Here is a 144,179-nt window from a genome sequence, read left to right as displayed (position 1 = left end):
ATCCGCTACTCAGCGGATACATTAAGAAGACTGCCGGAATTTTCGACTTTTACAGAATTATAAGTATTTGCTGTATTTTAAACGGGATATATTTCTTTGACTTTTCAACAATTTGATATAGTTCGTAATTAAAACGCATCAAAATCCTTGGGAATATTTTATGAAAAGTAAATAATTGTTTGGGAAATGAAAAATAAATACTCAATAAATTATATTAATTTTCAAACAATAATAATAAATAATTCAATAAATATCACTTTTTACGTATCGATAATGTAATACTTAATTTAATACTTAAAAAAAAAATATGATCAATAACAAACTAAACAATAATGAACCAGTGATAACAGTTGTAACAGCATGAGAAGCTAAAACAAATCATAAAAATTAATTACAAAAGAGATCATTATTTGTAATTATTATATCGAAAGTATTTAGACGCACATTACAAATGGGATACAAAAATTGTGTTTGCAGGAGGAAGACAAAACATTGTGGTGTGTTCAGAAACAATGAATTGGTGTATGTTTATTTTTCTTATGTACTAATTTTTTGAGATAGACGTCATAATACCTTCGATATTTAAACTGAAGTACATTGACACAAAATTTCAAAAATGAATATTGGTGGAATATCGGTTACCAAAAATCTAATCACTGTGATTATGCCCCGACAACTAGCTTCCACCATAATTTTATTTTGTTAATATTTCTGGTAATTTCGTATCATTGTCTCCAAGTCTAATTGTACAGCTGAATAAAACTTACCTATAATGCATTGATTTCTATGTTCAATAAATGGGCTGATGCATTTGCATACATTTAAAATACATTCTAATTCCCCAGCTTCTTCTTGATAACAATCTATATCACGGTTACATGGACCTCCAAGACCTGAAAAAATTATTTCAAAATACCAATATTAATCGGACCAAAGATTGTATAAGAAAATTTATATAAGGGAAACACTGTTTACGCATTGAGACGTTTTTTGGCAGTTATTGAGTTTATTTGCAAGTTATTGAACAATTTGGCATTTGATAATTTGATTTTGGTGTCAAATACCCTTTCCTTACCTTATTTATCTCCGTTTTAAAGTATTTGGGGTGTCACACTATAAGATAACAAAAGCTATTTATTTATCAAGGGTTGTGTTAAAGTCGTGCCTAACAATTTATGCCCTCCGAGAATTTTCACATGCTTGGACTTTTTATTTTTGTCGGGTACTGTCCAAAATTTCTTCCAAAGAGTCGGATGGCGAAAATCCTGCATTGTCAAAGGATGTTTGCATTTTTTATTCGATTATCTTCTAAGTCGAAAATTATCTTCAATGCCTATTAATCAATTGTAAGTTTGCCACACAAAGAACTATTTTCCAGTGTCTCTCTTGGCCACAACCTCTCAAAAATTCTGTTATCTCAGTAACTGACAAATACTACATCTAATCCTAGATCAATCATAAAATAGCAAAATGTTCTCTATTGAAGAAAATGACTTACCGATATTTTTTTCACATTTCATACTGATTTCATCATAATGTGACATGTCATCACATACACAAGTTGAATTAGAACAGATTGCATGTACTCCCATAAGTTTACGACATTGATTACGATGTTCACAAGTTTCTGATGTACGCGAAATCATTTTTAAGCATTCTGTTTGTAATTCATTATCAACGTATCCCGTGTCACAGACACATCTATTATTATCACATTTCGTATTTGGAATATGTAAACAATTGTTCGAATCTTCGCAAAATTTATTTAAACCTAAAATAAGAATATTTTAAGAAAATTATTTAAACATTCGAATATTGACATTGTTTAATAATTAAGCTTCTCGTCACCAAAAGTTTAAAAATTACACCATTTTAACGATATTCAAAAAGGTAGATAAGTAAAGCTTTAATTTACAAATTCTTTTCGTACACCATTTTAAGCGATATCTCAAAACTACAAATCCTATCTTAAAATACCCTCGATTTTCGAGTTTTTGGGTAACAATTACCTTATCGAATACATTATAGGCGGCTGAGTACTAACCTGCTTTTCGATAGCATTTACCATCTTTTTCGTAATGAAATATTTTACACACACATGCATTTTTACTTGAGCATACACTTAAAGGTATTTCTACACATTGAGCATTAATTTCGCATGATTCATTTAAACTTTGAGCAACTGAAAATCAAAATTCAATATTAAAATAAGTTTGATTCATACTCCAATGAAGCTTAATTAGGAAATTATCCTAGGTAAAAATTAATAAGACTAATTTTCTTCTTTTAATTTTGCACTGAGAAAAATTCTGGCCTTTCTTTTTTTAGATACCAAAATAGTGAAAGATGTTACAGAAATAGGTTAATTAAAGAAAATGAAATAAACCGCTCACTTTTTCAAAACCTGATGGAATGTGCTTTTTAGGTATCAAATATCATTCGTAAATCATGAGTTAGTTGCGCAAATGTTGTTATTTGTTCATGAATAATTAAATGACCACGTAAAAGTCCACGTAAAAGTTGACATAAAAAATTAATAAATAGGCAACTTGCTTTACGTATAGGTGAGTGTTTATCAAATAATCGAAAAACTATTATAACTATTAGAGTTAAATATGATAATCAAATGTATAACATACACATAATACAAGTTCCCTCTTTATTAATATTTTAAGCTAAAGTTTTTCAAGATCTGTTTTATTACATTTGCTCAACTCATGGGTTTAGTGATATGACGAATGATATTTAACACCCAAGAAACACATTCCACCAGGTTTTAGCAAAAAGCGAGAAGTTTATTTCATTTTCCATAAACCTGTTACATCTTTGAGTGTACTGAAATATCTCTCAGTTACTCATTTGGTTTTCATTCATTAGCGTCGATTCTTTAATTAGATTTTAATAAATGTTTCTATAAAGTATCATTTGTTTGTCATTTAGGATTTTGAGATAATAAAAAAATAGACTTTCCAAATACCTTTTAGACAATTCCTCTTTTGGCCAGACACAATATGACCATCATTACATTCGCATCTATTATTTTGACAATGTGAATTAATAATATCACAATTTACGTTAAAATCACATGATTCACCAATTATATTACGCACATATCTAATACAGATTGTGCTCTCACTACCACATACACAATTATCATTCTGGCATGTAGCATTTTGTGAGAATTCATTAATGCAATCTTCATCCGTGTAGCATGGATATGAAACTAATGTTGGAAATACTGAAATTTTCATACAAAGAAAAAACTTATGAGCTTATATTTGTTGTACGATAATAACTATGCTTCGAATAATCATAAATTTTCTTAAAAAGTTTCATCAAAATTCATCAAATTGATTTTCATTCAAACCTTGGTTCTCAAAGACATTAAATCTAATTATTTTGATTTTTTTGTCTCGTTTGAAATGTAGTTTAATGAAGAGTGTTCTTAGCTATGTTTCCTGTACGAGTTTAGGGTTTCGTACCCGGGATAACTAAAAAAAAGGCGACGATTCTCAAAACCGTTTCAGTTTGGAGAAGGCTCTAGGGAAAAGGGTAATTTAATAAAGAGTGTTCTTAGATATGTTAGTGCGAGTTAGGTTTTTTAAATTTAGTAAATTTCACTTGTATATAGATAAAGAGACAAGATATAATATACTAGCTTGATACCCGCACGCTTAACTGGGCTCAAAAGTAAAAGCCACCGCTTTAAAGCCTCCACCTCTCTTGATTTCATTTATCCCCCTTCTATAACACTCGAAGGGATTGTTTTACATATCTAAAATATATACACAGTTTTCAATTTTTTTTAAGTTTAAAATAGTCATAATTCTTTGAGTATTTCTGAGTATTGTTTTACATTTCTTGATTTTTTACAGATCCACTCTTTTAAATTTTTTAAGAGTTTTATGTGGAAAGGAGCAGCTTTTATTTTTGAGTGCCAAAGACAATGAAATTTGTTTCAGTTTAATTTCCCTCCAATTATTTGGCAAACTTTCTTTTACAAATATAAACACAAAATAATTGTATAAAAGAGGACATTTTAAACATTTTGTTAATTTGGATTTAAATACAAATCAAAAACTATTTAATACCTGATTGTTGTTGAAACGTTAATGAAGATAACATAATTGTTAATAATAAATAAACAATAAAATATTTCACCATGTTTTTATATCACTCACATAAGTTTATAATAGAAAATTTTAATAAATATTTGTAAAAAAACTATTTAATAAATAATAATTAATAAATTAAAAATCACAGCATGTGATTGTATTTTGTGTTAAAAAATGTGTAATTCCCTAGACCCTATTGATTATAAAATTTAATATAAATTACGTAATGTATTTTTGTTCATTATGAATATTATTAAATTAATAACAATTATCTGTAGGCTGGAGCTATGAACTATCCGTTTTTGAATTTACAAAATATGATGAGCAAATTGCTGTTTAGATCTTTTAAAAAATTGCCATCAAGCCACCTTTTGATAAATATTTGATAAAAGTTCATTAAAATATTTGAGCAAGCGCCCTATCAAAATATGAAAATAGAGGATGCCAACGATACAGATCAATTCAATAGCATACAATCCCATATATATCGACACCCTTCTAGAAGATCCTAAATAAAAACGTTTTCCACCTTTTGTAAACTCAATAACGATTAGCAACTAGCATTTAGCCAAACAAACAAACAAAACTATATATCACACCACTACACCAGAGATTATCCGCCATTCATTTAACTCTCATTTACTAATTGCTAATCTTTATCGTAGACTGGCAAAAACTATTTCCTTGAACACTTTAGAAATACAACTAACGAGGCATACACTAAAATTATAACAAAAGTAAATATTATATTCAAGATTCAACGTACAAAATAGTTATGTAATCATTTTTAAATACAAACTATTTTAAATGTTTAGTCTTCTGATTTCTGAAAAGTAAATATTACGTCATAAGTAGATATTTAACAAGAAGTGAATTATTCTATCACTTTGGTTTTTAAAGGTGGTTAAATTATATACAGAGTGTTCTGTTATTGATAGCAGAAAATTATACCAGTAAATTAAGCTTATCAAGACAAATGGAAAAGCTTTTTACCAAATTTCGATCTGAGGCCTGATTCGGGAGATGTGGCTATGGGAAAAATAGATAAATTTATGAATTCACAGACCTATCAAATTCATTAAATTAGTAGGTGTCACTTTAGAATATAGAGAGGACTATCATAAAACAATAATTGATTGTAAATTGATTTAATTAACACTATAAAAAATCAACCAATTATTACCTACTAGCTGGGAACTACCCGCTTTGCTGGACAACATCCCCACTTGCACCCCTCCCTCCACATTTCCTTGCGTTGGATAACAGTTTTGTAATGTACACGTCATGCTCTTTTATTTGATACCCCACTTAGGTATATTTGTAAATTTTCGATATTTCCTTCCCACTTTCTCGCTACACCTTTCTACCCTCCGAAGGTTAAAAAAATTTCTAAATGTAATTTAAAACATTCTGACCAAGTTTTGAACTATTAAAAGCCATAATTGAAAAATATGAATTTTTTTATTCATGAACACCCCCGCAACCCCCCTTGTGGGTGGAATTTCGTAAAATCCGCTGACCTCTACTTGGCAAAAGGAATATTCCTGCCAAATTTGAAGTCTCTAGGTCTTATAGTTCCAGAGATATCGTGATGAGTGACTATCTATATCTATAGAAAGTCTCCTGTATATATATATTTATAGATTTAAGATTTATAACTTTAGGGATTACTTGTATAAGAAATTTTTGAATTCCTTCGTTCATTCTAAAAACTCGTAGGTACTAATTTTTTTGTAAATTATATATAATTTTGTACATTAATTTTTTTATTATAATCAAAAAAATTAATGGCTTTTTTTATGAACAAATATTTAACAAACAAATTTGTCACATACATTTAGGATAATAAATATAATTATTTATTATCAAATTATATGATATTTACCTAATAAAAATGCATAAACATGAAATACAATAAAGATTTTACAATCAAAAATGTTGTACCTTTTCCGTATATGATTGTATCTATCACCAGAGGTTTATTGTACCTACTTTTTAATAGAATTTTTATTATACAAATATGAAAAACTGTGTCAATTAGTCTTCTCTTAAAAATCAATCTAATTTTTTTGTTTTTACTTTTTCCCATAGCTCTCATTAGATTTGTATTTCGTAGCGTATTTACCAATTCCACTATGAGATCAGGTAAATGGTACAATATTATGAAGTACCACTTAAAATTTTCCAAAATCTAAAACCAAAAATCCTAATTTTGTGATTAAAAGTGATGGTAGGAAAATGTACAGATTCCCAAATATAGAAGGCTCCATAAATCACTTGGCCCGATCAGGGGGGGGGGGGGGGGTATTAGTTCAAAACCTACGCTTAGCTACGTCAGGGGAGGCTTACAATGAAGTTAAGTTACGTAGTTTTCTTGACATATTTTTTTGGAACCATTTGGCACATATTTAACATCAAAAATTGCCGATCTTTTAGAAAATACAAAATATATTCTTGACTTAATAATAGAAAAAATATGTTCCATCCGAGAAGAGAGTCATAGTAAAGGCTATGGTAGACTATCTACATAGAGGAAGGGGGGGATATAAAGAGGTTGGAATGAAGCCACGTAGTTTATGAAAACTGAAACTCATTCATTGGCTTGAACATGATTTACGTGTTTCAAGGGTTCACTTTTCTTTATAAAATAATTTTTATCCAAATGTTCAACAGTCAAATTTTTATGGTATTTTTCGATTTGTTTCACGTTGATAAAAAGACAGAGGCTTAAAAACTAAAACCATGAGTTTGGCAAGATGTTTCAGTATTAATAGAACTCAAAAATTTACTCTTTATTAAATTTAGAACTAAACGATACGCTTAGTAGTAATTAATTACTTAGAATATAACCAAAACCCAAATATGTTATCTTGTGGCTTCCAATTTTCCTAAATGTAAATATTATTTATTTAAGATCATTTTAATCTATGTCTAGAGTTTCATCAATTAAATTTCTATAGCAAATCATTCTGTAACTACTTTTACTTGTATAAAACCACGATTACTTTATGAATACATTATTAAAATTAAGCTCATAATTTTTAGAAGAAATGCTCAGGCTTGAAATTAATCACTAGCGTTTTAGAATAAACAAACCACGATCATATAATAATGTAATATATGAGCCTCTTATAGTTACGAAAATGCCATCATGTATCATTTAAAATACGCATATAACAAACAGTATATGGTAGGTATACTAATATGAATTATATGATTTAAGAGGCTCTGTTAGCTATACCAAATATTATTATAAGGTATTTTATCAAATCCCATATCAGTACTTATACTGACAGTCAGAAATTAAACATGATTAGTATCTGTACCCTCAAAGGGATTAAGTAACATTAACTATCAAGTAAAATTCATTCAATAGAACCTCTTGGCTTTATTCTTACAAATAAAAAAGAATTTTTTTAAATGTATTTTCTGTATATTTGCTTTTTGTATAGAAATAAAGCTGATAAAATTATAAAATAAGTGCTAACATCAATTAGTTTTAACGAAAATTACTTTCGCTGCAATGCTTCAAACTTTAATCTGGTAAAAGAAGATACATTTATATAAAAAGACTAGCTAACTCTCTCTCGTTTTCTATTGATAATTTATAGAACTTAGAAGTGAATTCTGAAATTGAAACACAGCGCTATCTGTTGAATACTTACCCAAAATAAAAATAAGATTGTTTGAGGGAAATCGTATAACTTCCACCGACATCTACTGATTTATAGAACTTAGAAGGGAATTCAACCTTTTCTCTATAAAAACCTGAAATTAAAAAAATTGATGCTCACTAATAAAGATAAAAATCCTGTCTTTAAGGTTGGAGCAAAAATACACTCCTACAAAATTTCATTAAAATCGCGCTTTAGTGATTTCCGGGATTACCGTAAACGAAAATAGAGACAACGGTTATGATTCGATATGACCGGCTATGACGAGGAACCGGTTATGATTTGAAAGCATTTTTTTACATTTTAGAAAAATAAATTATTATTAGCTCGAATTTATTTAGCTGTAACTCCATTAATATGTCTCAAAAAATTTCAAAAAATCTAACTTCGACTTTCATTTTTCTCAAGTCTACTCAGAAGCATTTAGAACAATGAATTTTGACAAAAAGATTTTCTATCATCATAAGAAATTTTAGAATAACTGGTGTATTCTTATTTATCTTTTTATAAGGACTAATTTTAACAATTTAGTAGGAAATAAAAAACGAAGCAAATTTAATATTAAAAATAATTTATTTATTTATTTATTTTATTCAAAAATATTAAATATCAAATCGTTCCAGCGCCACTTGAAATCCTTCCTCCATATACTCTTCCTTAGTCACACATTTAGCATAAAAATCAGGATCAGCACTCTGAGCAATACCACCTTCATACGCATAAGTAATAGGATCTTTTGGCGACGTCACTTGTACATCATAATAACTACTAGTCATTGCACGTACATCTTTCTCTAAACGCTCAGCAAAATTTTTAAATTTCGTTGAACCGCCCGTTACAACAATATTCTTAAATAAAACGGAATGTGTTTCTTCTGGACATGCATAAATCGATTCTAATACTGCTTCAGCAATACCTTTTTGTTCTAAACCAATATCCTGTGGATGGAATAGTATTTCAGGAATGGTAATTCGTTCATTATTCATAATTAAATTTTGTGTTTCATATGAATTCATGTTATCATTATTTGAATCTTGAATGTAACCACGTTTCACTACATTATAATCTGGTAGCACGTATTCCTTAAGGATATCATTTGCTTTACCACGCAATCGAGTTTTTTCTAAATCACTTTTGAAATCTAATGAAACATAGCAACAATCTTCTTTGCATTGATTCATTACATGTGTTTCATCCATTACATTTAATTGTCTATATGAAATAATTTCTTTCAGTTGATTCGTTAATACTTTCCCCCCAACGTCAATCCGTCGAATCGCACTTCGAACTTTCACACCGTTAATATACGGAACAATATGTGTAAAACTAAACCCTGAATCCACTACTAGACATCCTAAATGATTATCATTCGTTTGAGAATAGTTAAAATGTGATAAATCAGTAGCGTTACATCGTAACAATGCAGGACATTCATATTCCTCAAAGAATATTTCGGTGATACCTTCTTGTATTGATCGAAAATTAAATATAGGTTCGGTAATAATCACAGGAACTTCATTAAAATTGACTGATAAACATTCATCACTAAAAATGTAATCCCACACAGTTTTCTGTGTATCCCAATTAATTAAATATCCCCTCTGAAAAGGTAGAATGTAATAAAGTCCCGATGCATCCGTACATTCATCTATTTGATTCCCAATAAAAGCACGTCGCCTTTCGGATTTCACTTTCATTATACAATTTGGTATAATCATTGGTGGTATTTTCGGTTGATGTGAATATCCACATTTTGCTGTATAACCTCCGTTATCTAATATCAATGTTGGTGTACCACCTGTTGTTGTAATTGACGATGTGGACTCACTACGTGTATTACGTTTATTACCACGTGGCGTTATCGGCGACGGATTTGATGATGATGATGATGTATTTTTATTACGTTTTGGTTGGACCATTGTAATTGTTCTTGTTTAAAATGTGAGAGTTTCAGCAAGTTTTTGTCCATAAACTGAAAATAAATATTCAGAATTAATATCGAATTCTCGAAATTAAGATAGTTGTTATAGGGCGCAGTCAGGAAGAATTGTAGGTTCAGTGTACAATATGCGATGCTGGAGAACTACAGCTAGTTGAAAACTATAGATAATAAAACAATATCTATGACGTAAGAGTCGAGAATGGGGCCAAAACTTTCCAGTATAGTATTAACTTTCTTGGCCTGATACTAACTACAAATCCGAATGGTTAGTCCTTTCCACAATTAAAGTAATAGAAAATACCTTAACTGCAGTACTCATCTTTGTATAATTACTTAAATTAGAAATAGTATTTACTCTCGTACAATTAAAATAAGGATTCAGATTAAGAGTTTAGATATTAAAACAAAATAATATGAACAATTATTTCGTTTAATATTGTGTATCGTTATTTTATAAATTATTTACTTATCTTACTACGGACAAGTGAATAGAATTAAGAAAATATTCGTTCGTTCGTAATTATTTTAGGCATTTTACTACTAAATTTTGTTAGATAGTGGTTAAAAGCTAATACCGTAAATATTTTAACTAATGTATGGGTACTTAGAGAATAATAATTCAAAATATTTTATAACTACAGCAAGTCATAAAACTTGACTAAATTTCAAACTTAAAATTACAATTATAAACCTTAATAAAAAGCGTAGTTGTATAGTAAGTATGTTTAAAAATTAATATAAACTTTAACGTGTTGGCGTGTCGGCCATATTATAATGGGTGATTCATTTAGAGGTGCTTTTTTAAAAACTAAAAAAAAAATTATCGGGATATCTTTATTATCATACAAAAGAAGCATTCTTCACATTGATTTTTTTTATTTCTTTCAAATAATGTCCATAACAGCGGTTAAGATTCTGCAGTTCCAATTTTCAATGACCCGCCCGAGTATTTCGAGTGGTAATTTGCAAATAAAGCTTGTAATGTTGGCTTCCAATTGCTCAATCGTACCCAGTTTATCCATATAGGATTTTGACTTTTCATAGCCCCAAAGGAAAATAACTAAGAGTGTGATTTCACAGAATCTAGGCGGAATTTCACGAAATTGTTCTCGCAATAAAGTCATGGTTTCACGAATCGATGATTCTACCGGCTCAAAAGCCACACCAAACCGTTATTTTATCTGAATTTAATGGTAGCTCTTGAACCTCTTCATGTTGCTCTTTAGACCAAATACGGCAACCAACTGACTGATAGTTTTCGTGATGTACAAAATGTGCCAATTTCTAATATATTTATATTATTTCATACTTATATTATTGATGTAGTTGAAATAAATTAAATAGGGCGAAATTGGCCTTTTTTGAATTTCCCGCTTCTCACTGCAATAACCATCCCCCTCCCCCTATAACATCTTCTTCATAATCTACCGGGCGAGAGACCCGACCGAGATGGCAGCCCTAACCGGCTCGTAAAAATTAATATATATTTAAAGTGATTCATTTACAAAATAATCACATTGCTGTTTATTCTCTTATAGTTGTTGATAACGATAATAATAATTATAATAATAGTACACAAAATATTTACAGATAGAGCTGCTATCTAGAACCATAGTTTTAGAACAGTAGTATTTTGGTATAGTATTGTTCGTTGTAGTAGTATCATCATCACCATCGCATCATGTAATATAAACTTTACATAACTCCAACTATACTTAATACTTTATTTGATTTAAGCTCATAGTATTATCCAACAACATGTAAACCATTTATCTAATACATTTATTGTATGTAGATAGATATGTATTATAAACAGCCAGCCAGCAAGTCTACTCAAATGGTGTAAGTCCATTTGTTATATAGTAGGAAGATAATAATAATTGTGAGCTTAAACTCAAAACTAGTAGTTGTCAAGTGGACATACCATACATATAATACAGTACACCAAATTATATAGTGTGTTACAGAATTGTAGGGCATTATTTAAGGTATCTTCGATAAAATAGTCAGAATCATGAATCGTAAATTTCGGATTCAAAATAAATAAAACATATTCTTCCATAAAATAATACAAGGACTCTCTTCTTAAAAGCATTCTTCAAACGAAAAGACGGTTTTGTGAACATTTTATAGAAAATGCCATCGTTTAGTAGATATAAGTACTTGAAGTAACACGGTGAATCCAAAATTTACGATTCATGAATCCGACTATCTTATCAGGGAAATATTCCCTAGCACAAAATTGACCCGTCAGTATACTCGCGTTATGAGCATTTTGTTCCAACTCGACAAACGAAGAATAAGCTGTGAAATTAATTCAGGCCAACACAAAATAATCTAACAATGGCAAATCGACAAATAACCAACGAGCACCCTATTAATAAAACTTCAGGCAATTTAAATTTTGACAGATTATTATGTATTACTATTGATCCTATAAAAACAAATAATGAAAATGGCGAATTCCAAAATGGCACACCATGCAAATATAACGCATACTTGTAGTGTGTGTTGCATAAGTAAATATAAATATTACATTAGATTAATAATTACATAATGTTATAGCACCTGTCTCATTTCTTTTACAAAAATTTTAAATACTTAGCGGTTTTATCGTATATTTTATGCTACAGAATAGTGCCCACAATTCTGGATTCCCTGTATACATAAACTTACGTTGTTAGAAAATGATTTAAACATGATAATAAAAACTTAAATTATACACAAGAGACAATAACTATTAAAAGATAATCGAAACGCCACTAGTGATAAATAATCAAACTAAATATATTGAGTTAATTTTATTTGACAAAGATAAGGATTTTGTGTACATCTAATATTATGTTATTCATATGTATTTCTTAAAACATTAAATGAATTGGGTCAATGTAGCTTTTAAAATTATTTGGAAAAACATTGGTAATCATTTTCGATTTTCATTAATGTCGTGTCAAATTTAAAAAATCTCAATTTAAAGATTAATTCAGGTTTTTTTTTTTAAATTCTCACAGGAAAAATGCTAAAAATCTCTAAAATATGTGAAAAGGACCTTGCAAGATTATATAGGAAAATGACTTTCTGTGAAACTTTTTCAAACCGCCCTCAAAATGTTCTTTGGATCATTTTGATCAAAAGCTCTCATTCAGATAGGGTATCAGGAACAGTAAATTAAGGTTGCTACCTGCTTTCATGCACACAGCACTGAAATCTCTTTAGCAGTAGATCTTATTTACGTGTCTAACTCTTTTTTGAAAGATAATGCTTTTTTAAGCTACTATCATTTGGTATTCTTCCGTTCACGTTCTGATTAGTCCGATAGATTGGTCAATGCTGATTCGCCAAAAGGTTAATCTGTTATTAAATAGAAGCAAAGTCAATCAACGAAGTGCGTGAGTTCTGTAATGAATTAATTCTTGATGCTGCTTGATCAGTACATCCAGATTTGAGTTGAAGTTTGCATTTGCGTCGGAGCTGAAGTTTGGGTTGGCAAATGAATGCATGCCTTACATTTCGAAAGAAAATCAAAAAATTTGAATCAACTTGTACTGTAAAACACATAAAGTACATACAATAAACAGTATACAGTTTGACAACCATCTTGTTAGCCATTTATAATATATGAAGTTAGACGTTCTTATGCATAAAACAAAGAAAACAACACAGAATTGTTGTATAGCAATCACACAGAAAGGCAAGTTTGGTGTGTCTATTGACAACGATCATACCACATAGAAGATAGTGACTTGAATAAAGCATGATCTCAATTAACACACCAAACCTACCTGGCTATGTATGACTGCTATACAACTCTGCTGGGATGTTTTCTTTGTTTTATGCATACGAACGTCTTACTCCATATATTATTATACTCTTCTTTCTTCATATATTATAAATGGCTAACGAAATGGTTGCCAATATGTATACACGAAATTGTATGGTTCTAGATATTCAACTTCAACTTTGATAGGGAATAGTCGACAATAAATCAGGTCAAGCATTTGACCAGATATATACACTCGTCTATTACAATTAAGTTCGGTTTACCATTATTGTTCAATGTTAATGACAAACACACTTATTATATTATTATTTAGGTTCACAGCCTGAGCCATCTACTATTATTGTTGCTTGCTTACTTGCTCGTTGTATTGTTTTATTGGAAAATGTTATATGCATTAAATTTATTATAATACTTATCATCATCGTTTTATAGTCTATTGACATAGTTTTCATCTTTAAATAACGTATGCAAGAAAATTTTAATTTATTTAATAATTGAATTATGATTTAATCTTTAATTAGATTCTTCACAGTGTTGTGTTTAAACAAGAAATGACGATTTTCGTCATTAAAATAATATAATATTCTGAATTATTTCCGTTGAATAAAAATGTACGAGATATTATACACTGAAGCCCTAAGTTATTTAAACATAGATGACTTGTCCATTTTGCTTTGAATAATTCAGACTTTGTAGACTTGTGCAGTTTTAAGGATTGAAAACCTAAATTTACTAAGGAAAAACTTCAAATAAGTAGAATAAAGATTAAAAGAGAAAATTAAAATAGTACTAAGAACCACTATATTGTATAAGACAGCTGCAATGCTGGCTTCCACAACCAGAACAAGACCATAAAAATAATTGACATGCCCAGATCACACGAAAAAAGGGCAGTAGCAAGATCGTACTCTCGGTCGATTGCTAAATAAATATAAACATTACCGAGCACTTAATTTTTTATGCGTCCTTATTTCTATTTCTTATTTACTTCTTCCGTCAAATTCTAACTCCCGCTCTATTTAGTTATTCTCCACTTGGCAGAAATAAACACGCAATTAGATTAGGCCTGGAAGCAGGTATCTTGATCGAACAAAATGTGGTAGGAAAATGTTTTATCGTTTCAAAACACAAAATAAACTGTCCATACACTGAGAACAGTGAAATTCGAAACAAGCACATTCTGATTGTTTTTCTTTAACTTTACATATTCTACTTGATTAAAAAGTCAAATATTTGCTCATATAGCACGTTAACACGCGATCTCTTAAGCCAGTGTCTTTTAGCCGGAAATTTATACTGTGTCTTAATCCGATGTAACTTGATCGCTGTAATAACACCAAAAGCTTTTATAAACAAAAAATATTTAGGAGTTTTCATGCCAAAATAAAATGTGTTTTAACCTTAATATGAGAGATCAAACTAATATATTTTTTATAAAGCAATCATCCTTTTTAAAGTTAAGTATGTAATATTGAAAAAAAAATTATATTTTTTTTAGATAAGAAGATATTTTTATATAATAAAATAGCAGAAATATCTTACATAATTTTCATAAATTGAATAACCATTATTTTCTATTCAGAGCAAATATTTAAAAAAAAAGGTTATATAAAAATTATGTTTATACCTTAGCTAATAAAAAAAAATAATGGGTAGATATTATATTTAGAAAGTAAAATCTGATGTCATTTATGATCATGAATTAGATATAGGATATTATACGAAAACCACCTGGATGGAATTCATATAAAAATAACGATATTATGTGTATAATGGTTTTTAAAATAATGCCCGATAAAATATAATATGCTACGTGGATTATCTTTTATATAAAACGACAACCTAATAGCAAAGTATTCAATACATGATTATCTTGGATATATTTTAGGTTTTATTTAACATAAAAATCCTCTTTTGTCAGTAATATAGTATTTGGTTTCATTCAGTATTATTAAGATCGATTAATACAGATAAATATCGTATAATTTTTAAAAGTTTCAATTCTATCCTGTATATTCATCTTATGTAACATTTACTTACATTATACACACTGTACAATATTCATAAAAGAAACTTATACAATAAATATAAATATTTTACTTTCTGTACTAAAGAATATAAATATTTACTAAATAATGATTATATTTAAAATCTATGAAACAATGAAAATTAAAGTTTTTTAAATGATTTTCGGGTACTAAAGCAATTAAAAAGCTCAAGATATCTTACATTTTCAATAAATCCAATTTCTGCACAATACCAAACGGATTTAACACATATTTATATATATACAAATTTTAACAAACTATTTTTATAAAATATTTTAATAATTGTATTTATTAATTATAAATTATACACAAATTATTCAATAACAAATCCTTTGACTTTCATAAATAATTATTTTTGAGCATTTTCATACATAACCTAAAAATTCTTACCGGCATTTTATAGATCAAAACCAGTATAGTATATTATACGCATTACTTTATTTGTTCAAAGATGGAAGCATGTGATAGTAGCTCAGATTTAAACCATACGTCATTCACTCATTTGTCAATAGACTCTTGAGCTTTTGTTTTCATTTCTGAGCTTTTATTTATTTTTGGTAGTATTGTTAGGTTGTTGCACTTTAATAAATCTTCGAATTCAATTCTAATCATAAATTCCCATTACTAATCAAACGTTCATAAAGTAAAATTTCTGTGTCATTTCTGATTTCATGTCCTGCAGTCTACAATCCGCTTCTCACCATAAAAGCCGCATTTAAAATCAAATTGATATGCATCTTTAAAAACTTTGAAACAAGATTTACTTATCATACACAAAATGGTCTTTGACGATATGATAAAAATATAAAATTTGAATAATTTACACAATAAAAAAAATGACATTTTAAGGCTTTTCTTGTCTGGTTGACAAAATCAACTAGATATATGAACATTTTAAAATAATGACACAATGTTATATATAAATAACGTTTTTGAAAAAAAGTAAAAAGTACATAATATATTATTTTAAACTTTATACACCAAAGATTTATGCAACTTGATTCGCTCAATTTAAAAAGTTACCTGTTTAAAGTTTACTAAAGTAACATTTAAATGTGACACCGATTTAATGATGTAGAAATATTTATCATTTTGTAAACGAGGATATAGTTTTCTGTTTGTTTCAAAATATATACAGTATGTACCTTTAAAGAATGTTGAAGTAACAAAAAGTTTACTAAATTATTCAATGTCCATAACTTTTTATTGAATTGTGAATTGAATTGTATACAAAAAAGAAATAGTTTGCTGGATGGATAATCGTCGTAGATTGCAGAAAACATCAAATTTCAACCACCAAATTGAAACCAAAAAGAAATAAAAATAGTAGACTCCAAAAACAATTTGATGAAAAGCCGTGGAAGGAGAAAGAAAGCAGCTGGAAAGTTAATTTGTTACGGCCCTGTGTCGTATAAGGATCAAAGGAATCATCGAAACTTTGTGTAGATTTAAAAAAATAAATAACGAAAGCCTTACATTTTTAGTAAACTTGACTTCGAGGCAAAACTTTTTTCATAAGTACACCCTATAATTTCACTAGATAATATTATACTTTTAAAACAGCTCATCTTGTCAGGAACTTTTAATTAGATGAACTTTTCCAATTACTATAAACTAGGTTATTGTTATTAAAAATGATAATATTATTTTATTAAAAAATACTAAGTTTAGTAAAAAATATGGTGTTAAAATCTTCGTAATTAAAAAAAAAAAAACTTACTAGCAGAGCGTAGTTTCGATCTACGGACCTCTGGGTTATGGGCCCAGCACGCTTCCACTGCGCCACTCTGCTCTATGATGCAATGTCTTAATAAGACGTACTAATTCTGTTGTAATAATGTTGTGCTCGTATGTTCGTTAATTAGAAAATCAACAATTAAATACTTTATATGATTTAAAAAAGTAATTAAATGATTCAAGAAGAAAGGAATCTTATAAAAATCTTAATCAATTTAGTTTTTTTATTGATATTTAAATAGATTATTTATTGATATTTAATTATTTTCAATAAAATTTAAGAAGATTGTTTATTATTATTTGTAATAGGAGGCTGACAAATTTAATCAGTGTTTTTTTTTTTATTAATTTTTATAAACTATTTTTTTTATAAAAATGTCTGTAATTGGACTTAAATTTTGGAAACATAGGGATTCAATTACTGAAGAAGAGAATATAGAAAATGGAAAAATGACTAATAAACTTTCGGCAAAACATGGGGGTGCCGGTGATGCACCATTAACTTCTTATCGACAAAGAAATAGAACAAATTCAACTCGAGCAGGTAAAATAATCAACCTATCTGAAATAAATTCTATAGAATTTTTTGTAAATATTGGTGTATGTATAAATATTTAGTGGCTATGTACCATAAATTATTTGGTACATGACCTAGAAATATCTAAATTATATTGGGTTTTGATTTATAAACTGGTGATTTATATTCCAGTATGAGGCTTTTACATTCGAAAAATTATTACAAAAGACGGCATGAAAGTTACAAATTAAGAAGATATTTTAGAAAAAAATATAACTTAAAATCAATTTCACGTCTTGATATTTTAAGTTTAAATCCACGTCTTAACTTTAATTGTAACCTTTATGGTAAACATTTATTTATTTTTTTGTTTCGTTAGTTAATCTGTCAAACACTTTTGTATCGGGGAGTCCGGGAGAGTTTTACGGTGAAAGCTTTAGTTTTGTGTCGGATTTTTTTACATAATTTTGTGTCTGACACTTCCAATACAATTTTTCCAGGCATTTTTTTCGGCTTTCGGGGGTCTGTCGAACAAATCGACAAATGTGGGAATTCAGCAGGTATATTACAGGAATTGTACTGATTATTTCTTTGAAAAAATGAAGTTTTTAATCATCATACGTACCTTGGCTAAATTGCTCTTAAAGACTCACCTTCTAATTGCTCTTAAAGACTCAGCTTCAGAATCCATTTAAGCTGCGTCTTCCAAAAAGACCTTTTTTAAATAGACACTTAATGAAATATTGAAATAATAAATTTTACCACACACTAAATTTTAGGAAAATATAAGTAAACGGTAAATAACAAAACTGGTCTATATAAAGAAAACAAAAACTATGACTCGGATTTGGAATAGCTTATTTTCTTATCGTATTACCATATCTAACAAGGAAGGATATTTTCTACAGATTTCTAATTTTTCATTAATTAAAAAGATTTATTATGTTACAGGATCCAGATCAGCACCTCCAACATCAAATTTGTCTGGCACGAATATAAATAGAATTTATTTGAATTCACCAGAAATTGAATCACCAGTTTATAAATCAACAACAATTCCACTCGATGATAGTGAGCAACAGCGTCAAAGATTTTCGTTTTTAAAATGGTTTGCTTGCTTCAGTTGTTCATCCACCAGGAAACAAGATGACGAGAACGAAAGTCCTTGAAGTGTGTACATTTTAAATATTGTATTCTATTTTCTTTTTAATAAAATACATCGCATCGAAAAGTTGTTATATTTTCTAGGGATTGAATATAACCTCTTAGTATGTTCTTGGTAGTATTCATTTTACAGAGACAATTACGAATTTTCATTTTCAACTTATATCCAAAAACAATTTTTACAAAATTCTGCATAAATATGACCTCATCCACTATAGAAGGCTTGAATCTTGTAAAATATTCGAGGAATTCGTACTACAAATCCGAATTTTAGTCCTAGTTTACATACCGAATTAAATTATTAATAAAATCGGTTCGTAAAAATTTTTTCCAATTTATTACCGTTTTTTTGCGTCCACTTTGAGAAAAGAAACATGTCCAGCTCCTACAATGACTGGTGCTTGTTTTCCACAGTCAAATTAAGTCAAATATACCTCTAGGGTATATACCTTGATAGACGACTTAGTTGGCGGAAACACATCTGGCTGAAAAGGAAACAGTTAAACCTGAAGTTTTCAAATGTATACTGGCATTTGGTTATCATTAAACAATTAAGTGCTGGTGTACAATAAAACAATACTTAAACCTGTGTCGAGGTCCTACAGCATTCAACTATGGGGAACTGCTAGTAATAGTAATATCGGAATTCTAAAAAAAGTGTTACGAATAATTAGTGAATTTCTGTGGTAACATATATGCGTAATGACGATATATATCGAATTCTCAAAGTTCCCACAGAGAGTGAAGAAATTATGCGTTTCAGTGATAGATACTTTACTCGCAAATTCTGAAGTGATCACAGACAAAATGTGCTAGATTTAAAATTTAGATTTATTCAACAGACAGCGTGAACAGAATAAATAGACAAAATGTGCTAGATTTTCGATTTATTTAACATAATCATTAGATTAAGTGATACTGCTACTTTAATCTCATTTAGGCGACCACCAGTGGATAGATTACAGTTCAAGTCAACTTTTTAGCCACTAGATCTATTTATGGTTCTTTTAAGAACTGATAATAGAAAATAGGAAAAAAAAATAATACAGTTTTTTGAGTATATAAATAATTGCATGGCCCCACTTTTATGTTTCACTTTTTTAATCAGAAAATGTATATCAAATAAAGTTTTATTAATTAAATTTTGGCACGTTTTAATTCGCATCATTTATTTGTTTTGATTAACGAAAATGAATTTACTTCTATCGGATTATATATTTTTATTATTATTTTATTTTCGGTGAATTCAATATGTGTATTAGGTCGGTATATAAGTAAAATTTATTGACGTTTTAATGGATATATTGATGAAAAAAAAAAGCTGTAATAAAAATTACTTACTTTTTAACTGTTATTTTGTAGACATAAAAAGTAAATTCGTATAGCATAGGTACTTCATAGGTTACTTACTAATATTTCATAGGGTGGCCGGTGGGTGGGTTTATTCAGTGGAAATGTGTAAGCATGAATCTAGTTAATATACAATGTAGAGTTTACATTGGCGTAGTCCCAAGATTTCCAGATTGCTATCGAATCGTGACGAGAGTTGATTTGTTAATTAAAAAAAAAACTAACGTTTAGAGAGTTTTTTGTTTCAAAACGTGCAATGATATTGATATATTGTTATTTTCCTTAAAATATGTACCTGTACTTTAGGCTAGGGTTTAACAATAGTTTTGCATTGTAGGAGAAAGTTTAAAAACTAGACTCACGGTCTAAAAATGCACCGCTTGTGAAAAACAGGCTAAAAAAATTATGATCAAACATTATGTAATTTGTATATCATATCTGTAAGAAAATTGCCTATAAATAAAAATAAAGTGATTTACTATTGATATTATATAGGGGATCGGACTTAAATTTTTTTATCACTTTAGGTGAAGAATTCTCACTGGACTTGAAGAAAAGCCCACTAGTGACGTCATACGTGTGTCTCGCCATAGAGATTACATTTAAAACTTTGTTTTGCTAAAAGGATATGGGCAAGCTTTGATTGCAGATTGCTTATAACTTCTTCGTTTTTTAATCAATTTTATTTTCACTTTCAAATTTTGTCATGCTATCAAGTCTAGCTTTACATTTTTATGGTTAATATGGCCAATTCGACATGAGGATTATTCCCTAGTATTTCTCTAGTTTATTTTTAGCCACATTGCGAAATTTCGTACCGGTCGAGCTAATTTATAAAAAAAAATTTTCAAGGGGAAATTGGTTTATCCTATTTTGATGAAAACATTAGTAGTATCAAAAAATAAAGGTTTGTACAAAAATTCAGAAGATTCAGCGTTAGATTCCGAGGTTGACCACTTATTTTAACTAAGATGATCGGATTAAAGTATGATTCAGATTTTTGTTCGAAAGTTTGAACTATTTCAGAAAATTTGTATCCTCAGTGAAATGTTTACTAGAAACACCACAGGAAGAAAAAAATATTCATATTATTACTTACCTGGTATACAGGTAAGAAATATTAATACATTTTATTATGCCAAAGCCAAATACATTAGTTAAGTTTGTAAGCTGTTAAAGCTACACTTCATACTGTTTATTTCCCAAATTATTATTATAGTTATATAGTAAAAAGTAAGTTCTAATGCATTTCATCGTGCTTTAAAAAAAGGTAGGTAGATACTAAACATTTTCCTGAAAAATAACAAATTAAATTGTATTTTTACTGCAGTTAGGTTGTTTTATTTCTTCTCACAATTTTATAATGAAGGTAAAAGCTATAAACCTGAATTATAAGTTTAAATAAAAATAATTTTCTCTTATGTTAGAATCCTGGTATAAATTTTTTAGTGATGATTCTCAAAACGTAAGTAGCCATGATATTTGTTAGAATAGTAGGCGGTGAGCCCGTGATATCAAAAGACCCTTCATCGCGGATTTGAAAACTCTTATATAAATCAATAGTTCAAAGTCATACGTACAAGAAACCCTCGGTAAGCTTTAATTTATTAAGTCGGAAAAATGTTGATTTAAAAAAAATAAAATAATTAAAAGACCCGTCATCGTGGATTTTGGTCACGTTAGGTGGAATCGATTGGAAATTTTACCAAATTTTTTTGCCCTTAAAAGTCTGGTTAGCTCTATTAAAGGGTTTAATTGACGGTAAAATTTTACTATAAAAACATAGTTTATTCTTAGAAGTATCAGGCAAAGTTTTGACACCTTATAACAGCTTTTTAAACCCCTCACAGTATGATTCTATCAATTTTTATTATTTAGATGCAAATAGATGACGTCATAGTGTGATATTATTTTAGATGGCATCATTAAATAAACAAAAGCAAGGTTCCCTATAGCATCAGTTTGTTTTGGCTTTGATACTAAAATTTTTCACATGTGTTTTCATGATGCCACCTTAGTAAACCATGAGCTTTTGATACCGTTTTAAATTTACAGAGTTGAACACCGTCATAAATTAATTAAAAAACTCTCTTTTTAACACTTACTATAATTCAACAAAAACCTTAAATGTCAAAGAACTATTGTATATATGTATGAAAAAAACGAATTATATTCTCTTTTCTAAATGTAAAAAAGCTCAAACTTTTATTTATTCAATGTGAGAATAATATAATATATTTGTATAAAATTAACATCATATACTTTTCCTTTACTTATACAGATAAGTGCTCTCTTTCCGCACTATTTTCCATGCGAACAAAAGTTAATTACACACTTTGTGCGCCAAGTTTATCCGCTGTATTGATCAAATTAAAATTTGTGTGTTACTGGTTGTAAATTCGAGATCGTTTTCTACACTTCACGGGGTAAAATCTTGGTTGTGTGCCTAAATGGGACAGGAAAGATTACTCGGCCTTGCTTACCTAAACATCTGGAAATCGATGATATTATTAACGCTTTCGCGAAAAAAAAACGAAAGCTTGCATTAAGAAAATAATATAAATAAAATTATTTAATGTAAAATGTATACTATCGTTTAATTTGATTTGAAGTTGTAAAAATTTCATCAAAATTGGTTCAGTAGTTTAGAGTCTAAATTTGACACTGTGATGTGTAAACAATCGCACATTTACTTTTGTAATTTTTGTGAGCGAACAAACTAACATTTTACAGGTTTTTTAATTTACAAATACACAGTACAAAATCTTTGCCAGAGCGTGATATATTTTGTAAACATATCCTTTATAGGAATGCACTGTATCGACCGTGACTGAGTTCATATTCCGATTCGCATTTGGCTGATTTTCGTGTGCTTTGCCGTCCGTGCCCATCACCTTTTTTGAGGGCTGGATTCGCGCTTGTACCCTCGTATACAATTGATGATTTATTGTACACTTGTTGTATAATATACTAATATAATATACTCTTTTGTGTATGGTATATTTACGGTGTGTTAAATATAATCTTTTAAAAATGAAATATTAAAAGAGCAGCGTGAATAATAATCATCCCTATTATATATAATATATATCCTACCTATAATTTTTTACTTGTTTTAAATTATATTTTTTTTTTAGAAAAATTATGTTCAAAATATTATATTACTAGAAGTATTTTAAACTTCCGTTATCTGTAAATTGTGTTTGGAAATCAAAATGAGATAATAGTTACAGTAGATTCTGTTTTTATGTTATCTAAAAAGGTAGAAAAATAATTAAACTTTTTATTTTTCTACATCGTTGTAGCATAGCATAGCAAATGGCGCTACAGCCCGGGGTGGGCCTTGGCCTCCTCTACAATACGCCTCCAAGCAAAGCGGTCCTTGACTGCAGATCCCCATCCAGTGACTCTCATCACCTTCAAGTCACCCAGCACCTGGTCCAACCATCTGAGTCGAGGTCTTCCTCTTCTTCTAGTGGCATATATCTTTGCTTCAAGTATTTTCTTTGGCATTCGTGTGTTTTCCACTCTCTGAACGTGTCCGAACCACCTGAGTCTTGGTGATTTAATGAACTTCACAATGTCTTCTCCCTGTAAGATTTCAAGGATTTCTCTGTTGGTTCGGACACGCCAGTCATCTTCGTTCTCTCGGATAGCCCCATATATTCTTCTTATTATTTTCCTTTCAAATCTCCTGATTCTTTCTTGATCCTCCAATGTTAATGTCTACATCGTTGTACTTCCTATTTTTTCAATTTAAATAGGAAAGATTCCTTTGATACAACAAATTCCCTTGATTCAAAATTAAGCGATTAAATACTCATTTCCTTGAATTAGTATTAAATTCGTTATCTCAAAAAATATTTACTTTTTATAAAAATATAATTAAGAAAATTCGTTTCTTTAATTCCAGTAATTTTGAAAGGCATAAAATGTCTTCAAATATAGAAATGAAGATTGTTCTATGGGACTTTACTTTTACTTAAGGAGCTTTTTCTATCGAACAAATCGTTTAACACTGTTATGTACAAAGTATTTTACAACTAGTTAAATATTGAAGAATCAAATAAAATACTTGAAAAATTTGTGACAACATAAGTGTTGAAAGTCTGGAAAAATAATTAAAAAATTATTATATTACTTTTATTTAATAACTTTTACATTTTTCTACTTAAATACTTTGTATAAAGTACTTAAATGAAAAAAAAAAATTAAATTTTAACGAATTTTTTTTTCTTCAGACATAAATGTTAAAACTCCGATAAATGTGTGAAAAAAATAATTAGGATTACTAATTTAATAGTAATCCTACGAATAACATGTCCTGTGATTAGCAAATAGGTGTAAATAAATGACATTAGGTGCTTATATTTTCTTCAAAATATTTTTCTACAAGACACTTTTATATTTACAATAACTCAAGGGTTTTTGTTTTCATAAAATTTTTTTTTTATAATTTGCAAATTTTATTTGTATATAAAGCTTTGATAATATGTAAAAATAATCAAATCTTAATCTTTTAGAAACAATCGTGGTATCTCTTTAAAGCTTATTATCTTTTATTTTAACAAACTAAGCATTTTTATTATGCATATCAAATACATTTATTTTAAATGACATTTTTCTTCAGATAAACACACAAAAAACAAATATGGTGTTGTGTGTTGTAGGTACTAATGGAAGTGAACAAGAATTTTTCGTGAAAATTTATTACAAAACCTCAGTAATATGCATATATATAGGTAGGTACAAAAAACCAACCAACGAACTATAAACAAAATAACAAAAAATTCTCATTTGTGGTTTGTTGAAGTATGCGTGTATGTGATTTTTGTTTATTTAAGCTTCGTTTAAAAGTACTTATGTTATATCACACATAACTATATGGGGTATATGTATACAGAGCGCGAATATATCTACCTAAAAACTTCATATATAGATGCTATACCACCTCATAGATCTAATGCTGCTATTTTCTACGCTTTGCTACGTGTGATTTATGTATGTGATACTCCCCGTATTGGTACTAGTATTCATAGCTCTTATACTTCTAGATAGAAAATATCCGACACCTGAAAAACTCTTAAAAAAATACCTTGATCGAAATAGATATTATTTCTCTACATTCCCATTTTCTTTAAATTCCTTTTCTTGTTGTTGATTTAACAAATATCAATTTTTCTATATACAGGGTGGACTATTTTAAACCATAATGAGTAGTAGCTCGTTTTATAGTGTGCCAATCAAAAAATAGCTTTAATAAAAGTTACAGAGTTTGATGGTGGACATCATGTTCTGACATCAAATTGAAAGTAGTTCTCATAGCTTTAACAGTTAATACAGATCCTAAAAAGTAAGAGATAGATTAACACTTGAAATTAGAAAGTTGATTCTCATAAAAAACTGACAATTTTTATTAAAAACAATTTTTCGAAAATTTAGGATCCAAATTGACTGTTAAAGCAATTCGGAGAACTAAGCTCAATTTGATGTCAGAACATAATGTCCTCCATCAAGCTCCTGCAACTTTTGTTTAAGTTATTTTTTGATTGGCGCGTTTCAAAACGAGCTATTATCCATAATAGATTAAAATTGTAATTTTTAAAATTACAATAGATTTTCCATCAAAAAAATTGTAATTTTTCGAGTGATTGGCAAAATATTTTGAGCACTTGATATTCACTTACTCTGAGCATTTGATATTCTTGTTTGAATATCACCTCTGGCGCCCCGCGATTGATATGCGTTAATTTTAAGTATGTGGCGGAATAGTTTTCCAGCCTTAAATATTTTTCCTAGAGGAAACAGTTGTTAGACATTACCTTGAAAACAGTTTCTTAAAGTCCTACTCTTAATAAATTTCTTTTTTCAGTCGTGAATCAAACCACGAATTTGGTGGCTTACATATGAAAGCAAAGCAACTTCATTGATTTTTGGACTCGGTAGCAGAAGCCGTAAGAGCCAAGAAAGATACGCTATTATCATCCATTTTGATCCAGGTATGAATCTACAAGTAAAAATTCTATGAACTAGTTACTACTGCTATTAACGTACACTGCTATCCATGGTGCAGTAAAAAAAACTTCTACGTTCTTTTTTTCTCTGGTTTAAATTTACAAAAAAAGAGTAGACATATACAGTATACAGTTAATACCTACTTGAAATTATTATTTGTTTTTGTAGTATTTTAATATTTATGAAATAAAAAATTATACAGAAAAATTTATAGAAGTAGGTTATCAGTGTCTTATTCAAAAATAATTTATATTATATGGATATGACAACCTCGAAAATGATTTATTCTACATAGAATATGTTAGTTCGTATACATTTAAAATGTCAATTGTTTGTTTCTTTCTACGGTTTTTTTCAAACGAAAGCCTATAATAGATTCAGTATTCTTATTCAGGACGTTCTTAGGAAAATCTTTAAATGGTGTATATGTATTCTCATTAATAGCCAAAAATTATAAAAATCAGGTTAATTTAATGATTGGATGCAGAGTTTCTGAGATATCGCAATATTTGGCTCGATTTTAGTCCATATCTCAAAAACTATTCGACCAGTCATCAAATGCACCCGATTTTTGTACTTTTTTCGTCAAAATTACCTTATATACTGAGTTTTATCGAAATTTTTCGATTTTTTGGAATTTTTTAAAGGGGTAGGTACCCCTTTGAAAAAATCGAGAAAAACGCAAAAAAAAAATTGCTTTGGAATTTGATGAAACTCAGTGGGTGGGATAATTTTGATCCAAAAAGTATAAAAATCAGGTTAATTTAATAATTGGACCTATAGAAAATTACAATATCGGCGAGTATCATGGACAAAACTTCATTTTCAAAAAATATAGAGTTCCCCACCAAAAAATTAAAATCCATAAAATTGTGAACAAAAGGGAGGATAAGTGAGGGCTATAACGTGATAGTCTTTGTTTTTAAAGGAGAAATTGCCCAGCAAAGCGGGTGGATATTTGCTAGTCGATCTATAGAATATCATTAAAAATAAGTCTAGTCTGATTATCATTTTTAAACATTTATTATTTATTCTCAAAACCAAAAATATGTACTACTTAAAATAGATTGTAAATACCTTTACAATATATTTATTATTACAGTATGAATTCTAGTTTAGTATTGTAAAATACCAAAACTTGTAAATTTATAATGTTACAAATTATTATGCAATACTAGATCTAGAAATACTTACTATTTGTATTATTATGGAAAACAAATTTTAAGACGATAAATAATGCAACAAGAAATTAAACCAAAAACCATATAGCCAGGCATAAAATACACATTATATAATATATATATAAAATAAAATATACAGGGTGTTAAGCAGGATAATAGGTACTGAAAATATAAATTATAAAACGTTTTTGTAATGCTTTTGTCTCTATAGAATATTATAAAAATGTTTTGGACTGCGGTAATAATATAATACCTACATGTTTGCAGTAAAATACATAATATGTTATTTTTAACTCTATGTTTAACTCGACTTTTTATACCATGCATATATGTACTATGCAAGGTATAGTAAGTTTAGTCCCAAGTTTGTAACGCTTAAAAATATTGATGCTACGCACAAAATTTTGTGTTTATAAAATCATCTAATTAGTTCATTTTCGGTTGTCTGTCCGTCTGCCTGTCTGTCAACACGATAACTCAAAAACGAAAAAATATATTAAGCTGAAATTTTTACAGCGTACTCAGGACGTAAAAAGTGAGTTCGAGTTCGTAAATGAGTAAACTAATGAGTTAGAGATAGAGCAAAAGATAAAATGTAAAAAATATTCCTTATAGAAAAATAACCAACTTTTGTATGTAAACATTTTTTCGTAAACATCACTGTTTACCCGTGAGGGCGCAAAATTATTCGTAAATTGTATAATATGTATTATATGGGGATATCAGTTGTGTATGTGTGACATGTATGTATGTGTAATGTGATAGAGTAATCAACACTGTCTATGTATGGTATTTCAACAATTAACTCAGTCAATTGTTTGTTTTCACTTGTTTTTATAATAAGTATTGTGTATCAAGTGCTGTGTTAATATAGATATCTCTCTACAACGACCAATACTATAACTATAGTCGTTTCTGTTTAACAATAAAATTGATTAACTTTGGGTTATTATATCTTAATAATGAAACGGTAAATTTTTTTTTAAGTCCATATTCGGTTAGTTTTTTGAAAATATCTGAAGGTTAGTTTATTTTCTAGAATTAAAAAACTTGTTAAAAACACAACTTCTTCTATGCTCTCCATGTTAATTATCTGAACTTTAATTAAATTTATCTCGAGTTAAAGACGGTCAATCGACTTCAAATTTATGAGACAAAAGACTTAACACGCTTATATAAGTTTTACTTGTAACTAACTAACTAGCAAACAATGTAATAAAATCTTAGAAGTCAATTTTAATCTACTTATAATTTTCCGATTAACTTCAAAGTTTGCACATGTTTATCAAGGTCCGAAAACAATAATTTAATAGTAAGTAATTTATCCTAATATCCTGACCATATCATCAGGATAAACGATCCGTAGTCTTAACTTTATTCCTGTAATAATATTATCTTGAAATACTAATAGAAAATTGGTGGAAGCGATGATAAGAAGTATAAAAATTTCGAACTTATAGCAATATATACCAGTGAATATACACGAATAAACTACCTTTCAGGGGAAAAATATATTTCATCGACATTTTAGGAAAAACTGAGAATAAAATATTTTAGGATCAATGTTTTTGATGTTTCCGGTATACAGATATTATTACATTATATAATAGAAAGTTTATTTATTGTATCATATAACTTTCAAATCTAGTTTCTATTGTTTTCCGAAACAGCTTTAAGCTATATGAATCAGTTCATAGATCGTCATTAAAATTAAAAGATTTCTTAATATATCAACACTTTCTACAATTTAATTTAGTTCAGTTTAGCACAATCTTGAAATGTTAAAATTTTGTTAATTTTGAAAATGTTTGGCTTAAACTCAACAATTCAATCACGCTTATCGAAATAACTGAAACAGTTCCGACCATACTTTTTTCCATAAAATTTTTTGTAGATATTTTTAGTATGTTTTTTTATTACGGAAATGATCTTTTATACCATATATATATATATATATATATATATATATATATATATATATATATATATATATATCAAGGTATAATAAGTTTAGTTCCAAGTTGGTAACGCTTAAAAATATTGATGCTACCAACAAAATTTTGGTATTCGTTGTGTGCGTAGTCATGGTAGGGACAATAAAATCGATGCCAGCGCTTCCAGTGAAAAGGTTGGCATTAAAGGGGGCTGTTATTACTAATTTGCAGTTCTTTACATGTTAATGTTATAGAAATGTCAAATTAAAATTATTGTAAAACACGAATTAATTAAACTTAATGCATTAAAAACTGTGGAAATAAGAAATCAAATTGCACAAATATTATTTTTCAAATGTAAATTATCATAATTATTTATTTAAATTTGTGAGACAATAATATTAAATTTTCAATGTAAGTCTTAAATGCGATCCATACAATTATATATGCATCCATACAATTTTTTAATTAAAGTAGTGTATTAATGCGTTACCATGGAAACGAAACTCACGCACGGAGCGAATAGGTGTTCATAATATGTCCTAATTAGTCCATTTCCAGTTTAAGAGTGTATGGACCCTATAAGAATAGTTTTAAAAAAAGTTTAGACAGTTTTAATTTAATGTACAGAGAATCTGTCAGATTGCAGAAGTGAATACTCTTTCATTTTTAAATCAAGTTTAAAACATTTTCCGTTGAATAAATTTATGTTAAAGGTTCCTAAAAGTGTTTTTCGTGCCCACATGTCAAAATCTTTTTTTTAAGAAAAATAATACTTGAATTTCCATAGTTCTAACTTTATAAATTTTCTTACTGCATCATTTACAGTTCACTTTGACTGTTAACGACGTTTGCTTCATGCGTCATGATCGTAGCTTTAGATCGGGTTTGATTTATTTTTTAAAGACATGGAATTTTTTACAAATTAGGTAATTTCATACTTAATAACAACTATTAACTTACTTAATTATTTATTAATGTCATTAAAGAAATTTATTCGTACATTTATTATAGACAATTTTTTTTTACGAACTATATTATATTCTCTGCAGTAATAAAAATATAATTTATTAACTAAAAAAATCTGTTGTGAACAATCATACAACCTCTATAATAAATATAAATAATTTTTGGATATTTTATAACTTTTGTCCTGTAGATTCGCTGAAAATATTTTAATTTTTATAAATAATTAAGCCACACCTCCTATTTATTATTTATACATCGTAATAGGGGATAATCCTGTCGAACGTCGAATTGATCATATTATCCATAAAAATGTAAAACTGGATTTGATACCATAACAAAATTTGAAAGTGAAATTAAAATTGATTAAAAAGAAATTATAAGCAGTCAAAGATTGCATTCAATGGTTGCCCATCTCCTTTTAGCAAAAGAAAGTTTTGTAAGTAATCTCTATGGCGATACCCACGTATCACGTCACTAGTGGGTATCTTTCTCTTTGTTTAATTAGGAATTTTAAACGTTCATATCTTGCATACTAGTAAATATTTTTAAAACCAACTTCACTTTTCTATACGTTCAGTAAGAATTCTTTACATGAAGCGATAAAAATAATTTAGTTCGATCCCCTATCAATATAATTGAAAATTCTTACGATTCAACAGTAAAACTCCAAAACGGTAATTATGCTTTTGCATGAAGTCATGAAGGACCTGTTCCAACATAGAAATTCATGCTTTTGTAGTTCATAAACCACGTTTACATCCGTAAAAATGGACAGTTTGGTGTGATATTTTAGGCTCAGTTAGATTCATATTCATATCTTATACCGTTTTGTTTTATTTAAATTAAAATCTTTAACTATTATTTCATCATTAATTCCTTAGAACTTTTTTCTTCTTATACTGCCATCAAATTACCTACCTGTATAATAGAAATTTTCGATTTCTAGATATAACCATAAGGCCCATTGTGATATGTATTTTACCGCCTTTTCCGCTGATAATTTCATTTATCAGCTCCTCAATTATTTTGAGCGGCTGAGCATATCTCCTTCATGCACTACAGCAGCTCATCACAACCATTAATTATGCTGGATTTCGGACATATTAAAAATATGCAAGATAAGAACAAATTTATATATACAAATCGTTCGAAAATTTTACGCTCGATAACTTTGGACTGATTTAGGTTTCTTCTAAATTGTATTGTTTTCGAGTAAATTACAAAAGATTATGGAAAAACATGGAAAATCGTTGATTTTTCCGGAATCACCCTTTTTTTCTGTGCATATGAACATTTTTATTCTACAGGTAAAAAACTAAAATACAATACTTCAGTAAATCATATGAAATTTCATCAAATTTGATGGGGCTTTTATATTAATGATATCAATGGGTAAAACTAGGTTTTCGCTGAAACAAACTTGACAGGATCTTAAATTAGGTCAGGGAAATACATTTTTTGTGTATGGAGGTAGAAAATTAATCGAATATGATGACGTGCTATTAGCAAATAACAATCACCACAACATGTAGGTAAAGATATAATCTAAAGCAAAACAAAACAAATAATGGTAACCATATAATCTAATAGATTATTATATTTTAACTAAAATAAACTACAAATAATATAATAATAACTTTCATAAATTTACTAATTCCTTGTGGTTTTCAGTTTCTAGATCTGGTGGATATCATAATATACAACTACTGGAACAGAACAGTTTAGTTAGTACCTAGTTCACTTCTTCTACTTCATCTATACGTGTATTATATATATTAGTATTATAAATGTGTGTATATATGTCGCTCGTTTTCAAAATATTTTACGACCTTTGAGTAATGTCCTGTACGACCCCAATAGTCGATTGCACGAATACGATACCAACCAATAGTTTGTTCTTTTTTATATTCTTCTTCCTGCTCAATTTCTCCTACTCCAGTATTTAAATCACGTACTTCTTCTTCTGTTACGACATAAAAAAAATATTTTATCTATATTATATCTTTTCTTGTACGAATTGTTTTTTAGTTTGGCAGATACAGGAGAAATATTTGGGATAATAGTGACTTAAACTAGTGTTTTCATCGACTCAGTGATATTACGAGTTAAATCGTCTTAAAAACGTTCGGCTACTGACTGAGAGGTAGCGGGTTCGAATCCAGACAGCGACAGTGTGAGCAAATATAATTAATTACACTGTCACCGCTCGGATAAGAACGAAGTACCCAACTTCACCCACAGCATAAAAATTTAATTATATATTGAATGTAGTTTAAATTAAAATAAATAAGTATTTAAAAAAAATGATGTGGGTGGCCTCTGTTATAGCCAGTGTCACATTTCGTTGACCCCCTCTCCCCCTTAATGTGTGACGTAATTAATGAATGATCCCATAAGGAAAATTGCTTTCTTTTTTATACCATGTATATATGAAATATACATAGTATATTAAGTTTTATACCATGTATATATGAAATATACATAGTATATTAAGTTTCGTCCCAAGTTTGTAACGCTTAAAAATATTAATGCTACGAACAAAATTTTGGTATAGGTGTTCATAGAATCACCTAATTAATCCATTTCCGGTTGTCCGTCCGTCCGTCCGTCCGTCCGTCTGTGGTCACGATAACTCAAAAACGAAAAAAGATATCGATATGAAATTTTTACAGCGTACTCAGGACGTAAAAAGTCAGGTCAAGTTCGTAAATGAGCATCATAGGTCAATTGGGTCTTGGGTCCGTAGACCCCATCTTGTAAACCGTTAGAGATAGAACAAAAGTTTAAATGTTATAAATGTTGCTTATAAAAAAATATAAAACTTTTGTTTGAATCATTTTTTTGTAAACATCACTGTTTACCCACGAGGGCGTTAATTAGGTGCAAATTTTATAGTATGTATTAATATAGGAATATCAAAGTGAATATCTTTTGTTATTTACGTGACGTCAAAAAAACAAACGATTGCGCATCAACACTTGCGCATTATATGAGAATATCAGTTAAATATGTCAGATATGTATGTATGTGAAATGTGACAGAGTTATCAACACTCTCTATGTATGGTATTTCAACAATTAACTCAGTCAATTGTTTGTTTTCACTTGTTTTTTTTTTGCTTTCTTGCTTCTTGTCATTCTGTACAAATGTCTGATTAGGCAAAATTGTCAAAGTTACCGATTTTCATTGAATTTTAAGTGGTGCTATATCATATAAAATCGCATATAGACCATGGGACAGAAAAAATGACCTTCTGGTGAGTATACCAAACACCTCTCTAGGAATTTTGCACACCATAACTTAAAAACGAAAAATGATTAAGCTGAAATTTTTATACTTAGAACGCAAAAAGTGAGGGTGGAAATTAGGTTAAAACATAATAGTATTACCTACACAGCATATATTATATGGGTTTATCAGTTTATGCCTTAAAATGTAATTGTTTTTGAATTGAAATCTATTTCATTTGAGGTATGCAATTTTAGTTTTGCTAATGATAAAGAAACGTTTCTATTTGTTCAAAAAGTTTAGACTTTTACGACGGTACTACAATACTTAACACATTTTTTACGTGTGTGTTAAGAACGTACATAAAGTTTGTAAACAAATTTCAAATTATATTTTAAAATGTACTATCATGTATTTTTTGATAGTAAATGTGAATGTTTAGAAATGGTAAACATTTACTAACATGTTTCAGTGATTTTATGGTATTTCAAAATAAATAGAAGATTTCTCTTATTCAAGATTCCTTGTAGGATATTTACAAGCTCCATTGAGAATTTCAAATATTTATAATTTATATATATATATATATAAGAATGGAAGCTGACTGATAGATCAACGCACAGCTGAAACCGCTGGGTCTAGAAGCCTGAAATTTTGCAAACACGTTCCTTAAGTAACGTAAGTGTGCACTAAGAAAAGATTTTCGGGAATTACTCCCTCAAGAAGTTAAAATGAGTGTTGGAAGTTTGTGTGAAACTTGGGCAATTTTGAAGTTACGAATGTAAAAAATGATATATGAGCATGGTTCACTACAAAAGTTTCCTGTATTATTATCTTCAAAAAATTCATTCTTCAAGGAGGTGAAACTTTATATGAAACTATGTCATTTTTGAAGTTAGAAATATAAAACTTGATATATGAGTTCATGGTTTGAGACAAAAGTTTATTTTACTTTTTTCATAAAAAATCATTCTTTAAGAGGGTCAAATTGGAGATGAAAGATTATATGAAATTCTGTAATTTTGGTGGTGAAAAGGGGATGATATCGCAATGTTTGGTTCGATTTTAGGCCGTATCTCAAAAACTATTCGACCAGTCATCAAATGTAACCGATTTTTGGGTCAAAATTACCTTATATACTGAGTTTTATCGAAATTGGAGAAAAAAAATTTCTCGGTTTTTTTGCCATTTTTTTTAAGGGATACCCTTTGAAAAAATCAAGAAAATCGCAAAAAAATATGTGTTTTGGAATTTGATGAAACTCAGTAAATGGGGTAATTTTGATCCAAAATTTATAAAAATTAGGTTCATTTAATGATTGGACTTATAGAAAGTTCAAGTTCTATTCTATTTTATAAAATTCAGGCTCAGGATCCAGAATTACAATGTCTAAAGTAGTTTGGATCCTGGATATTATTCTCGCGTGAGGAATCCTTCTTGCCTCAGGATCTGTGATGAAAACTGCTTACCAAACACACCTTTTGGTAAGAGTTTTGTACATACTTCTACAAGTTCCCTTTAAATTTTCAGATTAAAAGTTTAACATTCACTATGGAAGCTTTATTGAAAAATTTTAATATTTTATGGAATTTTAAAAAAGAGAAAAAATACACTATAAAAATATTACATAAAATATTTTAAAAGTTTAATAAAAATTAGTTTAATATATTTTGATTTATTTAAATACTATATTTCTTTTTAAAATTTTAAAAAAGTAGTTTTTATCGATTTATTTAAATTGCAAATAAAAATTATTATATTAGTATAATAAAAATTTAGATGGGAAAAGAAAGCACAACACAAACACGATAATGTCATTAATTTAAAGGTTAAAATTTTAGTATTTTTTAAATGAATGTGCAGTTAAAAATGATTTAGTTGTTTCTAGAGAGTTAAAAGATCACCGTTCATTGTCAGGTGTTACTCTTATGTTGACCTATTAATAATTATAAAATGTATTATTACATGTAAGAAATAAATAATATACTACACAACGGGATAAAATGAGTTTTTGTGTAAATTATTTAGTTTTACCGGGAGTTTATTGGAAACATTGCACTAGAAAAATACTCGAAAGTCAGGCCAGCGAATCAGAAAGATATCTTAACTACTATTTTAAAGCAAAATAGTTAGTTATTTTGTTTGTTTGAACACGCTCATCTTAGGAACTGTTGGTTCGAATTGAAATTTTTTTTTATTGTTTCATAGCTCATTTTTCGAAGAAGGTTACATACTTAGAAGGTTAGGTAAGGTTATATCGGCTGTCCACGAGAGACACACTTAGGCAATAGGGCATAAGGCCCATTGTGATTTGTATTTTACCACCTTTTCCGCTGATAATTTCATTTATCAGCTAATCAAATAATTTTGAGCGGCTGAGCATATCTCCTTCATGCACTAGAGCAGCTCATCACAACCATTAATTAGGCTGGATTCAAACTCGCTACGCAAGGCATAAAGCGTACGCAATTTTTTTTCTTTAACCAACTTGGCTACCAATGTTGCCAAGCTACAGGCATCTAACATCACCGGGTTGACATGCTACAGGCATTTCTAGCAGGTATCCGCCAGCTTCGAAATGGACATTTTCGAAAACTACAAATGGATTTTAATGAAAATTTACAATAATGTAGCTCATACGTTACTTTTTATTGGTTCAGCACACTTTTTATGGGTTCAAAATTGCTTGATTAGCAAATTTATTCCAAAATAGATGGTATTTTTAAATTAGAACACCCAGTTTATGAAATAATTCAAAACAAAATAAACATTTATAATAGAAGTATAACGATTACAAATTATTGTACAGACATGGAAAATACAATACAACATACGGTCGCGACATTACAAGATAAATGTGGACATTCACAACTAGAATCTGTTCAACTTGCTAGCTGTTAACTGGTAGTTGTAGTCCAAGCAAAATGGAAATTTCTTATTAGTTGATTTTCGTTAATATATCCTGTATATGTGTAATATACAGGATGGATCATTTTAATCTATACACTTAAATATATCGTTTTGTAGTTAACCAATCAAAAAATAACATAAACAAAAGTTACAAATATGTAAGGTTTTTCTTATTTCGACTTTACTCAGGCTAGCCTGACCAAAAATTGATCAGAATTGCACATTTAAGGCTTCATTCAGTCAAATAGATCCGGCCCGGATTAATTCAAATCAGGATTTTCTTATTAAGATCATATTCAGGCCGTCCTGATCAAATTCAGAAAAGAATAATCTAGTTAAGGCTCTAATACAACTACATGACAAGGGCTGGATAAAACCATGTAAGGTTTTTCTTATTCCGACTTTACTCAGGCTAGCCTGACCAAAAATTCAAATTCAGTCAAATAGATCCGGCCCGGATGAATTCAAATCAAGATCTTCTTACTAGGATTCCACTAAAGTGATTTTGATCCGATCCTGACCTTAAAATTCTTAATTACTTTTTATTCATCCGGCCCTGATCCGTCCCAAATCCAATTTTCCATGTAGAAACTGGCGTATTGCCACCGGACCCGGCCCGGGTCAACTTCCAGCCTGCCTGATTTGAATTTCTACTCGGATCGAGTTTCATGGGGATATCATGTTATGACATCAGATTGGATCTAGTTCTTCGAGTTCCTTTAATAGTCAATTTAGATCCTAAACGATAAGAGATAATAGAATAATACTTTAAATTACATATGATCCTTATAAAAAAAAAAACAAAACGTTTCAGACCACAGGTTTCAGGAATTTAACGAACCAAATGTCTTATTATATTGGACTATTAACTGTTGTTCACTAAATAAATGAGATATGTTGTTATATGATGTTATAATAATAATACTACCACCTATTTATGTCTATGTATTTTATATGTTTTGTGATCCTGATTCACTGCTGAACAACACTAGGACGTAGAGTGTGGAGGAAAAGTAACAGTTCTATACAATGATGATGATTTGTCATCATTTTTCAGTAAACTAAAGAAAAGCGATATTAATGAAATTATCAACAACAAACGTATAGATATATTATTATATAATATCAAACATTTATACATATTATATAATATCATGGTATTATATTATTATATAATACCATGTGTTTAATGGGAAAGGCGTTTTATGTACCTTTGCGAAAAAAAAATTTGATAAAAGCCCAGCGTAGATTATACAGCGTGTCTACTTAAGGTAGTACTATCGGTAATAGACTTTGTATTCAGAATTTAATGAAACTTGGCATAGTTATCCATTATTATATCATAATTAACCAGTTAAATTTTTAGGGGCCTTCAGAGAACTGAAAAAAAGATATTTTAACATTTATCCTTATGGGAAATCACAGATTTTATTTTATTTCACAAAACTGGGCGTTCAGATTTTCAGTTCTCTGAAGGTCCCTAAAAATTTAACTGGTTAATTATGATATAATAATGAACAACTATGCCAAGTTTCATTTAATTCTGAATGCAAAGTCTATTACCGATAGTACTACCTTAAGTTAGCTCCATATGGAAACGTTAGATAGGAATGTTAATGGTCGTTTAAAAATGTAGACCATTTAGAACATGTAATAAAGGAAACGGTTCTAGAAATCACTTCCGAGATATGTACGAATTTACCTTTGTTTCCGTAGCTAGATAAATACATGAAACAGTCGTCAAACACTTCTCATTTTTGGCTAAGCCTTCACCACTAATTTCAACATAAAAAAATCGTTCTTAATAATAATAATTTACCATATAAACACACTGTAGGTAATTGTTAGCTTGAAAATCAAGTTTTTCTTTTCACTTTACATAACATAACCATTTAAACAGATATTTATTTGAAATAAATGCAGTAATTGTGGTTTTTTGTTTATTACTAACTATTATTATTATTATAGAATAATACTTACACCCAGGAGATTTTTAACAATATTTTTGGGTCAATGAATTTTATATAAATTGCATTTTTAGACAGCTAAATAATGAGTATTATTATAAAGCAGTTGATAGATTTACAGTGAATCAGCAAATTAATGTCAGATTCTAAAAGATTTACTTGCATTTGAAACAAAACATCCAATTATGATATTCTTTTTCTTACCTATTTCACAATAGTACAAGAGACGGAATAAGGTCGATCTTCACCCATTTGATAACCAGTTGAAACATATTTTTATAAAATTTTATTGATTTTTAAACATGCTTAACATTTTTTTTTTTCGAAAAGTGTTCAAGGCTATTTTTAATTTCATTAATTTTTTCCATCAAAGGTTTTTTTCCGGCAAGCCTATACTACTATTTTCGTTATAAAATTGAGATAAAATTAAATATATCTTTAATAGGTTTCAAGAATATAGAATCCGAGTCCCGACATTTAGTTTAAAGGTGAGCAGTATTGAAAAATTAACATAAAAGACCCAAATTAGTGGGTTTCAAAAAAAAATTATATTCTGATCGGATAAAATTTGGATATTTTATCAAAAAAATTGAAATTTTGAACTAAATAACGCCACAAAATTCAAAAAATTTAATTTTGCCTTATCACATCCGAATTATATTCAATTTCTTATAACCAAGTACGTAATCCTGCTAATTTTCCGTCATACTTTTAAAAAATTTAATTCATCTGTAATAGGTTTCAATAATATGGAATCTTGGTTCAAATATCTACCCCAAAGGTGAATGGTAGTGAAAAACTAACATCAAAGATTTCCCCAAAATTATTTATCAACATTACTGTGCCATAAACAGAGCTTTACCATCCTTTATTTTAAATAAGAGATAATAGAAATTTTTCAACTTACCTTGTGGAGCATATTGAAACGACAAAAATACTACATCATTACGATTAATTCGTGTAAAATTGTGTATGCCATCAAAAGAAAATTCAATTTCATAAGTTTTTATACACCTAAACAAAAAAAAAAAAACACAAAAAAGAATTATATAAAAATTAATTACGTTATATTCAACGATATATCTTCTTTTTTTTCTAACTTACTTTGATAAAACATTTTTATCGTTCCATATTAAAAGTACTTGATTATATGTGACATTAAATATTTCTAGTTGAGTGACACGTCCTGGTATTGGTGTGACACCACCACAAATATGTATTAATGTCACACTAGGTAATGTCATTGTAAATGATAATGTATACTCGTGATTTTTGTTAGTTTTTACATCGGATAAATTCTTAAGAGTATATGGTCCCTATGGAGAAAAAAACGTACATATTATCATAATAAAATTTTCGAATATTTTTTTTAAAAAGATGTTTTGTTGAAGTAAAAAAATTATTTTTTCGGTTATTAAAATTAATTCAATTTGATTAAAGCTGTGATGTCAGTTTTTCGCTAGCCATCACTTATTTGCTTAATTCCGGGACCAGGACACCACATTTTTGAAACCTAATAGAGCTAGGTTAATTTTGGTCACAAATTTGAAAAGTATTGCCTAAATTTAGTAGGATTACATTCTTGATTTATCTAAATTGGATAAAATTTAAATGAGATAAAGCAAAATTAATTTTTTTGGATTCTGATGACGTCATAAAGTTAAAAAATTCGATATTTTTGATAACACAGGCAAACTTGATCCGATTTTATTGGAATTTTTTTTGAAACCCACTAATTTTGGGTCAATCTTTTCAGCTGTGATGTTAGTTTTTCGCTAGGTATCACTTATTTGCTTAATTCCGGGACCAGGACACCACATTTTTGAAACCTAATAGAGCTAGGTTAATTTTGGTCACAAATTTGAAAAGTATTGCCTAAATTTAGTAGGATTACATTCTTGATTTATCCAAATTGGATAAAATTTAGATGAGATAGAGCAAAATTAATTTTTTTGGATTCTGATGACGTCATAAAGTTAAAAAATTCGATATTTTTGATAACAAAGGCAAACTTGATCCGATTTTATTGGAATTTTGTTTGAACCCACTAATATTGGGTCAATCTTTTCAGCTGTGATGTTAGTTTTTCGCTAGCTATCACTTATTTGCTTAATTCCGGGGCCAGGACACCTCATTTTTGAAACCTAATAGAGCTAGGTTAATTTTGGTCACAAATTTGAAAAGTATTGCCTAAATTTAGTAGGATTACGTTCTTGATTTATCCAAATTGGATAAAATTTAGATGAGATAGAGTAAAATTAATTTTTTTTTAGTCTGATGACGTCATAAAGTTAAAAAATTCGATATTTTTGATAACACAGGCAAACTTAATCCGATTTTATTGGAATTTTTTTTGAAACCCACTAAGTTTGGGTCATTCTTTTCAGCTGTGATGTTAGTTTTTCGCTAGCTATCACTTATTTGCTTAATTCCGGGACCAGGACACCACATTTTTGAAACCTAATAGAGCTAGGTTAATTTTGGTCACAAATTTAAGAAGTATTGCCTACATTTAGTAGGATTACATTCTTGATTTATCAAAATTGGATAAAATTTAGATGAGATAGAGCAAAATTAATTTTTTTGGATTCTGATGACGTCATAAAGTTAAAAAATTCGATATTTTTGATAACACAGGCAAACTTGATCCGATTTTATTGGAATTTTTTTTGAAACCCACTAATTTTGGGTCAATCTTTTCAGCTGTGATGTTAGTTTTTCGCTAGGTATCACTTATTTGCTTAATTCCGGGACCAGGACACCACATTTTTGAAACCTAATAGAGCTAGGTTAATTTTGGTCACAAATTTGAAAAGTATTGCCTAAATTTAGTAGGATTACATTCTTGATTTATCCAAATTGGATAAAATTTAGATGAGATAGAGCAAAATTAATTTTCTTGGATTCTGATGACGTCATAAAGTTAAAAAATTCGATATTTTTGATAACACAGGCAAACTTGATCCGATTTTATTGGAATTTTTTTTGAAACCCACTAATTTTGGGTCAATCTTTTCAGCTGTGATGTTAGTTTTTCGCTAGCTATCACTTATTTGCTTAATTCCGTGGCCAGGACACCACATTTTTGAAACCTAATAGAGCTAGGTTAATTTTGGTCACAAATTTGAAAAGTATTGCCTAAATTTAGTAGGATTACATTCTTGATTTATCCAAATTGGATAAAATTTAGATGAGATAGAGCAAAATTAATTTTTTTGGATTCTGATGACGTCATAAAGTTAAAAAATTCGATATTTTTGATAACACAGGCAAACTTGATCCGATTTTATTGGAATTTTTTTTGAAACCCACTAAGTTTGGGTCATTCTTTTCAGCTGTGATGTTAGTTTTTCGCTAGCTATCACTTATTTGCTTAATTCCGGGACCAGGACACCACATTTTTGAAACCTAATAGAGCTAGGTTAATTTTGGTCACAAATTTGAAAAGTATTGCCTAAATTTAGTAGGATTACGTTCTTGATTTATCCAAATTGGATAAAATTTAGATGAGATAGAGTAAAATTAATTTTTTTTTAGTCTGATGACGTCATAAAGTTAAAAAATTCGATATTTTTGATAACACAGGCAAACTTGATCCGATTTTATTGGAATTTTTTTTTAAACCCACTAAGTTTGGGTCATTCTTTTCAGCTGTGATGTTAGTTTTTCGCTAGCTATCACTTATTTGCTTAATTCCGGGACCAGGACACCACATTTTTGAAACCTAATAGAGCTAGGTTAATTTTGGTCACAAATTTAAAAAGTATTGTCTACATTTAGTAGGATTACATTCTTGATTTATCAAAATTGGATAAAATTTAGATGAGATAGAGCAAAATTAATTTTTTTGGATTCTGATGACGTCATAAAGTTAAAAAATTCGATATTTTTGATAACACAGGCAAACTTGATCCGATTTTATTGGAATTTTTTTTGAAACCCACTAATTTTGGGTCAATCTTTTCAGCTGTGATGTTAGTTTTTCGCTAGCTATCACTTATTTGCTTAATTCCGGGGCCAGGACACCACATTTTTGAAACCTAATAGAGCTAGGTTAATTTTGGTCACAAATTTGAAAAGTATTGCCTAAATTTAGTAGGATTACATTCTTGATTTATCCAAATTGGATAAAATTTAGATGAGATAGAGCAAAATTAATTTTTTTGGATTCTGATGACGTCATAAAGTTAAAAAATTCGATATTTTTGATAACACAGACAAACTTGATCCGATTTTATTGGAATTTTTTTTGAAACCCACTAAGTTTGGGTCATTCTTTTCAGCTGTGATGTTAGTTTTTCGCTAGCTATCACTTATTTGCTTAATTCCGGGACCAGGACACCACATTTTTGAAACCTAATAGAGCTAGGTTAATTTTGGTCACAAATTTAAAAAGTATTGCCTACATTTAGTAGGATTACATTCTTGATTTATCAAAATTGGATAAAATTTAGATGAGATAGAGCAAAATTAATTTTTTTGGATTCTGATGACGTCATAAAGTTAAAAAATTCGATATTTTTGATAACACAGGCAAACTTGATCCGATTTTATTGGAATTTTTTTTGAAACCCACTAAGTTTGGGTCATTCTTTTCAGCTGTGATGTTAGTTTTTCGCTAGCTATCACTTATTTGCTTAATTCCGGGACCAGGACACCACATTTTTGAAACCTAATAGAGCTAGGTTAATTTTGGTCACAAATTTGAAAAGTATTGCCTAAATTTAGTAGGATTACATTCTTGATTTATCCAAATTGGATAAAATTTAGAAGAGATAGAGTAAAATTAATTTTTTTTGATTCTGATGACGTCATAAAGTTAAAAAATTCGATATTTTTGATAACACAGGCAAACTTGATCCGATTTTATTGCAATTTTTTTTGAAACCCACTAAGTTTGGGTCATTCTTTTCAGCTGTGATGTTAGTTTTTCGCTAGCTATCACTTATTTACTTAATTCCGGGACCAGGACACCACATTTTTAAAACCTAATAGAGCTAGGTTAATTTTGGTCACAAATTTGAAAAGTATTGCCTAAATTTAGTAGGATTACATACTTGATTTATCAAAATTCGATAAAAATTGGATGTAACAGAGCAAAATTAATTTTTTTGGATTCTGATGACGTCCTAAAGTTAAAAAATTCCATTTACTACCATACTTGATATATATAAGGCGTAACCTAAATACTTGCCACCGGCGTTATGTACCTTCGTTATGGCTTTGGAAAAGAATCACGACGAATTCAATCAAGATAATAAACTCTTGATTCGCTTTAAATAAAAAATGAAACAACAAATAAGTACTACACTGATTCAGATTCAATTTCTAGAGATATCTTTGGTAGTAGCTCCTAAAACCAACACTTATTCAAAATGTAAACAAAAAACTATCCCATTTAAGAAAATAAATAACGTAGCGATATTTATTTTGATAAGAACCACAACACTTTACAAATCGATGAAATGTAACATATTATAGAAATCTATTCTCTTTTTTCTATTTAGATTTTAGATCATTGCAGGAAATTCAATCAAAATTGAATATAAACCATGAGAAGAAGAATTGTGCATTTTTGTTAAACTGACAAAACATATACAAACATACAAATAATACATTGATCGGTATGAATTGTGAAACAAACAAAAAAGTTTAAATGTGGCAATGGCCGAATTTGGCATATTATAAAACACAAGTGAAATATACAAAATTTAAAAAACCCCCGACAAATTCGATTTAGTTTTTGTAAACCGATTTTTGGAAACTTAGCTATAAAATGTTCTCTATCAAGTCGGTTCGACCGTTTAAGGACTACGATGTCACTGAGAAACACACGGACACACAGATAAACACTTTAAACTTATAACACTCCTTCTTTAATCAATATCAAAGTGATGGGCAAGGACACCAAATGAGATGAAAAGGATACTTAGAGAGCTATCATTTTTTGGAACAAATTTTTGGAAAAATTATAATTAAAATTGAAATATTTGAGTTGGCTTTGTTCTTTTGAATTAACCTAATTATTTTACCATTTCACTTTTCGAAATGAATTGAGCCAGGTTTATTTGACCATTCATTTCCACAGTAATTATTTATAGTCATGCCTTTCCCAAACTAAATCGATTTTGAAAATCATCCCCAATTTTTTAATTTTTTCGGGGATAAAACTGTAAGCTCACACATGAAACATAGCTAAGAACACTCTCCGCGAAAATACCTTTCAAATGAAACCAAAAAAATTAAAATCGATTCACCCGTTTAGGCGCTTCGATGTCACAGACAGACAAACACATAGGCACACAAACATAGCGGTTAAACTTAGAACACCCCTTATTTAGTTCGGGGGTTAAAAAGAGAGAATAAGATACATTAAGATTATCTATTTTAAGACCTTTCAGAGTATATAAATTTGCTCTCAAGAATCAAATCTTTCAACAATAATATCCACAACAAACATATATATTAAATAGATATAGATATGGAACCATAGTTCAGCTCTGGCTTGAATGAGTGTAGTAATGATGATCGTATCGTCATACTACAAACTTCAGCTTCGTGAACACAATAGAATTGATATGATGACAACAAATAAACTATAAACTGATGCCATTTTAACTTAACGATATATCTATCAGATTTTAATAGAGTTATCATATACAAAGTTTATCTTGTTCATTTCAGTAATATTTGAATTCGTATTACGGTGATATCATCGAAAATACAGGGGAAGTTTACGCTCGGAACACTTAAGACAAGTATTAATATCTAAAGAACAGAAATCTTTCTTAGACATATAAAAGTTTATCTTAAGCACGGACATTGCTTTATGCCTTTGTAGATCATTTTTGAAATTTTTAATGCCCATAGATGTCATCAGCTCTTAATGTGTTCCACTGCAAAATGTTTGTTTTTTGATTATCTATTGATAAATTGTTGCAAAATAATTATTTGGCCTCAAAATATAAAAAAAACTGGGAAAAGTTAGTTATATTTGACAAAAAAATCTTTCATAAACTTCAAACTGAACCGCTACCCTAAGCATACCGCGAACGGAATTTGTTACGCCTTAACCAACTAAGCTAATAGGGCAATAGTAGTTTTACGTGAAAAATAATCTTGAGAAAAATGATTATTGAAGACAATATTTTACAAAGCCTCAAACAAGTTTCTCCACAAATTTAGAATATTTCAAAGTTATAGAATTTCCGAAATGATTATTTGAGGAGTAGACACTTTTCTCAACCTTACTTTTTACGTCCTGAGCACGTTATAAAAATTTCAGATTGTTTTTTCGTTTTTAAGTTATCATGTCCCCAGACAGACAGACAATTCAGGCGGGTAACCGAAAATTGATTTTATGAACACTTAAACCAAAATTTTGTTCGTAGTATCAATATTTTAAGCTTTTCAAACTTGGGACTAAACTTAGAATTCCTTGATATATTGCATATATACATGGTATAAAAATAGGTATGTTGAATGTACTCCCAATCTTAAGAAGATACTAACAGGTCTAACCATCAAATATAAACCTTCTCGAACCATCCCAATTAAAAACAAAAACTGTGTTGAAATCAGTTTATTCTGTGGAAACTCCCAGTCCCATAAGTATTCACACTGATTAATAAAAACGTCAATGTTTAATGGTCTCTATTTTGCCGCAAGTTAAACATAAAACATAAAAAATATGACCCCTATTTAGAGATTTTTGTGTAACACTAAATTTTCAAATATTTTGATAATGTTGAAAGAAAAAAATATACATTTTGTTATATAAAAATGATTTTTCTTGGTTTATACATAAAATTTATTGCCAATAAACGATTTTATTGAAAACCAAAGGAAATTATATTCCTTATCAATATACAATAATCAACTTAACATGATATTTTTATGACGTTGTAAAAAATATTCAATAACATATATCGATACATGTTTAAAATTTGTCACGAATTTGGAAATAAAAATGTCAATGTATTTTTATATCTATGATTTTTGTAAATATTAGAAAATACAAGAAACACTACTGATATTTTACGACAAATAGTCAGAAAGACTTTGGAAAATCCATGGATTAAAAACTAACAGTCCCGTCATTGCGGTTAGATATTTACGACGTATGTTAGATTTTAACAATATATGACTCAAATTTAGTATAATTACATTCAACGTTTAAATTCGGATAATTTTTAACCATATGCTAAGACAAAATTTACTTTTATGGATTCTTATAACGGTAGGTTAGGTTAAGTTACAGTAGCTGTCCTGGGGTGGGACACACTTAGACCATAGGGTCCGTTGTGATACCGAAAAAAGGTTGCCCTATCCCCGGCCACTACTCCAAGAACAATTTGGAGCTGTTTAAGAACAGCAGGAGAGCTTTGACGATGACGGACTTTAGGTCGGAACGGTTGTCAAAGAGAGGCTGGCTCAAGTAAGTCCATCTACTCATGGCAAGAGCTGGGCAGTGACAGAGAAGATGAGACATTGTCTCCTCCTTCTCACCACTGTGACATCTCCTGCAGTAGTCGTAATATACTGCCAGGCCCAGGCGTTCAGCATACTTGCCGCCCAACCAGTGTCCTGTAATAGCCGCAATAACTTTCCTAACAGAGGCCCTTGGAAGTGATATAAGATCTTCGGAACGCCTACGATTGTACTCAGACCATATCTGTCTTGTAATACCACAAGTACGTTCCTCCCTCCATCTAAGATGCTTTGAGGAGCAAGTGGCAGTTCGCAAATGTAACTTCCGGATATTTATTGATGCTTGTGCCCGGCAGCATTGTGCCATTTCTAGCAAGCTCGTTGGTTTTACAATTTCCTAGAATGTCCCTGTGTCCCGGTACCCATGCCAGGTTTACATTAATTTTACAAAAAATCTCTTTTTTCTTTAAAATAATCCAAAACAAATATGAAAAGTAATTCCAAGAAATATTTTAGTTTTAAATATTCAATTTTCTTATTTGTTTAAATATGTTAGTTTGTTCGGCATTCGAACTTCTTATCCAGCAAATCATAATACTATGGAAAAACCCAAATGGATAAACGAAATAAGAATGGACTCAGACAAAAGTTGCAGCAAAGATCATGCCGTTGTGTAAAAATATCATTTAAGTTTGTGTCAATGCGAGTAGGACAACATCTGGTGCTTTCTTCTCACTTAGTTTCGTGCCAGTATCTGATATTTTCAGCACCAGTGTCAACAGGCAAGTGCAGGTAGTTGGGTTGCAAACTAATCACTGTATAAATGTGACCGTTTTAAATTAATCATGGCTCTTGTATCTATAAGCACAAGTATAACTCTATAAGTTGAATGTTTACACGAATAAAGTTAACAAAAAAGAATGTATTTTCTCAACAATATAATAGTGATCATATCGAATCGATTGTATTTGTTAGGATGAAATCATTGTTAAAGAAAATGTATGGTTTATAGAACAGTATACCACACGAATTATATCACTATATCTATCTATAGACCATAACATGTAAGTATGTATACCTCATGACATTGTTCAGAAGCATCATTATAATATGGATATGCCATAGTGAAGCAAGGCATAAGAAATATCATCGAAGGAAGAAAAAGTGAAAACAAACAATTGATTGAGTTAACTGTTGAAATACCATGTAAAGACAGTGTTAATTGAGCAATCGTTTGTTTTTTTTTTACGTCATATAAGTAAAGAAAGATAGCCAAATATACATACATACATGTCACACACACTTAACTGATATTCCCATATATTACACTATATAATTTTCACCTTATTTGCGCTCACACAATTTTTATTTTTTTGAAAATGATGTTTTGCTCATGATACTCGCTGAGTTGTAACTTTGTATAGGTAAAATCATTAAATTAACCTGATTTTTATACTTTTTGGGTCAAAGTTATCCTATCCACTGAGTTTCGTCAAATTCCAAAATAAAAATTCTTTTGCGATTTTCTCGATTTTTTCAAAGGGTTGCAAAAAATTGACAATTTTTTTTTATCTCCAATTTCAATAAAATTCAGTATATAAGGTAATTTTGACCCAAAACGTACAAAAATCGGTTGCATTTGATGACTGGAAAAATCGAACCAAACATTGCGATATATCAGAAACTCTGCATAGAAACTTATTAAAATCGATTAAGTAGTTATAACTACTAATTATAATTAAAAAATGACAAATTTTCATACAAACTATCATCCCCTTTTCATCACCAAAATTACAGAGTCATATAAACTTTCATTCTCAATTTGATTTTCTTAAAGAATGAATTTTTATGAAAAAAGTAAAATAAACTTTTGTCTCAAACCATGAAATCATATATCAAATTTTATATTAATTCTAACTTCAAAAATAACATAGTTTCATATAAACTTTCACCCCTTTGATGAATGAAATTTTTGAAGATAGTAATACAGAAAACTTTTGTAGTGAACCATGCTCATATATTATTTTTTACATTTGTAACTTCAAAATTGACCAAGTACAAAATTCCAACACTCAATTTAACTCCTTGAGGGATACTTAAGTTACTTACGTAACTTAAGGAACGTTTATACAAATTTTCATTTACCTTCGAGTGAGTGTTGGCACTAGCAATCGAACTCTTAATTTTACTCAGCAAACCGTCGAAATTTGTTTAAATTTTATCTCATAGAATATGTTTTTCAAAACAATACTTTCACTTTTCTATTCACTCCTTGTTCATTGTAAGAGTAAAAAGAACAATTATTCAATAGAAAGTACAGACATGAAATTACACGAAATGAATATATTCCTTAAAATGCACATCCTTCTAATGAAATAATATATTGTTTATTTGTACAAAAAGACGTTACGCTATACATATAATATAAACGCTTGTTTTTCCACATTGTTCGTTTGCCTTCGCTATCAGCATTATAATATGGCGTCGTATAAACAATCCATGCATGCATGCCGTGCGCTGTATGTTTTATAAAGACAGATAGAATCTTTTATTTGGGAAACAATTCATCGTAAATTGAGTGTATACCCTCAAAAAGACAACCAAACTTAAACTATACAATACAATTTAAAATATAGTTGTTATATTTTATAGACACGCAAAACGACAATAATCATGCGTATTTATTTCAAATCATTTATTTGTTGTTTGAATATGGAAATTTATTTTATAGATATACAAACTTTTTTAAGTTATTTAAATTGTTTGTTTTAGGTAAATGATGTTACTTTATTATCATGTCATTGGGAAAACTATTTTATACTTTCATTACTGGAATAGTTAAGATTGATCTAGATACTGGGTGATAATCCCATGAAATATATTGACAATTGATTATTTTGTTCATGACTTCTGGTGGTTAAAATCCTAACTATAATAATGTTGCATGGGATGCAACATTATTATGATCTTAATTTTAGTTTCCCCAGCTCTTATGGCAGGTTTGTGCAAATTGAAAATATATTTGGCAATTTCAAAAAAATAAATAGATTAAAAGCATGGAAAGCACGGAAATGTGTTTTGAAATTTATGGATATGATTTAATAAAAGTGATTATGGATTTCCAAATATGTAAATACACTCTAAACCTAAATGAAAAACGAAAATTCAAGAAAATTTTCGAAAACAACAACAAATGGCAGCCGAAAGGTCACCATAATTCTGTTGGTATTTTAATTTTTCTAATTTATGCGAGCACTGACATTCATTACTTTCTATACAGAATATTTCAACAATTAACTCAATTATTTGTTTTCATATTAAAATTATTATGATAAACAGAATTTTTTGTTAATAAAAAATAAATATTTTAAAATTTAATAACTGCTGGAAGACTTTTTTTAACTTAAAATATAAAAAATTTTACTTTTAAATTCAACTAAAACTGAATGACGAAATTAAAACATATTTTAAATATTATTTTACAGATGTTAAACTAAAAACGTTTAAAAAAGCTCTTAAAACATCGCGTAACTTAATAGTAAAGCTGACACAAAATCAAAACTAAACGAGACATGACGTCAAAGAAAAAGTGTCAAAAAAGTTGTAAATAATATCTTATCTCATTTAAAATATTGGTATTGTTTTTAAATTTGTTTTAAATGCAATTTTTTGCTAAAAATTATATTAAGAAATAAAATGGTGGAAACGCAAATAAATTGTATAACATAACAATTCTTAATACATGGTTAGTATTTATTTGCGCTCCCACCATATTCATTTTGTTAACTTTTTCGAATTTTTTTTGACAATAATAAATGTAAAACTTTTAAGTTAATAATATTCGATTTCTATGAATCCATATACATATATATAAATGAAATGTAACTTTATCCCCTTGAATAAAAAAGCTATAATATAAGTGTTAACATAATATTGGCAAGCCCCGTATATTTGTAAAAGAAAATATATTCTCGAATATGTAATAAAAATGCAACGAACCAACTACCACTAACTGGACTTTTGTGTTCAAATGTTAAGTATAGCAATAATTCTGTCTCGTTTGTTCTAATCATACTCTAACTGTGAAACATATGTCTACATTACCCATGACAACCAACAAAGTCTATGTATATATATACACGTCTATGTCCATTTACTTTAGAATAGAACGTATAGATCATGTTTTCTACAATAGTTGCTTGTTTTTTTATACTTATTTACATCGATTTTCTTAAATTAATTTACAACAGAAAGAAAAATGTACAATTGTTATTTTCTGTTATTTTATTGGTCATTTATTTCATTCGTTTAGGTTGTATGTATTAAGGATTATAGGAAATAAAAAAACTATCAGACAAGAAATTGTAGCTTAGCTTACTTTTAACGAAAGCTCAAGTTAGAGAAGAAGTTTCAAAATATTAATCACTGAGAATGCTGAACGAGTTTGTACACGACATAACGCTTGGTTATTTCAAAAAAACAATTTATTTGACGATTAGATGTAATTTTCAACTTAACGATGTTCCAGCATGGTATTTGCAGTTTCTATGTTAAAGCAATGGTACAATTTTTTTTTCGACAGAATTTAACGAAAAATTAAATTTAAGAATTTAATAATGCTTACTATTAATTCCCAAAGTTTCAGAAATTTTGACCGTTTAAAATGGGAAATAATTATGCCAACGTCCCAATTTCGATCAATTTACGTCAAAATTAATATCTCGAAAGTGAAAATTAATTTCTAAATTTTTTTTTTAGATTTGAATTGTATAAACATTTTTTTCTACTTTTTCTTCAATATATAATAATATCGTAAAAAATAGTTGGAGAGACCGGACATTTTACATGCTTTAAATGGGACATGACCCTCAAAATCGCGAACTTTGTCTTTAAATATCTCGCGATCTAAACGGTCAAAAATTATGAAATTTTAGGAATTCATAAATAAAGCTATTATAAACCCGAGAAAAAAAATTCGGCCAAATCTGTCGAAAAGTGATTTCATGCTGGTACTACCTTAAAACATGAAATCGCTCGGATATATTGCTTGCGTACAGAATTTCAATCGTTAAATGAACTCATTTGTGTAATTTTATACCATGTATATATGAAATATATGAAGGTATACTAAGTTTAGTATCCCAATTTTGAAACGATTAAAAATATTGATTCTATGAGCAAAATTGTAGTATAGGTGTTCATAAAATCCATTTTCGGTTGTCGGTTTGAATGTCTGTCCATGAACATGATAACTCAAAAACGAAAAGAAATACCAAGCTTAAATTTTTATAGCGTACTCAGAACGTAAAAATTGAGTTTGAGATCGTAAATACGCAACATGAACAACTGGATCTTTTATTTGAAACATTTTTTCGTAAACATCACTGTTTGCCCGTGAGTGCGCAAATTAGGCGTTAATTATAGCTGATATGGGAATATCAGCTATGTGTGTGTGACATGTATGTATATGTGGATCTCTTAGAGTGGCTATCGTTCTCTACTTACATGACGTAAAAATAGAAACAAACGATTGGGTTATCAACTTAGTCAATTGTTTGTTTTCCCTTGTTTATGGTAAATTTTTTCTTTATAAACTACATTATATAAAGCATGGCAGTATTCTAGAGGTCCACATTTAACTACTATTTTTACAAAATTTATTCAAAAGTACATGGAGAAAACAAACTTAAATTTTTTAAAGTTCCTTTTAAGAGATATAATTAATTAAAGTTATGCAAAAATACACGGGCTCTTATGATTGTCTTTGTTCAATTTTACCGAAAATGGTTTATGTTTTACCCTACAGTTTTTTTTAAATTAATTTTTTTAACTTGGCCGTTTACCTTTGTTTTTCCATCAACAGCCATATTTAGGTAGATATATTTAAGGGAAAATAAATTCACGGAACTACTTTAGCGCGCTGAATTCATATTCTCGAAATTCAATAGCTCTGTATATTAAATAATGAATATATGTAAATATTAAACAAGTGAAAAGAAACAATTGACTGAGTTAATTGTTGAAATACCATGCATAGTCAGTGTTGATTTCTTTATCACATAACACATACAAAAATGTATAGACAGTGTTGATGCGCAATTGTTTGTTTTTATGACGTCACGTAAATAACAAAAGATATATACCTATATTAATACATACGAGAAAATTTGCATCTAATTAACGCCCTCGTGGGTAAACAGTGATGTTTACAAAAAAATGTTTCAAACAAAAGTTTTTTATTTTTTTATAAGGAACATTTTTTACATTTAAACTTTTATTCTATCTCTAACGGTTTACAAGATGGGTCCTACGGACCCATGATCCAATTGACCCATGTTGCTCATTTACGAACTTGACCTCACTTTTTACGTCCTAAGCACGCTGTAAAAATTTCATCTTGATATCTCTTTTCGTTTTTGAGTAATCGTGACCACAGACGGACGGACGGCCGGACGGACGGACGGACGGACGGACGGACAGCCGGAAATGGACTAATTAGGTGATTTTATGAACAGCTATGACAAAATTTTTTTCCTAGCATCACTATTTCTAAGCGTTACAAACTTGGGACTAAACTTAATATACTATGTATATTTCATATATGCATGGTATAAAAATAATATAATAACAAGAATGAATGAATAGTATTGGTAAGCAAGTTTTATAAAAGTTCGAAAATAGTCACAATACTTCAAAAGTATGATAAAAAAGTAAAACTTACCTCAATTTTACGTAGCTGTTGTAAAACTGTTGTATTTGGAAATTTTGGTGAACCATACTTTTTCCAAGTTTGATAAACGTTTGTATGAATATTGTCCACTGAGTAGATTATTGATTTAATATTATTATAACCGCTTGGTAAATTTTTTATGATAAATTTTATATTCTTAGCATGTGATTCTATTTCAGTTCCATTACTATAAACTGTAATTATGCCAAGTGAAAAATGTTCATTGGATGTTGTAATTGCTGCTAATGTATCTATTAACGAATTACAGTCATCTTCATACAGTGATTGTACTTTTATTTCAATTTTACCTGCAAGAAATTTCGATTATTGTTTTAAAAAATACTTTTGTAACCGGAAAAAAAGTAATAATAAGTAATAAAGTGCTGATGTCAAATTTCCTCAAAATTTAAAATTGAAGGGTAGAAAAACAAACATTTTGGGTGGACAAACGTGTACAAACCGTTACCTAACGAATGGCATTTGCATTTTGTGAAAATTCGCATTTGGAGGTACTGAAGTAGATTTTAATATCCTCCAAATTTAAAATTAAAGTGTGGACAATCAAAAATTTTGGGTAAATCGTTGTCAAGCGAATGACATATGCATTTTGTTTTTAACTTCCCAATAAGTATAGAAAATTATTATAATAGGTCCGATTTTCGAAATAGAAATTTTCAAGAAGTACGTACATTCGTGTTCATATTTTTCGTCACCGATATCGCTCGAACAAGACGTGATATCGACTTCGTTGACTTCGTGTCAATCGAATCGTTATTAATGGCAATATGGTCCGAAAAGAATTTCATATCATTCGGTCGAGTCGTTTCGAGTCAGTCGGGTTTTTTTTTAAAACTATTTATATGCTGGGAAGTTAGTCGTTTGGACCTCAACTTTTTTATGCTTTCATCTGTGGGCGCTGATATCATAATGTTGAATTGCATTACTTTCAATTAGACGATGGACAAACGAGAATTTTGGGAGGGCAAATGTGGGCAAATTTTATGGACAAACAAATCCAATCAGAATTTTATGATAATTAGCTTCTGAAGGTGCTATTTTCACTAGCTGTCTAATAAGCAGAAAAATTACCTAAAAATGATAGCAATCCCATTGCTATGTAAACTGGTTTCTTTATAAATTGAATATGTCTTGGATTTGTATTATTCATCTGAAATCTAAAAGGTATCACATTAGTAAAAATTTTACAAATGAATAAAATAAATAATATTAAAAAAAACAAATTTTTACCGAGTTAATAATGTTCTTTGTGAAAAATAATATGGATGATAGTTTAAAAATGCATTATCATTACTTAACAATTCAAATTTGATATTCATTTGATTGATAAAAATCTTTTGATGTTGAATAATATTTTTCACCATCATTGCAGCATATCTTGTATCGCCACGCCAATCTTCACTTGTTGACCAACCACTTAACGGATCAGCTTCACTAATTTATAAGGGCAAATAGTATAAATTAAAAATTTTCTCTTTTAGTTTTAATTTTATGAAGACAAACAATAAACCTTTGTCCTGATATTCTTTTATTATCTCAATCGACGTTCGTTATCGAACCAAAACATCGTTTATCTCCTATTTCATTTTTATCCCCAATTTCGATATAACATCTATAAGTATATAAGGTAGTTTTGATCCCAAAAAGTTCAAAAATCGGGTGCATTTGATGACTGGTCGAATCGTTTTTAAGATACGTACGGACTAAAATCGATCCAAATATTGCGATATTTTAGAAACTCTGTATCCAATCATAAAATTAATCTGATTTTTATATTTCTTCTATCAAATCCACCCCATCCACCGAACCCCATCCACCAAGTTTCATTAAATTCCAAAACAAAATTTTTTTTTTGCGTTTTTCTCGATTTTTTCAAAGGGGTACCCTTAAAAAAATTGCAAAAAATCGAGACTTTTTTATCTCCAATTTCAATAAAACTCAGTATATAAGGTAATTTTAACCCAAAAAGTACAAAAATCGGGTGCATTTGATGACTGGTCGGATAGTTTTTGAGATATGGACTAAAATCGATACAAATTGATTTTTATACTTTTTGAATCAAAATTACCCCATCCACCGAGTTTCATTAAATACCAAAATAAAATTTTTTTTTTGCGTTTATCTCGATTTTTTCGAAGGAGTAAGTACCTTTATTTACAAGCAATTCTGAATATATTTCGAAATATACGCATCTTTCTACTCTCGTGCAATTGTCAAAGAGAGTATAGTATTCAAGCGAGCTGAGCCTGCAATTCCTACCGATTTCTTAGACCAGTTTTCTTAAAAAGGATAGAACGGCGTTTGTAAAGGTAAGCTACATAATTCCAACAACAAAAAATGAACTAATTTCATAATACTTTTTAAAACATTACATTCCCGCACTGTCTATTCATTAAACCATGATGTATTACATTTTTTGTTTAAAAAAAATATTATATAGGTACCAAACCTTTGATCTTACAATATATATATATATATATATATATATATAATCATCTTAAAGTGAAAGTAACTTGTTTCCTGGCAATATATTACATAATCTCCTTAAAAGGGAAAAGACTGGATGGAGACAGAAGAGAGGAGCTTTCTGAATGAATATATAAATTTTACTTTGATGTAAAATGTTTTGGTATATCATAACATATCTATCTGTAGGTAACTTACTAGCATCTCACATTAGATACAGCAAGCAGCATCTAAGACCGTGAGCACATAATAAAACAAAATTTCCGTTATTCTTTTCTCTGACTTTTTGAGGCTCGATAAAGGTAAGTTTGGAAATGAAGAAAATAATGATTTTAACCGTAGTTCAACTCACAAGCCCGAGCTCATAAGACTCTTAACAAATATGTTAACATTTTTGAACATTTTTTCATAAAAATTTACACGGTAAGATATGATCGGAATTTCACTATATGAAATATTTTTTAATATTTTTTATTAACTTAGGAGGCCAAATAGGACCATTTAATGAAGTCACCAAAATCCAAAAAATTGAATTTTGCTCTATCATATCCAAATTATATCATTTTCAACCGTTTCGACGATTGCAAACTTCCTTTTCTTTCAATATACACACAGAAAAGAGAATATCGTCGAATAACTTGGAAATCGAAAAACTCGATTGCCATAAATTCGACAGTGGAATCACGATAAAAACTTCGAATTTCCTACTGAAAAACTTACCTTTAGCAAATCTCAAAAAGACAGAGGAAAATAATCATGGAAATTTCGATTGATTATGAGCTCACGGTCTATACTATAGACAGAGACCAATTATAATTATTATTATGTCAAGTGCAGTTACGTGAAAGTTATTAAAAATAGATACTTCTTGGATCAAATAAATAATACGGTGAAGTTTTAAAGATATTGCAAGAAGCTTATCTTTATCTTTCTATTCATATTTATGAAGAAAATAAATTACTTGAATTTATATTTATAGATAATGAATGCATTTCGTCTCATGATAATTTATCATTCTATATGTATTACAAAGCGAGCTGCGCCTGCAGGTTCACTGCGTGGTTTATCTACATGCTCATTGAAATATTGTAATAAAAATTGCCGCAAATAATTCTTAACAATTATTGCAAAATGAAAGTGTTTACGAAAACAATGAAACTTGAGAACCATCATAAATTGAGCAAAAAGATATTGAGTTACTTGAGTTTCGTTGTTCAAATAATAAAAATAAGCGACAAAAGAGCTTATTAATATCGAAAGTCGATATCTCGAGATGTACATAATATAATAACCTCCGTTTCTATGACATATACATTCCTTGGTCTAATTTCGTTCGAATCTGTATGCAAAGAATCTGTCCATCAGTCATATAAAGAGCCATTTATATAAAAAATAAATTTTTCTTAGACCGCAATAGAGTAGTTTATAGTCCACGCTTGATATAGACATCTTTCCTCCTTTTTTTAACAAATACTTAAATAAATCGTTCTAATAAATATTAAAACAATACCTAATCATTAAAAAAATGTCTTTTAAAACAAAACAACACAACAAAAAATACTCAACTCATTACTGAACGGCATATCCGCAATAGTGGGAAACTCATTTTGTACATATTCAATGAGACGTAATCCCTTATTTACAATATCATCACTGGATGCATTCCCCTTCGCATGATATGAAATATAATCAAAAGGGCAATTAAACTTTGAACAATACTCAAGTGCACCCCAACATAGACGATGTAAATCCGGTGATTTAAATAATCCAGCTGGTCCACCTAAACGTAATTGCATACCATTCTTTTTTATGTATGATAAGCCATCTTTTGTCGCTTTTATGTAATTGATAAATGCTGTAAAAAAATTCGTTGTTGATTATAAGACTTATGTAATATAAATAGGGTGTCGCAGAATGAGCGCACCCAGTAAGTAAAGTGGTACAGACAGGGAAAAGTATTTTAATATAAGTTTTTCAATATTAATAATTAGTTACATCGATAATTTCTTAATTGGTTACGGTATTTTAGACAAGCTATGCCACTGTGTCCATAAATGGATAATAAAAATAGCAAGAAAAAAAAGAACTTAAGAACTAACTTTAAGAACTTTTCTGCTAAGAAATTTTTGTCTATTTCACAGTATTCTTCGTATGAGGTCATTCTCATTCCCCTGTTATAGTACGTCAGAAAATATTGTCCAATTCAAAAGAAATAACAAAATTTTTAATTTTCCTAAATAGTACTCGATTTTTACAAATAGATTGCAGGTTGCTTATGCAGCAACCTGCGCTTCCGCCAATAAGACTAACAATAATATTGATTTAACCAGCTTTCAAATTTAAAAAAACCCCTTGAAAATGATGTCAGTCAATCTGTTTGACACAATCGGAGAGATAATCGCAATAAACTTATAAAGCGTTTTTTTTCGTCAGGAGTTAAAAAAGTGAAAGCAAAAGTTCGAAAATTAAATGAATTCGGCACCGTTTTCAAAACTGTTTATTCACAATGCTAAGTTTTAACTAACAGCTAAGTTTTCTGGTTTCTTCAAGGATCTACCAAAGTTTTTCTTGGTAATTTCAGTTAAGGACCATGTACTAAAAAATTACTTTATAACTTACCAGTAGTTGTAAAGTTTAAAACGTTATAAGTTTTCAAATCTGGTTCATTCCATGTTTCAAATTTCCAATTACTCACGTAGTCATTTCCGAATAATTCTACCAATAAAAAACATTTCTCAAAACTATTATGAAATTCCTAACTTTATGAATCGAATACTTACTAACATATCTTTTAGCTATTTTTCGCAATAGCTTTCGGTATAGAATGATTTGGTTTTTATCATCGAAGTCGTACAAAAGATTGGAATCATTTCCCATGAATTCGAAAACAATATATAATCCACGCTTATGAATCCAATTTAAAAATATATCCATATTTGTAAAGTCATAAGTAAATGAACCATTATGGCTATTTCTGGAAGAAAAAATTATGATTAAAGAACCAAAAAAAGAATATACCTACGCATACAAAAAGCAGATTTCAATTTTCTTAAATCTCTTATCAATGATAGATTTAACGTAATGAATTGACGTTGAGTAGAAATAAAAATTGGTTTTTGTTTTTTTATGAATAATTTTAATAATTATCTACCTAATCATATCAAATAAAAAAACAAAAATTAAAAAAAATACACTCCCCGTGACAATGTTTACACATTGCCGTGACCAGGATTCGAACCTGGGTTACTACGGCCACAACGTAGGGTCCTAACCACTAGACGATCACGGCTATCGGAGCATGTTTACTACACTCCAATATTAAGATCATATAGTACACTATCCATTACTTACTCAATATGTATTAAATCTAACAACCAATGCACACGAATATATTGAATTGATTTACTTGGTAAAGCTGATATTAAAGCAATATTTATTTTATTATCTTCAGATAATAAAAAGTTTTCTTTATTTTTTACATCAGGTGGACTAGAAAATATAAGAAAAACAAAAATTTTTTATTTTTTTAAACTAATCGTAGGCGTAGATACATTCAGGCAAATAAACATTTAACTAAACTAATCCCGATTATTAATAAAATTTGCACTTTTCTATAACTGTAAAGTACGTTTTGGTGCCTAAAAAAGACAAAACCGCTGCTGGAAATTGAAACTCCTACAAGTTTTCGTTTTTATGGAAGTTTTTGTTCAAGTTTTGATCGTTTTTCGTTTAGATTTTGTGGGCAACTAATAGAAAATCGCATTATCATTTAAGTAACTTCAACCTACTTCAAAAAAGAGCTTATTCTTTTTTGCCATAAAACTTGGCCTCATGGATTCTTTGCATTTATGATTAATCTAATAAAACCTAACAATTGTGTATTTACCTAAATTTATTTATGCCTACAACCTTAAAATTGTTATTATCAATTATTTATGCTTACCATTGTCCGGTACTCCTCCAAAAATGATTTAAATCGTTTATTTTATTATTTATGTTAATTGTATATTCAACACAATAAATTAATTTTGAAATTGTAACTAAAATTACAAAAATATGTAACTTAAACATTATTTTTATAAAATAAATAAATAAATCACATGAAATTCAGTAACTAAATCAAGATTTTTTAAGTGTAACGTAATTATCTTGAGGAAGTAGTTCACGTGTTGGAACATTAATGGAACAATTTCAGTCAATTTTTTTTAACATTGTGTACCTTCTACATCTAGTCTTCACTTTTTTAAGAATTTCAATAGTGTACGTTTTTTACTTTCAGACCTCATTATATTCGAAAAGTATATTAATATACGCATTCTTTGCAGGTATGAAAAATCTCAAACTATAAGAAAAAAACTCAATAAGAATAATATAAAATTCTCTTACTGCACGCTAAAATCTCTTTCTACATTAGGTTCAAGGTCAAATGAGAAATTTTTCGAGAGCCTTTGAGAGCAAAATAAGTGTTAAATCATGCAAATATTCACAATATTTAAACTTCTTCAAGTCTTTGCTAAGAACATTAATTTTACATGCTGATTTACTTGTCCCGCTTTGAGATTTTGGATAACTTATATTAATGTTGCATAATTGATAATCTCTTTGATGTAAGTTCTATCATGCCAAACAAACTAATTAACTTGAGATGATTTCCATGTTCTTCTGCAGAATCATTTTATAATTTATACAAATTATAATAGGGAGCCAACCTACGAGCTAAATTGTGACTCTTAATAAATTCTAAATTCTAACTATTTTTTGCCCCCCCCCCATCTTTACCACAGGTGACTTAATCTCCCGTGGTGTGGTTCCACATATTTTTCAATTTTACATTTATAAATAATTAAATTAAAACAGCAGTTACAAAGCTTTTCACACCACCTTGCACGTTATCACACAGTGTCTCATTTCGTTGACCCCCTTTCCTCTCTTTAAACTGTGACTTAATTTATGGATGGAACCAATTTGCAAAAGCAGCAGGTAATACTTTACATAATATTTGACCAAAATTCTCAGGATTAAATAAAAAATGCGTTTACTAAGAAAAAAAAATTGTTTATTAAACAGCTTATACAAATAATACACATCAAAACGAATAAATAATTCTTTGAAACGAAATATAAAGTACATTAGACAACGATTAAATTTATAAGGCAAAATATTTTTTTTTTCATTATATTTATATTAAAATCACAGGTTTGGTTTATATGCCTATACTAGCCATTACGTAATTAGTTATGTGATTACACAAAACGAAAACAGAATTGTATAAAAATATTTTTTATTTCAAGTACTGCTTTTTCACTGCAAATAGACTTTTTTCAACTTAAATACGTACTAAAATTTGTTTGTTAATAAAGGCATTGGTGCTAATTCTTATTACATAATATACTCTCACAAAAAATAACTATTTTTTAAAATTCACGTTTATTCGTTCAAAAAGTAGTACTTTTTTATCTTTATCGCTTCAAAACAGTTACAAAAAGCCGCACTTCGGCTATGTCCGTAGTTTCCAATCGCCATATTAAAAATTATGTATAGAGTGATATCTATATAACTAGATAGGAGATTCCATGTATGGAAATTGGTCTGATTTTGAGATTTATAGATATATACTAACGCAACCAAATGAGTGGCTAGAACTAAAAAAAAATATATAGATCTCTATATGATATGATTATAATCTCGCATGCGTTGAATGGTTTTATTTAGTTCACATCTACTCATTCTTAGGCGTTGTTTAACACGATAAATTTTATTTTATGACATTTAGATCCTTTATCCAGTTATATAGAGATCAGTGATAGATATTCGAATCTATATTTTCAATGACAAATGACCACCACTCTCAAAGGTTATAATAAAAATATTAGAATACAGAAAATAATGCCCATCAGATTTATTGTCATTCCAGTATTCTTGATATACACAAAAATGTGACCAAAAGCAAAAATAAGTTTTTAAGGTGACAATAATTAATAGCGTTTTAAATTAATTTAAAATTCTTTTTTGTACTTTTTAAATGAATAATTATTCTTCATTTATTTTTAATGATAAAAATTCAAACTTTAATTAAATACTAAAACTTTTATACAGAGTTCTTTTAAAAATGGGTATACTATTTAGAATGCAAATTACGATCTGGGGAAGGAGAACTATTTCAAATTGATGGCAAAATCAAATGAAAAATACGCCTCTAGTATTAAAATCATGATACTAAAGTAAATCGCCTTGAAAAGTACTTTAGCGAACACGGGAACAACATTATATTTAATATTGAGATGGCTTCGATTTGTTTGTTTGTCTACAGTCGTAATGCGATAAAATAGAGATCATATGAAATAATTACTTTTAAAAAAACCCTGTATATACTCATTAATTTTAAACAAACAAAAGAATCACTCTTTTTGGTGAAAACAAATAAATAAAATCCTTTTCATATTCTAAAAATATACTTGTTTTTGTAATCAAAAATTCAGTTCGGGAATTTTATCGATTTCTTTTTTAATTTCAATCATAACACGTTCTAAATGCAAACCCAATGAAATTGATGAATTTGTGGGTGTTCTTAACGTGATACCATATAATTTTTTGTAAGTACTACCATACGTTGAACAATGTTCCGCCGTAACACCTTTAATTGGTTTAATAAATAATTTTGTTAAATTTAATAATATATATTGTAGTTGACTCTCGGTTATATTCAATAATTTTAGCATTTCTGTATCGATTGCTTCTTCTTTTTCCGCTTCTTCAATTTGTTTTTTATTGTCGGCGTCTGTTTTGGAATTATCTGAGATAATTTCACCGTTTTTCATTTTTTCTGAATCTCTTTTCTTCTTTGATTTTGATTGTTTTGTTGACACTTTTGTATCGGTTTTGTTATTTGGATGAACGTGTTTTTCATTCATTATTTTGATCATAGGTAAAGCATCCAAAATTAATTTTAAGCTTATATTTAAATTTTTATATTTGGATGAAACACTAGATGCGTCTGAAAAAATTAAAAACTTTGTTTGAAAAATCGGTCAAGATGATTAAGAACTATTAATAGTAGGCAACGGGATCGTGATATCTTGAATATTTTGGTCATGAATTGCAAAACACGGCAAAAAAGTTGTTTTTATTTTTACGATAATTAGAGCACAGATTACTTACTTTGGAATAACAATTGATACAAAGCGATATATTCCAATTGTACACTTAAATATTCGACACAATCTTCTAAAGCAAACAAAATTGATGTTGCTCGCTCATAATGTAATTTACATAGAGTAACAGTACTTTTTTTACGTGAATCAGCACCGGTAATATTGCGAAAACTGTTATGGTACAACGATGCTAAACGATGATGAATTTTAGCACCACGAAATTGATAAATAGGTTGTCGATACGTTGGTGTTTCCATATCACAATATTCTAATGCTTTATGTAACATTTCCACAACTTCTTGTTCTAATTCTTTTGATGTCTGAAAAAAAAATGAAATAATATTGTAATAATATTAAAATTAATAATAATAATACAAAAGAAGGGTACCGCAAATAGGCCAATCCTTACACCTAGAGATCAAGGGATCCTCTGAAAAGTTAATAAAAAATTATTTACCCTGGAATCTACTGTTGGATAATCTTGCAATAATGTGGCCATATTATATGATGCCGTTGATAATTCCCAAGTAATCGCATCCCAAATTTCTGGATTTGTATTTCGATTTAATAATACTTGACGAGCCTTTTGATAATTCGCTAATGCTTTATTATAAAATATTTTTTCTTGTCCCACCATTTCCGATAATTTTTCCGAAGTATTGGACGAATGAACATGTGCACATAACCTCATTAATCGTCCCATATTTGAATATAACAATGCTAAATTCGGTTTATCATCGATCGACTCAAATTTTCTGATCTAAAATTTGAAAAAAAACCATATAAGAATCAAAAATTCTGTAGAACATTATCGATAAGTTATTACCCCTGTCTCTAAATTATATGATGATTTGCTGATCAATCGTTGAATATCTGTATTTCCATTATTAAATTCAGTACAGGCTTGATTCATGTATAATGTTCCCAGTTCATTGTGAACGTTACCTAGTCTTCGTAGTAAATTAGTTTTTTCTGCTCCAGGTTCTGACGCTAATGATCTCTCGTAGCACTGACAACTTATTTGTAGCAATTGCTCATTATTTTCTATTGATTCGGGCAATAAACCATCCCAATCTATTAAAAAATATTAATTATAATTAGAAATTTCATCTCATACTTTTTTAAAGGCGCATACAAGGTTAGAATATGTCCCATTCCAGTTTCGATTCATCCCAATTTCGATTTTTGGGATGAGAAAAGTATGTTACTAACAAAAGTTCAAAAAAAAACTTACTTTCGTATTGTTCTGATTCTTCTTCTTGACAATCCTTCGCAATTTCATTATCCATTGCTGTTTGAATATCCGAAGTTTGATTGTACTGTTTTCGATACTCTTCAACTTGTGACCAATGTTTATCAATCATACAACAACAATCACCAGCTCGGCCTAATAAACAACTTTCTTGTACATGCTGAGACGAAAAATGTAATTTTTTTAATACTTTTTGACATTTCACCAGAATTTTAATATATCGTAAACTGCTACCATAATTTTCTAATATAAATTCCTGTTCGGCTAAAATAGCATATACAAGACAAGCTTTTTCATATAACAACGTTTTTAAATGAGCATTCCATGAAGCATCATCAGACCTATCTGGTTCTTGCCAAGTAGGCATTGCTTCCGCTTTAGGTTTTGGTAGTAACGCTTTTGGTGGTTCAGTTTCTACTTCAGCTGTCGATTTTTTCTTCTTTTCAGCTTTATTACGACGCTTTTTCTTTGATTTTCCTTCATTTGCATTCGAATTCAACGAAGCATATGGCATTGGTATTGGTTCAAATGGATGTGCCATATTTAAATTTTCTTCTTCATCTAATTTCTTTTTCTTCTCAGCATTTTCGTCATCTTCTTTACATTTTGTTGATGCACTTGAAAAATATTGTAAACAATTTAATCCGGCGCTTATATGTTGTAAGGCCATAAAACATCGTTCAAAAATTGATCCTACGACTGGGGTCGGTATTTTATATCGGAATGGTTCACTATTGTCTTGATCATATGGCTCACTTAAGCGTAACTGTTTAATTGCATCGTTTCCACTATTCTGTAGTGATGAGTCGTCATCATCTTCATAATTACTAGAATCACTATCATGACTTTCATTAAAAACTGGTTCATTTGGATTAGTATGTGCAGGAATATATAAATCCGAAAGCATATAATGTGAAGACGTGACAATTTGGGGATATTTTTCTTTATTCAAAAGCTCTACACAATTTTTTAACAGCATCCGAATTGTACCTGTTTGAACAGCACCATCTTGTTGAGTATGCTTCATATTTCTAGCAACTCGATATAATAACATAGCAACTGGTACAGTAAAAGGATTTTGACCTTTCTCATCTAAAACTCCCGAACATAAAGAAGTTAAATCATATAATTTAACTACATCGTCATTTCGACCTTTAAATAACCAATATGTATGGCCAGCTTTCGTTGCATTAGATTTTAAAAACGATAAAATATTCTGTGCAATATCTCGAATTAATTTTGGTGAGAATTTCGAATCCTCTAAGTACGGTAAATCTTCAGTCTTGATAAATTCATATTTTTGTACAATACCATTTAAATGATAACACATTACGACTTCGGGAACATTTGACATTAAATTATCTAACCAATAATCAATACCAGTTAATACACTAATCGATTTACTCATATCGCGTAGTCGAAGCGATATACAAGGATGTGTTGATCCTCCAAATATTGGCATATCAGTACCGATAAGCATTTGAATATCTTCAAATGTCCACACAACATTTCGATTATATTTATGTTTAGTTGTAGGATCGGGTACCTCTTCTTCAATATTTGGTTCAGGTAAAGCCGGACCTGGTAATGTTAACGGTGTACTACTTGGTGTTGCCTCATTATTTTTCGTTTCTTCTTCATCTTTTTTCGGTTCAACTAGACTATGATATAAAAATTTGGAGATTAAACTTCGTTGCTGTAAAATATTTCGACTTTTACTACGTCTATATAATTCGAGATCTTTTTCATTTAAGGCTTTTTGAATGTTATCAAAAAAGAATTTTCGTAACCAATCCCATTCGGTTTCGGCTGTTCGTAATAAATGTTTATGGATGTCGAAATCATCGATTAAAAGTGTATTTTCAATACGATGCACCATCATACTAACAGGTCCACGAGAGTATGGTAATTTTAGTAAATTTTTTATGTTTTCTGCATCCGATACAACGTCCACTTCTCCAACACAATCGGGAAACATGTGTGCCATTCTAAAACTGTATTTAAAAAAAATTTATTATTATATTTGACAACAAGAACATTCTTAGAAATATTAAAACGAGGTATCTATTGCCACCAGCCACGGCTATCGGTGCCTATAATGTATTTCAGACACGGACGTCCGTTATATATACAATTAGAGTCAAGGATTGGCAATTTTCTTTCACAGGTCTTACCCTGTAATCCACGCGTTGGCCTTGCTTTTAATAGGGTCGAGTTACTACGGGTCTGCAGTATTTTTGGCCCCTTGCGTTCACCCTATGTGAAATTAAAGACACGGATATCCGTGGCTGATGGCAATAGCAGTTCATATTAATACGTTTTTTATATCGACATTTCGATGCTAATAATTCATTAAAAAATTAATTCGAGCATCCTAGAAATGTACCATTTTGTATTTAGTCATTAACCATTAAATTTGCTAAATTTTTCAATTTTCGAAAAAATGTTACAAACAAAAATGTTGTCCTTCTAGGTATAACAAAAAAAATTTATAATTTTAAATGTTATTCTATCTTTTATCAGTTATGAATGAGAGTGAGCTTTTGGTTGAATCTAAAAGCATAGGTACAATTTTAATACCCGCGTAAGATGTTCACCCAAAAACAATATATAACTAGCTCAGAATTTTATTAACATTTTTTAAATAAAACAAATCATGGTATCGAACCCTTATCTAAACATTACCTACCTTGAAAATCCAGTTGATTGTGATAACACATGTTGAAGTCCATAAGAATCTGCAGAATTACTTAACCAATTTGAAGGTGGTGAATTGAGATCAGTATTACATTGAAGTCGTGCAAAATTTGCAGGTGTTTGAAATGCCGAATATTTAACAATCGCTGTGGATTTAACAGGTAACGATTCGTTTGGACGAACCATTACTGAATAATTCTTTTTATTATCCTACATAAATAAATACAAAATCAACGTTAAATCAACATAATTTAAATAATTTATCATAAAAATTGAAAAATTACCTCTTTATCCATTTCTAATATGATAATTAACTATTAATATTATGTTTTGCTGCATTTAATTACCGCAAAAAGAAAATATTCGCTCATCTGCCTTAAGATATTGAGCATCTGCACAGTTTTGACATTCAAGTTTTCATTGTCATAATATGCTGGTCTAGAAAGTTCTTTAAACCGCTAATGGTGGTTCCTTGAAAAATTATGTTTAATTGCATTTTTAACTTATTTAATTTCAATCAACATTTTATAAATGTTTTTTTTCTAATATTTATTTTATTATTTAATGCTGTTAATCCTGTAGGTTAGTAAAACATAAATTCAACATAACCTTAAAATATTAAATTACTTTGTTTATTTTACTTTTATTTTTTTTTAGTGAATAAAATTCGCAATATTTATGAAGGAACATCAAATATTGAAGTTATTGGAAATGATGTATTTTTTGAAATATTGGATCCACCTGACCTGAAATATACGTATAGAGTTCGACCGGCAAAAGATTTTGGTGTTCCATTTGTAGGTTACAATTATTTACGAATCTTTTAATTAATTTTTCTAAAAGACGCCTAATATTTTGCCCATACAACAAATGTAATCATCTTAAGCGAAACAGTAATCGTTAACATTTTTGATGCTATTTACCAAATACCGTTTCAATTTAATTTTTTCGTGTCGTAAATGTTTATCGAAAGAAACGACATGATATAATAATAATGGGGTTTAACCTTCGTTTCTCTGGGGTCGGTTACTTCGTTCTTGCCCAAGCGACGACATTGTGATCAATTCTACCGCCCTCATTAATCATAATTGTTCACACTGCCGCTGCCTGTATTCGAACCCGCAACCTAAGTCTAAATAGACAAACAGTCGAAGACAAACGCCTTAGACCGCTCGGTCATTTAGGCTCTGACATGATAAGTAAACGGAGACCCCTCTAAACGCTTAAGCTTCGTTATAACTTGTTCGATCGTAATTTTCTTATTTTAATCATACTTTCGCTAATAGCCAAACTTTTCACAGAATGATCAAAAACTGGAGAAGTAGGGAACAATCTATTTTCTTAGAATATTATTGATCGGAAATTACTTATTATAGAAAACAGAAAAATCTAAAAACTATCAAATTCAAATTCATTTTAATAGTTCTAGAAAATTCTAAAATGGAGAAAAATTCAATATTAAAAGATTCTTTTTGCAATAGGGAATATTCATCCAATTTAAATTTGGTTCAAATATTTTTCTTCCGTAACTTTAATGACTGAACATTTCAACTAAATCATTATTTTAGTAATTAATATCTTTTTAATTACTTAAAAATAATTAATAAAAGTACAAATTCAGTGAGGGCATTTAAAAATTTCTAAAACTGAAATTCAAATTTTTATACGAACGTGACATCAAAGTGCGGGCTTGTCAAATTTGTTGACATACTGTATGATATTAATTACTTACGTTTTATATGGTATTTCATTAAAATATACTATTCTACGGCTTTTTATTAAAAAACTTAATAATAACGAGTGTAAATTCATTTTTTTTAAAGTGTAAATTATACATTGATATTTCACCAATTGACAGATCACGTACTTATACGTCATCAACAGAGAGCGCCAAAAAACTGCGTTTAAATATCTCAAAATTATAATGTATTTTAAATATTTTTTTACACTTTAATACAGCATTTTTAAACAGTATTTATATTTTTTACATTTTTATGTTATAACGGTGTAAACAATGAATTAAAAATACATATAAAAAAAATACATGAATATTCCCTATTTAATGAGTGAAAATTCAACAACTTGTTTGTTTTTTTTTTTCAGAGCCAGATTAATGAATTAAGAAATGTACAACTAGTCCTAGTTCATCCAAAATATGGCTGCGGCATTCCGGAAAATGCGGATGAAGTTGAGGGAAATGTTGCCTTCGTACAAAGAGGGTATTTATTGAATTCAAAACTAAAAATATTAATTAGAAAGTAATTAGAAATAATAAAAATAAATATTTTTTCAGATATTGTTCATTTAAAATGAAGACCGTATACGCTGAAAAAGTTGGAGCTCGTGCGATAATTATAACAGACGAACATCAAGATCATGACGATTATTTTATTGGAATGATTGATGATATGGATTCACAAGATGTGAATATACCATCAGCGTATTTAATTGGAAAAAATGGTGCAATGATACGTAAAACTTTAGAGAAATTAGATAGAAATTATGCAATTATTAATTTACCAGTAAATTTAACATTTACACCAATACATAAAATATCACAACCTCCTTGGTTACAATGGTCCTAGTCTTTTTAGTAAAATTTTGTAAATATCTTTCGTGATTTTAATCGTAGATAATTTAAATGAAATAGTCTAACAGACGGTATAGGGTCGATTTTCACCCATCTGATAACCAGATGAAACATCGCCATTATTATTGTTATCATTATTTCTACCTATATGAACAGGTAATTGATTAAAATTAATTTTAAAAATATGTCAAATAAAGATGAAGCTGACCTTATACCGTCTCCTGTACTAAAACTAAAACAGAAAATTAATTTACTTTTTTATTAAACCTAGCCTGCTCAATATTTATTAAATAATTTGAGCTGAAAAGGATTAATTATGTAACGACTAACAGTTGCTGTATCAGCAATGAACACTCATAATTTTAATTTTGAAATTACTGAATTTAGGCACCTGAAAGAAACGTAGTTCATTTTTAAATAATAATAAATTGTTATTAGTCACAGAGATTTGTAATTTGTATCCAATTTAATATCAAAATAAAATTTTTATTTAAAACTAGCAGATACCCGATCGCTTTGCTGGGCAATTTCTCCTTTAAAAACAAAGACTATCACGTTATAGCCCTCACTTATCCTCCCTTTTGTTTACAATTTTATGGATTTTAATTTTTTGGTGGAGAACTCTATCTTTTTTGAAAATCAAGTTTTGCCCATGATACTCCCTGACAGTATAACTTTCTATAAAATAAAATTAAAATTATAAATACTGGTAGTAGAGTTCCGGGAAACAGAACTTTTTATTTTAGCAAACCTGCTAGCTGTATGAATCTTTTTTAATTATTCGGATAACTTTAATAGTTTCCGAGATATTTGCATACAACCGATCAACCCTCTTTTTTTATTATTAAATTGTTTATAACTTTTGCAATTTTTACCACAATCTCTGGATTTGTGTCCGAAAAGTTTCTAAACTTAATTCCGAATCAAATGGTTCGTACCAAAATGGTGTTTGCTGACTAGACCATGAAGGTTAGAAAGACACAACAGCCCGCATTTAATGATACAACTTAGCGATCCCAGCGCCTCACTTATTTTTTCAAAATATTGGAGACAATATTTTCTATTGCGATCGTCCTCCTTCTTTATAACCTTCATGGACTAGACTATGGTGAAGAAAAAATAAGCGCAAAACTTTAAAGATAAACAAGTTACCTAAATATTAGTAGAGAACAATTCATAGTAAAAGAGTTGAAAAGACTTTGATTCATCGTAGCAAATTTTCTAAGAAGGAATAATATTACACAGAAATAAATGAAAGACTACGTGACTTAGTGAATAACACCTACCATTCGATAGTCAATATACCTTGTAATAAAAATACGTGTTGTGTTACACGATAAAACCACAAGTCACACTTTAATAAACTTCACAAGAAAATCCTTGATTTTCTCTACGTTCGCTTATAAAGATAATTAGTTCAATGATAATAATATAGGTATTTAACATTGGATCAAATCAAATATTTATTTAGAGTATTTATGGGTATATATTACGAAATACCGATTTAACCTTGGGATTTTAAATAATTTATCATTCATAAAAATAATACAAAAACGAATACATTTAATGTATTGGTACGTGCTTTAATTATTAATTATTATTTTCACACCTTCTAGAGGATTCCAAACATTTTTGTTTGGTTTTGAGAGATTGATCAATCAAATATATATGTATCAATCAAATTAACATTAAAAACTTATTGATAAATAGAAGAAAATTAACATTAAATGATGATTGTCTTAAAAAATCTTCTAATTAAGAAATTTCTGACCTATAAACATTTCCAATATACGCGTCTAAATCAAACAATTTCCACCTAATTTAATCCGATTGCCATCACTTTTAGCTCTTATCGTTAAATTCTTCTTTCCCGTAACTTTGGTTTGTTTTTAGTTCAGGGCTGAAACAAGTTGCTATATTGTGATTTTTTTTGTCTACTTTGTTCCACTTTGTGTACGGGGCATGTAGTATTTACTACTCTTGCTACATGGCTAATCCGCAACTCTTTACAGGTTGTTGAAATGCTGCGAAGAAAATTTGAAACATAATCCCCCAAACATGAGACATTGAATAGCGTTATTATATCATGTAGGTATATATGAAATATATCAAGGTATACTAAGTTTAGTCCTAAGTTTGTAACGCTTAAAAATATTGTTGCTACGAACAAAATTTTGGTATATGTGTTCATAAAATTGGTAATTAGCCAATTTTCCACCTAATTAACCCATTTTCGGTTGTCCGCCTGTCGCCATGATATCTCAAAAACGAAAAGAGTTTGATCGAGAGTGTTCTTAGCTATGTTTCAAATTCGAGTTTAGGATTCCGTACCCGATAACAACTAAAAAGGAGATGATGATCTTCAATCGGCCGAGCAGATTTTTTTGAAATATAGCCAAGAACACTCTCGATCAAATTACCTTTCAAACAATAATCCAAATCGGTTCATTCGTTTAGGAGGTACGATGCCATAAGGGAATCGATCAGACCTTATTATGTATTTGGGATTTCTTTAAATTTTTAATATATTCTTCCAAAATTTAAACACTTTGTGTCTACTAAGGTCGCTTTCCCAGCTATACGTGTATTGAGAAATTGCCATCATTTTTTCTACTATTCTACTATCATCAACTTTTTGTACTATTTGATGAAGTCCTGCTGTTAAAAATTTAACCACCCTGCATATAATAGGATACTCAAACGAAACTATTTTATTATTAATAAGTTATTTTCGATGTTCGTAAAGGAAATGATTCACGAATTTTCATTAAATCATCGGTATCCATAAAATGTTAGTGTCAACATTTGAATAGGATGTATATCAATGAATTTATAATCAGCATATTTGAATGCGAGCCAATATTTATTTAGTCATAATGCGTTTATAGCCGTATTATCTTATATTATTAGAGTGTAATATGGCTTTAAAATTGTTTTGTTAAGAATAAAACCACTAATTGCAACAACAAAAAAATTATGTTTTTTTTTAATCTAAAAATTAAATGTATGTAGAATGTTAAATCAACGCTTGAGCCATTATTTTCAAATTTCTAGATAAATTCATCATAACTCCTCTAGATTTTGTGAATTCGAAGTCATGGACCACAAGATCTAACACCAGAAAAATAAAAAACTCATAGATCTAAAAAGAAAATTATTAAACTGGTATCAAATATTAAATATTGATTTTGGCTTAGCAGAGTCAAATTTTATTCGATACAATGAACTTAGATAGTAAGAAATTATTCTAAGTTTGTGTTAACTTTTCAAAATATAGGATTAAAGCGAGCCAAAAAACCCACAAACTCATGCTAACTCGACCACATTAGAGGCATGGCCAACTGAACGTTATAATCATAGGGTTAATACACAAAAGCCAAAAATTTGCAATCCCGTACTAATTGGATGCCATTAAATTGGAAAACTTAATTATTTTCTGGGTCGGAACTTCTATTTTTCGTCAATATCTGTACCATGTAAAATTAAAAAATGGAAAAAACTTGAAAGGGAAACTTGATTTCCATCGTTTATTTTAGATAAATTTTATGAAAATTAATCGATTTTTGATAATCTTTTAACAGAGACCTGTCGTAATATTGTTTTTCGAGTAAAAGAACTTTTTTTTTCATCAAACATCGAATTATATCTCTTTACAATTTAAAAAAAAATTATTTTTTCAAACTAGGTGACGTTATCAAAATCCATTAAACAATTTTTTTTAGCTCAAATCTATTTTTAATTTTTTATATTTTAATTGCAGACCGGATTTCTTTAAAAAACATAAATCACAACATGTAATTCTTTGACTTTTCCTTGCAATTAAAAACAGTGTTATGAAATACCAAACTAATTGATGGTAATTAGGTATACCTTAAGTTGCACCATATGCTTTTAAAATAAATAAATAAAAAAACAGACATATTTAACCTGACCCATCATTGATAATGATTTTTTAAATGTTAAGGTCAAATCATTTAATTGAGAAAAATTATAAATAACATAGGTACGTAATGTTGAAAATTTAAAATTTTTGAAATTTTTGAATGTCATTAGCATTTTTAACTAATTGTACAAGCAGTAGACACAATTAAATTAGTTAATTAATTTCGCCCACATAATAATGCAATATTGAGTCTGATTTTCTTAATAACGCTAAGATCAGCAAGCACGCATCTAGGGGGAGGAAAGGTCATGACCCCTCCCCGTCTCTAAACTAAATTGTTCCTATTAATTTCTTTTGTTCAGTAGAGATCTAACGAATGATGTAGGTACATAAGTGTGGAAGTGGTTGGAAGAATAAATTTTTTGAATTTTATTCTTTCCCCAAAGAGAAAGAGGCTTTGTTTTTCTGTGATCTTCAGAGCTCAATGCGTTTACAATATGATTTATATGTTTACAATATCCCTGGGGTTTATACTTTTAAAGAAGATTCAAGGAAGGAAGGGGTGGGAGTTCAATGAAAAGCTTACTCTAAGGCAGTTTGTGAAACTTGAAAGTTTGTTGGAATCTTCTTCCTAATCTTTTATCCCCTTTTAAACCTAAGTATCTGAACTATATTGCGAGCCAAGTCAACTTTGAAGCTAAAAGACCGAAGCTAGATTGAAAATAAAATTCAGGCAGAGGATCTCATTTAAACCCCATTCCCCACACCCTTAGCCCTTTTTTATTGTGCAAATTTGAATTTTCTGGATTCTTCAGAGATCTCCATGCTTGATTGTAATGGGTAAATTAAACATTAATAGAATATCTGAGATACAGAGATATCAAAAGACGGTATTTATTTGTCTATACAACAGATACTCATCTTCAATATAGTAATAAAAAGATGTAAATCGATGCGACACTGACCTTGACAGTAAAAAAATAGTTCCTATATATTGTTTTGTTAATGATCAGTCATAATAATCAAAATAATATATAGGTACTAAAAAAATCAGGTGGGAAACACTCTAATGACCTCTGTGTGTCGATCTACTAAAGGTTCTCTCCACTCTCCAGAAATTAATTTTTTAATAAGCGATTTTTATAGCACTCTCTCGCATTATTTTTAGTAAAATTTTCACCAGCCACTCTTAGGCCTTTCACCCATAAAATCATTTATGGAAGGCCAAGAGATATCTTCCACCACAATTCCTCAGTTGGGTAGTGAATAGCTGTAAAGAAAAGTCGGTATATACGTACTGAGCAAAAGAGAGGGTATATATATTATATATATATAATGGAACTTTTCCTGTACGATCTTGACGACTCAATATTTAGGCAATTTTATTCATCCGTTTGTAATACCAATAGCCTATATTATAATACAGGCTGGCTGACTTTCATGAACTTCACTGTTGTAAATTCATTATCTTCATTATCCGGTTTCCTGTATCCTTTCTTTAGACGCCTTTTTTTTTCCTCTCAAGAATTATTAAATCAGTTCAAAATTTGCCGCATCCATAGAATAACAAATGAAATTGTGAAATTATTTAAAGAAATCTCAAAATGTAAAGGATTATTAATTTACGGGTATTTTTATAGTTCGCTGGTCCAATAAACTTAGTTATTACATCACCGTTGATATATTTTATACCCGCGTTATTTATGTCTTTGCGAACAGCGTCTTACATAAAAAATTTTGGGGCATTTTTTTCACGGTGCTCGGAAAATTTTTAAGCGCCCCCAAATTTTAAATTGAAAGATATCCATTTTTTGTTATTCTAACAGAACAGAACGCTAACCAACACTGCAGAAAACATTGCAGGTTTCAAAGTTTCGGTCAACGAACATCCTGATTTATTAAAGATCGGGCGAAAAGATTCATTTATTAATAGATTATCTTTCTGTTGGACAAAAAACGGATATCTTTAAATTTAAAGCTTGAGGGTGTAATTAAAAATTTTCCGAGTCCTGTAAAAGGCACCCCCGAACCGAAAATTTTGTTACGTATGACACTGGTCGAAAGGGTATCAAGAACACATGAATAAAGCTTCAATGATAATTTATTAGCTTTATTTTCTGAGCGTAGTTCTACGGTAACAGATCAGAAAAACATATTGTGAAAATTTTTGGTAATTTTTGTTTTTTTCTATTTTTTTACGAAATTAAAAAAAATATCTTAATGTTGAAGTGTAGATAGAAGTAAGAAAACTTATGACATTTTTTTTATTCAATTAAGTATGTATAACACGTAAAAAATTATTCAGATATCTTCTGTGTATTAATTTTCGGTAAAAAAAGATGGTGAGAAAACAATGATGTCTTTTTAAGGATCTTAAATATGTAAGTAGGGATAATTATATAAAAACAGGTCGCAATTCAATGAATTGTTAAAAGTGATCAATTGTAATTAATTGTGACATTTTTTAATTAAAGTGCAAGCTTTTCTACTACAACAATCCAAAATGAAATTCATTGTTGTAAGTAAAATTTGTGTAATTATTATTTTTTTTAAATTTTCCTATTTTTGTAGAGGAAATTGTTTACCAAATACGAAACTTGTTTAATGGGAGCTTTAAATTAGTCGTTTTAGGGGTCGAATTTTTCCGAGTACATTTGATTTTCGAAAAAATATTTAGAACCCGATAATATTTTTAACAGAAATTAAATTTTTAATATATGTATAAAGTTATATATACCTACCTACATATGTGTTAATTTCAATTTCCTATACAGAAGTTTAAAATAAATCGAATACAGTGGAACCGGAATAATTCAACAAACATTTTGCAAGGCAATGTTGAATTATCGAGTTTGTCGGACTATAGAGTACTGCCACAAATCCCCTGTAGTCCGGAAATTTTTGAAAAAGAATACCTTCGAATTCGACAAAATTAATATCAAAGTGATAATGATTTCAATCATTTTCTAATTTCAGCCATAAAGAATTTAATCTTAAAATCATCTCAAAAATATATTTTTTAAATTTTTTAGGCTTTCTTTTTATTAGTCGCTATAACTGCCTGCTGTGCAGCACCAGCACCGTCAGCCCAATATTTGGCATATACTGCCCCACTCTCAACTTACGCTTATACCCCTTACTCAGCATATTATCCAGGATATGTTGCTTCCCCATACTACAGCACTGCTTACAGCACTTTAGGTTTGTACAAAAAATTACTTAAATACTATTTTTTTATGATTGTATATTTTTACTAAATTTATTTTCTTCCCACAGGATACGGGTATGGTTATAATTATGTGGTTTGAAGTTTCGATTAAAAGCAGTTTTCGAAATACGATATGACTTTATGATATGGCCATGAATTATTTTTTTATTTTATTTTTTGTAAATTTTTTGATTAATTCAAAATTTAAATTTTTTGAGAATAAAGTTTATATTTTTCATTAAGAAGTTAGTGTTATATAAAAATCCTCAAAAAATTCACTTATCCCTTCGTCTTATTGATAAGGTACAGCAAAAAATGGATTTGGATGCGAAACTGATTAATAAACAAGAATCATCCTAAGGTGGTTATATCACTCTTTCAAATTATATTCAACCAAGCAATAAAGAAACGCCTTGCCTCTACGGTTTCATTGGTATTATTTCATCGATCCCCTATTTCGTGAATATGAGCAATGCACGATTTCCCGGTTAAAAATATAATATTATGAAAGGTGAACTATAGTGTTATGAAAGAGAATGAGCCTCATTTCAAAATAAACTCAATCTTTGTAATAAAACTAAATTAAAGCAAAAATTCTTTTTATCTCGAGCATCGATATACTTAATTACCAATAATACATAAAAGTTTATCAAAATTATATTTTTGAACATTATTTTTTAATTTAAACAAATTTAAAAAAAAACAATTTTGATTCTGTCATTCCACGTTTAAGCGTTTTTGTAATTCACCATTTTCATACATTGTTTTGACATCACTTCCACCTCCAACAAAGATTCCGTTAATAAAGACACGTGGTACAGTTGTTGCTCCAGTAATTTCACCCAAAAGATTCTTAATTTCTTCAATATCTTTACGTTCATCTAATTCAATAACCGTATACGTTTGTTTTAAATTATCAAAAACCTCTTTTGCCATTGTACAATAGGGACATTTTGCTTTTGAAAAAATTACAACTCGATCACTTCGTATAATATCGTTGACATTATCGATTGTTATTGTTGAAGGATCTGGAGTAGATTTTGATACAGAACTTTCGGTCATTTCTGATGAAGTTGAAATTTTGGAAACTATTTGGATAAGTGGCAAGTAAAATTAATTAGAAAGAAAATATTTTATAAACAATATTACATAACAACCACATTGATTGATGTCTACTACAGGGCCGGATCTACTAAAAAACTGTATTTTTAAAATTTACAAAAAACGACGCAGCCCTGTCTTTCTTTGATTAGGTCCAATATTCACGCTTTCAAACCCTTTTGTTATGGACAATTAGGGTAGCCGACAATTATTTACCTATAGTTTCATAAAATTCACCTCAATTTTAGGTTTTACAAAAGAAATTTAAAGGCATGAACTGAGAGAAATCGAAGCCTTACAATCAGTCATCAAAATACTTTTGGATTTATAAAATTTTTAGAATAAAAATTTCTGATTTGCCTCCCTTGCACCAAAATTCCTGTTCTGCTCTCCTTGAGTCTTAAAAGGTGGATACGCGTCCATGAACATTGCAGAAATTGGCAAATAAAATGAATTTGAAGGAAGACTTTTTATAATAATATATGTTTCATAACAACCATTAATACTTTATGTTTAGGGAATTAAATAATTATTAAATTAATTTCAATCGTTCAAAAATTTTTTAGTAATAAAGATGTTGACGAATAAAAATGATCATTATAGGAGGGAAACAAATTCGCAAGTATGTAAACGTAAAACTACCTTCCAAGTAGTTCAAAAAGAAGCGAAAGTATTAGAAAATCATAAATTCATTTCTGAAATATTATTTTGTTGTCTTCTAATATTTTTGTATTTGTAAGTACCTATCATTTAAGTTTTTTTATTTTTAAAAGGAAGATAGGAAAAACTAACTAGACGAGACGAAATAGACTTTCTCTAATCTTTTAATAACTCTCGAACGAAACTTTCTTTACGACCTTTCTAATGAAACTCCACATAATGTGAACCGCAAAAATATAAATTTTAGTCCTCAGTTTTATAAATAGAAAAGCCATCTATCGTATAAATACTGCATAAATCTGGCTATTTTTGTAAAAACTTGAATGGTTTTAGGGTTTTAGCAAGAATACCACCATTTCATAGAGAAATACAATCGCAAGAACTTTGGTTGTACAGTTATCCAAGTGTACCAAGATATTTTCCCGGAAGATTATTCTATCCCCTTGTACTAGTAATTCCATTATGTGCAATTTGGTGGTTTTATCAGACGAGCGAAGATGACATAGATGTTATCGAAGGATTTTTATCTGTAACTTTATCATTTAGCGTAACCCTTCTTTTGGTAGAAATTTTAAAAAATGTTATTGGCAGACCAAGACCTAATTTTTTGGCTAAATGTTTTCCTGATGGTAATTTGCCAGAGGATTTAATATGTAGCACTGGAACATTTTATGATATCCAAAGTCGTAAAAGTTTTCCAAGTGGACATGCAGCACGTAAGGATTCAAATGAACAACCCTTAAAGTTGTATTGAAATTGGCTCTCAATAAAAAATTCAAATTTCCAGTTCAGAGAGTTCAGATTCAGAGAGTTTTAGAACTTAAATTTCAATAAATCCAGGATTTGAGAAAAAACTCCTGGAATAATTGTAAATAATTTATAACTATTTTCGAATTTTTTAGTAACCTTTTCCAGCATGACTTTTGTATCATTTTATCTTGGTGGCAAAATGAAAACTTTTAGCTCTAATTCGGAAAATCCAGGCGTAAAATTATTTATATTCTTTTTACCATTCATGTCTGGATCGATAATTGCTCTCACTGCATTTTGTGATTACCATCATCATTGGGAAGGTACGAATTATTTGGAGGAAAGCATTTTAGAACTTTTTTCACTATGGCTCCTATTGGAGGGTTCAATTAAATTTATTAGAGCTATAGTATCAACCCTGAAAGTGTGATAACTTAGACTGGTTAGATAGATTGCTATCAAATTTTGGATTTCACATGCCAAGAATAAGCGAAAGAAAGTAGGAAAACAAAACAAAATTTTCTATCTGCTTAAACCCGCAAATTTGAATTTCCTAATAAAATGTCTCGGCCCATACTGAAATATGTTCTAAAATGGCTAACGCGTAATGAAACAAGAAGGCCCCCAAACTTATCTTGATAAAAATAATTTCATGAACTTTCAAAATATTCAAAAACCCTGCGAGTAAGCAAGTTTATTGCATTTTCGTACAAATCTACTTGAGGTTGAGACGAGGACGAGGTTGTTTGTCTAACAAGTTGCATAATTTACAAACTTATTAATACACTTAAATTATTATTTTCAGATATATTTGTCGGCTCATTAATCGGCTTTGTAACTACATGGCTATGTTATCACCTATATTATCCGAATATTACTTCTCCAAATAGTGACTTAAGCAATAAAATGTTGTTAATGCTAAAAGATATTCCGGAGCCGTTAAACGAAATGTGTAGAAGAGAAACACTCGAAAGGTCTAGAAGAAGATAATTTCAAAATAATTAATTTTAAAGTATTTTGTTTATCAAATAAATAAAATTTATTTTTACAAACTTTTATTTAATTTTTTAAGTAAATCGGAGGCTAAACCCATTTTAGGACCAAACATGGCTATATAATCGGTAGGAAGCAGAAAATACAAAAACTAATAATTAAGATCTTAAATTATCTTTATTTTTTCTTTAAAAAAAAAAAAAGATTACAAAAAAAAATTAATAGCATTCAACGTCCAACAACTATTAGCAAGATATTAAAAATTGAGTACAAGATCTTCATCAGACAATTGAGTTTCTTCTAAAACTTTCACTTTCATTGACACATCTTTACCTAAACCACATTCCACTACATCTTCGTGATTTAATTGTGCAGGATGATTTGCAATTGAATGAGGTGATCCCGTTAATATTAAATCATTTGGATATAAGGTAATATATCTTGATATGTATGTGATTATTTCAGCGATACTGGTATGCATATCTTTTGTATTCGCTTTCTGTACCAAATCACCATTTAGTTTCAACCATAATTCAGTATCGTATGGATTGTATAATTTTTTTGCTGGAATAAAATTACTTACAACGCACGATGTATTAAATGATTTGGCTATGGTCCAAGGTAACCTATTCTCCATTAAATATTCCTATTTTAAGTAAATAAAATAGTTAAATTTCAAAATATGGTCAGGAAATTCATATAAAGAGACTTGTGTAGAGAAGTGAGCAAAGGCAGAAGGTGAGAAGATATGAGAAGATATGGTGGCTTTTTATATTTGACATAAATTGTTGCTAAGTTAAAGGCTGGTTAGAATAATTTACCCAGAAAATAAAATAATCGAGGAGTTATGAACACTATTATACTGATGCTAAAACTTGAGTTTTATTTTCCCCAAATCAAATCTTAATTTAAACATATCTTACAAATTTTAGGCAATGCATACAGCATTTGTGTAACTGTGTAATAGAAAGAGCATATACTTAGTAATAATAATTTCATAATGACGAAGTTTTAATATTCCAGGACTATTAATAGTATTATGGCAGACAGTATGGCCAAAACTAACTTTGGGTTTATCGATTCCAACTGACTAAAAACAATAATCTGAAAATCACATTCAACTTTACTGTTAATTTTTTCAGTATGCGAAAATAAGTAGTAATTATAATTTTACCAATGGAGTCGTAGCTGTAAGATCCATCGCCAGACAGTAACCTCCTATTACGCAGTCCGCTTCACCCTCTTCGATTCTTTTAGCCTTAGATCCAATGACTACACCTAACGACACATCTGCTTTTACAACAAAACCTTGCGGTATCTAAAAATTTAAAAACTATCATTTTCTTGAAAATATAAAAACAATTTTAGAATTACTTTACCACAACATGATTCGAATTCGTAGCATTAGGTGTTAAATACGCCGATGGTAATTTGGCAAAAATAATTGGATCTCTTGGTGGATTTTTAAGTGGCCTAAGAACAAAAAAAATCATTTTAAACCTGTTGTTTCATTGTTGGCTAAAATCAGTACTTGTAGTTACGTGCAACACCAAGGATAACCCGCCCAACCTTGGCGAAATCTGCTAATTTGTTGTTTATGCACATTGTTGACGTGAATGCTCCTAATTTTTTGAAGTTCTAAAAAAAATTGTTTTAGTCTTTTATTTTTTCATTTTAATAAATATACCAATCAGCTAGCTATGATACCATATGCGTTGAAAATATTTTTCAACACACGAATAAAAACATGTATTGAAACATCATTTTTTGTATTTTTATTTGTTTAAAAAAATTTTAAAATAGTTTAATGTGTATAAAGAATATACATTAAGGCTAATTAATATTTATTTAAAATTAATTTAAATATTCGCGGTAAGAATAATGGTCGATAAAAAGATAAATGTTTCAAAGATAGTTAAATAGATGGTGCAAATAGTATTAGGTTTTTATTGCTGCTGAATATTGCCTAGTTAACCAGTCAAAGTGAGGTATTGACTTCCTGTGATGTGACTGTGGCAGTGATTGCCAGTCTCTGCTCGTTTGTGTTTCATGTTGTTTCAAATTGTGTTTTAAAAATATTTAGTGAATACGTGAATAATGATTAATATGGAAACAGATAAAATAATTGAAGATTCAAATAGTAATTCACAGGTAAACAGAAATTTCCTATAAAATGTATTTTGTAAATGTTTCTTATGTTCAAAACGTCATTTTCATTCGCGTTTTGTTGTGAAGAAGTGTATTATGAACCGCCATCTTTCCATATAAATAATTATATGAGGAAGTTAAACTCGAAGACTATAATATATTGAAGGATGTCCACCTTTCTATAAGTGTAATAAAAGTATTGACTAATTTTCTTAAATGGAGAATGTATTATAGACATATTGCTAATTTATCTACAATAGTGCGAATGACCTCTGGAAAATGATTCACCCAGTGAATGACAGTATTTATTATTTTTGTTGTATGAAAAATCTTGATAATGAAAAAAAGTGCATTGTGTTTTGTTTTGTCAGTTGATGTTTTCCCAAATTTTCACTGATTTAAATCTGACGTTTACAAGTATTCTTTTCTTATTATGAAAATTCTTTATATTTATATTTCTGGTTAATTTAGTTTATTTTTTTTGTAAACCTGTTTAGTGAGAACTGCATAAAACATTCTGGTTTTCATTTTATATTTGAAATTTATGATAAGAAACCATACTCGCTACAAAAATAATCAAAAAATGCTTTGTTTTTGAAAATAATTACTTTTATTGTTCCATATACTTTCCAGTTTTTGTGTGTAAAATTACCTACCTCAATGTTTGCCTATATTTTATTGTGCAATTCTAAAATCAATAAACAATAATTTAGAACAAGAATTATGCAACTACGAACGAATATAACCGTATATGTTCTTGGTTTGTAACTTTATACCCAATATGCATTTTAAAGTTGCGGCTTTAATATTGCGGCTAAGTATAATATTATATTCATAATATAATTTAATTTTGTAAGTGCAGTATTTGCAAATATAGGTCGATACATTTTTTAAATTTATCCGTTGTTATGAAAGAGAGCCTCTGTTTTATCATGTTTGGAACTTATTTTCAGCTTCAAATGATTTTGGTAAATAATTTGAAAATAGTGTACGAGTAGATTGCTCGATTGAATCAGACTGAATTCCAGTTGCAAATTTTACGTAAAATTTAATTGCTCATATTATTTGCATAAAGATGTAAAATATTCTTGGTATTTCTGGTTTATATATAGAAAAACGTCCTATATTTGATATGAATTTATTCGTAAATATTCCAACAATTACAGTTAAACCTATATAAACAAAATTTAATAAAGTGTTAAAGATAATCAATAAGCTTAAGTTCAAATTGCACAGGGTAATTGAAATATTAAGGAAGCTTATTGAAATTTTGAAATAAACTTTCAAAATATTGTTGTCTTATCTCAGCAAGATAAAGGACCTAAAAAATTGATAAGAATTGGAGGACAATTTTTACCATTTGAACTTATTTTACATATTAACGATAAGTTACACGCTTTTTGAAGCTTTAATTCAGATTTCATTCAAAATTCGCCAAAATATCAAATTTAAAAAAATCCAACAGTTTAAACATAGCGTCGTTAACAGTTCGGGACCACCCATTATTGAGAAGATTTGAGCTGGTCTGAATTTTAATTAATTTTTATTTTCCACTTTTTAGTTAGGATTTACAGATCTGTTTGGTCCTTTGTGGTGCTCTAGAGACCAAACGTGTGAACCGTTTTCGAGTCAATCGATTTCTCTATTTAATACATATTCAATGATACTCCAAATGGATAGTTCGGCAACTTTAAATTTCCCCTTTTCGCAATATGGCGCCAGATTTTCGTCAGATTGAACTTTCATTACTGCCATGTCTTTAGTGAAACTCGCAAGATTAAGACAATTCGATTGATGTAAGAATCATCAAATTTGACCTACGCGTTTGACCTCAAAGAAACAAACATACATACATAGAATGATAAACACATTACCACTCCTTTGCGTCGCGCAGTCGGGTAAAAACGAACAAAACCTTTTTATTCAAAATTGAGGTGATTTTTTAGCCGATTTGAGTTTCATTTTTGTTTGGGCTGAGTTTTCTGATTTATATTTTCGTTGTTCTATTCTTCATTATAATGATATTTTTGATAAAACTTGCTGTTGGCAGAGGGGTGGGCTAAGCGGGGGCTAGTAGATTGAAAGGTGATAACATGTAGTAAATTTATCTTCAAAACTGGTAACGTCTAACGTCTAAAGGGAGTTTTTTTGGGTGGGAGGTGAGGGTAAAGAAAGTTCGAGAGAGATGAAGGATATAACGCTGTAGTCTTTGTTTGTATAAATTGCTCACCATCGAAGCGGGCCGGTAACTGCTAGTACAAAAAAAAAAAATACAGAATCATTGAAATCAACCTGCGCACATGTTTAAATATTTACAAAGAGAATTGTTTTTTTTTTATGGAATACAAGTTGATGTTAGATGCTACACATAAAATAAGAATGGATGCTGAGTAATGGAAAAATAAATTAATTTTTGTGTGTTGAATACAACACCAAATAGTTTTTAAATTTGTATATTTCAAAACAAGATTTTTATATTTAACAATAGATCACAGAAAAATATACAAACTATTATTACACAAATACAAGAATAGACGATGCTTGACACGACTCACGGACTAACAATGAAATATATAGTATTAAGTAAAGTGTTTTAAGTGTATGTAATTTTATTGTTCACCAAAAAATATAATAAAATTTATTGTTTTGAAATATCAAGAAATTAGATACACCTGTATGCAATAATATATGGAGTCTGGGATATATAGGGTGTACCGTCTGAATGTATCTTTTATACAATAAATACAAAATTTATGTAAAATATAAACTACAGCACCTCATTAATCCACCGCTTCAATAGACCGAAATGTTCAATAATTCGACACCCTTCAAGGAGATTATATTGAAAAGAGCCACAGACATCGTCAGTCTGTCAGTCTTATATCGGCTGTTCACATGCTTGCTGACCTCTGTTGACGTGTCTCACGTGCCGTAAACCTCTTCACTGGCATTGTTCCATAACTCCTTATCGACACTCTTCGTTATCGTTAAATTTATCTTACGACATTAAACTTCATTAGTATCGTTTGTCATAGTTGATGCCAGGAAAATGGGCGTACCTGGGCGGGGAGCAGGATGCGATCGTCATCGAAATGAACCTTTAACAGGTCTGCCGTTGTAACTTAAAATGTTTTATCTCCAAAAACAAAATTTAACCGTAAATAAGAAAAACAAATATCTTCATTGGCTTTAAATTTTGATTAATACTTTTGATGTTTTAAAATTGGTTTAATGACCAAAACTGTGTTAATATTATTAATTTTAATTAAAGAGACTAGCTTTGTCTTTGGTGGGTCATACCTTGTTTAAATATCGTTTAGATTTCATTAATCAAATGTAGGTCAAATTTATTTAAAAATATTTAAGTAAAATTACTTTTTAAAAGACAAGCTTTTATTGTACTAAAAAGTAAAAAATAATTACTTCCGATAAGTCCCCCATAAATTAAACCCAGGAGGCGCTCAATTTAAAATATCAAGGATTTAGAATTACGTCACTTAGTTAACCATGAATTGTCCATTCAAACTAATCGGGGAAGCCAAAATTTGCAAGATTTATTAGCCGAACAAACATATACACAAACATTACAAGTTAAATAGAAGATTTGTAAAAAATAATTAAATTAAAGACGTAAAGATATTCTAATTAATATATTTAATATATTTTTTGCTCTACGATGTCAACCGTTCCGTCCCCTCAATAATACCTTCTCAATGTTACTCGCAAAAGATAATATGTGTTTTTATACAAATTGCAAAAAAATTTACATATTATTGGAAAAATGTCACGTAAAATCAATTATATTAATACTTAATGAAGGTTTTATTTGTTAATATAATATTCATTATTATGCAGAACTAAAGAAGTAAATATAGTAAGTAGGTGGTTTATTGATTTTGTATGATTGAATGCACTCACAAATCTATCATAATTGATTACCATCATATCGAAATGTTTACTACGAATTTCTAATTATTATTAAAATTACAATAAACTGATCTTACTAGCGCTAGGAGAATTTGAATATACAAACTATGCTTTCCTCAATAATATTTCGCCAATCTGCAGGATCTTGTGTCATGGATTTCCATTTTTAACCGACTTCAAACAAAAAAGGAGGTTATCAATTCGACTGTATTTTTTTTATGTGTTACCTTAGAACTTTCGACTGGATGAACCGATTTTGATGATTATTTCGCTGAAAGCTGGTGCTTCCGTGTGGTCCCATTTCATTTTAGTCCAGTTCTGACAACGACATCCATGAGAAAATCATAAAAGTCTTAAATTTGCATTAACAATGCACGACAAGAGGACGGATAACTTAATATCACGCGAACCGATTTCGATGATTCTTTTTTTAGTGACAATTTAGTGTAATTCAGATTCACTAAAATCACAAAATAAAATTAAAAAACTTTTCCAAAACAAATTAATACGCACTAAAAAGTAAAAAAATAATGATAATATAATGTAGTTAGTTAAAATTATTGTTATTTTTGGAGCCGGTGTCAGCCAAGCTAATGTAGCAAACTGTTCTGTTGTTTCTTTGGCTGACAATAATTTTAACCAAAAATAACAATAATTTTAACTACATTATATTATCGTTATTTTTTACTTTTTAGTGCATATTAACTTGTTTTTCTTTTGAAGTCGGTTTTCTTTTGTTAAAAGTTTTTTTTATTATACAAGCTTTCATCCCCTTTTTAACTAACTTTAAGTTAAGTTTATTTGCAAAAATCCTTCCTTAGTATTTACCTACAGTGTCAAAGGACATGCAAATTTTTATGGGGCTAGTTCCAGGAGTATGAGAGCTGTGCGTTGATATGTCTAGTCATTAAGTCATTCTTTTATATTATACTAGCAGTTACTCGGCTGCTTCGTTGGAAAATTTAACTTTAAAAACAAAATTTATTGTATTCATTTCCCTCGCTCTCGTTTATGCCCCCTTTTTTCAAATTCAAAGGTTTTTAATTTTTTGTTTTTAATAAAATACATCTCATGTTACTCGCTGATAATATGAAAGAATTTTAAAAACCGCTCCAGTAATACTAACTTTTGAGTTTATCCATTAAAAACAAACAAAAATCAAATCTTTCCTCTTTATAATACTAGTCTAGATATGTAGATAAAGACATAAAGTTGTTGTGTGGGTTCGCGTTTTATAACTACGATCCTTAATAAAATAACAATATAAATGCAAGCGAACGAACATATTGTACCAAATGTGTATATGTATGAACTGTACCACCGTATGTTTGCTCTGTATCACATCTTCGCCTATAAAGAAAGACGAATGAATAACCCTTATAACAATAGTAATAATATATACAATTTATATAAATTACAATCTATTTGTTTAAACAATTGTAAATTAAAGTACTATAAAACATGTTTAGCATCATGGATAGAGTAGACGACGACCAACCATTTAAACTCTGACGACGGACGTCGCGCGCTTTACTGTTATTACATTACAATGGTTGTAAAATCATTTTATATTATGTATATGTCATCGAATTATTTAAGAATCGTTTGTTTATAATAAATCTAGTCAGATTTTAAACCGTCGGTAGACCGTCTAAAAATACTATGAGATTTACAATCTAACGTTTTTTTTTGAGGTCTATATAAACTGTCGATGGCTAATTGTCAGTTTACATTTTAATTTAACGATCTTCAGGGGTAGATGCACAGTCGTGGTAGGGACAATGAAACCGACGCCAGCGCCCACAGTGGGTAGCCTGGGCGTTAAATAGGGCTGTTATGAATAATTTTCAATGTTTACATGTAATTGGTATAGTAAATGCCAAATTAAATTTATTGAAAAATAGCAATTAACTTAACTTGGTGCATTAGAAATTAAGCGACAAAATTGAATAAATAATATTTTTTGATTGGAAATTAACATAATTACTTATGCCTACCTCTAAGACCATGGGGTACCACGAGTTTTTTTAAATGATAAATACATACTTGAAACTTCGTCGTGAGTGATGGCTTCCTTTTGACGAGTCTACCAAACTCAAATATGACGCCATCATGCTCATTTGAAAACGCAGCCTTTTCGAAAAAAATCCTAGAGGAAAGTTTAATGGGCTCGTCAAAAAGAAGCCACTCACGAAGTATGTAATTATCATTTAATTTTTGTTAGAAAATAAAATTAAATTTTCAATGTACACCATATATACAAACCATAGACCATGCCCATTCATAAAATTATATTAATAAAAGAGTGTGTCGTTACTATGAAGGTAACTCCCTGAAATAAAAATCATGCACGGGGCGAATAGGTGGCAAGTGATTGTGTCTATAGAGTAAGAAATCGAAATGTTGGAAAGAGTATTTCTACGAAATATGCCTCAAAAATTTATTTTTAAAATACAATAATTTTGTAGCCGTGAGAGCTTTTGATCAGAACATTTTAGAGGCGGTTCACGGAAAGCCATTTTCCTAGCCATAAACTAAAACTATAATATGTGCGTAGCTTAGATCGCCCGTAGCTTTGAAACTACTGGTTAGAAACTACTGGCCGTAAAAACATTTTGGAGGCGGTTTGAAAAAGTTTCTAATTGGCTGGCTTTTTTATCACCATTTTATTGCCATTATAGAATAACGACATACTAAACCAATCAGCGCGCTCTTTGCATTTTATTATGCGCTAAATCACAATTTGATTGGTAAGCATTATTAGTTTATAAAATTACGAAAATCAAAGTGTGAGATTGTAAATCTTATTGTTCGTTCTCAAATCTATCGTCGGTTAACAATCTGACTAGATTTATTAAAGGCTAACAATTCTTAACAATAATCCTGTAACATATGTATAAAGTCTGTGCTGGTTGAGAATTCACCACGTCATTGTCCTCAACAATAATATAGCAGCGTCATGGTTAGTATGGACGTCCGTCGACACGGACGGCGTTTCTTATTTATCGTGTTTTATCAGCAACGTCGACACTGGAATTTGTAATTTAAAAATCTTTCGTTTCTCCAGTTTTATTAGAATAAATCAAATTATTTTGTTTTTTTATTACTGTGAGTTTGTTTACCACAAATCTAACCTCAAACTATTTGAATGAGGTCATCTTTAAAAATTGCTTCTTTTGTTGTAAAAACATGGATTTGACATAAAAACAATTTTATGAATTTCGAATTGTAAATTCTTGTAATCGAAGGATTGCTTAAACATTTAAAGAATTTGTATATATTTTTATTTGGTTCATGTTTTATTTAGTCTAGGTTTTTGATTTTTATTAAACTTTTGAAGCTTTAAGCACAAACCTGGCGCTCGTATATCCTTAAAATACTTATATCATCAGTATTTCTTGGCCTTTTTCTTTTACGGTATTTTCACATTTTGGTAAGAAATTCGAGCAAAAAAGTTCATGAATATTCCCTATTAGATCAGAGACTTTTGAAAGATGATTATTACTCTGGCTACCTTGATTGAGTGAGTGCAAAATCTTTAATATTTCATTAATAATACTCAAAAGGGTTCTAAAAAAACAATACAATTTTTGATCTGTTTCTTGATAATGGGGTCAATTTAACCAAAATGGCTTTGATACAAAAAAAAAAACTTTTATACTATGTATATATGAAATATACATATTGATGCTACGAAAAAAATTTTGGTATAGGTGTTCATAGAATCACCTAATTAGTCCATTCCCGGTTGTCCATTTGTCGTCCGTCATCACGATTACTCAAAAACGAAAAGAGATTTCAACCTGAAATTTTTATAGCGTACTGAGGACGTAAAAAGTGAGGTCATTCGTAAATGAGCAACATCAAGCAAGTGAGGTCAATTGGGTCTTGGGTCCACTGGAACCATATTGTAAATCGTTAGAGATAGAAAAAAAGTTTAAATGTAAAAAATGTTTCTTATAAAAATATAAACAACTTTTGTTTGAAACATTTTTTCGTAAACATCACTGTTTACCCATGAGAGCGCAAATTATGCACAAATTGTATGGTATGTATGTTATAGCTATATATGTGCGACATGTATGTATGTGTAATGTGACAGAGTAATCAACACTGTCTATACATGGTATTTCGACAGTTCACTCAGTCATCTGTTTGTTTTCATTTGTTTTTTCTAAAATGTCATTAGTCTGAATAAATTGACCCTATTAAAAAAATGTGTGATGTCAGCTTTATGGACTAAAGAATTAAATATTATTTAATTTAATTAAAATTAATAAAGGTTATGAGAATGCTTTAGTAGCAAGCATTAGAATTAGTGTTTTGATATTCTGGCTTAAATAAATTCTAACTATTCTTTTGTATTTAATTAAATATAAAAAAAAATATGATTTATTTTTATTAAAAACATGTAACACTATTGTTATAGTTTATTTAGTACACAAAAAAGAAGATTAAAATTATTAATTAAATTTATGAATAGATTTACTAATTAATTATATTATTGTTAGGTCATCTTTCATGCCGAGAATTAACATAGTTACGTCTGATTCCTTAAATCAAAATTTATTATAAAATCAATGTTTACATAATTATGTTTTTAAGCTTAAGTTTTCTATACTGTACGAGGCTAGGGATACCTAGGTTTATTTTGGGGAAATGAAGGTTAATGATTTAATGTTTAAATGGACCCCTTAGACATATTGAGATGCTCCATTTTGTGATTTCTGCTTTAGAAATAGTAGAAAATTTACTGAGTGTTGACTTGAATTGAAAATAATTTTCGAAATTTTAGTTTAAATACTTTTGAATCTTACTTGACCATTCGCAGACCATATGACAGTGTTTTTTGCAAATTAATGTTTTTTTAATATCAAATCTTTATTTCAATCCTTTTACCATCTGCAATTGGTTCCATTGTTGAAGATAAATTTTCATGTTAGTTACAAAAATTATGACAATATAATCTCGATTTTTTGCAATTTTTCAAGAGGTACCCCTTTGAAAAAATCGAGAAAACGAAAATAAATTTTGTTTTAGAATTTGATGAAACTCAGTAATTTTGAATCAAAAAGTATAAAAATCAGGTTAATTTAATGATTGGACCTATAGAAAGTTACAATGTCAGCGAGTATCATAGACAAAACTTCATTTTCAAAAAAGTTAGAGCTAATTTGCGTAAAAATTTCTTAATGGAAAATATTTAGAATTATTTAACTGTTTGGGAATTTTAAACTTATCAACTGAGTATCTTCCATATTAAGCATATCCAAAAAACATTTGAACCATTAAAACAGATTTGAAACTTACGGATTGTAATACAAAAAAATAAAAAATCTTAAGAAGCAGTCCGTAAGTAAGAAACGCAGTTAAGATGTGGTTGAATGAATATAAAATATTATATATGTTCTTGCATTGTTGTAATAATTAAAAGAAATATGTCTACAGAAATACAGTTACTCTTAAAGTGGTGTTAATTGTTTCTTCTGTTCAGTTTCAATACGATTTTTTTTAAACTTTGTAAACTTAAGGTACCGTTATTTGAATGAATTACACACAAAACGACATTAAATTGGTTGAATCAATAAAAACAATGGAAATATACAACAGAATAATTAGTGTGAAACATTAAGGGTGAACTAAATACGCATTATTGTGTGTGACACGTGTTCAAAACCACGAATTTGTAGGGGATTTATAACCGAATTTATACAAGGTTATTCACGTTATTTGATATGAACGATTAAGGCTAAACTGCTTGATTTTAAGAAAATTTCCTTCTGGGATAGGTGGATGCTTTCTGGCTGTACATTTCAAAATTATTTTCGTTATATACAGGATGTCCGGAAAACTCGAAACGTCAAAGTCGTACTTTAAAAATAGAACACTCTGTATATGATTCTATTTTCCGGTTCTACTATCATAATAAAAGTGAGTTTTATTTAAGTTTATCTCACTTAAACTTCACGGTTTTCGAAATATTTTGTACTTTCTGAACAAATACTGCGAATATCTAGATTTTAAACGCTCGTACGGGAACTTTTTTTCAGCTGATTTTCAAGAAAAATTAACAAACTTTCGAGTGGTCTTAACAAATTTTTGAAAAATAAGTAACAAGTTTTCTAAAAAGAATGATAAGATATTTTAATAATATAACACCTTTTTTTATAAAATGGCGACCAGGTAAATACACCTAAAATATGGAAAATTCTGTTGTTTTCATGTTTTGAAAACGAAAATGGGTGAGTTAAGTTTTTGAACGATATGAACAAAATTTCAGTACGATTATTATTTCAAAAGATGAAGGATTTTAAATCCGGAAGTGGCGATTTTGCTTGGGAAACAAATATCTTGATCCAAAAACTCGTACGGGAATTTTTATAGCTCATATTCAAAAAAAATAAGCATTCCAGTGGTTTAAGGTAGTACCAGCATGAAATCACTTTTCGACAGATTTGGCCGAATTTTTTTTCTCGGGTTTATAATAGCTTTATTTATGAATTCCTAAAATTTCATAATTTTTGACCGTTTAGATCGCGAGATATTTAAAGACAAAGTTCGCGATTTTGAGGGTCATGTCCCATTTAAAGCATGTAAAATGTCCGGTCTCTCCAACTATTTTTTATGATATTATTATATATTGAAGAAAAAGTAGAAAAAAATGTTTATACAATACAATTCTAAAAAAAAAATTTAGAAATTAATTTTCACTTTCGAGATATTAATTTTGACGTAAATTGATCGAAATTGGGACGTTGGCATAATTATTTCCCATTTTAAACGGTCAAAATTTCTGAAACTTTGGGAATTAATAGTAAGCATTATTAAATTCTTAAATTTAATTTTTCGTTAAATTCTGTCGAAAAAAAAATTGTACCATTGCTTTAACATAGAAACTGCAAATACCATGCTGGAACTACGTTAAACAAATTTGTTGTAAAATAATTTTTAAAATTTTGGTACACTTCTAAACAAAAGTTAGGGAAAACATTTTTCACGGCAAATGGTGATAAAAAATTTTGATAAATAGATGCCAAAACTAGAAAGTATAAGTTTTCAAATGAGCTATTGAAGTTCCGAATTCGATGATTTTTCGCAGAGATACAGCTGTTTGAAATTTAGGTAAATTGTGTGCCAAAATTTTGTTCCCCTAATAAATGCACTCAAACTTGAGATTTGATTGAAGAGTAACTTAAAGATTAAGATCTTAATGAATTCAAAAGGATTCTTCCGTATATGTTTATTACAATTAATGTATGTTAATTACGCGTGTCACACACCACTTGTAATAATTATATTTTATGTTTTATTATTTTAAAACAAGAACAATTTACTTATATTATTCATTGAAATTGTAGTTAGTTGTGTGGCATGTTTGTGATTTATACTTATCAAAGAGCAATTATTATTGAGTGTCCCCACTAAAAATTATAAACAATTCTCTTTTTCATCGGTTAAAAATAAGTAAAATTTTCACTTATTTTTAACCGATGAAAAAGAGAATTGTTTAAAATTCAACATACTCAATTTTTGAATGCATGATAACGCTCAACATTTTACAGAGTCGTCCGATTTCGATAACTAATTGTCTATTGTAAGGGTGTACTTCGAAGTTGGTACTGCATAAATTTGAATCAAAATTTCGTCTCTAAGGGTAGAAAATAGGGAATGATTGATTGTTCACCCTCTGAATTTCCGTTTGTGAACCGATTCCTTTGCATATTCACATTGTCAGATTAAGCCAGCGCGGGGCTTGTAGCAACTTCTACCAACGAGTGTGTGTTTTCTTTATTTTTTAGTTTTCGTAAATCTAACAGAGGGGCTCTGGCCAAAAATTTGTCTGCTTCGTTTCACTTTGCCTGCCCTTTTTTTTTACTTTTAGTCTTCGTAAATCTACCTGGAAGCACTTGCGCACGGGGCCTGTAGCATTTGCTACTCTTCCTACTTGGCTAATCTGCCACTGCATGTTCACAGAGTTCTCCGCCAATTATAGATCGATTTTTTTGTTTGTTTGAAAGAGTATACTCTCCAGATGATTTCCCGTAAAAATTTCATCAATATCGGTTCAGTACATTATATGGATAATAAGCAAAGCTATAGGAAGTAAAGTTATCTATACATATATAATTTTTAACCCCCGAACCAAAAAAAAGGGTGTTATAAGTTTGACCGCTGTCTGTGTGTCCAACCGATTTGGATTTTACTGTTTCGTTTGAAAGATAATTTAACGGGAAATGTTTTTAGCTATGTTTCAAGTGCGAGTATAGGGCTCCGTATCCGAACAACTAAAAAATAGGCGATGATCCTCAAAATCGATTCAGTTTGGAGAAAGCTTTAAGAAAAAAAAATCAATTATAATGGAGAGTGTTCTTAGATACATTTCATGTGCGAGTTTAGGATTCCGTACTCGAAAAATTCCTCGGGGGTTTTTTAAATTTTGTAAATACTACTTTTTAAAATTAAAATCGATAATTAATCGTTAACGCTGCATCAGATAGAAAATCGTCAAAGAACTTTTTAGAATTTCGCAACAAATTCTTTTCGGTCCGATGATTTAAGGACATCCTGTTTATGAATACATCAAAACTCTAGATAGCTAAACTCGATACAAGAAAAAAAACACGTGAAATGCGGAATCACTATAAAAATAGTAAACTTTCTTTTCTAATAATATACATAAAGATATATACAATTTAAAAACGTCACAATATATATATACAGTGTGGCCCCGGATAGAGGTAACTAAACTTGTAAATTTTCTTATTTTGCATTTTCAGAAAAAAAGTCATTCTTTATAAAAAGTTTTGCTTATTCTGAAAAATATGTAGGCATATTTAAAACTTCTTAATAATGTATCCCTAAAAATTTGTTTTTTTTTTTTTTTTTTTTTGGTAAACTACCCTTCCTTTGTATAAGTAGACAAAATGCTACTAAAAAAAGTAAGTTAATCGAAATTAACAATTATGACTTTATACAAAATTTCATGAAGATCTTTCCAACTTTGACAATTCCATTCTTAGTGAATGTTTATCCAAGAAAATAAATTTTCTTTTTAATTTTCTAGCCTACTCCAGAAAAAAATAAAGTACACGGATATTCTTGATATTTTGTAAAGAGTCATAATTGTTAATTGCGAGTAGTCATAATTGTTAATTGCGAGTAACTTTTCTTAGTAACATTTCGCCAATTTATAAAAAAGAAGGGTAGTTTACCAAAAATAAAAATAGTGATTCCAAATTTTTGGCTACCCTGTACATTATTTAGAAGTTTTAAATATACCTACATACTTTTCAGAATAAGCAAACAAAACTTTTTATAAAGAATGATTTTTTTTCTTAAAATGCAAAATAAGAAAATTTACGTGTATAGTTACCTCTATCCGGGGACACACTATATATATATATATATATATATATATATATATATATATATATATATATATATAACATAATATTATAATGATTACCTTATTATTTTTAACTTATTATTATTAGTGATTATTACTGGTTACATAAAAATTCATGTTAAAAATGTACATATATGTTATATATATTTTTTATCAACACGAAATGTAATAATTAGATTAAATTATAATAATACAGTAGAATCTCGATAACTTAAACCTCGGTAACATAAAAACCTCTGTTACTTCAAAAAATACTATGTTCCCTTCCCATCAGAGCCCAAAACCTCTATTACTTAAAAGACGCAACCTCTATAACTTAAATAAATAATCTCTGTATAGGCCCCCAGTAACTACATAGAAACATGTACATACCTCTATATTAACTAGGGTACATAGAAACATGTACATACCTCTATATTAACCTTTACCTAACATAGACACTTGATAACTTAAAACCTCTATAACTTAAAATATTTTGTGTTTCCCTTGGACTTTAACTTATCGAGATTCTACTGTATTAATTTTTATTTTATTTTTATTCTAAATCTCATAAACAATTTGAATCTTGTGTAAATGTGACGTGACCTCCTCATCTCATTCTTCCGAGCCATTTCACACGAGGATTCATTAGTCATCATATGTATTAAAAATTTTAGATATTACGTGAGCCAAGGCAAGTTTAGACTTGTGGTTGAAATTATTTGTACCTTATTTTCAACTTTGATGATGAATTTTGTTATAACTTCATGAATATAGACGAAAAATAAGAATATTTTCTCGATATTATGCAATTTTTTAAGGTGTACCCCTTTGAAAAAACCGAGAAAACGATCGATTTTAGATCGTATCTCAAAAAATATTCGACCAGTCATCAAATGCACTCTTGATCCAAAAAGAACAAATATCTGGTTAATTTAATGATTGGACCGATAGAAAGCTACAATGTCAACGGGGATCATGGACAAAACATTTTCAAAAAAGTTCCCCACCAACCAGTTTAAATCCAAAAAATTGTAAAAAAAAGGCAGGATAAGTGAGGACTCTTAACATGATGGTCTTTGTTTTAAAAGAAGAAATTACACAGCAAAGCGGGCGGGTATCTGCTAGTGTTGCATAATTTTTGTGCTCGCATTAGTATAATTGATTTTTTTTTATAAAGTTTTTTTTATAAAGTTAATAAAATGTAAAATATTGTGAATTTTTTAATTCAAGACATTTTTATCTAATTTCCATATCGTTGACGTGATACAATGGTACAAGCAAATATAAAATTTTTATTCATTTTTTAAGATTAAAATCAATGCATTTCTTCTTCTGTATAGTAATAGTTGAAATACCAACTAATAAACAAAAAGTAATAAAAAAAAAGTAATTCACTCATAAAACATTTTACATCGTGGTTGTCGCGTCGCGTCAGTCGTCAGTTTGTCATATCATCACTACATGACCGACAAGTTATAACTTGCTTTTGTAGTGCAGGTAATGCATATTAACAATTTACCTTAACAACAAATAAGTTCACTAAAATTCTAAGAAATTTTATAATATAATAAAAAAAATATCAGCTTGTAGTACTACAGAGAGATTAGGAATAATGATTGAAAAGCGATGTTAAGCAGGTAGTGTAGGTATTACAGACTGATTTGACTAATGCGCTTTAAACACGAGTGATTGAGCGAACCCTATAAGACTATTTTCCCATTTACATAGGTGATTTGATTCTCTTTTACCGAGAAAATGCCATGAGAAAACTCTCGTGGCTTCTGCGCATGCACATTTGATAATTAAAATGTAATTTACCCATATAAATCTCAAAGAAATTATTCGAATTTATTGTCGAAGTATCATTATTTTTAATAAATAAAATGAAAAATACCGAAAAGTAGCTTATATATCTGTAGTACGAAATAGATTACTCCGGAATTAGCCGAATCATACCGAATAAGAACGACAGTTGTAATGTTCTATACTTTAATATTTTGGTCATGAGAAAAAATATAATTAAAAAAAAGTATGATCAGAAAGGGACATGACCTTTTCATAGGTTGGCCTGCGTAAATTACCTATTTTTCCCCATTCGTTTTTGTGATATGCTGGCAAAGAAGCTTTTGAGATATCGCTTAAAATCATTAACCGGGGGCAAATAAAATCGTAAAACACACATCCTTTTGACCATTTTAACCAACAGTAAAAATTAAAATTGCAAGGTGGATTCAGAGGCTAGAAAAAGAAGTGACCAAAATTTTTTAGGGCGTTCAATTCTTTTAACGGTAAGGCTTTATTATGACATTGCTCTTAACAGTGTTCTCTGTATGAATTCTTCTTACATGTTTTTCGAAAAATTAAATGATTTATTAGATTCCATTAATAGCCAATTACTTCCATAAAGTTTAAGGGGAATAAAAAAGAATAGAGAAAATGTCTTGTTAATAATAAATATTCTATCCATCAATAATTCATCATTTTAAACAGCTTTTACTGAAAACAGATTTTATTACCTTATTTAACAACATAATGTAAATGATTTTGTTGAATATGCGATGTACGGTATAATAATTACCTCACGATGAAAACTAAAATACTACCTCACGTTTTTAACTAAAAACAGGCTGGAGTAAAAAAAAATTGTTACTCTAGTCTGTTTTGAGTTAAAAGATTTTTTCTCGACTCAGTGTAACATTCAGCTGTTTTATGCCGAAACTACTTTTTTGGCCGAAATTAACCAAAACTAAACCTTCGGTCGTAAACTATTTCAACCCTTTTTATGGAATTAGATCTTATTCTCAAACATAAAAAATATTTTATAAGCACTTGAGCTGTTTTTGTGCTATTATGTATATCGGATGAAAATTGTAAATACTTAATTGAATATATTTTTCATTAATGAATTACACTTTCTGAAAATCTAGTAGCTACTCAAGAAATATAAGAAAATCTATTTAATTTTCTCACGTGTTTCTAACAAAAATTTTCAATACCTACACATGATATTGTCATTGGCATACGTATCAGTTTTGTTAACATTATATTAACTATACATATCGCATCGTTAACTATCGTTTATACTTACATAACATAGATAAAAAGTCCCGTTTGGTCGGCTGTTCGTTGGTAAAATGATTGATACCCGATACTACTTATATGTGGCTTTAATCATGGACATATTACACATGGATCGACTACTCAAATAATACTAGGCATTGCTGGCTCTGACTCAGACTGACGAAAGTTTTATCACCTGAATCCAAATTATAAGAGAAAAATAACGTATAAGGCTTTAAGATAAGGCACGTTTGACGGGCTTTTAGGTGTCACACTTGTCTCATTCACATTTAGGAGGTTAAAACAACTGTTAGACAATTTGATCGAAAGACTTTTTGTATTTGATTTCAAAGGTTCTTTTTTTCTTAAAATATCGAACTAAAAATGAAATTGAAGCCACACTATTAAATATTTTAATTGGCACGCCTTTGACCGAAATATTCACATTTTCCTGGTCTTTTCATTTATGTGAATAAAAACAAAAGGGAGAAGGGAAATAAAATTGATCAAACTTCACCAAACAAAATTAGTTTTTCTTATCCTCCTTTTCCAATAATATTTCTTGGGGTAAAATCTGTTACAATTTTCTCCCGGGATTCCGAAAATTGATCGATTTTTCGTCACTTTTTAAAACCATGTATATATGAAATATATCAAGGTATACTAAGTTTAGTCGTCTCAAGTTTGTAACGCTTAAAATTATTGATGCTACGAACAAAATTTTGGTATAGGTGTTCATAAAATCACCTAATAAGTCCATTTTCGGTTGTCTGTCAGCCTCTCATCTTTTAAACCGTTAGAGATAGAACAAAAGTTTAAAAGTAAAAAAAATTCCTTATAAAAAAATAAACAATTTGAAACGTTTTTCATAAACATCACTGGTTTACCCTTGAACGCACAAATTATATAATATTTATGATATGGAAATATCCGATCTGCGTGTCTATCTAAGAGTGGCTATGTTTCTTTACTTACATGATATAAAAAAACAAACGATTTCGCAATCAACTCTGTCTATACATGTTATTTCAACAATTAACTCAGTCAATTAATTGTTTTCACTTGTTTTAATGAAAATTTGAATGGATGTAATTAATAATTCCATTTTTGGGACCATCTTAAGTAATCCATTGTATACTTCCATGGTTTTTCTGTTTTATTCAACCATATAGAAACACGTGATCATCATCATGAACCTCTCTTTTCTTACCTCTATTGTGTATGTCTGTCTGTTGCCCTCGTTGTGACTTGTGTGTACACACATTGATTGTAGGTACTACACATCTTGTATAAACTTTTAATTAATATTATATGTTTATTTATTTATTTATGGTGGTAAAATAAAAACAAACAAATAATAACTAAATAAAAATTATTATATTTTTGTGTTGTTTCATTGTTTTTAATTAGATGATATTTATTTGTGACAAATATAGTGGTAATTGTTTAATTAATAAATATTGTTAATTGATTTTTTATATTTTTATACCATATTTGGTCATCAAAATTCAAGTAAGTTTATTTTTATTGTTTATTTTTTGTAAATTATATTTCAATTTAATAACCTTTTTTTTTAGTAAATTGTAAATATTTGAAAATATATATACAAAATTTATTTCTCATGGTTTATGTTTGTAGAAGTATTTTGAATGTTCCCAAATTTTATTATGTTATAGATATTTATCTCTGATTTATCAAAGTCAACAACTTTTAATTTGTATCCGGTTATGCTTCCGTATCGAGATTTAATCATAGGAAATATTATTTAATCGAGTACACAGATAACATATTTTGGTGTAAATTCGATTCATGTTCAGTTTTGATTTATTTCTGTTAAAAATTAGCGGGAATGATATGGTCGCAGGAACGGGTTTGAATGCGATTTTCTACATTCGATTCGTTAGAGCGTCAGGAAATTTTGTGATCTAAATTGATTTATAAGAAATAATAGTGATGAAAATGATCCACCGGAGCACCAGAAGACCAATTCTGTCACGATATTTGTATTCAGCGACCCCAAAAATCCCCGAGGAACGAGTTTGGGCTGATTATAGAACGAAATTCGAAATTCGAAAATTAGAACGGTACCGCAAAAATCAATTCTGATCCGATATTTGGGTTCAGCGACCATTATTTTTTTCATCATAGTAAGACACTGCATGTTATTGCACTTTTGAGGGTTGATTAACCAATCAAGATGGAACAATAATTAATAATATTTGAAATTTCCATACATTTGATTTCGTCCATTCAACTCCTGGTCTATTTAAAAAAAATCAAGTGTTGTTAATTGCTATAATGCATAAAATCAAGATAACATTTTCATCAATCAATGACTTTCTCTTGATGATATATCAATAATAATTGAAAGTAACAATAATGTACAAGAAACTCTCCAATACTTTATAAATTCTTTATTTCCTTTTTAAATTAATATCATTTAAAAAAGAATATAATTAGTGACTAATTAAATGTTAAAAGCAATTTAAAATGTACTAATCAAAAGTAAAGTGAATAAAATTACAATTGAACATGACAACAACTAAAATATATTGCTTAACATACTTTTTAACATTATTTGTGAATAACATTATAAATAATGTACAGTTAAACGTCTTCTATCTACACATAAGTCATTCTCAAGTCATCACCATAAGTCATCGCCAAGATGTAATATCAAGCAATCAAACGTAGGTAATCTCTAAATGACTTTGATTACAAGTAAAAAATGTCATTAATAAAAATAGCCATAAATATTAAGTATTTACAAATTAAGTGATGTTTTTAACAGTGCTAGGATGTTCTCCTCCATACCTTTCAAGTGTTTGTGTTTATGACAAAAATCAGTAGTGACCGATTCAGTTCTCTATCACACGGTAAGAAATTTTTTGTGTTCACACCGAAACTGACATATCACTATGTCAGTATCGGTGTGAACGCCATACTGATTTGATGACCATTGAAGAAATAGTAACATTAGCAATAGTTATGGCGGAGTCAATGTAGTATGGGCGTTAGGCCTATACTGGTTGACGATGTCACAATACTTCTGGTACAATATTACTTAGGCTAAAATAGATACTACAGTTTCTGTTTCTATACAATACCAGCATTGTAGTAAATATATTTATATAGTTTTATTGAAATCCCTAGTATTACAATTCTTGAATATCTCCTTAAGCTTTTCAGTGCGATCACTCACTGTCTTTTATGTCTTAAAACCTTTTTAAGTATCTTTATCTTTGTTTAATTAGGAGTTTTATAAACATTCATATTTTGCGTACTTCTAAAGATTTTCAAAAATCAACTTCACTTTTCTGCCCGTGCAGTGAGAATTCTTCACATGAAGTGATTAAAAAAATTTGGCCATTCCCATTCTATGGACGAGGTTTGGACTTAAATTGAACACCGCTGTTTATACTGGTTTTATTGTTAGCAGAAAGAATTTTATAAATAATAGTACAATTTCACTATATACCGTTTAAGAATGAGAAACAAAATATAAATTAAGGAAGATGATACCCAATGAAAGGTTTGTCACTCACGATCAAATGAAATAAAACAAGTATCTTATTATAAACAAGTTTTTAGTATATTTTATTGTATTTCTATTTCAATAAAATCATAATTCTCCTCTCTAGAACCAATATAACATTGTGATCAGATCGCGACTATAACCTATCACGAAATCATGATAGCTAAACACATAAACTTACTATGTATAACAAATCATTATTACTGTGTAAATGTATTGGAAATCGGGTGTTCCACGATAAACTCTCCAAAGCGTTGTGTATCTTTTTAAATTTCTCATAAGTGTTTTCATTTTAAACTTCTCATCTCAGTCAGATCTCATATTCTAACGATTTCGTAGTCATCTAAATCTCATGTTTAAGCGATAGATTGCGTGCTATTTTCCCTATTCGACTGCTCCACCGCTTTTTTCTTAATCTACCGTTGTAAAAAGGTAAAAAAGTTGTCTGTAAGTTTTTCGATTTTTTTCAAAACGAAAATTTAAGAAAATTGCCAAAACTCAGTATACACGGTAATGTATACACCGTGATTTGACACAATAAATTATAAAATTGGGTTCATTTTACGATTGAACAAGTAGTTTCTGAGATATGGCCACAAATCTTTGCATTTTAAGCGATATTTCGAAAGCTGCACATCCATTCATAAAATATATCCGATATTTGTATTTTTTGGATCAAATTAACCTTAACGAGTTTAAAAAATTGCACCCCTTAAGAAAATCGCAAAAATTCTAGTAGTTTTTTATTTCCATGAAAATCTTTACATAATTTTATCCCAAAAAATACATAAATCTGACTTTATTTAATGATTGGAGGCATAGTTTTTGAGATATCGTCAAAAATCCCATACGGAAAGTTATTTCTTGGAGCGATTTTAGCCAATTTTCTAGAAAATATTTGTATAATAGGTAAATAAAGTATGTTTTCATTAGTTTAGGAATATAAAAAAATCAAAGAACAGTGACAAGAGCATTGTTGGTATGATGTACGATTAATCTAAGAGACACCCCTTAAGAAAATCGCAAAAATTCAAGTAATTTTTTATTTCCATGAAAATTTTTACATACAAATAATTTTGACCCAAAAAATACAAAAAGCTGGGTTTATTTAATAATTGCATGCGTATTTTTTAAAATATCGTCCAAAATCATATTCGAAAAGCGATTTCTTGGATCGATTTTACCCATTTTTTTAGAAAATATTTGTATTACAGTACAGTAGTACTTTTTTTTCAACTCTCTTGAAGATTTACTCGACAAATTATTTGTCTTTAGAGTGTACGCAATGTTAAACACCCGGTATACATTCTGTATATTATTGAAGTAATATGAAAAACCACATAATAAAATACTGATAAAAATAATGTTTTATCTTATATTATTGTATTCATCATTTTATAAAATTACTTTGTTGTTCAATAATAATTGTAAATAAAACTGTTTCTTTTTTTTTTATTGCCTGGCTTTTAAATAGTTTTGTTATTTGAATCGATTAGTTATCGATTGCAATAAAAATTAATTAGTTTTTCGTAATAATATAGTTTAGATCAGTTTTATTTATTATCATAGAATATATAACATTACCTTATCGAATAGAAAACGTATCTATGTAGAATTATTTTATAATCGTGTTGTGTTGCTTTAACTCTTAGAAAACTTAAAATAATAAGACTTAATTAAAATTTCTTCGTCGGAACAAATTACAATAATTTGGACCATTTTTGAAGTAACGTGGTCATGGCTTACATGATCATGCACAGTGCATCTTTGTTCTTGAAGATTGTTCTGGAAGTATGAGTTGTATTCCCCTATTCTTGTATTTGGTTACTCAATTACCTAATCTCGATATATTTAGTAGATTTCGAGATTAGGTGTTTTAATTATTTCAACTACCAATTTGTGAAATTAAGTATCATATTTTCAACAGTTGGAATTTTAAAAATTTGTTAAGAAATTTAATATTATTTATCGATTGTTGTTGATAATATTTTAATAATTTTTTTCTTGTGTAAGTTCACTGACTCATTGATAAAAGTAATAAATATTATGCATCAAGTTTATTAATAAAACTATTATTTATGATATTTAAAAATTTACTGAGTTTATCAATAAATTATATTGATCAACGAAATTTATCCGTTATGGTGAATGAAAATAACATTCGGGATAATTCGAAAAGATTTGATGGTAGATTAGATTACATTTTTGAGTTAGGGGTAATTTTTGGAAGATCTTTTGTACTGTGATTAGTTAAATCAATTGTACCTTCTTTGCTTTAAAGATGTTTCAGAAGTTTTACAGCTTTAATAAACTTCAGGATATTCCTGGGTGCCACTTCATTTGTTTCACTTGAGTGGTGATTAGTCCATAACAAGTAATGGTGTCGTTTGAGAGAGGCTTTTGAATTCACACAGATGTGTATTCCAGATTCCTTCTTCTTCATGACAAAATCTGCAGAGATTGTTTCCTGTGGTGTTATTGATTTTGTGCTTATGCTAATTGCATTTACAATACGCAGGCCAGTGATTATCCTTTAATTTTTTCTAGTTGCAAACTCTTTGGAGCTTTTTTCCATGAATGGTCTTTTATAAATTTTTGCATGATATCGACATGAATGTTTGCGCAAAAGCGGTTGGGCTCATTCCGTCTCCCCGGCGTGAGATATGTCTTTTGTTATTTTTGACTCACATTTCAAAAATGTCTCGTACCGAAATTTCCTATAGGCAAAAATAAAGGTCATAAAATTTTTCTTTGAATTTCTTTTTTATTCTCGATTTCTCAATAAGTAACTCACAATCTATTTTAATTTTTGTTTAAATACTTTTTTTTTATCAAATAAGATTTTCAGTAGGTATGAATAAAAGTTCATGTAAGCTTCATCCATGAAAATCGAAAAAACCGATTCTAGATTTTCTTTATTATAAAAAACTTACATTTATTTATCCTCTAGAATTATTGAATTTTCACTTCATTATGGGTATACGCGTACGATGATAACTTGGAATTCGTTATCAGTTTTTAATCATGCTATCGTTATCAATTTTAATCATGCTATTTTAACAAAAATTGTTTTTGGAAAAATTTATTACACGAAAAATCATTAATTTTATCAGTACTATCACATAAACTTAATATTATAGACTTTTGCGGACAGGTTCATTTAGATTAGAGATATTTATGATAGAATTTTTTACTTTTGCTTTCATATAAAAAAATTCATTAGTATCGCTTCAAGAATTAAATAATTGTATTTTCTTTCTTTTTAAACTACGTGATATAATCCAAAAAATATACTCTGATGAGTTTACATTAGCCCCTTATCTGGAACCACCGTTGGTGGTTTGCTAATTATCTTGTGCAGTAATTATGTTAAAATTTTTTTTTTGCTAAACTGATTTCTCTATTCAAGGTAAAATATAAAAAATTAAATTATTATACAATAGATACAAAAAAAATTACGTTAGCACACGTATCCAATACTTAGCTGCAACAAGGTAAATTACCATTCTTGAAATTAAAAATAATTGTTTATAATTAATTTGTAATAAAATTATTATCATTGAATTAACAAAATAAATATGTGAGAATTAATAATATTTTTATTTAAGTAAAAGTAGGATTTTTATATATTTATATTACAAGGTGTCACTCTCAACAAAAATAAAATTTTCCATGACAGCTTAAACTTCGAATTTTCGTACTTTAAGTAGATATGAATCACAGATGGTACTATCTGCCTAATTGAGCATTTTGTTAGTCTGCCAAAAATTGTCTAAATGTATTGAACAATTTATTTTAGTTTTTTCTGGCGAAAAGAACTTCAGTTAAGGTAGTATGAGCGCAAAGGCAATTTTAGATTTATTTATACTTTATTTTCAACTTTGATTATGAATTTTGTTAAACTTCATGAATGTAGACGAAAAATAAGAATAAAATTTTTCGATATCTGCCTTGGTTTTCGAAATATCGAAAGGTAAACAAAATTTTCAATTTTCGATATTTTGAAAATTACTCCAGATATCGCAAAATTTTATTCTTACTTTTCGTCTTAAACTGTCAAGTTATTCATTATCAAAATTGGAAATATATAGTTTCTTTAAATTTATGCCTTAACTTTCTTTTTTGCCATTGATAAATATTTTATAATATTAAAATATATTTTGAATAATATATTGTTGTTTAAGTTATTTATTGTAGTTTTTTAGCGAGAAAATCTTTTTTCCAAAAGAAAATCAATCCTTGCTTTTGAACCAATGGCGTATTATTTCAACCTATATTACTTTGGTTGGAATTGGGCTTGCACGTTTAGATCTTCAAAGTCCTAAATGTCACTGCTAACACGATGTTAGACTATACGATTCATATCATATTGTTTGAAACATTCTGAGTTGAATGATAATTATGACATCATTATAAACAACTGTCTTGGGCGCTCGTCGCCGCATCGGACTTCCATACCGGAGGTCCCGTGTTCAAATCTGACTCAAGTCAGATAACATTGACAGAGCCAATGAAAGTGACTCTCGTCATTTTATTTGAATATTTTATTACAGATGGGCCGCCCTGTACGCGTATTAATAATAATTTCATCATTACAATAGAAAATTGTTTAGGTCAAGTAATTTTGTGTTCAGTATACATATAATATTTTTTATAAATGACTTATTATACAAGGGCTTATTTTGTAATTACTTGGTGTTATTATTGTGTTAAGAACTTTTAATTAATAATTTAAATTCATTAAGAAAAAAAACTTATATTTTTAACACAACTTTCTCAAATTCTTATCTTGAAATATTAATAATTCTAGTTAGTGTTGCTAGGCTCGGTATGGTACGATTTTGTATATTTAATTTTTTTGAGAATTAAGTATATCTGAAAGAAAATATAATCAGATGTTGTAATTTCTCGGTTAATTTTAGATAAATGGAAAAATTTATCATAAACATTTAAGATTACGTACTTAATTCCTTCATGGCGGATGATTTTTAAATTTACGTTTTTGAAATCAGATTTCAAACAATAAAGTTTATTTAAAAAACCACAAACACCAGTGCATAAGAATATAAAAAACGTTCATAAAGACAAGAAAAATTTCGAAAGTTTAAAGTTCGAAAGGTCATAAATACCATGCAGAAAAAAAAAACAATAATTCAATACAGATTATATAACTTTAAAACTGTCTAATAGCAAATAATACAAATACTGATAATATTGATAGTATATAATGGGTTTTCCATAAAGAGTATCATTTGACAACGCATGTTGAACTTTTTTCTAGCTCTCTCTAGTTAACTAGCGGACCCAGCAGACGTTGTTCTATGAAAATTTTTAAATACCTAAACTATGCTTAACCCATTCCGCTAACCCCATCCTGCTAAAACCATGCCACTAAACCCAAATTTTACACCTATCTATTGGACAGGCCACAGCCTGACCTTCGACATTTTAACTCTCTGCCCTCGCATATAGCTCTAATAAATACCTATTCGCTCCGAGCGTGAATTTCGTTTCCATGACAACGATACACTACTTTAATTATAGAATTAATGGATGCATATATAATTGTGTGGATTGCATTGAAAACTTACATTTAAAATTTAATATTCTTGTTTCACAAATTTAAATAAATAATTACGATAATTAACATTTGAAAAATAATATTTGTACAATTTGATTTCTTATTTTCACAATTTTTAATGCATTAAGTTTAATTAATTAGTGTTTTTCAATCATTTTAATTTGACAGTTTCTATATCATTAACATGTAAATAATTGCAAATTAGTCATAACAGCCCACTTTATCTCCAAAATTTTTCACTTAAAGCGCTGGCATCGATTTTATTATCCCTACCATGACTACGCACACAACGAATTCATATTACCTGAATAATAATAAATAATACCTCAATACTTTTATACATAGTACATAGTAAGTTGTAATAATAATGTAATTTTAACTCCCACCATTTAAAGAAATTTAATTTTTTTGATGCGGAACCCTCAAAAACATTTGTAGTGAACCGAATTGTAAATAATCAAACAACACGCACAAATTTCGTCGAAACGAGTTGTCTTCGACAATATCAAACCCAATTTATGTGATAGAGTCATCGAAGAATTGTATTTTTTTACACAAGCATTGCTCAGCGAAGGTGCGGTTGCCATTTCTTATTATATAGTGTGTCTCAATTAAGTTGATACCTCCGATTGTCAATATTGTTAAATTTTTGTACCAACTTCTTATACGAGTACAAAAAACTGATATCTGATTATTTGATATTGTGTTCTAGTCACTTAAGAACATAAAACATCATTTTCCATATGGTGCCGACTTTGGACACACTGTACATCACACAAAATTTAGACACTCTATAATGGAAAACTTTTGTATAATCTTCATAAAACCAATATTTATTTTTGGAAACAATAAATTTTGCAGACATCGGAAATTTATCATAACAACAATAATAACATATTTCCACCAACTGGCATATTTATTCAATTTTATTATTATAAATTAGAATAAATTTTCATCAGTTATTAGTGTTTTAATATGATAAACAAATATTTACAGAACCGTGACTAATCGACATTATACTCTGAATACTTGCTTACTAACTTATTATTGTTAGATTTTTTTTAAGTTTTTTGATGACTAACCACTAAAAAAAATATATTATTTACCTAAAACTACCTCGATAATGATTTATAATTGTTCTTATTGCGGCCACAAATTATTTTACATATACTAATCATTCTGGTTTACGTATATTAATGATTGTTAATTATTTCTAAGCTAAAATTTTGGGTAATTTATTGGGCTTATCGATAAATGTTCTAAACAAAGATCGTTTTTATGAAAAAAATATTGCCTGTTTTGATATTTTCTTCCATTTCTTGTAGACCATAAGCCCATGCTGAAATTTTACGTGTGAAATGACCCATCAGGAATCACGTTAAAGAAGATCCTTCTACAATGAAATCAGGTGGGAACATGAATATCACACCAGTTGGTGTCTCACTCCTGCATCACCAAATATGTACGGCGTTGCTGGATATTTACTCTGCATAAGTATTCGAAGTGAATTACATAAATGCCGTACATAAATAAACACATAAGGCTTCGGAAATTGACGGGATATCAAAATTTTTTTTAACTTCTCTTATCGAAGTTACCAGATTTATTTCTGTATGGCATTTATTTAATTCGCTTCGAATACCTATGCAGAGTTAGTATCCAGCAACGTCGTACATATTTGGAGGTGCAGGAGTGAGACAGCAAAAAGTGTGAAACTCATATTCTCACCTGTACCCCGCAAAAAACTACGACAACTACGCCGGTGCTTAAGCTTACTTTTACATATAGAAGCATCTTTTTCAACACGTTTCGTGGTGAGTCGTTTCACCATAGACTTGTGGTCATTGCATTTTAAAGATACTTTTTTTCGAGGATAAAAAAATTTTTTTTAATTATATAAAAGCGACAAAAATCAAAATGTTTCTTCGAAAGTTCAAAGCATTGGAATATAATAGTCTATGATTTCGAATAACTGAGAAACAACTAAATCGTTAACTCACTAAAATTCAGATCAATTAATTTAATTTAGTGAATTTCCATCTTGAAAAAAAAATTGATTTTGCATCGAAGATTTTTCAAATGAATATTTGTAGGCGCACATACATATATCAAAATTTAGAACAGAAAATGTTCTCATTATTCGATAAAAAATCACTAATTAATCTCTCCTACGAGTAATGCGTAATAATGGCGTAATAAAATGAAATAATAATTGATTACATAACAAAATTTTATTTGGTACATGTTGTATAACAAAACCCATCGTCAAGAAATTATTCCTATTCAGATTAATTAGATTTTTATCATTCAAGGTGAATGTTAGAATTAAATTTTTGTTATATTATAATATATTTAAATCTTCAGCAGAAAATTTTTGAGGTCATGCATATAGATGGTATATACTGGACTGCTTTTATTTTTATGTAAATTCAAAAATTTTAAGTCAAAATTATTAGTTTTTTTTGAAAACCTGTTATAATTTTAGTTTTTTTTGAATGCTAATTTCACTTTTAGATATTTGCTGTATTCTCGCAGATTAGTATACAGAGTATTCAAAAAGTTTGAACACTGTATAAATATCTTGGAATATATCATTCAAACACGTTTTCAGCACATCTTACCAATTTAAAAATCATTTTAAAACTTTTTTTTACAGTAAAATTTCGGAATTTTAAAAAAGTTTTAACCAATTTTTTACTACGTACTTTGAAATGTTATATTCCAAAATTTAGAGGGGTATTTCCTTGGAATTTTTTTCCCCCGACTCGATTATAATAACTTCTATTTAAATTTTTAGAAACCTCTGTGTATTATTCATAATACATAAATATAGCCTGAAGCCCTGAATCTGTTCTGAACTAAATCCAGTATTCAATATTCATGTAAAATAGATATTCCATTAATTAAAACGCAATATATCTTCCGCAATATCATTTTTTTTGTGTTGATTAAGGACGTTCATACGTCAACGATATTAGTATAGAACTAAAGTAGAAAACATAATGATAATACAAAAGTTTAAATGATTTTGAATGATTTAAGAAAAACAAAATTTACTGACAGTTTAATTTCGTTGAATTTTAAGTTTAAAAAGTGGCAAAAACTAAGGATATAAAATCAAAAGTAACTTCGAAAACTATACTGAAAAAGATCTCGGCTATTTCTGGATTCGGTTAAAAAATTTTTGAAAACCATTAAGCTAACGATTAGTTGTATGTTTCCCTACAGTATTGTAAAAAAAGTTTTGGTTTATTGCACTGTACATACATATAAACCAAATACATGCTTTGTAGTTAAGTAATGAGTTATTTTTTGCTTTGCAATACCACGCCACTACAAAAATATATAATATATTGTGTGCAATTTGATAATATATTTATCTCTCTTCAATCATTAATACTATAATTGTCTCTGTTCATCAAATGAATTTCTTCGAGGATCTTCGATGAACTTATAATTAAATAAAAATTTTGTTTTTATATCATCAACAACCTTATATTTTTATGGTATAATTATAAACTACAAGATTGTCTAAATATTTTAGATAGTTTTTTGTCACACTCTCTAGATTTTTTGACATTGAAAAGGATAACCTATATGATTCATCATTTTTTCAGTCAACTTTGAACGATAAAATAATAATAAAAAGCCCGATGACCTAGGAACTTTTTTTGATCTTTGGAAACTTTGTTACAAAAAATCTATTTATAAAGTTTTATTGAAATTCCTAATATTATTCATTATTCAATCCATGCATATCCTTAAGGTAGTTTTGATCATGCTGATAAAAAGTTCTAATGGAATCAACCCTCAAAACCCTTCCATTCCGAGCTATGGTTTCATGTAGTCATAATCGTATCTCGGAAGGGAAGGGTCTTTGAGGGTTGATTCCATTAGAACTTTTTATCAGTATAATCAAGACTACCTTAATCCATAGTTTTCAAAAAATTTTAACCGAAACCAAAAATCAATGTATTATGTGCGGGGTCCTTTTTGGAATTTCACAAAATTTTTCAATTTTCTCTTAATTTAAAATTATTTAAAATTTGCATTAAATATTTCCCTATGAACACACAAGGGAAAACACGATGGCAACTGAGTGTCCTTAATAGACATTAATTTTTGTATCATGATAAAGTTTACAGATGATTCGCATTGTTTATTGCATTATTCACATAAACATATAAAAAAACGAAACATTTCCGTACATAAATAATATGACATGTTTTTAAAATAGAAAAAAATTATAAAAAAATTTTTTTTTTAAATATTTGTTTCATCTCTAAAACCACAAAATATAAAAAATTTAATGCAGTATAAAATTTATCCAATTATATTATACGTATTTAGATAACAAAATTAATGTAGGCGGTCGAGAGTACATTCAATTATTGTTACTTTTTATTTTTAAATAAACTTGTCAAGTGTGTGAAATTATCGTTTGAATTGTGATTCTAATAGTTCAGTAATTTTAGTAAGAAAAATGAAAAATTAGCGATACTTTAAAACAAACAAAAAAAACCTTTAATTAAAATATGAAGAGCAATTTTAAACTTTTTAAATTAATTTATACTTAATTTAAATCTAAAATTGCCTTTGCGCTCATACTACCTTAACTGAAGTTCTTTTCGCCAGAAAAAACTAAAATAAATTGTTCAATACATTTAGACAACTTTTGGCAGACTAACTAAATGCTCAATTAGGCTGATAGTACCAATTTCTATTTTGGATGAGTTTCATATCGACTTAAGGATGTATGATGTATTAAGATTCATATCGACATAAGGATGTATGGTAGTGGGGGCACAAATTTAAAAATAGATATTTTCAATTTTGATGATAAATTTATATTATTACTTGACAATATAAGACGAAAAGTAAGAATAAAATTTTTCGATACCTGGCTTAATTTTCAAAATATCGAAAATTGAAAATTTTGTTTAATTATTTAGCTTTCCATATTTCGAAAACCAAGACACATATCGAAAAATTTTATTCTTATTTTTCGTCTACATTCATGAAATTATAGCAAAATTCATCATCAAAGTTGAAAATAAGATAAAAATAATTTCAACCCTTAATCTACCCTGCTCTTACATCCCTTATATGGACGGAGACACTTAGTTTTTTTCTTTTCTAATTCATTGCTAATATGTTTACTTTCTATTAAAAAGTTTTTTTTCAATTTGTTTTCATTCATTCCAAATGAAAATTATCAAAAACTTCCAAAATATGTCGTTTTTTGAGATTCCTCCATAAGAACCAATGTATTTTATATCGATTTTTAATGACTTTTGTCTTAAAAATTTGCACGGTTACCTAAGCTGAAATTTTAACCACATATTCTTTGAGTAAAAGACTACCTACAAACAAATTTTGAGCCTTTAAATCAAACATTGTTGTCATGCTCATACTTCCTTAAATAAACTTGTCAAGTGTGTGAAATTATCGTTTGAATGGTGATTCTAATAGTTTAGTAATTTTAGTAAGAAAAACGAAAAATTATCGATACTTTAAAAAAAAAACCTTTAAGTAAAATATGAAGAGCAATTTTAAACTTTTTAAATTAATTTACACTTAAGAAATAATACGACAGAAATATTTTTTTTTTGCTAAAAGTTACGAAAATCTAGGTTATCTTCCTATGCGATATATATTTTGTAAGAAATCGCATAAAATCTTCGTAGTAAGGGATTCTGTACGATATCTACGAATTGCCCGAATTGCTTTTATTGCCAATTTTTTTTGGGTCAAAATTAGTTTATATACCGAATTTATCAAATTCCTACATAAAAAATTGCAAAAATCCCAATCGAGAAAAAATTTTGCCTCTAATTTGGATAAAATTGAGTACATAGGATAATTTTGATTCTGAAATATCGCCCATAGTTCCTAAGGAAGTGCGTTCTCGAATCGACTTCTGAGGAATTATTTATCTTATATAGCTAACTAAATGAATTAAATTTGCATGTCTTTTGGATTCTAATTACTTTAAAAATTCCTTAAAACACGATCATTTGACTGTTGGACGTACATTTAACGTGATATTTAGTGTAGAATTTAATTTCTGAAAAAATTATAAAGAATTGTACTGAAAAACGAGAGTAATTGTTTATATCTGATCGATTTCAGAAAATTTCTTAGACCAAAGTCTCTGTCGCGAAAACACATTTGAAAGTTGTGTCTCTCTATCTCCTTTGATATTGGGCGTAAAAATTAATCAAACATATTTTCAAAAACTGAACCCTAAATAAAATATTCTAATGCATTTTACAAAACCTAATTGAAAAATAATATTAATAAATTCATGAATATTTAAAAAAAAATTGTCCTTCATAATTTTCATAAAATTTATTTGAGGAGGTGTATTATTTTAAATCAATAATAATAATTATTTGTACTAATTACTCATTTTGAAAGTACAAATTAAATTATCATCAACACTGAAACTACTTGATGGAATATATTGTCGATCATTTATGGTAGGGATTGATACAGGGTGTCAACGTGCCAGATTTAATAATTTTAAAAAATAACACATAATTGACTGATTTAATTGTTAAAATACCATATATAGACAGTGTTGATTAGTTTTTTAATCAACATAGCCACTCTTAGATAGCTACGCATACATACAAGTTATACAAACATAACTGATATGCCCATATAATACATACTATGCCATTAGCGCCGTCACGAATAAACTGTGATGTTTATAAAAAAAAATGGTTTAAACAAAAGTTGTTTATTTTTTTATAAAGAACATTTTTTATTTTTATACTTTTCTTCTATCTTTAACGGTTTACAAGGTGGGTCCTTCGGACCCAAGACCCAATTGACCTACGTTGCTTATTTACGAACTCGATCTCACTTTTTACGATTGGAGCAAGCTATAAAAATTTCAGCTGGCTATAAAAATTTCATGCTATAAAAACGTAAACTTTAACAGCTTAAATCTAAAAATTTTACACTGTAAAAAGTTTTAAAAAATTTACGTGTTTATAAGGGGCATTAATGAGAATGCATATACAGAATTTAAAGATTATCCTAAGAAAACGTGATTTTTTGGGAACGTCTTTAACAAAAGCAAAAGACAAAAACGCCATGATGGGAAAATATGACCCCGGGTAAATCCTTTTCGTTGAACATTTTTCGATATTAATCGATAATGTTAAGCTCTCCATCAAAATTCTATCCAATGGGGACACCCATTATTTTATTACTTCTGGTATGCGCGCATGTAGGATTTAAGTATCTCTCTCTCTCTTTTTCAATTGAAATGTAATCATAAAATAATTGCACAATAAATTATAAATTGGTTTATCATCAACATATAGCATCCTCTGTGTTGATTTTTAGAAAGTGAATTTATTAATTTGAAAAGAGAAAAAAATGAATTAATTTAAAAGCGTGGTTTAAGTTCATAATAATAATTTTTATTTTATTGTTAAGGGTCATGTAACGGGTGATTTGTTGCCGATTGTGGGTTGAAATATTATTATTTTGATTTGTTTATAATTACAAATTTCTTTATAATTACTTTCAGATAGTAGTACACTATTCTTTTCTTACGAGTCTTGCTTTTTCTTTAACAGAAAAATAAATTAATTTTTAATTCAGTCCTGTGTATGCTATAAAAATTTGATCTCGATATCTCTTATCGTTTTTGAATTATGGTGATGGCGGACGGATTTTATAAACATCTATACCAAAACTTTGATTGTGGCATCAATATTTTTAAGCGTTACAAACTCTGGAATAAACTGCTACATATATAGGGTATTCTGTGACTTGATAGATATAGCTTAAGAGCGTATTCTTTGGACAATCCTAAGTCAAAAGTGCCTTATATATTTTTGTCGAAAACCCAATAGTTAAGGAGTTATGGGCACTTTGGAATTTAACCAATAAAGTAAAAATATTGTTGCGTAAATTAGTTTGTTTTATTAATTAAACGTTTTTTTTCGTACACTACTAGAGGAACTATTTTCAACCATGTTAAGAATAGCTTCTTTGTCGGAGAGTTCTTGCTGTACTGTACGTTCTGCATTAGCTTTAGGAAATTTAAGACCACCTGTTTATTAGGAATTCTTCGATCAGGAAATCGCCTTTGGAGACATAATAGTGCATGTAACTCCTTAAATATTGGGTTTTGGACAAAAGTATATAAGGCACTTTCGACTTAAAATTATCCAAAGAATACGCTCTTAAGCTATGTTCACCGAGTCACGAGCCACCTTGTATAGAGTATAAAAATTGTGAAAAGCAAATTAATTTTTTTTCAAAATCGTTTATCAATCAACCATTCTTTTGAAGATTTTTGTATAATATTGCAGCTTATATCATGTTTACATCACAACAATCTTAATCTCGACTATAATATTTTACTTTATTTACTTAATAAATCATATGATTAAAGGAAATTCTCACGATTGTAAATTCTGATATTTTACAACAACAAACATGGCAATAAAAACTAGTAAATATTAGATGAACGTTAGCATTGAGAGACTATCGCAATATAAATTATATTCAACAAATCAGGTTCAAGGTACCTGCCTATTCAAAAAAAAAAACATTTACTCGATCCAAGGATAACATATAGAATATATAGATATTTCAGTAGTAGCTGACTCATTTCTTTAAAACAATTTTTTTTTGTTCAAAAGTTTTGTTTCTTATCACATTCAAAAGTCAAAATTTATTAATACCTAAAAAAATTTTATAACCAAGATAGCGTTCAATAATTTATAAAAATTGTGCAACTACTGAGTCATTTAATTGAGGCGGGGATACATCTAAAATTATGTTTAATCATGTATTATGGCTCAGCAAAATTATTTACACTATGGGGAAAACCTTATAACTTTTCACAAATAACATTTCAACGCCATCTGCTTCGAAAAAAACAATTCATTATGTTGAAACCATATTTTTTTATTAATTACAGATTTCCCTTAAAGACATTCCCAAAAAAATAAATTAATGAAAATATTTGAGATTATCGTTTCAAATTTTGAAGCTGAATCCTGTTAGAACCTTGGATAAATTAGACGAAAAAAATTAGTTATTTCATCACTTTAAATGAATTTTATGGAAAAACTCGGATGTCGCTTGCTATAATTTTCTTTATAGGAAAATATTTGTCAATGAATATTAGCTCAAATTAATCTTAGGAAAATTTGCCTTGTTAAAAAAAAAAACATACCTTTCAAAACACTACAATATAAATAGGATTAATTATATGTTAAAAACGTTCTACGTATCATTAGTCAAAAGTGATGCATCATCAATCGTATCCTGCTACTATTATTGCTCGACTTTTCGCTAATCCTAGCTTTATGACACCGACTCCAAAAATAACAATAATTTTAACTACATTATATTATCGTTATTTTTTTACTTTTTAGTGCATATTAATTTGTTTTGGAAAAGTTTTTCTTTGAAGTCGGTTTTCTTTTTGTTAAAAGTTTTTTTTAACCGGCTTCAAACAAAAAAGAAGGAGGTTCTCAATTCGACTGTATTTTTTTTAATGTTTGTTACCTCAAAACTTTTGACTGAGTGGTCCGATTTTGATGATTCTTTATCTATTTGAAAGCTCGTGCTTCCCGTGGGTTCTTCAGCTTCAATTTGGTCCAGTTTTGACAATGGTATCCATGTGAAAAACATATAAGTCTTAAATTTGCATTAAGTATGTGTGCGAAAAATGGACGAATAACTCAGTATCACGCCAACCGATTTCGATGATTCTTTTTTTTTTTTAAATAAAAAAAAACTTTTAACAAAAAAAACCGACTAAAAAAACAAATTAATATGCACTAAAAAGTAAAAAATAACGAAAATACAATGTAGATACCATTATTGTTATTTTTGGAGTCGGTGTCAGCCAAGTTTAATGTAATAAACTGTTCTGTCACAGTTGTTTCCTTGGCTGACACCGACTCCAAAAATAACAATAATGGTAACTACATTATATTTTCGTTATTTTTTACTTTTTAGTGCATATTAATTTGTTTTTTAATTTTTTGCAGTCGGTTTTCTTTTTGTTAAATTTTTTTTTTATTAGTATAAACAAAAATATATGTTTAAAAATTGAATTATTTGCCGCATTAATAATCTTCAATGAAAATATGTATTTTAATCAGTGAATTATTATTTACACACATCGCCAGAGTCTCCAAGGTAATCCACTGTGTGGTTTCTATTCATTTTTTGTGCTGTTTAATTTCCTATTCAATCAGCAAATTAACAATTGTTTTTATTTTTTCCTATCTATGAATCATAATTTTTAATTTATAAAAGTTATGTTTTAAAGTACCGCGCTTTTATGACATGACCCATGGCGCTTATTTTTCCGTATAAGGAAATTTCTTGCTTGTGAACTTCCACAAGTTTTATGTAGCATTCTTTCAATTTTTTTTAAACATTTTGATTAATTATTGGAAACTGGTTTGTTTTAATTAGAACTAATACGATATTGATTGCATTTTAATTCCAATATTACGGCAATTAGTTGCGTGTAGAACAGAGCTAGTATGAGAGACAAATTTAACAATTTTATTTTAAGAGAAACATTAATAGACTAATCACTCCTCGTTAACTTCGCTTCAAAATATCATCCTTAAAAACAAATACGACCACATAATACCCTTCATCTTCTTCTTCATCATGACTTAGCTACCCTCTCCCCTTACAGCACTCGTTTTAACTCTGTCTTTGATAATAAGGCTGCAGTCAATCTGGTTTCGGCAGTCTATGGCTTTTGAACTCATTTCGCTCGCAATGCAGCCTTACACTGGAGAAACTGGACACCAAAGTTTTTTCCTAATTTGTGCCCTCACGGGAAAACAGTTATGCTTACAAAAAAAAATGTTTCAAATTAAAGTTATTAATTTTTTTTTATAAGGCACATTTTTAACATTTTTACTTTTTTTTCTATCTCTAACGGTTTACAAAATGGATTCAAGACCCAATTGACCAATGTTGCTCATTTACGAACTCAAATTCACTTTTTACGTCTTGAGCACGCCATAAAAATTTCAGCTTGATATCAATTTTCGTTTTTAAGTTATCGTGTCCACGATCAAACGGAAATGAAGTAATTTGTCTATTTTATGAACACCTATACCAAAAATTTGTTCGTATCATCAATATTTTTAAGCGTTGCAAACTTGGGACTAAAATTAGTATACCCTGATATATATTTCATATATATATATACAGGGTATAAAAATTAAAAATCAAATTTATAAGTTATAACAACTTTATATTTGTTAAAATAACTGCATGCTACTACTTTGTTGCTGATTTATACAAAACTAATTACACAAAATAACAATTAAGAAGCAACAGATGATGTCTTTATTGTTAAATAAATTTTAAATCTTATTTTCATACACTGCGTTGAACAATATCATTGTGATTGATCCACTTTCTTTCTAAATCAAAAATTCACAGGTAGTAAATATAAATAGATGAATTTCACAACAGATGACCGACCGTCACCGTCAACATCGTCAATTTCCAGTAGTCAATGAATGAGAGTATTTGCATTATAATAAAAAAATAATTATTCTTTTTTAGAAATCACCACAGTTGGTATCGTTTTTGTTTGATTTTATTAAGTACGCTGCTCTATTTTTATAAAAACAATTGAATTTGAACTATATTTCTGAATTGTTCGATAAACAGTTTGTTAAGTGGATGATAACGAATTTGATTGTTTGTATTTTTATTAAAAATGAAATCATCCATCAAGTGATATTGTTTTAAAAATATACGACGATCGGTAAAATGGACCGATTCAGAATATTTAAATGACTTGGAGATTCGTATTGAAAAATTCTGATGAAATACTAATATATAACACGGTTAATTGTTTAAACGACACTGTATATACTAAAAACTATTGAGTTAACTAAAAAATTAGAATTCCTTTTATCCTTTAGTCCGCCCGTTTTACAATCTTTTAGTACAAGAAATTCTTCTGGCATAGAAAGTAATATTTACTACAAAATTTAATTAGTTTAGATTTTTACAATTTCCAAAACTGGAAATAGACTTCTTTGTCTCTTTTTTTCCTACATGTACAAACTGGATTTCTCTCTCTGCCTTCCTAACGTGATGTTATTTAACGTTCTTATTTTACTCATAATCTAGATTACCTAGGAGAACGGTTGCGTTATATAGAAGACGTAATTTAGCGAAGAATTTACAAATAGTGATGAGCAAAATTAGTCTTGATTTTGCCAATTTTTCAAGATCAAGACCAATATAGTATCACTTCGATAAGACCAATACCAAGACCCTATTAATATGAATCAAGATCAAGACAAACGCCCAACTGTAAAACCGAGACCTAACTCTGCAAGACCAAGACTTATTTGGCCCAAGTCAAGACTTTTACCAAACTTATTGTTGAAAATAATTAATGAATCCTCTAGAGAATTTTTCAATGTGCTAAATATATGTAGATAATTATTGATTAAATTGTTAATGGTTATTAAAAGCAAGACTCCCAAAAATTCTGATATAATACAATAAGACTCAATCGAGACTTCAAAACATGGTTGATGAAAGATTAAAAACAAGACTCGATTGATCAAGACGAAGACTGAGTTTATATTTTGTAAGACCAAGACTTAACTCTACAAGAGCAAGACATATTTTTGCAAGTCCTAGACTAAAACTAATAATGCAAGACCAATACCAAGATACAATCTCCAAGACCAAGATAATTATGATCTTGGTGTCGCTTATTACTATTAGCAAGCTTTATGAGATTTTAATATTATCTATTCTTGTTTAGACAGACTAAAGCCGCTATATAACGCCTCAGGTCCCTTAAGAAATCATAGCAGTGGTAAGGTCAAAAAACTCTCCCAAAATCTTCAAAAAGTTCGCGAATAGGATACTAAGACTTTCCTACAAAGACATAGATTTTCAAAACAAGTGTTTAAACAATTAACTATGTCAAATTTTTTGTATTTTATTGCATTATTAATATTAATATTTTTATAAAAAGTTCCCATGCTACATCGTTTATTTTTAACTCTCTAAAAAGGGTAATTGATTAAAATTTTGAATAAAGGCGCCATATGAGAATATGATTATTTGTAATTTAAAATGACAAATTTATTTTTATTAATAAACAAACTATAAAATAAATTGTACATATAAAATATACAAAAAAGATTAATGGATAATACTCATGAACATAAAATTGTCATTGTAAACACAAAACATTGTATATTTTAAACAGGTTTATTCATTAATCATAATGCTTTAAAAAAGTGGGTATATTCCTCTCTCTTTGACTAAAATTTACACCTGCTACCATCACTAATTTCAAACATATGTGAGGATATAATCATGTGTTGGTAATAATGGTTCTTTGTTAACTTTATATTTTCCACAAGGTGTAAATTTACTGAAAAAATACTTACTTTTAAACATTCCCCGTTGTTCCAATATAATAATAATGGTCAGGTAAATTTTAGAACGAATCGAATTTGTTTTTTTTTTAACTAATAAGTTTATTAAATATGTATATTTTTACCTAATACTTGAATGAATTTATTTGAGAGCGAGAGTACTTTTCTTTTGGAAATTTGAATTTTTTAATTGGGTTTTCGTCATTAGCCGGTACGATAAGCTTTAAAATGAGGGGTAAATAATGGAATTTGATAAAGGAATAAGGAAGATCTTGCGGACAACTCAAAAACAAAATATAGCGCTGCCTATTCAAAATTTCAAAAAAAAAATCGGATATTACCTCTTTTTTTTGGTCTTCGTACAAATACGAAGAATTATTTATGCAATTTTTCTTTTTTTATTCTTGGCAAATCTATTCATATAAAATACTTTGTTCTTAATGACTGACTGACGGATCAACGCAATCTAAACCGAAGATCGTAGAGACCGGAAACTTGGAGGGTGTGTTCCTTGTATGACGTAGGCATTCTTTAAGAAAAGATTTTCCAAAATTTCTTGTATAAGGAGGTGAATAACGGGGGAAATTTCGTATGAAAATCGGTCATTTTTGAATACACTACTTAACCAACTTAAAAAATTCTTTCACTTATAGAATGCTACAGTATCAGCAAGTAACATGGGTTGTATTTAATTTTCAAAAAAATTAGGATTCTGCACCAAAAAATTAAAACTTATTAAATGGTGAACAAAAGCGGAGATAAGTGAGGGTAATCAAGGGAAGGTGGTAGTAATGCGGTAGTCTTTGTTTTTAAAGTTGAAATTGCTCAGCGATGCAGACAAGTAACTGCTAGTTATTTATATTATCACAGTCTTTAATTAGATAATATTATTATAAAAAAATTAATATAAATAACTTTTTAGAAAATCATATTTTTTTTACATGCAACTACCATAGATTGTTTTGAAAAAGATCAAAAACTGGATATTATGCTTCGGAAACCGCAAAAAAACTGCATAGTAGGCAGCCCTAAGCAAATAGTACCTATCTTTTTATAGTCCAGATAGAAATGGTCCTAGATCCGATCCTTGTGTAACTCTTTAAGTAAAGTTTAAATTTAATGTCTACGGTTTATGTGAAAGGGTAAAATGGAAATTTTATGTAAAAACATATTCCTTAAATCGCGTTTTACTCTTTCCCTGAAAAATACGCCAAGTTTTGGCATCTTTTTTTTTAAAGAATTGCATATTTTTGATTTGTAATTGATTGATGATTTTTTTTCCTTAATTTCATTTTCGATAACTTTTATGATTTTGGAAAACTAAAAAAAATATCTCTAATTACAAGTTATATTTATGGTCAGAAAAATTTCGAAATCAAAGAAATGAAAACCATGATTCAGGGAAAAACCGTCGATGTAAAATATGTATTAAATTAAAAACAAGAAAATTTCTCAATACTTAAAACAAGAAATTTTCGGTTTCTGAATGTAAATTTTGATCATGAATTCCAATTTTTCTGCTTCTGAATCGTCGATTTACCCCTTCGCTAGAAACTATGAAAGGCATAAGCCAACTATAATAAACCAATGAGATTGCATGTGATACTAAAATCTAACAAGAAATAGTGATTATAAATTTTATGATAATTTCTTCCTTAAATTTTAAGCGCAATAAAACTTTAATGATAATGATGGCTACTAAGAATAATATATTATTAAAGAATATTTTAAAATTGACGTGTCTCATGTCTTTTTATCACTGAATGTTTGTGTTAAGTTCAATGCACCGATCATTCATATAATCATCAAATGGCAGTATTAATTGTCTGACAATTTTAAAATAATGTTTAATAATTCATATAAAAAAAATTTATTTTGAATCACATAAGGTAAAGGAAAGGCCAATGAAATATTAATAATTTTAAGTAGTTCCTTGTTTCTTTAAAAGAACTTCTCTTTATTAATTATAAAATAATTAATTTTAGATCGATTTTCAATGTCATCAGTAAAAAGTGAAGTAAAACTTTACAAGTTCTTTTTTTTTTTTCGTTTATCGAGAATGTTTCATAAAAACCACTAGTTGAAGCTACTTGCAAATTAACAACTCCCTATCTTTAATAGTTTTAAAGAAAATGGACGCCTAATTGTTGTCAATTTGCTCCCTCACGGGTAAACAGTGATGTTTACGAAAAAATATTTCAATCAAAAGTTGTTAATTTTTTTATATTTAATCGTTTGTTCTGTCTCTAACGATTTACAAGTTGGGTCCGTAACTCAATTGATCTATGTTAGTCATTTACGAACTCAAAATCTCTTTTTACGTCCTGAGCACGCTTTAAAAATTTCAACTTGATATCTTTTTTCGTTTTTGAGTTATCATGATCACGGGCAGGCGGACTACCGGAAACGAATTAGGTGATTTTATGAACACCTATATCAAAATTTTGTTCGTATTGTCTATATTTCTATGCGTTACAAACTTGGAACTAAAATTAGTATACCTTGATTAACAGGTTTCTTTAAATGGTCTAGTAATTCCACATAGCACTGCTGTTTTTTTTAAATGTAAGTCTGTTTATGATTGCTATATTGAATATTTGACGTCATTAGTGATCAACTTAATTTCAACAAATGAAAATGTCTAACTTCAAAACGGTTAAACAAATTCATTTTTAATTATAAATAATTTTCATCCCCTAAAAATTTTAAAAACACTTGAAGTGTAAAAACAAATCAAGTAACGTTGAAAATGACATTTACATATAAAATATTTTCAAAAACATAAAGCATCGTATACTCTAAATTGTATTGATTCTGTTTTTTACCCATAAAACAATGTCATCACGTCATATTAAATATTATGACGCCATATGAATTCATGTAATTAATAATGAGCAAAGAGTATATTTATTATAACATATACGAGTACTTTATGTATGATGATCAAACATGATTAATTACGGTTACTCAAACAGGAAAACGAGTATCATATAGAACGCGCGACTGAACAGGTACTACACACAGAATGATATTACAATACCCTCTAGTCAGTTAACTATCTATACTTATACTGAAACTTCATAAAATGTTGAAGGTAGAAAAATTACAATTGTCATTTTTTTTAGAAGAATACAATTTTCCATTAACCCTGGCCCGAAAAATTCTTCGGGACCTACAAAATCACATATGGATTAATTATTTAAGGATGTACGAATACCATAGTCGGATAAAGGAATACCTAAAATAGCCACTTAAGCAAAATTTCATATCTTGAAAACCACCGGCTTAGAATACGCGATTTAAGTCAATCAGAAATTCGAAATCTTCTTCATTACAAAAATAAAAAATCACTAAGGCTATTTTTAGATCACTTTACAGGCGATTAAATTAGTTCCACTTAGAATATTTTACAAACTCCCTGTATATTGTTACCAAATTATGTTATAGTTAGTTGGTAATAACATGGTTGTTTTATACTCTACTTATAAAATTAAATTTATTTTATAATTAGTAAATTGTATTAAAAATTATGAATTTTAACTAGAACTATTCTTTTTTTAAATATTACTAAATCTGTATCTGTTTTGTTGCTTACTGCACCATATTTTATATAAGATCCTCAATATTAACACCAATCGAAAAATCGGGGAGTACTTACAAAATTTCGTTGATTTTATCGATACTTGATTTGTGAAATATCTATAAAAACAAAAATCCGGTTTCTTATTTAATCTATTGTATTATAGTATGTACTACCAAAAACCTAACATAAAATTCTTCAGTTAATATATCAATCACTACTTTAATTGTAAGTAATAAAATCATTTCTCGGATCTATTTTGGCAATTTCTTAAAAAATATTGATCTAACAATTTTGTGTAACAAATGGACAAGGTATTCGATTTTCCCTACAAAATGTAATAACTGGGACAGTCATTATTTTTAAATTTTTTTCGATAGTTCAAGCAAAAGCAAAAATCACAAGAATTTTGATACTAATTACAATAAAATTAGCATGAAGTTAAATTGAAAGTTATTATTAAAAACAGCTAGGCTAAAAATAATCTATACAAAAAACCACCCGCATAAAGAATACATTGAAAAACGGAAACAATATATTTAAAAAAAATTACATTTGATTAAAAATCTATGTAACATGGTTAAAGGAAGTGTGGATTTTTTTTATTAATGAAAAATAGAAACTATTATAAAGCACGCAATTAAAGGCGGAAATAATAAAGTTAACCAACAAAGTATAATAAATAATAAAATCTTGAGCGATTATTACTAGTTTAAATCCTAATTTCTGTTTGTAATAATAATATATCGGGATCAATAATAATCAATTTACTTGTTTTTTCTTTCTAATGAATTATACGGTATTTCACTATTACTTGTTTTATAAAACTGTATATCAGTATAAATACCTTTTTTATATTCAATAAAACAGTAAAACCTCTTTTATACATAATAATTATTGCATTATTTATTATCAAAACAATCAATGATTCAGTTACAATTTAAAAACAAAAATAAAAATACCACGATTAATAAGAATAATTTATAAATATCATAATTAGATATAGTTCAAATAATAAAACATAGATAGACGTACGTCAGTACGTGTTAGCTTGACAACACTGTACTCGAAATCAACTACCAGGCTTTGGTCGCGTAATAGTCAGAACATTTTTAATTAAATATTTAATTTCGAGATATTACGGGATGGACGAACGGTTAAAAAGTATTTTTTACTTTGATTTTTTACTAAATCCTTTTAACCCTTTTTGAAAGTCTTCTATTTCTACTAATTACGACATTCTAACTACAACATCAAAAACTTAGCGTTTTACTTTAAAAAGGTATCGAACTTAGGATTAATATTATGGACACAAGATCCTGGCCTGTTACAAAATAAATGTCACAATTCAATATAACTGAGCTAAAATTCCCTCAAAACACTTTTCCGACATACAACAGAATGAAATGGCGAAAATATAATTGAAAATTAAAATAATTCCTAATTTTATTCATATGGTTATTAATTTAATAATGCAATTATTAATAATAAATTTTTTTTGTTACAGTATCCAATGACAATTTTATATGATCCCGCACGGAAGAAAGAACCGTCGGCTACGTATAATGCTGAAAAAGAAACATGTTTGAAATACTTCGACAAATGGAGCGAGACAGATCAAGTGGAATTTGTCGAGCATCTTCTCGAAAGAATGTGCCATTATCAACATGGCCACATCAATTCGTACCTCAAACCTATGCTTCAAAGAAATTTTATTTCTTTGTTACCAAGTAAGTACTTTTAAAAAATTTAACACATAATTAAGATCAAGAAAAAATTTTTTCTAGCTCTAAAAAGCAGTTCTAATTACACTCGCCTTTTTCGAAAGTTAAAATACCAATTATGGCGTAATCTCATAATTTTTATCCTTTGAAACCGTTTATATATAAGTTTATAAACTTTGTCCCTTCAATTGCATTTTCTGCTTAGTCGCCTTCTACTCTGGTTCGATATAGCTTGAAAATGCTTTTAGATCACGCGACATTAAATTTTGTTTCTTATTACTTCCAGAGTTAGGGTTGGACCATGTTGCAGAAAGTATTCTCTCATATTTGGATGCAGACTCACTATGCGCTTCAGAAATGGTGTGTCGTGAATGGCATCGTGTGATATCAGAGGGTATGTTATGGAAAAAACTTATTGAACGTAAAGTTCGAACGGATATGTTGTGGAGAGGTTTAGCAGAACGAAGAGGCTGGTATGTAAATTAAGTTTATAAACTAAAGAAAACTATTTCGAAAGATTTGAAAATAATTTCTATTTATCTCAATATTATTAGCAAATTGCATGCATGTTCTTTTTTAAAATGTCGAAAACATAACCGTTTTAATTAAAATTTTAGCACTTCGAAAGCTTTAGTATCGTAAAAGTAGGTTAGGTTAGGTTAGAGTGGTTGTCCTGGGGTGGGACACACTTAGACCATAGGGTCCGTTGTGATACCGTAAATGGGTTGGCCCATCTCCGGACACTACTCTATGAACCATTTGGATCTGTTTAAGAACAGCAAGAGGGCTTTGACGTCGACTGACTTTAGGTGGGAGAGGTCGTCAAAGAGAGGCTGGCTCAAGTTAGTCCATCTCCTCATGACAAGAGCTGGGCAGTGACAGAGAAGATGTGACATTGTCTCCTCCTCGTCACCACTGTGACAGTTCCTATCGTAAAAGTAACTTGACATGTTTTCTATCATTTTCTGTTTAACGATAATCCCATAGGGTTGCCACCTATTTCGGGAGTTTCCAGAAATCGTTTAGTTTTTCCCGATTCTCTTGATAAATGATAGTTCAACGATAAAGCCACTGCGATTGACCTTGCTTTCAACCCAACTTGCTTTCGCGTCAAGTGCGAATCAATAATTTTATAGATTCATAGGTCATAAAAATATATTCCAATATTAGTATATAAAAAAGACAAATTTTTGTAATGCTCATAGATTGAAAGTGTTCGCCAAACTTGAAATAGATACTGCTTGAAATTATTTTCAAAACTTCGAAAGTTCAATAATAGATTTTCACAAAATATAAAGAATACATAAAAAAAATTTAAAATGTTGTTTGTCTTCTAGGATATTATATTTATTTAAACCGAAGCCAGGTGAAACACATCGTAGTCATTCCTTCTACAGAACATTATATCCTAGAATAATACAAGATATAGAAAGTATAGAAAATAATTGGAGAATGGGTCGACATAATTTACAAAGAATAAATTGTCGTTCAGAAAATAGTAAAGGAGTTTATTGTTTGCAATATGATGATACGAAAATTGTATCCGGTCTTAGAGATAATACAATCAAAATTTGGGATCGTCATACTTTGCAGTGTACAAAAGTAAGTCTATTTTCAAAAAAAAAAAAGCATTTTAAAAATAATTGGATCGTTAAAAATTTCATAAAAATTCAAAGATTTTTTTTTTCATTAGTAAATTTTGGAACGAATTTTTAAGTCTGGTTCACTTGATAATCCTGAGCAATTCGTTCTGGAATTTTCTTACTGCCCCCATCTCCCCAAACATTTGTTTCTATTTTTGCAACCTAATAATACATGGAAGTTAAGCCCAACTTAATTAAAATAGAAATAAATTAATGGTGAATTGTTTTTCAGGTATTAACCGGACACACCGGTTCAGTTTTATGTTTACAATACGATGATAAAGTAATTATAAGTGGTTCCAGTGATTCCACAGTACGTGTATGGGAGGTACATAGTGGAGAAATGGTTAACACTTTAATTCATCATTGTGAGGCTGTGTTACATTTACGTTTTAATAATGGGATGATGGTTACGTGTTCCAAGGTAAATTTATATAAAGAACTTCGTAGAATCCTTAAGGGAGATTGCTTTCGTCCAAATTTTATAAAAAGTATTACATACCAATCAATAGTAGGGGAGTCCAAGAGGGGATTTGTGTAGTAACTCGAGCGCGTCAGATTAAGATATGAGGGATTCTTTGGACCTTCTTTAGTACATCCACCAAGTATTAGCGCTTAGCATGGGGGGACGCTCATAGGGCAGATGATCAGAATTGTAAAAACGTAATTGCGATAGGTGAATTAACTCGAGCGCGTCAGATTAAGATATGGTGGGTTAATTACATGCCAAAAAATGTACATTTCAATAATCTGATGATTTAAGTGAGACGCAAGGAAATGGGAGGCTTGCAAAGTTTCGTTACCCGTAGTAACTCAAGCGCGATCAAAATTTTATCAGATTATGTAAATTTTTATTGTTTAGCATGTAATTAACCTACCATATCTAAATCTGGCGCGCTCGAGTTAATTCTCTTATCGCAATTTCGTTTTTATTAATCTGATCGTCGGCCCCACGCGCGTCCCCCCATATTTAGGGATAATATTTTGTGGAAGTACCATGGAAGGTCCAAAAAATTCCCCATATCTTAATTTGACGCGCTCGAGTTACTACACTAATTCCCTCTTGGGCTCCCCTACTTACCACAAAGGTAACAATAGGCCAAGATATCAAAAGTTTTTTTAAAAATTTGTCTTGTCTTGTGCCTTTGATTAGATTCTTTGATAGATTTTTAACTTTGGCCGAAAGTAAGTCGTTTGGCTGTTACAATCTCAATACGAAAGTAAGATTCCTTTCTTTATAAGGTACATTGTTTGATTCAATTTGTCGTATCCCATTAGACTGTGGTAAGGAATACATTTAGATTTTAATTAAATAAATCATTTTTAGGATCGTTCAATTGCTGTTTGGGACATGACATCAAAAACCGAAATCACATTAAGGCGTGTTCTGGTTGGTCATAGAGCTGCCGTTAATGTTGTAGATTTCGATGAAAAATATATTGTATCAGCGTCTGGTGATCGAACAATTAAAGTGTGGAATACATCGACATGTGAATTTGTACGCACATTAAATGGCCATAAACGTGGTATAGCTTGTTTGCAATACAGAGATAGACTGGTTGTCAGCGGTAGTTCTGACAATACTATTCGGTAAATATTGAAACCTTTTACATTATTTTTTATAGGCTCACAACTGAAAAAATTCTATCAAAATAATAGCCTGCCTTTAAACGGAAAAAATATCTTTCTGTAGGCATTTTCAAATTAAACTAGTAATTTTCGTTTAAGCATCAATAATTATTTTGTCTCCTTCAAATTAGTCCTCCTCTGGCAAAATATTTGTTTAATCGATTTCTCTTTATAAAACTTGCATTTTAGTACATACAAACTGTCAAATAAAACCCCAAACTAAGACTTCTTGGTATGAGAGCGTGATCTATTTTCCTTGATAACTAATTACTTTTTTTTACAGTTTATGGGATATTGAATGTGGAGCATGTTTACGAGTTTTAGAAGGGCATGAAGAATTAGTTAGATGTATTCGATTTGATAGTAAACGAATTGTTAGTGGAGCCTACGATGGTAAAATTAAAGTATGGGATTTAATAGCGGCATTAGATCCTAGAGCCCCATCAAGCACATTATGTTTAAGAACATTGGTGGTAAGGAGAATTTGTGTTTAATACTTGTATTTAATTCTTAAAGTAAAACTTTTTTATGAAAGTACCTTTTTCAAATTTTATTATCATGTTAAAAAAATTTGTAGACAAACATATAACTACTAAAGAAGTTTTACTTATGTTTTACCCCATGATCTCATTTTTTCGCTTTGTTTTTTTTTTTTTTAATTGCAAAAATAAATTCAAGTAATTTTTTAAAGCCCATATATAATTTAAACAAAACAAGGGCCATTGAATGAGTCTTTTTCATTGCTACCAGGAGCATACCGGACGTGTATTCAGACTACAATTCGATGAATTTCAAATAGTGAGCAGTTCACACGACGACACCATCTTAATATGGGATTTCTTAAATTGTTCACCAAGCGAAGCATCTGGTACACCTGTACCTGGTTCAACATCAAATCCTTCAGGAACACCTGCGTCAATACCATTGCCTACACGATCACCGTCACGTAAGTTAAAAGAAACCATATTTAAAATTAATTGAATAATAAATTTTGGTAAAATTTCAAATTTTCCCCTTTTATCTATTTTTGTAATATGAAAATATTATAGTTTATATTTCGGTTACAATGTCATCATAAATCTTCGCCATGCTGAGTGATGACCAGAACTGTAACACCAAAGGTTACATTGGAGCACATATCCGCATCTACTCAGATATTCAGGGCAGTTAAGACGTTATGATTTCAACCCAGGATTGTCTTATGAGCTGATCTGGATACCGGGTCGCTCTAGCGTTAAAGGAAGTGAATCAGCGGATTCGGATAGGTCATTCCTGAAACTCACTAGAGTACAGTTGATTAGGGTGTTGGGATTCTTGACAGGACACTATCGATTGAACTACCACCTTCATAACATGGTGATCTCTGATGATCCCACTTGTACAGCCTGTATGGAGGGCGATTAAACCTCCATACATGTTATTTGCACTTGCAGAAACCTGAATTTGTAATATGCCAATATAAGGTCAAATTTGAAATTTTATTTTCATAATCCTCATAGTTCTCATAAATTATTTTAATACTAATTTTTATGTTAATTTTCTAGCGTTTGAGTGACGGACTAACACAAAAATGTTATGTAAATGTAATTTTGCCACAAATTGCGAACTAAAATTGAAACGTCGCATCGTTCTTCTGACAGTAGCGCTATGTAATCGAAATGGAATTACTGCTGGTCATAATCATGCTATGTTATGATAAGGAGGCATTGATTACGGTACTTGCTGGCTCTACACACAACCAACAACAGTGCTGTTAATTTATATTTAAGCAATGTTAAAAAAAATAATATTTAGTGAAAAAAATATATTGTGGACACAATTTTTAATATTCAAAGTGAAACTACAAAATGATAAAAAATATTATTAAAATGGATTTAAATGTGAATAAAAAAAAAGAATATAAATAATTATTATTGTGCTTTAGCGAATGTTAAGTTATTTAAACAAATTTCATCCTATGGATGAATTTATTTTATGAATTATTACTTATTAAAATTTAATTCTGTCCATTATAAAAAAAAAAGCAAAAACAAAAAATATAAATAATTCGTTTTGTTTTTATTTTGTATATAATGTCGTTCGAAACTACTGTAGATTTAATTTATAATCAAACACAGTCCTAAATTTCAAGTCTCCTGTTCAAAGTATAGGATGTTTCATATAGACTTAAGGAAAATAAATTTCAAGGGACATTTCATGTGATTTTATTTAGAATAATGTCTCTACGCAGCCGATCTGAAGAATTAAATTCTACTTGTATCGAAGACTTAAACTGGCATCTTGAATAAAAATACTTAATAGAAAACTGACTTTATAGTCAATATCTGTCTCTTTCACTCTTTCGATCAAGATTGAAAGGCAGAAATTGGCTTCGAACATGGTAAAAATACAGCCAGCTCAGTCTAATGATTAGTCTTTACTAAGTATATCGAGGGAATAAAGAATGTGTTTCATGAATGTACACTAGTCAACCAAAAACGTAGTTAGGCAAAACGTAAGTGCTGCAATGGTTTCACTAATTTCATTTGTTTAAATTAATAAACGGCTAATCTGCTCAGTCCACATCAAATTAGTACACAATCTGGGACTGAGCAACCGGCTAAAACCCACGGATATGCACTTAGCGTTAAATAAGCAAACGCTAAATGCCCATCCCTGGTCATGCGGCCTGAATGAATTTTTTTCTATTTCAACAAAACGTTTTATCTAAAGACGTTTATGTTTATCAGCGTTTTAAATGTTTTCAAATGAAGCAAAATATTTTGTTTAATTAGTGTACATTGAAGCGTCAATGAAGAATATTTGATCTATTAAAAATCGATATTCGTAAAAACTTTTTCATGAATTATCTTTAAAATCCTTCCTTAGATTGTTTATATAAAACATTCTATATTTTTCATTAAAAATAGTAATTGTATAATATGAAAGGATATTTATGTAAAATGATAGAGAATTTGTGTATATCAAGGATAAATTGTTTAATTTACTTTTTTTTTAAATTAAAATTTTCATTTTTATATCCCTTCTCCCCGTTAAAAAAATCATTTGTGTGATATACATATAATAAATATAATCGTAGAATTTTAATAAGTTATGTAGAATTTTTACAATTGTCATTAAGGTGGTAGCTTTTCATATGCAAAAACAAGTAGCCCTCAAAAGTATTTGACATAGTTGAATTTGTAATTTTATGAAAAATTGCTTTAAAGTAGTGTTTTTTAATATTTAATTCGGAAAATGAGACTCATTCACTCGTCTGTTTAGCTTCATGGTTTCTTGTTTCAGAATAAACCGTGCTATACTTTATGTGTAAACGATAATAATATCACATAAGAAGGGTACCAATAATGGGTCCCTAACACACCTAGACCAAGGGGTGTTTTGTGCCCTCCATGAGGATAACCTGTTACTCGAAGGACGAAACGTCTCCGGGTAAGAGATGTTATTTTAAGCAGATGAAGCTATAGAATTTTGCCGAGACCAGATGTCACGCAGAAAGTCCATAACTTCTCCGCCGGGATTTCTCCCAGGATTGATGGACCTTAGGTTTCGAACCCAAACTTTCTAACCCTGACTCTCTGCAAGTTTATGCAAGTGCAATTAATATGTTTGGGGTCCCAGTAATTAAGATGGGCTTCTATGAGAAAGGCAGGCTCAGATGAAAAGGGCGTTTGAGACGACTCTTCTCATGCCAATGAGTCCGCTGCTTAAATCCCATATGTAAACTATAGTTTTAGAAACCTTGAAGGTCAGTTTTGTTAGTTAAGGCAGTCGCATTGCTCGCTTTGACTATGAGCAACTAGTATAATGTGGAGCAATCGTATGACTTTAAATGATTACTCCAGTAAGCGATCTTATATTGAACTGACATATGCCGGAATGACGACGGAGCCAGGTTTTTACATATCGCGTGGGATTTTTTAGATTTCAAATGAACGACACCAACTTACGTTAAATTATATTGAGCTCCCAAAAAGAGAAATACGGCGAAATTCTGTAAATACGAATAAGCGTATTTCTAACTAGATCATAGAAATTTAAAATTCTTTTTACGATGAAGCGCTTTGCAAATACACTCGCATTACTAGGAGGGAAAAGGCTTTTTTAATTAACAATTTTTTTCATAGTACGTGAATGGGTCCAAAAAAAATTTTTAGTTCACCGTATTATATTTAGATAATGTATAATTTTTTAGTAAGATGTACAATTGAGAAATTTTCTAATGCTTGAAACAAAACAAAAAAAATAGAAGCAGGACTTTTTTCAAGTTACAATATTTATCAATTTAAAAAAATCGACTAAAAAAGAAAATTGAACAATTATAAAATAAAAAGTAATTTTTAAAATATAACAACTAAAATTTTTTAAGTTTTATACTACTAAAACGATAATTATTAAATAAATGAATTTAGTCTGAAAATTTTAGCATAATGATTAATATTGGATAAAAATATTTATGTGTGATATATTTTAAAAATTGTGCTAAAAAAACTGAATTATTTGGAAACAAAAAATTGATTACTTTTCATTCCAACTTTTTCAACATATTTATAAAATTGTGATTCATGAAAAATGTTTTGAACTTTAACAACAATGAAAAAATAAATAATTCTATCATTTTAACATAAATTGTTTTGTTTTGTTTTTTTTTTTTTTTTTTTTTTGTTAACTACTCGAATATTCTTATTTTACAAAAGCAGTTATATTTAGGATAAATCTTTCGAAGTTGTTATTATTTTTTAATTAATCGCATTAGTTTTTTGATAGTTATTGATAATCTCAATCTTAATTTTTTGTAAACGTTAAACAAAATCTGTAATGACTGATAAAAAAAATTTTAGTCAAGAATTTTACAATTTTCCGTGAACAGGACCGTTTTTTATAAGATAAAGTTTCATAAAGTTTCTTTCAAAATATAGATCTTTGATTAGTCTCCTCTATCTACTGAAAATAGCTATTTTCATATTTTTCGAGTTCGAAAATTTGTTCTAATAGCTATTTAAATTAATCATAAAGGACATAAAACTGAAACGGAAGTTGATAAATGGAGTACAGGTTAGTCTCTTTCATCTAGAATTTATATCATTTGATCCGCACTAAACTTTGATGGGCATCACCTCCAGGCCTGTGCTCAGGAATCATCCAAGAGGAGAGGGGTGGTTTCAAACTTTTAACGTGTTAAAAAATTATGCCAAAATGTGACATTCACTCACTATTTTTCAATAAGTTATCTCTGCGAAGTCATAAATATATTCTTAAGCCATTTGTGTACACTTTTCATTTCAGTTTGAAAAAAAAAAAACGTTGTAGATTTGACGTCAAAATTTTATGTCCTATTCTTACTTCGAATAATAATATTGTACAAAACATTTTTTAAGAAATCAAATAAAAAAAACGGTCCTGTTTTTGTATAGAAATTTGTTATAATATCGATAAAAATTAATTACGAAGGCATTTATTATGAAAAAAAATTTAGTCATACACAATAGACGAATTTGGCCAATATTTCCCACAACCACGTAAAATTCGAAATTAAAACTTACCCAAAAGACTCGCAAGTTAAGTAAAACGTATTTTGCCAAATAAATTAAACGTGGATATTTAATTTTGTTCCTTAGCTTTTATTATAAAATATTTCGAACAGTGGTCGTATTCGATTATTGTGATTATAAAAACTAGCAAAATTTATATTTAAACAAAAACTTGTAGCATAAAAAAATTTATTATATAAAAAATCAGGGTAGAATTTTATTTCCAACTCTAATATAACTTCTTTTGTTTACGGCATATTGTAAAAAGAAAAAAAAATTATTGTATACAATATCAATTCGTACTTATTTTCAAAATTTTTGTCTTTTTTCGTTTCGTTTTCCAATTTTTTTCTAATATTTGTGTAGTGAAAACAAATAAAGAAAAATTCAGAATTGAATATCGATAAAATTTCATATAAATTCATCCACAAAAACTTTTACATTCTTTTCTAGATTGGTTGTTATAATAGACGGAAGTCCATGAAATTAAAAGTGCTTTTGTTTGATTTTAAAAAAATTATTAGGGCTTAAGGGTTAACTGCGGAGACTGTAATTGCCAAAATATTAAGTATCCAACTAAATATCCAGCGTACGATCGATCAGTTATTCTTGAGTCGAATATCATGGAAAAAGGGTTTCTTATTTCGTTTTTAAATACAAAATACGCCTGGGCTGTTTTAACAACAGCGCGTACTCTCAAGGCAGTCAAACCTTTTTACACGTTTCGCTCTGGCTGCCTTGCAATCGTGCTTGTTCTACTGGTTACTGCAACATGTAATTTTTGGCACATAAGTGTCCGTGTTGCTGCAATAACGTGTTGTATTTAAGGTGATAAATAAATTAAGAACAAAGTTTGCCAAACGATTATTAATTCAAAACTCTACCTTCTTCCGGGAAGTATGGCAAGCACTTTCTGGAAAGAAATGCCTCATATCTTCCAGATAAGGTTGAGGTTTTTAATTTATTTTATAACTTTTCGGCAAGTTTTGATTTTTTATGTCACCCTGATATATTTTATGTCGAAATCACACCCTACGAATATTTTCAAATTCATTCAATGACACTTTTGATGTTACGGGCTTCCTTGTAATGCTCAAATATGGGGCATCAACAAAATTCTGCAAATGATTTTCAAGTATCTAGTATTATCATGTTTTTAAACAGAAAAATTAATAAATTTTGTGTATATTTAAATATTACCAAGTAGACACACAAAAAATAATTGGCGAAATGCTTTATATTCACAACGCCAGGTGTGGCTGAAGTAAAAATTAACTAAAGGAAGTTGTCACCTTATCTTATGGCAGGCTGTTCTGTTCCTTAATGTTCGGTTCTGTTATTTTCAGAGTGTTTTTTATTTTTGTATTGTAAAAATTATGCAACTACATTAAATTGTATGCTAAAAGTTTTTAGTTATTTTAACTGTTTGATTTGGCCAATTTCAAAATTCATAATTATTTTTGACGGCTTTCTTTTGTAAAAATCTTCGTTCATCAAAGGCATGTGTATCGCTTGTCTGGTTTCGCCTAAACAATAATAGTCCTTACGTTGTGATGCTTGACTTTGTAAAAAAAAAACTACCTAAGTGATCTGTTCCTTCAAAATCGATTTTTTTTAAGTACATTTCAATGTATACTGACAAAAAAATACTTTAAAACTTTTATTGAAAAGTAATAAAAATTTCATGATAGTAGATAATAAAACAAAAGACTTTTAAAATATTTAATTTTTCTTTTATTTTCCTCCTAATATCCTAAATCGCTTAAGACACTTTAGGTAATAGAAGAAATATTATTTTGAGTGGATAGTCATTCTGAGACATCATGTAAAAACAGTGAGCATTTTCATTCCTGTACGGTCTGTATAAAACATATTTTAGCAGCAAACATAAAAAAAAGCACAAAAATCTAGTTCAAATCCGCCGAAAATTTCTTAAATTAATTTAAAAACATAAAAAACCCCGATTGTTCTAAATTTAAACTGAAAAGAAAAAAAAACTTTTAATCGGTCTAGTTTAATGAGACTCTACTGTTAAAGTTGCAACGTAAACTGCTGGACTTGTTTTTTTCTTTTCAGTTTAAATTTAATGTAGTCGGGTTTTTTGTTTTTTTAAATTAATTTTTTGTTTTACACTTTTTAGTTGAGATTTTCAAATACCTATTCAATGATACCCCACTTCAAGTTCGTCGACTTTAATTCACAGCCTATGTATGTTTAGTCTTTGTGGCGCTCTAGAGATCAAACGCGTGGATCGATTTTAATGACTATTCGTTGTGTGCGTAGTCATGGTAGGGATAATAAAATCGATGCCAGCGCTTTAAGTGAAAAATTTTGGAGATAAAGTGGGCTGTTATGACTAATTTGCAATTCTTTACATGTTAATGATATAGAAACTGTCAAATTAAAATGATTGAAAAACACTAATTAATTAAACTTAATGCATTAAAAATTGTGAAAATAAGAAATCAAATTGTACAAATATTATTTTTCAAATGTTAATTATCGTAATTATTTATTTAAATTTGTGAAACAAGAATATTAAATTTTAAATGTAAGTTTTCAATGCAATCCACACAATTATATATGCATCCATTAATTCTATAATTAAAGTAGTGTATCGTTGTCATGGAAACGAAATTCACGCTCGGAGCGAATAACGTCAATCGATTTGTCTATTTAATAGCTTCAAAGATACCCCACTTAACATTCAACTTTCATTTTTTCTTTTTCACAATATAGCGTCTGGTTGTCGCCAAATTAAATTCTCATTATTGCCTTTAGTGATACTCTCGAGATTAAAACAAATTAAATTGGTCTCTAGTTGCGCAGACGGGTAAAAATACAGGGTTTAATATAAGTCTTTGGGCTATTCATAGAAAATACTCGACCAATCGTCAAATGAACCCGATTCTTGTATTTGACAACTTATTTCTGTTTTTTCGTTTTTGAAAATAGCTGTTAAAAAATCAAGGTAAATTTTTTGCCCTCAATTTCGATAATTCATTACATAAGGTGTAATTTTGACCGAAGAAATACAAAATCGAGTTTGTTTCATAATTGGATGCATAGGTTCTGAGATATCATTCAATATAAAGAAGTACCTTGGATCGATTTCAAGTTATTTCAGTAAATATTTGTATTCTAGAAACTTAAAAACCGAAACTACAAAATTTTATTTTGATAAGTTAAAACGGTCTATCAAGGATCTTGTATCCCTGCTGCATATCTCTTAACATTATCAAGGATTTAGACCGGAATCCCATGAAAATGAAAGTGCCTTTGTGGAATTTTAAGAAAAATTTTGGTGCTTAGTGATTAACTGGACCATACAGACAAAAAAATACTTTAAAACAAAACAGACAAAAGACTTAAAATATATGTTTTTTCATTTCCCTCCGAATATCCTAAATCGCTTGTGTATAAGATTTCTCAGAAATCTCACCAATGGACAATGGTCAATGGTCACCAATGGACAAGACAACGAAGTAAAGAAAAATTTATTCAGACATTTGCACACAACACCCCGCCTACTTCAAAGATTATTTTGGGTGAGCAGTCATTCTGGAATACCATGTAGACAAATATTCCCTATCATTAGTTTCAGAATAAATAGAGGAAATATAGTTTGGAGATTTACTTTGCGCAATAAGAAGAAAAAACTACGCTTATGCCCACCATAAAAAGCAAGGAGCATTTTCAATCCTGTACGGTCAAAATTATTTCATAAGACTATGCAAGAGTACAAAGGACAGAACTATAATTTTCATTTGCAGGAAATTCAAACGCGAGAAAATTTTTTTCCTTTGATATATATTTGTGGTGAAAAACTGATAAAATTTCTTTCTAATTCAATGAACCTTAAGTGGTTGTTTAAAAAGTTTTATAAGAGAATATAGGAATTAGGTATACCAATATATCAAAAATAACATTTACAAAAAGCCAAATTATATAACTTAAATTTTCATTTTATATAAAAAAAAATCAAATTGTAATTCCCTCTCAATAAAAGCTTTTAAAAAGCACTCCCCCTATAGGGACCGAGCTTCTAGAGTGTCACGCCAACTAGTGGCGAAAGCGTAAACCTTTTGGGCAATAATAATAATAGTAAGACTATTCCCCAGTAGCACGTGATTTTCTGTTGATTTTTTTTATCAATATAAATTTTTTAATTAATAAACAATGTCTTTATCAATAAAGTCATGTTGCATAAAAGGTTGTACAGAAAAATCCCGTAGAGAGCAAAAAATAAATTTACCGATAAAATTTTATACTTTTCCACAAAATAATTGTGGTGTACCATGGAAGGAGAGTAAGCGTATCAAATGGATAAATGCAGTAAACAAATATGTGTAAGTAATTAACAATTATTGTAAACAATAAAAATGACTTAATTAAGTTAGTATATATAAAAATATCTTGATATTTAGTTTATAAAAAGTAGTAAACAATCATGAAATAAATATACATTAAATCATACAAAATTTAACCTACAATTTTTTTATTTCAGAAAAAATCCGAAAGACTGGAAGCCGACAAAAAATACAAGGATTTGTAGTGCTCACTTTATAAATAATAATAAATCTGAGCATCCACTTCATCCATCCTATGTTCCTTCCATTTTTCCGGAAAAAAAAAATACTAAAAATTCAATTCAATCTTTGCAACGTTTTGAACGTTTGAAAAAACGTCAGTCAAAGAAAAATAATAATGTGGAGTTAATGATGATTGACAATGTAAATGAAAATCAAGAAAATAATAATTTAGCTAGAAAAGACAACAACAACAACAATAATAATAATAATAATAATAATACAAGTGACATAAGAATGGAGCAAGACCCAGTTGAAATTGAGTTTCAACAACAGACAAATAGTGGAGTGAGTGACTTAAATTATTTCCGTCCAGCATATAGAAGCATAAGTTGCCAAACAGACAAACAACCAGATCATTCGTCAGACGATTATTCATATTTTTTCTGTAATTTGGATCGTCGTGAAGGTGTAAGTACTGCTGCAGTACAGGTCCATTTATCAGTTAAAAAAATAGCTGACAAAATGTGTGAGGCTTCAATATCAGTTCCGAATAAAAATGTCAAGGATTCTGGTTGTGATCCTATCAATGTTGAATCTATTAAAGCAAACTGCCAAGGTTTCCATGGAATTTCTTCTGTTACTTCTGATGAGACTATGAGCAGCTTAACTGGTGTTACATTGACTCTTTTTTCATGGTTTTTAAACCTCCTTCCAGATGGTAAAACTTATAAAGTTGATAAAAAAATGAAATTATTAATAACTCTAATGAAACTTAAAACCGGCTTAACATTTACTGCACTGTCTGTTTTATTCAATGTTCATCGTACTTCTATTAATCGTATCTTCATAAAAAATTTACGGCAGCTGTATATTGCAATGGAAAAATTTATATTTTGGCCATCTAAAGCTACAGTTCAAGCATCTCTGCCTGAAGCTTTTAAATTACATTACCCTGAGACACGTGTAATTATTGACTGTACTGAGATTTACACTGAGGTTCCACCAGAAGTTAAGCACAGAGTTTTAATGTACTCTGATTATAAGCATCGTCACACTACAAAATTTTTAGTTGGGTGTACTCCAAATGGATTTATCAGTTTTTTGTCAAAGGGTTATGGTGGTCGTGCTAGTGATTGCTTCATTACTAATGATTGTGGACTAATTGATTTAATTGAGCCCGGGGATGTTGTTCTTGCGGATAAAGGTTTTCCACAAATACAAACTAAAGTAGAAGAAAAAAATGCGATCTTCGTAATGCCTCCATTTTGTAATAAAGATCAGTTTACACCTGAAGAAGTCGACGAAACATATAATATTGCTTCAGTTAGAATACATATTGAACGAGTGAATCAGAGAATAAAGGATTTCAAAATTCTTTCTAAAGTGCCAGTGTCACTATTACCTCATATTGATGAAATTCTTTTCGTGATTTGTGCTATTATAAACAATCAGAAACCACTATTCAAAGAACAAGATTAAACATCCTATAAGCATGGAATAAAAACATTTTTATAAACGTGAAAATTTATTTTCATTGTTAACATTATCATAATACTGACATACATTAAAATAAATAAGTTTTTATTTGAGTACATTTGGTTGTATTTGCTTTTTCTCTTACCAATATTATATCTTTTATATTTGAAAAATAAAAATCAATACATTTCAACAAATAGCATTCGTAATTATTTTCTATCATTTATATTTGCAGTTTATGATATAAAATTCACTGTTTAAACTTCAATATTAATTTTTCGATATAGTGAGTAAAATAAAATTTTTCAAGCTTTGGAATAATTTTTTGTAATAAGATATCATCACGCGCTACAGTAATCAAAATACTTCCAATCGGTGAGTAAATAAATAAATCACAAAATGAAATATTTGTCACATACATTTGCACTTGAATTTGTAAATAAATTGAATGGGTTTGACGCAATTGCAAACCGTTTTCATCCAATTTTAAATATTGCACATTACATACATTGTTTTGTCGATCATACACTGGTATGTTTTTGCACTTATAAGGACACTTAATCTCAACTAGCCGCTTCTGCCCAATATTTGGTCCATATTCTACCACAGCATCAGGTGAACAGCTTAGCCAAGGTTGATATCTGTTCACGATTAATCCAACTTTAACAACATGATGTGTTGGACTAATTAGTCCTATATACTCTTTCAAAGCGGTATTTTCCATTTTTTTACCGTATGCCATTGCAGACGTTTCGACTTTATTAGGAGTTAGTAAGTCAGAAATAACTTTATCTACGTTAAAACGATCTCCTTTTAATTTATGAGCATTACTAGCTGTTATTCTTAAAACGCGCTGCTTAAACCATTCATCTGATTTTGATTGATGTAAAGTTTTAATACTTATATCAATTATTTTGTCAATATCACAACAAACTTCCCTTACGTAAAAATTATATAAATTTTCAGTTACAGAATTTTCAACGGAGTAAACTCGATTGCACGACTGAAGACTCACTATATCTGTTACTAATTTTTTTACTTTAATCTCCGAATTAATTTTTTCGTTTGTTTTTATAAACGTAACAAGTGATTCAGCAGCTATTATCTCTTTTTTACTCCTTTTTTCAAGATTAATCATAGCTTGAAGAGGTACACCAACAAGAGAATCAGGATAAATAAGAGATTCTAATTTACAGATTTTAACATCTGAAAACTCATTTTCATAAAAAGGCGGTGGAGGAAATATTTCTCTAATTTTTACTCCTTTTTGGTACTGTTTCAACTGTCGTTGGGATGGCTTACCCCACTGTTGACTTTCACTAGTTTTAGATGAAGCTGTTTCTGGTGAATTAACGTAATTAACAACAGCAAAAATGTGTTTGCATTTTCTTGACAATCCAGCTGTGCAACTACACACGCAATGATTTACTCGACGATCATCATCCAACTAAACAAAAGAAAATTTAATAAACTTGTTAAGATCAATTTCTTAATGTATTTAACAAAATATCTTATCTTATATATGTAAACGAGCAATTCTTGTATATATATAAATATATATATATATATATATATATATATATATATATATCAACGATCTTGGAAATGGCTCCAACGATTTTCATGAAAATGAGTATGTAGGGGTTTTTTTTGGGGCGATAAGTCGATCTAGCTAGGTTTCATTTATCAGAAATCTCGTTTTATCCGCCTTTTCAAAAAAAATTAATCAGACATCTATTGGTGTATAAAGTAATTAATGAAATACAATGCAAATTATAACACAACAAAAAGGAGGCGTTTGAGTAGTCTAAAGTGAAAAATATGACTCTTGCTGACATCTATTGGCGAATAACCGAGCGAAGCTCGGTCATCCAGATATTTTTATTAAATCAATAAATAGTAAAAATAATAGATAAATTCATACATACTGTTAGTTTGACATTATAAACTTTGGATACTTTCGTTTGAGCAACCACATTTGCAGTTATGACAACTGGATGATTTGAATGCCTTTTTTCTATAACATTCAAAACATGTCCTGATTGAAATAACATCTGTCCTTTCAAATCATTTTGACCGCGAATATTATGGTTGTTGTTTATTGGCAAAAAACCGTACTTAATTATTTTTTCCATTTTTTTTCATTTATTTTCATTTACTAAATTTATTTTCATTTACCAAATATCATTTACAAGATTTACTTCATTTACTAAATTGTTGCCCATTTGGTTCATACTTTTCACACTAGAGCGCACGAGCTTCGGCTAAAGTGCTGCCTCTACAGTTGCAGCTCGGTCCCTATATAATCTTGAAATCATTAGAAATTGTGTAAATGCCGGCTGTGATCTACCAATCAGAACACACTTATGCAAAATCAAATGCTTAATACTTAAAAATGGCTGAAATGCAGGTAATTTCAAATAAAGAATTAAAATTTATCTACTAATTCGTAAACAGACATTAAATACAAAAATAAAATAATAAATTTTTGAGTAATAAAATCCTTGATAATATAAATAATTACATTGTTT

General features: G+C 29.0%; 12 protein-coding genes and 2 non-coding genes across 17 annotated transcripts in view; 6 read left to right on the top strand and 8 right to left on the bottom strand.

Annotated features, from left to right (window-relative positions):
- Positions 1 to 262: 262 nt before the first annotated feature.
- Positions 263 to 4,224, bottom strand: LOC123298394 (prion-like-(Q/N-rich) domain-bearing protein 25). Its single transcript, XM_044880384.1, has 6 exons — positions 4,092 to 4,224; positions 2,978 to 3,238; positions 2,045 to 2,182; positions 1,499 to 1,771; positions 768 to 893; positions 263 to 368 (listed from the first exon to the last, which is right to left on the bottom strand). The coding sequence occupies exons 1-6, from the start codon at positions 4,162 to 4,164 to the stop codon at positions 295 to 297; spliced, it is 945 nt and encodes a 314-aa protein (XP_044736319.1). The 5' UTR covers positions 4,165 to 4,224; the 3' UTR covers positions 263 to 294.
- Positions 4,225 to 8,391: 4,167 nt separating this feature from the next.
- LOC123297654 (actin-related protein 6) lies at positions 8,392 to 15,992 on the bottom strand. Of its 2 annotated transcripts, none has more exons than XM_044879401.1 (2): positions 15,951 to 15,992; positions 8,392 to 9,761 (listed from the first exon to the last, which is right to left on the bottom strand). In XM_044879401.1, exon 2 carries the CDS (start codon positions 9,706 to 9,708, stop codon positions 8,392 to 8,394), a length of 1,317 nt encoding a protein of 438 aa, XP_044735336.1. In that variant the 5' UTR covers positions 9,709 to 9,761; positions 15,951 to 15,992. The 2 variants fall into 2 exon arrangements, with proteins under 2 accessions (XP_044735336.1, XP_044735335.1); XM_044879400.1 differs by lacking the exon at positions 15,951 to 15,992 and adding an exon at positions 15,742 to 15,868.
- Positions 15,993 to 17,280: 1,288 nt separating this feature from the next.
- On the bottom strand, positions 17,281 to 17,352 carry Trnam-cau. The gene has a single exon. It is a non-coding gene; the product is annotated as a tRNA-Met (tRNA).
- A 286-nt stretch (positions 17,353 to 17,638) lies between these two features.
- LOC123297655 lies at positions 17,639 to 19,033 on the top strand. Its single transcript, XM_044879403.1, has 2 exons — positions 17,639 to 17,841; positions 18,766 to 19,033. Exons 1-2 carry the CDS (start codon positions 17,673 to 17,675, stop codon positions 18,981 to 18,983), a joined length of 387 nt encoding a protein of 128 aa, XP_044735338.1. The 5' UTR covers positions 17,639 to 17,672; the 3' UTR covers positions 18,984 to 19,033.
- Positions 19,034 to 32,093: 13,060 nt separating this feature from the next.
- Positions 32,094 to 53,807, bottom strand: LOC123298637 (alpha-L-iduronidase-like). Its single transcript, XM_044880727.1, has 4 exons — positions 53,684 to 53,807; positions 39,637 to 39,848; positions 39,440 to 39,546; positions 32,094 to 32,390 (listed from the first exon to the last, which is right to left on the bottom strand). The coding sequence occupies exons 2-4, from the start codon at positions 39,774 to 39,776 to the stop codon at positions 32,209 to 32,211; spliced, it is 429 nt and encodes a 142-aa protein (XP_044736662.1). The 5' UTR covers positions 39,777 to 39,848; positions 53,684 to 53,807; the 3' UTR covers positions 32,094 to 32,208.
- A 954-nt stretch (positions 53,808 to 54,761) lies between these two features.
- On the bottom strand, positions 54,762 to 67,751 carry LOC123297985 (erythroid differentiation-related factor 1-like). The gene is made up of 13 exons (XM_044879830.1): positions 67,561 to 67,751; positions 67,269 to 67,486; positions 64,562 to 66,573; positions 64,154 to 64,401; positions 63,785 to 64,087; positions 63,335 to 63,647; positions 62,652 to 63,170; positions 59,528 to 59,591; positions 58,957 to 59,150; positions 58,796 to 58,891; positions 57,743 to 58,031; positions 54,941 to 55,144; positions 54,762 to 54,867 (listed from the first exon to the last, which is right to left on the bottom strand). Exons 1-13 carry the CDS (start codon positions 67,570 to 67,572, stop codon positions 54,762 to 54,764), a joined length of 4,578 nt encoding a protein of 1,525 aa, XP_044735765.1. The 5' UTR covers positions 67,573 to 67,751.
- On the bottom strand, positions 59,394 to 59,465 carry Trnah-gug. Its single transcript has one exon. It is a non-coding gene; the product is annotated as a tRNA-His (tRNA).
- On the top strand, positions 67,691 to 70,372 carry LOC123297805 (PRADC1-like protein). The gene is made up of 4 exons (XM_044879596.1): positions 67,691 to 67,858; positions 67,934 to 68,073; positions 69,380 to 69,495; positions 69,570 to 70,372. The coding sequence occupies exons 1-4, from the start codon at positions 67,759 to 67,761 to the stop codon at positions 69,859 to 69,861; spliced, it is 648 nt and encodes a 215-aa protein (XP_044735531.1). The 5' UTR covers positions 67,691 to 67,758; the 3' UTR covers positions 69,862 to 70,372.
- A 7,302-nt stretch (positions 70,373 to 77,674) lies between these two features.
- LOC123297982 (glutaredoxin-C4-like) lies at positions 77,675 to 78,024 on the bottom strand. The gene has a single exon (XM_044879828.1). It carries the CDS (start codon positions 78,017 to 78,019, stop codon positions 77,675 to 77,677), a length of 345 nt encoding a protein of 114 aa, XP_044735763.1. The 5' UTR covers positions 78,020 to 78,024.
- Positions 78,025 to 78,648: 624 nt separating this feature from the next.
- Positions 78,649 to 79,472, top strand: LOC123297981 (phospholipid phosphatase 5). Its single transcript, XM_044879827.1, has 2 exons — positions 78,649 to 78,680; positions 79,052 to 79,472. Exons 1-2 carry the CDS (start codon positions 78,649 to 78,651, stop codon positions 79,470 to 79,472), a joined length of 453 nt encoding a protein of 150 aa, XP_044735762.1.
- A 1,220-nt stretch (positions 79,473 to 80,692) lies between these two features.
- On the bottom strand, positions 80,693 to 82,098 carry LOC123298415 (acylpyruvase FAHD1, mitochondrial). The gene is made up of 4 exons (XM_044880409.1): positions 81,993 to 82,098; positions 81,841 to 81,934; positions 81,636 to 81,779; positions 80,693 to 81,107 (listed from the first exon to the last, which is right to left on the bottom strand). The coding sequence occupies exons 1-4, from the start codon at positions 82,064 to 82,066 to the stop codon at positions 80,718 to 80,720; spliced, it is 702 nt and encodes a 233-aa protein (XP_044736344.1). The 5' UTR covers positions 82,067 to 82,098; the 3' UTR covers positions 80,693 to 80,717.
- Positions 82,099 to 82,485: 387 nt separating this feature from the next.
- LOC123297252 (beta-TrCP) lies at positions 82,486 to 131,912 on the top strand. 2 transcript variants are annotated; one of them, XM_044878842.1, is made up of 9 exons: positions 82,486 to 82,612; positions 126,621 to 126,843; positions 127,124 to 127,310; positions 128,175 to 128,439; positions 128,713 to 128,904; positions 129,808 to 130,070; positions 130,393 to 130,582; positions 130,863 to 131,055; positions 131,654 to 131,912. In XM_044878842.1, the coding sequence occupies exons 1-9, from the start codon at positions 82,559 to 82,561 to the stop codon at positions 131,662 to 131,664; spliced, it is 1,578 nt and encodes a 525-aa protein (XP_044734777.1). In that variant the 5' UTR covers positions 82,486 to 82,558; the 3' UTR covers positions 131,665 to 131,912. The 2 variants fall into 2 exon arrangements, with proteins under 2 accessions (XP_044734777.1, XP_044734776.1); XM_044878841.1 differs by having other exon boundaries at positions 130,860 to 131,055.
- A 7,773-nt stretch (positions 131,913 to 139,685) lies between these two features.
- Positions 139,686 to 141,660, top strand: LOC123298312. Its single transcript, XM_044880281.1, has 2 exons — positions 139,686 to 139,989; positions 140,148 to 141,660. Exons 1-2 carry the CDS (start codon positions 139,820 to 139,822, stop codon positions 141,649 to 141,651), a joined length of 1,674 nt encoding a protein of 557 aa, XP_044736216.1. The 5' UTR covers positions 139,686 to 139,819; the 3' UTR covers positions 141,652 to 141,660.
- A 2,320-nt stretch (positions 141,661 to 143,980) lies between these two features.
- The window catches only part of LOC123297641 (exportin-7), an 11,365-nt gene continuing 11,166 nt past the window's right edge, over positions 143,981 to 144,179 (top strand). For both annotated transcript variants that reach the window (XM_044879388.1, XM_044879386.1), the window contains exon 1: positions 143,981 to 144,058. In XM_044879388.1, coding sequence (XP_044735323.1) covers positions 144,044 to 144,058 — 15 coding nt within the window. In that variant the 5' untranslated portion in view covers positions 143,981 to 144,043. The remainder of the gene's footprint in view (positions 144,059 to 144,179) is intronic.

The sequence above is a fragment of the Chrysoperla carnea genome, chromosome 4 (assembly GCF_905475395.1).
Source record: "Chrysoperla carnea chromosome 4, inChrCarn1.1, whole genome shotgun sequence".
Lineage (NCBI taxonomy): Eukaryota > Metazoa > Arthropoda > Insecta > Neuroptera > Chrysopidae > Chrysoperla > Chrysoperla carnea.
The sequence above is the reverse complement of the archived record's forward strand: the minus strand, read 5'-3'. Positions and strand labels throughout refer to the sequence as shown.

Excerpts from the sequence above, each read along its gene's own strand:
- LOC123298394 (XM_044880384.1), bottom strand. The coding sequence starts at position 4,164 with ATGGTGAAATATTTTATTGTTTATTTATTATTAACAATTATGTTATCT. Across the intron at positions 2,183-2,977 it reads AAAGAGGAATTGTCTAAAAG|TTGCTCAAAGTTTAAATGAA; the intron begins GTATTTGGAAAG and ends TTTGATTTTCAG. Across the intron at positions 1,772-2,044 it reads TAAATGCTATCGAAAAGCAG|GTTTAAATAAATTTTGCGAA; the intron begins GTTAGTACTCAG and ends TTCTTATTTTAG.
- LOC123297654 (XM_044879401.1), bottom strand. The coding sequence starts at position 9,708 with ATGGTCCAACCAAAACGTAATAAAAATACATCATCATCATCATCAAAT.
- LOC123297655 (XM_044879403.1), top strand. The coding sequence starts at position 17,673 with ATGTCTGTAATTGGACTTAAATTTTGGAAACATAGGGATTCAATTACT. Across the intron at positions 17,842-18,765 it reads AACAAATTCAACTCGAGCAG|GATCCAGATCAGCACCTCCA; the intron begins GTAAAATAATCA and ends ATTATGTTACAG.
- LOC123298637 (XM_044880727.1), bottom strand. The coding sequence starts at position 39,776 with ATGACATTACCTAGTGTGACATTAATACATATTTGTGGTGGTGTCACA. Across the intron at positions 39,547-39,636 it reads GATAAAAATGTTTTATCAAA|GTGTATAAAAACTTATGAAA; the intron begins GTAAGTTAGAAA and ends TTTTTTGTTTAG. Across the intron at positions 32,391-39,439 it reads GTTTCAATATGCTCCACAAG|AAGAAGAAGTACGTGATTTA; the intron begins GTAAGTTGAAAA and ends ATGTCGTAACAG.
- LOC123297985 (XM_044879830.1), bottom strand. Across the intron at positions 66,574-67,268 it reads CAATCAACTGGATTTTCAAG|TTTTAGAATGGCACACATGT; the intron begins GTAGGTAATGTT and ends TTTTAAATACAG. Across the intron at positions 55,145-57,742 it reads GATATGCCGTTCAGTAATGA|TGAAGCTGATCCGTTAAGTG; the intron begins GTTGAGTATTTT and ends CTTATAAATTAG.
- LOC123297805 (XM_044879596.1), top strand. The coding sequence starts at position 67,759 with ATGTTTAATTGCATTTTTAACTTATTTAATTTCAATCAACATTTTATA. Across the intron at positions 68,074-69,379 it reads AAGATTTTGGTGTTCCATTT|AGCCAGATTAATGAATTAAG; the intron begins GTAGGTTACAAT and ends TTTTTTTTTCAG. Across the intron at positions 69,496-69,569 it reads GTTGCCTTCGTACAAAGAGG|ATATTGTTCATTTAAAATGA; the intron begins GTATTTATTGAA and ends ATATTTTTTCAG.
- LOC123297982 (XM_044879828.1), bottom strand. The coding sequence starts at position 78,019 with ATGACCGAAAGTTCTGTATCAAAATCTACTCCAGATCCTTCAACAATA.
- LOC123297981 (XM_044879827.1), top strand. The coding sequence starts at position 78,649 with ATGATCATTATAGGAGGGAAACAAATTCGCAA. Across the intron at positions 78,681-79,051 it reads GGAGGGAAACAAATTCGCAA|GGTTTTAGCAAGAATACCAC; the intron begins GTATGTAAACGT and ends GAATGGTTTTAG.
- LOC123298415 (XM_044880409.1), bottom strand. The coding sequence starts at position 82,066 with ATGTGCATAAACAACAAATTAGCAGATTTCGCCAAGGTTGGGCGGGTT. Across the intron at positions 81,935-81,992 it reads GGTGTTGCACGTAACTACAA|GCCACTTAAAAATCCACCAA; the intron begins GTACTGATTTTA and ends TTTTGTTCTTAG. Across the intron at positions 81,780-81,840 it reads CGAATTCGAATCATGTTGTG|ATACCGCAAGGTTTTGTTGT; the intron begins GTAAAGTAATTC and ends TTAAATTTTTAG.
- LOC123297252 (XM_044878841.1), top strand. The coding sequence starts at position 82,559 with ATGATTAATATGGAAACAGATAAAATAATTGAAGATTCAAATAGTAAT. Across the intron at positions 82,613-126,620 it reads ATTCAAATAGTAATTCACAG|TATCCAATGACAATTTTATA; the intron begins GTAAACAGAAAT and ends TTTTTGTTACAG. Across the intron at positions 130,583-130,859 it reads TATGTTTAAGAACATTGGTG|GAGCATACCGGACGTGTATT; the intron begins GTAAGGAGAATT and ends CATTGCTACCAG.
- LOC123298312 (XM_044880281.1), top strand. The coding sequence starts at position 139,820 with ATGTCTTTATCAATAAAGTCATGTTGCATAAAAGGTTGTACAGAAAAA. Across the intron at positions 139,990-140,147 it reads AATGCAGTAAACAAATATGT|AAAAAATCCGAAAGACTGGA; the intron begins GTAAGTAATTAA and ends TTTTTATTTCAG.